At 51.7% G+C, this 140520-nt stretch overlaps 4 protein-coding genes across 7 annotated transcripts; 1 reads left to right on the top strand and 3 right to left on the bottom strand.

Moving 5' to 3' along the window:
* The first annotated feature begins 19484 nt into the window (after window positions 1-19484).
* Window positions 19485-30210, top strand: KCTD17 (potassium channel tetramerization domain containing 17). Of its 3 annotated transcripts, XM_055566182.1 has the most exons (9): window positions 19485-19679; window positions 20844-20952; window positions 23300-23391; window positions 24327-24422; window positions 26184-26309; window positions 27651-27720; window positions 27913-27987; window positions 28319-28409; window positions 29338-30210. In XM_055566182.1, the coding sequence occupies exons 1-9, from the start codon at window positions 19485-19487 to the stop codon at window positions 29405-29407; spliced, it is 924 nt and encodes a 307-aa protein (XP_055422157.1). In that variant the 3' UTR covers window positions 29408-30210. The 3 variants fall into 3 exon arrangements, with proteins under 3 accessions (XP_055422157.1, XP_055422155.1, XP_055422156.1); XM_055566180.1 differs by lacking the exon at window positions 29338-30210 and having other exon boundaries at window positions 27913-29182; XM_055566181.1 differs by lacking the exons at window positions 27651-27720; window positions 27913-27987; window positions 28319-28409 and having other exon boundaries at window positions 19493-19679.
* A 3644-nt stretch (window positions 30211-33854) lies between these two features.
* TMPRSS6 (transmembrane serine protease 6) lies at window positions 33855-67063 on the bottom strand. The gene is made up of 17 exons (XM_055566179.1): window positions 66868-67063; window positions 61849-61982; window positions 60371-60438; window positions 59630-59814; window positions 59330-59371; window positions 55073-55277; window positions 52248-52384; window positions 50779-50891; window positions 50374-50483; window positions 41784-41929; window positions 41311-41409; window positions 40267-40380; window positions 38760-38876; window positions 38263-38431; window positions 36645-36916; window positions 34522-34658; window positions 33855-34013 (listed from the first exon to the last, which is right to left on the bottom strand). Exons 1-17 carry the CDS (start codon window positions 67061-67063, stop codon window positions 33855-33857), a joined length of 2403 nt encoding a protein of 800 aa, XP_055422154.1.
* Window positions 67064-88994: 21931 nt separating this feature from the next.
* Window positions 88995-106917, bottom strand: IL2RB (interleukin 2 receptor subunit beta). Its single transcript, XM_055566178.1, has 10 exons — window positions 106825-106917; window positions 103311-103431; window positions 102766-102982; window positions 101846-101948; window positions 101189-101294; window positions 99404-99552; window positions 97826-97991; window positions 97164-97284; window positions 95733-95817; window positions 88995-92187 (listed from the first exon to the last, which is right to left on the bottom strand). The coding sequence occupies exons 2-10, from the start codon at window positions 103396-103398 to the stop codon at window positions 91432-91434; spliced, it is 1791 nt and encodes a 596-aa protein (XP_055422153.1). The 5' UTR covers window positions 103399-103431; window positions 106825-106917; the 3' UTR covers window positions 88995-91431.
* Window positions 106918-124683: 17766 nt separating this feature from the next.
* On the bottom strand, window positions 124684-133155 carry LOC129641458 (interleukin-2 receptor subunit beta-like). 2 transcript variants are annotated; one of them, XM_055566176.1, is made up of 8 exons: window positions 133012-133155; window positions 130728-130848; window positions 130179-130395; window positions 129263-129365; window positions 128584-128689; window positions 126734-126882; window positions 125230-125395; window positions 124684-124950 (listed from the first exon to the last, which is right to left on the bottom strand). In XM_055566176.1, the coding sequence occupies exons 2-8, from the start codon at window positions 130813-130815 to the stop codon at window positions 124895-124897; spliced, it is 885 nt and encodes a 294-aa protein (XP_055422151.1). In that variant the 5' UTR covers window positions 130816-130848; window positions 133012-133155; the 3' UTR covers window positions 124684-124894. The 2 variants fall into 2 exon arrangements, with proteins under 2 accessions (XP_055422151.1, XP_055422152.1); XM_055566177.1 differs by lacking the exon at window positions 133012-133155 and adding an exon at window positions 131068-131136.
* Window positions 133156-140520: the final 7365 nt, after the last annotated feature.

The raw sequence follows: 140520 nt of genomic DNA, 5'->3' as shown, positions 1-140520 counted from the left end.
AGTAAACCCTTTGCATGGTGTTTGTTCTTTCCCTAACTCTTTCCCTAAAGTCTCAGTAGTATAAACATGGTTCACAGACAAAGAAAGGGCAGTAAATAATCCAAGCAATATCTGAAAATCCTTTTTGGGAGGCAGGGTGAAAGCCCAAGTTTGTTGGCTAATGTTTATGCATAATTCTGCTGGGCCCATGCACAAAGGAAGGACTTCATAACCTAGAGAAATATTAATTAGTTTTCCTTCTTCTTCAGGATGTAAGGCCCCTTCAGTGCTCCAGGGAGAAGGCATATATATAGAGTCATTAGTTGAAACGATTGGTCCTCTCTCCGTCCATTCGACCACCTGTAGTAGAGGGGGTGGGGTATGTAAGCCCAGTAAGTATGATTAGTTAGAGCTCGAACGGGGGAGGCACAGGCAAGCAGACTGAGCATTGCCAGGAGAATATATTCAGGATTCCGAGGCATTCCCTGTTGAGAGACCAAATTTTCAGCTCGATTAGTAAGGGTTTTTATTTGTCCCCAAGTGGGGAGATCATAAGATCATAAGGTTGATGCTGCTGAGGGCGGTGATCTTCTTGGAGATCTTTAGAGCCACCATGACCCATATTGGAATTTCTTCCTACTGGGGTTTTTGTTGTTTTGTCTCTATTTTGAAGGCCGGGGGCTCCCTTGGGTCGAATCTTCCAAAGAGGAAGCCATGAGTGTTTGTTGGATCTATCTGGGGAAATACAAGCATACCCCTTTCCCTGTAAGATTAGTTTCCCAGATTTCCATTGTTTTGTTAACCCATCTTGGTACCAAATGGGCAGAGGAAGAGGTGTTCTTCAATTCCTCAAAATGCTTTTCTGCTCTTGTTAAGATATCTCCCTGTGGTAAGTTTAAAAAATTTAAAACAAATTAAGCTGTATTAACAATAGTTTTAGGTTTAGAAAATATCTTATGTTGGAATCTAGTAAAGTCTGCTTTAGATAAGGAAGACAGTAGTGTTCCTGTGTATTCCCCTTTTTAAATTTTTTTATTTGCAACTTTAGTGTGTGATGTGCTTGTTCGACTATGCCTTGTGCCGTGGATTATAAGGAATACCTGTAATATGTTTAATAGAAAAAGATTGTAAAAATTGTTTCAAGTGTCTAGAAATATAGGCAGGGCCATTGTATGTTTTTATAGAACTAGGAGTTCCCATTACAGCAAAACAAGCTAATAAGTGAGTTATAACGTGTTGTGTAGCCTCACTACAAAGAGGTGTGGCCCAAATAAAAGAAGAATTAGTGTCGATACAGACATGTAAGAAAGAAAATGGAGAAAGTTCAGGGCAATGAGTTACACCCATTTGCCATAGTTCATTAGGTTGCAAACCATGAAGATTAATACCTTGTGCAATGGGTCAAAGATGTAGGGGTCTACAAGTAGAGCGATTACTAATAACTTCTTTAGCCTGACGATATGGGATTTTCTGTAGCTAGTGTAGGGAACCAGCATTGTTATGCAACAGAGCATGCTGTTCCTATGGAGTGGCAAAGGAAACCAGTTTATCAGCCTGCTCGTTACCATGAGTCATGGGGCTGGGAAGGCAAGAATGTGCTTGAATACGTGTAATATAAATGGGACAATTGCAGTTTCTAACAACAGATTGTAGTTCAAAAAAGAGTTGTTGACTAATAAGTGGATCAGAGTTTATGGTGGAGGTTTCTATATTTTTTAATACAAAAACTGAATGCATAGAGTCAGAGACTATATTAATGGGGTAAGGATGTAGGCAAATATCTTGAATCAGTTCAGTTCAGTTCAGTCGCTCAGTCGTGTCCAATTCTTTGCGATCCCATGAATCGCAGCACGCCAAGAGCATATAATTCATTTTGTCGAGCAGAATGAAATTTACTATAAAAGACTTTATATTCCTTAAGAGACCAGAATGAAGCTTTGGCATTTTTAGTCCCATGTATATAAAAAACTTCAGCTTGTGGTATAGGCTGTGAGTTGATAATGCAAGAAATAATAAAGTCAGTATTTTTGAAGAAACTCCACAGCTTACTGGAAGGATAATGAAATGAAATTTCTCCAAAATATTCCAGAAAAGCTATTTGAAAATCAGTAGAAGTTTGTAATGCATTCTCAAATTGAGATTTATTGATAGGTATTAAAATTTTTTGATGATCAGAGCCAATTAGAGTTTTAGTCCTATTTCTTCCATTGAAAATGATTAGAGCAATTAAATCAAGGTAGGGTATAAGTGACTTTATTCCCCTAAAACGGGTATAGATCCATTCAATTGGGTGTTCGTGTTGGGCAAGAAGTCCTGTAGGAGAATGAAGAGAGGGGAGTATAAATAATTCTAGAGGTAAATCTAGTTTGATGTGAGTAAGAAATTGTTCTTGTAATTTATTTTGCACTAAATAGAGTTCTTCTCGTGCCTCTTGAGAAAGTGAACGAGGGCTATTTAAATCAGTATCTCCTTTTAAAGTATTAAATAGGTTATTCATTTGATAATTAGCAATGCCTAAAGAAGGTCTAATCCAATTTATATCACCTAAGAGCTTTTGAAAATCATTTAAGGTTGATAATTTATCAGTACGGATCTGTGTTAGTTGAGGAATAATACGTTGTCTATTAACAACAAACCCCAAGTAATGGTAAGGTGTAGAGGTTTGATTTTTTTCAGGGGCAATGATTAATCCAGAGTTTCTTAAGCATTCAGTTCAGTTCAGTTCAGTTCAGTCGCTCAGTCGTGTCCGACTCTTTGCGACCCCATGAATCGAAGCACGCCAGGCCTCCCTGTCCATCACCAACTCCTGGAGTTCACTCAGACTCACGTCCATCGAGTCAGTGATGCCATTCAGCCATCTTATCCTCTGTCGTCCCCTTCTCCTCCTGCCCCCAATCCCTCCCAGCATCAGAGTCTTTTCCAATGGGTCAACTCTTCGCATGAGGTGGCCAAAGTACTGGGCTTTCAGCTTTAGCATCATTCCTTCCAAAGAAATCCCTGGGCTGATCTCCTTCAGAATGGACTGGTTGGATCTCCTTGCAGTCCAAGGGACTCTCAAGAGTCTTCTCCAACACCACAGTTCAAAAGCATCAATTCTTCGGTGTTCAGCCTTCTTCACAGTCCAACTCTTACATCCATACATGACTACTGGAAAAGCCTTGACTAGATGGACCTTTGGTGGTAAAGTAATGTCTCTGCTTTTCAATATGCTATTTAGGTTGGTAATAACTTTCCTTCCAAGGAGTAAGCATCTTTTAATTTCATGGCTGCAGTCACCATCTGCAGTGATTTTGGAGCCCAGAAAAATAAAGTCTGACACTGTTTCCACTGTTTCCCCATCTATTTCCCATGAAGTGATGGGACTGGGTGCCATGATCTTCATTTTCTGAATGTTGAGCTTTAAGCCAACTTTTTCACTCTCCACTTTCACTTTCATGAAGAGGCTTTTTAGTTCCTCTTCACTTTCTGCCATAAGGGTGGTGTCATCTGCATATCTGAGGTTATTGATATTTCTCCCAGCAATCTTGATTCCAGCTTGTGTTTCTTCCAGTCCAGCGTTTCTCATGATGGACTCTGCATATAAGTTAAATAAGCAGGGTGACAATATACAGCCTTTATGTACTCCTTTTCCTATTTGGAACCAGTCTATTGTTCCATGTCCAGTTCTAACTGTTGCTTCCTGATCTGCATACAGATTTCTCAAGAGGCAGGTCAGGTGGTCTGGTATTCCCATCTCTTTCAGAATTTTCCACAGTTTATTGTGATCCACACAGTCAAAGGCTTTGGCATAGTCAATAAAGCAGAAATAGATGTTTTTGTGGAACTCTCTTGCTTTTTCCATGATCCAGCGGATGTTGGAAATTTGGTCTCTGGTTCCTCTGCCTTTTCTAAAACCAGCTGGAACATCAGGAATTTCATGGTTCATGTATTGCTGAAGCTTGGCTTGGAGAATTTTGAGCACTTCTTTACTAGTATGTGAGATGAGTGCAATTGTGCAGTAGTTTGAGCATTCTTTGGCGTTGCCTTTCTTTGGAATTGGAATGAAAACTGACCCTTTCCAGTCCTGTGGCCACTGCTGAGTTTTCCAAGTTTACTGGCATATTGAGTGCAGCACTTTCACAGCATCATCTTTCAGGATTTGAAATAGCTCAACTGGAATTCCATCACCTCCACTAGCTTTGTCTGTAGTGATGCTCTCTAAGGCCCACTTGACTTCACATTCCAGGATGTCTGGCTCTAGGTCAGTAATCACACCATCGTGATTATCTGGGTCGTGAAGATCTTTTTTGTACCGCTCTTCTGTGTATTCTTGCCACCTCTTCTTAATCTCTTCTGCTTCTGTTAGGTCCATACCATTTCTGTCCTTTATCGAGCCCATCTTTGCATGAAATGTTCCCTTGGTATCTCTAATTTTCATGAAGAGATCTCTAGTCTTTCCCATCCTGTTGTTTTCCTCTATTTCTTTGCATTGATCACTGAGGAAGGCTTTCTTATCTCTTCTTGCTATTCTTTGGAACTCTGCATTCAGATGCTTATATCTTTCCTTTTCGCTTCTCTTCTTTTCACAGCTATTTGTAAGGCCTCCCCAGACAGCCATTGCGCTTTTTTGCATTTCTTTTCCATGGGGATGATCTTGATTCCTGTCTCCTGTACAATGTCACGAACGTCCGTCCATAGTTCATCAGGCACTCTATCTATCAGATCTAGGCCCTTAAATCTATTTCTCACTTCCACTGTAGAATCATAAGGGATTTGATTTAAGTCATACCTGAATGGTCTAGTGGTTTTCCCTACTTTCTTCAATTTAAGTCTGAATTTGGTAATAAGGAGTTCCTGATCTGAGCTACAGTCAGCTCCTGGTCTTGTTTTTGTTGACTATATAGAGCTTCTCCATCTTTGGCTGCAAAGAATATAATCCATCTGATTTCAGTGTTGACCATCTGGTGATGTCCATGTGTAGAGTCTTCTCTTGTGTTGTTGGAAGAGGGTGTTTGCTATGACCAGTGCATTTTCTTGGCAAAACTCTATTAGTCTTTGCCCTGCTTCATTCCGTATTCCAAGGCCAAATTTACCTGTTACTCCAGGTGTTTCTTGACTTCCTACTCTTGGATTCCAGTCCCCTATAATGAAAAGGATATCTTTTTTTGGGTGTTAGTTCTAAAAGGTCTTGTAGGTCTTCACAGAACTGTTCAACTTCAGCTTCTTCAGCGTTACTGGTTGGGGCATAGACTTGGATTACTGTGATATTGAATGGTTAGCCTTGGAAATGAACAGAGATCATTCTTTCATTTTTGAGATTGCGTCCAAGTACTGCATTTTGAACTCTTTTGTTGACCATGATGGCTACTCCATTTCTTCTGAGGGATTCCTGCCTGCAGTAGTAGATATTAAAAAAAAAAAAAGTAGTAGATATAATGGTCATCTGAGTTAAATTCACCCATTCCAGTCCATTTTAGTTCTCTGATTCCTTGAATGTTGACGTTCACTCTTGCCATCTCTTGTTTGACCACTTCCAATTTGCCTTGATTCATGGACCTGACATTCCAGGTTCCTATGCAATATTGCTCTTTACAGCATCGGACCTTGCTTCTATCACCAGTCACATCCACAGCTGGGTATTGTTTTTGCTTTGGCTCCATCCCTTCATTCTTTCTGGAGTTATTTCTCCACTGATCGCCTGTAGCATATTGGGCACCTACTGACCTGGGGAGTTCCTCTTTCAGTGTCCTATCATTTTGCCTTTTCATACTGTTCATGGTGTTCTCAAGGCAAGAATACTGAAGTGGTTTGCCATTCCCTTTTCCAGTGGGCCACATTCTGTCAGATCTCTCCACCATGACCCGCCCGTCTTGGGTTGCCCCATGGGCATGGCTTAGTTTCATTAAGTTAGACAAGGCTGTGGTCCTAGTGTGATTAGATTGACTAGTTTTCTGTGAGTATGGTTTCAGTGTGTCTGCCCTCTGATGCCCTCTTGCAACACCTACCATCTTACTTAGGTTTCTCTTACCTTGGGCGTGAGGTATCTTCACGGCTGCTCTAGCAAAGCGCAGCCGCTGCTCCTTACCTTGGACACGGGGTATCTCCTCACCGCCACCCTTCCTGACCTTCATCGTAGGATAGCTCCTCTAGGCCCTCCTGCGCCCGCATAGCCACTGCTCCTTGGTCGTGGGGTAGCTCCTCCCGGCCGCCACCCCTGACCTTGGACTTGGGTAGCTCTTCTCGGCCATTACTGCGCCGTTGCAGCCTGGCACTCTTGGCCGCTGCCCCTGACCTCGGATGTGGGGTAACTCCTCTTGGCCGCCGCCCTTCGGGCATGGGGGTCCTCCCAGCTTCTGTCCCTGACCTCGGACGTGGGGTAGCTCCTCTTGGCTGTGCTTAGTTTGCCGGTCGCAGCCGCCCGCGCTTTTCTTAAGCATAGTTGAGCTATATCAAACATTTGTTGAGTTTCTAAGATAGATGGAGCCGAAAACAATATATCATCCATGTAATGAATAACAAGAAAGTTAGGAAATTGCTTTCTCACAGGCTCAAGAGTTTTAGCTACATACTGCTGACACATGGTGGGAGAATTCATCATCCCTTGTGGCAGTACAGTCCATTGGTACCATTTCTGAAGTCCGATATGATTAGGATAAGGGAGAGAGAAAGTGAATCTCTCTTGGTCTAAAGGGTGTAAAGGTATATTTAAAAAGCAATCTTATAAATTAATAATAATAATGTGCCAATTTTGAGGAATAGTGGTAGGTTATGGGATTCCTGGTTGTAATGCACCCATAGGTTTCATGGATGCATTAACTTTTCTAAGGTCTGTTAGGAGACACCATTTGTTAGATTTCTTTTTTAAAACAAAAATAGGAGAGTTACAAGGAGAACGAGATTCCTCAATATGCTTTAATTCTAGTTGTGTATCTATAAGTTCCTTAGTTAGTTAGTTCAGTCACTCAGGCATGTCCAACTCTTTGCGACCCCATGAATCGCAGCCAGGCCTCCCTGTCCATCACCAACTCCCGGAGTTCACTCAAACTCATGTCCATTGAGTCGGTGATGCCATCCAGCCATCTCATCCTCTGTCGTCCCCTTTTCCCCCTGCCCCCAATCCCTCTTAGCTGCCTGTAATTTCTCTTTCGTGAGGGGCCACTGCTCTGTCCGGATAGGCTTGTCATTCTTCCAAGTTATTTTAATAATTATGTTGTTTGTTAAATGAGCAGTGGCCCCTAGGGAAAATGTGGAATGTATAACTGAGTTTGCCATTGCATAAGTAAGTCCCTTCCTATTAGATTAAGGGGTGCATCTATCACATAAGGTCTTAATATTGCAGGTTGGCCTTCTGGTCCCTCACATGGATACATTTGAATACTCTGATAAACCTCTTGTACTTTGGTTTGAGAAATCCCTGCAATTTGGCAAGAAATTTTTTGTACAGGCCAGGATTTGGGCCATAAATATTTGGAAATAATAGTAATATCAGATCCAGTGTCAAGGAGACCAGAAAACCTTTTATCATTAATTTTGATATTTCTAGTCAGTCGGGCAAATTCAGATACCAATGATGTCCAAAAGGACTGTTTTTGATCTGTACTGCCGAATCCACCCATCCCTATATCATTAGAGGAGTTAACAGAAATGTAAGGTAAAAGAAGTAATTGAGCAATTTTATCTCCCTTTTTGAATTGCCATAAAATCTGAGATGACATAATAATTTGAATTTCTCCTTTATAATCTGAATCAATTACTCCAGGGTGAACAGTAATTCCTTTAGAAGTCAAACTAGATCGGCTAAGTAAAAGACCAAAGGTTTTTGGGGGCAGGGGTCCAAAAAGTCCAGTAGGTATTCTAGAGGGAACTGCTTGACAGTAAAGGAGAAAGTCATTTAGGGCTGGTATATGGATGGCAGCACTGCCAGATGTTGAGGGTTTGAGGGAGAAGATGGAATTTACTCCTGGTTTTTGTTGAAGGGGACCTGGGGGGTCCCCTGCTTGGAGTTTCCCGGAATAGGTTTCCCTTCAATGTCAAATTTAGATTTACAATCTTTGGCCCAGTGCATTCCTCTATGGCAGCGAGGGCAGATTTTTGGAGGTGTGCTGTGATTCATGGGGTCACAAAGAGTTGGACATGACTGAGCAACTGATCTGATCTGATCTATTAGCTTTCTTAGGGCAGTCCCTTTTTAAATGTTTCTTATCTCCACATGTAAAGCATCCTTCATTTCCCTTTCTTAAGGCAGCAACCATTGTTTCAGCTAGCATTTGCATCTTTTGAGTTTCTGATCCTGGATTGCGACAAGCCTTCAAATAATCAGTAATAGTCCCTGTCTCACGAATTGGAGCTATAGCCTTTTGACATTCCTGATTTGCATTTTCATAAGCAAGTAATTTCTCTAGTTGCCTTTTGGCTTCTTCTCCAATTACAATATGGGAAATAGCAGTTTCTAATCTAGCTAAAAAATCAGCATACGTTTCATTAGGTCCTTGCAATATTTTAGTGTAGCTACCTGTAGGCTCCCCTTGAGGAGTCATTCGATCTCAAGCTTCAAGGGCTACTGTTTTTAATTGTTCATGTAACAAAGGAGGGCACTGTTTTTGAGCTTCTATAGCAACAAATTGTCCTGTACCAGTTAGCTTCTCAAAAGTAATTTGATTTTGGGGAGCACCAGCTTGAGCATTTCTGTTAGCATGATCTCTGGCTATATCATGAAACCACATTATCCATTGAAGATATTCTCCTGGTTTAAGGAGAGCTTTTATTAAAGCTCACCAATCATGGGGAATAAAATTTCCAATAGAGGATGTTATAGAATTTAGAAGTAGTTTAGTAAAAGGTGAATGTGGGCTATACATAGTTATAGCTTTTTAAATTTGTTGCATGTGATAAAAGTTAATACCCTCATATTGAGGTATTATGTGCCCTTGAGCATCAGGATTTCTAAAAACTGGAAAGGTGGAGAAACCATCAGCTTCAGAGACTTGTGATTGCAAAGCCAGCAATTCAGAGAGCCTTTGTCCTGAAGGAGAGTGAGTAGATAGCAAATTCTTACAATTAAGAGTATGTGTTAAAAACTTATTATTGTTATTCAGAGAGGTGTTGTCGGTTTTAATGTCAAAAGGTGTCTTAGGGGAGTCGTTGCCAGAATCATTAGGTTCTAGCAAGGGAGAGACTTTGGGATTTGTGCCTATTGGCAGGGGAGGAGTGCTTGGAGCAACCGGGGCAGGGCTTGTAGGAAAATTCTGAAATATTTTATGTTGTTATAATTGGGGCTTTTGTAAGTTTTCATCATCTAATTCATATTCATGTAATAAGTGTTCTGCCTGTTGCCGAATGTCAGGAGGGCTAGAATTACCTTGAAATGGCAGAACCACAGCTTTAATGAGAACCCACAGGGGACAGAAATCTATCGGAATATTTTTTCCCTGTCTGGCGGCTTGTTCAACATTCTCTTTGACCTGGTGCCAAATTTCTAAATCAAAACTACCTTCCTCAAGGAACCAAGGGTTACATTCAACCACTGTCTGAAGGCAAGCCTCTATTCACTGGCACGGAACTGAAAGTCCCTGAACTTTAAATAAGTGATGAAGTAAAGTAGAAAAGTGATGGGGCTTTCCAGCTGTCTGACCCATGTCTTAATACTTACCAACCTCAATAGGTCCTTGAGTCACTCCGTCCAAATCTGCCACGTGTACCCGGCCCCTGTTCTGGGTGCCACTTGTTGAGGTCCTTTAATGGACCGGAACCTGGTGGTTTGGAGTCAATGATAAGAAAGTAAAAGAGAGAGAGAAAGAAGCTGATATTCCTTGGTTTACACAGAAAACCAATAAAGCCCTTGACATGGGGCTTGCACTGCTTCATGTAGGCACAGGGCCCCCCTCTTGTGAGGGTCTTGCAAACCCGGGCAAGAAAGTGAGCTCAGCGGGCTTCTGCACTCCAAAGAATTAGCCTGAGAGAGCGAGAAAGAAAGAGAGAGAAAAAGAAAAACAGACACGGGGACCCAAGCTCTAATGGAACAAGGGTGTTTTATTCAAAATAGTGTGGGTATATATGCTGTCTTACAAGGTAGCTTTGTTCAGCAAAGATAAAGATCAAAAGTCGAGACTTACAAATTATCAAGGAAACATAAGGCAATCCATATCAAAGAGAGAGGGTTGTAAATAATCACTTTTACCATATGGCTCATAAAAAGGAAGAGAGTGGTAAATAGCTACTTATCACCATATGGAAAAACTAACGAAGGAAATGCATGCATTTCTCAGCCCCGGGAGCGATTTGCCACTTCTCTTAATTCCTGAATATTCAGGAATTACTAAGGAACAGAAGATTCATGACAGATCCAAAACAGCACACAGGAAGCCTCTTGTTAAATGCTTCCTGACAGTCCAGAATGAGGTAAGAGGGGCTTCTGAAAGTTCCCAAGTAAGCTAGGTACCAGAGAGGCTTCCGGGATCCAGTGCAGTGGTGCAGTCCCCAGGGAGGCTGGTTCCTGTCCATTCTGTCTTCTGCCCTCTTCTCCTCTGTTCCCTCTCACTCCTGCCTCTGGTGGCTTTTCTCTATTTCTGAATCATGAAAGGCTTGAAAAATCACACAGCTATTAAATGAAACTGCATATGCCCTTACCTTGGAAGCAGCCATTCCACCTCTGGGACTCTCCCCTGAAGATACACCTCCAATAATAGGAAAACACTTATGCATAATTGGGTTGCTTGTTGTAACAGTGTTTGTCATTTTCCAGTAGCCATGTATGGATGTGAGAGTTGGACCATAAAGCTGAGTGCCAAAGAACTGATACTTTTAAACTGTGGTGTTGGAGAAGACTCTTGAGAGTCCCTTGGACTGCAAGGAGGTCAAACCAATCAATCCTAAAGGAAATCAGTCCTGAATATTCATTGGAAGGACTGATGCTGAAGCTGAAGCTGCAATACTTTGGCCACCTGATGTGACGAGCCAACTCATTAGAAAAGACCCTGATGCTGGGAAAGATTGAGGGCAGGAGGAGAAGGGGAAAAGAGAGGATGAGATGGTTGGATGGCATCACCGACTTAATGGACATGAGTTTGAGCAAGCTCTAGGAGATAGTGAAGGACAGGGAAACCTGGCATGCTACAGTCTATGGGGTCACAAAGAGTTGGACACAACTGAGTGACTGAACAACAACAAACCTCCAGTAATGGGGTAAATTGACATGTGTACCTCCTGAGTGATTTGCTGAGAACACAGTGTCACCTCTGTGGTGTCCCTGCCGAAGATGTGTCCGATGAATCATATCATGAGGACACATCTGATAAACCCAGATTGAGGGCCCTTCTATAAAATAAGCAGCCTGTCCTCTTTTAAAATGGGAGACAAAGAAAGACTGCGGGACTGTTTCACATCAAAGGAGATTAAATAAGACATGACAGTTGAAGACAATACGTCCTGGATTGGATCTTTTTTTTTTTCTATAAAAGATACTAGTGAGACAAATGAATATTTGAAGAAATCCTTGCATAAGTTAATGGCATTATATCAAAACTAATTTCCTGACTTTGATCATTGTACTGTGGTTGTAGAAAAGAATGTCCTTATTTCCAGATCACACTGAAGAGTTTGAGTGACTGCAAGGTCATGAACTCTGTAATTTACTCCCAAATGCTTCAGGAGAACAAGAAAAGAAGGAGAGAGAATGAAAAAGCAAATGAAGTAAAAAATGTTAACATACTAGATAACAGAATTCTTGGTATTATTTTTGCAATTTTTTTCCAAGTCTGTAATTACTTCAAAATAAAATTTTATTTAAACAAATTGTAATACAATTTTAAAGGTGACTTTCCATTTACAGTTATTACAAGATATTAGCTGTAATCCTCGTGTTATACAACACATCCTTGAGGCTATCTTACACCTAGTGGTTTGTACCTCCCACTCCCCTACCCTTATATTGCCCCTCCCCCGCCACACACACATGGGTAACCACAAGTTTGTTCTCTATGTGTTGTTTTTCAAACACCAGGTTTCTGATTCAGTTTCACAGGGCTGCTAACTGCACCCACATTCCAAAACAAGGTGCTAGACCATCTAAAGCAGTTCTTTCAGCCGCCTTGGTTAAGAACTAATTTAGAAACCGTAGGAGACCTCACCTCCCACCCACAGCAGAGACAGGAGACATGCCAACAGGAGCCGTTGGAAGGCAGAGGGATGCTTTCTCTAGGGGCAGTTGTTGGGGTGCTGTGGCACTCCCCATGATGGGAGTTGCCTGGGGTGCCTCCCTTCCCCAAAGGTTGACTGGGTCGGTGGGGTTTTCAGGGAGTCCACTTGAAGAATTTGAGCTGTGTCTCCTGGATTCAGGGGTTGGGGGTGGCAGGAACTCAAAGGCTGGGTGAGACCTCTGCTTGGGAAAGCCTCGGGCGAGATGCTGGCCTGGCTGGCTGCTGGGTGATGGGGTCAGTGGATGCGGCTGCATAGGGTGAATCACGTCAGCAATGAGCTGGCCAGGACTTCTGGGGAACCCACAGAAGACTCAGGTGAAGAAGATGCCTAGGGGCCACCCAGAAGGGACTTTGTCCAGAGGGCTGTGGGGTAGGGCAGGAGGAAGCGGACCCAGTGAAGTGGTCCTCACTACCAGTGGGGTGCCCCAGACAGCCAACAAGAGGAGTCTCTGCCAGGGTAGGAAACCCCAGAGTGAGCCACTCCCAGCAATGTGGGCTCCAAAGAACCCTCAAAGCTATCCTCCAGGATAAACGAGCCCGCATGAATCATTGCTCTGGCCAGAGCAAAGCCTCAGTAGAAGACGTGGGCACCAGGGAAGAAAAATCTGTCCTTTCCTTTCCCACCCCCTATTCTGCTTGCCAGGCCATGCAGGAGCAGGAGGTGGTGGGGAGTGAAGGTGCAGGAGGAGCTGGGGGCCCAGGAGAGCACACAGAACATGCGGAGGGCTCCTCCTCTGTACGATGGCAATTATAGTCAAATCTTCCTGTTGGACTGGGATTAAAAGAGCTAATCCATGAGACTGCTTGGCACAGAGCAGGGCCCATTGATGTGCTCATAAATATCTCTCTGGCATCAGGGGCTGGGGCTGGGAGTGGTCCACGAAGCCCAGGGGGTCAGGCAGGAGCTCCTGATTCTGTACAATTTCTGATTCAAGTGTGGTTCCTGATTCTATCTGTGGGATGATCTTCCCAGGAACCAGAAGGACCTTTATGGGGAAGAGTGGGATCTCTGAGGGAGGCTGGTAAATTAGTTGACTGTCATCACCTCAGTATTCCAGAGCAGAGTTTTTGGAAAGGGGAACCAACAACAGCAGATGAACCGCGTGGATAGGGTGGGCAGGAAAGCGTTATGAGGGCCACCAAGGACCCAGCCAGACTGGTGTGCTCCCCACTGGTGAAGTCTAATTGCCGGCCACACTCTCACAGAGTCCAGACAGGCCAAGAGCCCCGCTAACCACCTGTTCCTCACCCCCGACCTGGCTCCGCTGGTTGAAGAGAGCAGCGTGCAGGCTGAGGGCATTCAGCAGGGGCCCTGGCGATGTGAAAGTGTCAGGGTCAAACTCAGCTACACTTCTGTGCAAATTGGAGAAAGGCAGGCATCCTTTCCTCCAGACCCTTGATTGCCCTTCTGCCATGTGAAAGGCGACCCCTGGAGTCTGCAGACATTAACGAGCCCTCTAGGTGAGCTCTTCAAGGGTAGTAGGGTCTGCACCTCCACTTCAGAATTCTAAAATCCAGCACTTGGGGCAGGCTTTGTGAATATTTGTTGACAATTAGAGGAAGTTCTAGGTAAATGCATTCTGGTTTACTTGTTATCTTGCATGCGTGGATGTTCAGTTGCTTCAGGCATTTCTGACTCTTTGTGACCCTATGAACTGTAGCCCACCAGGTTCTTCTGTCCATGGGAATCTCCAGGCAAGAGTTTTGAAGTGGGTTGCTATGATCTTCTCCAACTTGTTATCTTATAGACATTCCAAGTCTGTGGACCAGGTATCTAGCCTCTCTGAACCCCATCTGTAAAATGGGATAATAATACTTCTAGCCCAGGTGTGGCACATAGTAGGTGCTCATTCATAATAACTAACATTAACTGCATGTAATAACACTAAGAAGTAAGAATAACATTATGATATAAATATTGCAAATGGTGTAAAGTGAGAGTTGAAGAGGTTACATAACTAATTTTACATAACTAATTAGTGAGGTCTCACAGGAAACCATGGAGCAGAGATGCAAACTCTGTACCATGGGCCTCTGAAAGCCTGTTTGAATATTTCTGGCTGGTAAAGACACCCTCTCTTTTACTGCATAAGCTTGTTCTTCTCCTCAGGTGACCTGAAGAGGCGCCAACTCAGAACCAACAATCTCTATCCCAAAGTAAGAGGCAGATCCGTCAGCCAAGGCAGGGATGGGATTGGATTTGAAGTTAAAAAAAGAAAAAAAAAAAAAAAAAACACCAAAAAAGAAGAGTTGAGATGAATCAGAATGTTCTGACATTCTGAACGTGGGGCAGAGGAGGACTGACTCCAAAAAACCCAGCAGAGATGAATGACATCTTAGTCATGGAAGTGACAGCAGATGTGAACAAAACCCTCAGATGCAGAGGATGCTGTTTAGAAAATGAGAAGATTCAAAATAGGACACGGTGATGTGCTCAGGTGAGAACTTCAGGATGTATTTTCTGTTCCTTCAGCTCTGTCTGGCAATAGAAAGTTTCCCAGGCCCCTTTATGGCAGCCGCTCTGCTCTGGAGGCTGGGTCATTTGGGGTGGCTTTTCTCTCTGCCTCTCCCTCCAACCCCAGCAGAGAAGTGTTGGTTGGGCTGGTTCATTCCAGGCTGCTGGGAAATGCATCCTAAGGGGCGGTCTTTGGTTTAGCCCCTGATCTTGGATCCAAAGGACAATAGGCAGAGTGGCGGGATTGGTTTCATGAAAGCCAATATTCACAGGACCTGAGTCTTTGTCCAGGCAGCATGCTGAGTGCTCTTCATGTGGTTTCATGTGTTGTTAGCTTATTGAATCCTCACAATAACAGCATGAGCTAGGCACGATTATTCTCAATTTAGATATGGGGGAACTAAGGTTCAGAGAGGTTAAGTGATTTTGCCAAGATCACCCAACTAGCAAGCCATAAAGCCTGGGCTGGCATCCTTGTCTGGGAGCTCTGTGCCCCTTAATCCATCTCTCTCTCTTGTCTCACTTTCAAGCCCTATTCTGCTGCTGCTAAGTCACTTCAGTCCTTTCCGACTCTGTGCGACCCCATAGACGGCAGCCCACCAGGCTCCTCCGTCCCTGGGATTCTCCAGGCAAGAACACTAGAGTGGGTTGCCATTTCCCTCTCCAAGCCCTATTCTAAGCCATGTTAAAAAGCACCTGAGAGCTGCTCTTCCCAGAAGGGGACAGCAGGGGGCAGTGTAACCAGCAGGCATTTGACGTCTGGCCCTTCTCCAGGGTAACCATCACTCTGAGAAAGTGTCTACTGCTGCTGCTGCTGCTGCTGCTAAGTCGCTTCAGTCGTGTCCAACTCTGTGCGACCCCATAAACAGCAGCCCACCAGGCTCCCCCGTCCCTGGGATTCTCCAGGCAAGAACACTGGAGTGGGTTGCCATTTCCTTCTCCAAGAAAGTGTCTAAGGGATGTTTAATTTTATCCTTTAAATTCAGAAGACTATGAAGAGTACCAGTTCATGATTACAAGCAGAATAGTCTGGGATTCCATGTTTTTTCAAAGACTCTCAAGCCCACTTCCTCTAATCCTAAGCCCCCTGTAGGGAAGGGACCACCCCTAATGCCTTCATCTCTGTGTTTCAATGTCTGGCACACAGTTGGTGCTCAGTAAGCAGTAATGTCACTGAATGATGGTTGGTGGGAGGGAGGTGGTATTGCTTCAGGTGGGAACATTTTAAGTGCTTACTGAGGGGATGCTGGTGTTTAGGTATAAGTGGGGGCTTCTGAGGAAGGAGGGGGGTAAGCCTCCCCCTCCACTCTGGGACCAAAGATGCTGGCCCAGCCTCTGTTACACCTTCAGGACCCCGTGACGGTCCACAGTGGCAATGAGCCAAGCAAACTTGCACTGGACCACCTAGGTGGGTACAGTTTCCTCCCAGCATTCTCAGAGTTAAGAAGGCCTGTGCAAGGGTGTACTGGGACTCCATGTCAGCTTGAGTTTCAGAGTCAGTGAGACAAGCTTGAAGGCCAGACCTGCCCTTGGTTGCCATTCCCAGCATCACTTGGAAAGGCCCATGGTCTCAGAGCCTCAATCTCATCTTCCATAAGATGGAGGTGGGAACAGGATCAAACACATGGGGCTGTTTTAAGAATTCTGCACAGACTTGACCTGGTCCAGAATAAGCCCTTTATCAGTGACAGCAGCTGCTGCCAGTACAGAATGCCTGGGACACAGTCTCCAGCATGTTAGATGCATAAATGGTAGCTCCTGCTCTCACCCGGCTCCCTGAGCACACCTGGTACATGGGAGAGATGGGCTTAGAATAGCATCTGGTACATAGGAAGCACTGAAGCAGTGAAATAAAAGACATCAGAAGCCAGTGTAAAGGAAGAAGACTGATCCCTGTCCTAAAGACTCCCAGTATTGGGGAGGGGTTGATCCATTTGCCCCTCTAGGCCAGGACCAGTGCTGGGTCTTTGTTGCTGCAAGGGCTTTTCTCTAGTTGTGGTGAGCAGGGGCCACTCTCTCATGAGTTGCAGTGCATGGGCTTCTCATTCTGATGGCTTCTCTTGTGAAGCACAGGTTCTATGGTGCATGGGCTTCAGTAGTTGTGGTTCCGGGGCTCTAGAGCACAGGCTCAATAGCTGCAGTGCACAGGCTTAGTTGCTCTGTGGCATGTGGGATCCCCCCAGACCAGGGATCAAACCCATGTCTCCTGCATTGGCAGGGGAATTCTTTACCACTGAGCCACCAGGAAAGCCCTTCTTTCTTTCCTTCTTTCTTTTTAATATCAGTTTTATTGTGAAATAATTCAATGTAGTATGGAATTTCACCTCACCTAAAGAGAGATGTGAATTTTGTCCCATGACATGCCTCTTTAGTTTAAAAGCTCCACACTGTCCACGTGTGCTGCGTGGTCTGTGCTCCTTGCCGGGGAAAGGCAACCCCGATGGGTGAGGGCTGGCGGCCCAAGAAGTCTGGGGTCTGCTCCATATTTGCTGAGTGACCCTGTGCAAGTTATTCTCTGCCTCCAGGCCTCGACTCTGTCACACCTGCAGGAGCAGGTTGGTTCAGGCAAGCCGTGGGTTGCCACAGCTGCAGGATGCTACAGCTCCATTTCTCAGCTTTCATTCCTCCTGTGAACTTGTTCATGCAAACTGGCCCCTTCTTGGTCTCTGGAGTATGGCTCTTGCTCCTCACTCTCCAGACTTTGTCCCATCCTCTTCATTCACTGGGGCCACCACCTGAGAGGGCCTTCCTGGGTCTCTAGCTCTGGGACTTTTCAGGTCTTCTTTGAAGGGGTCTCCTCCCTGCTCTAGGCTCAGGCCAGCCCACCAGGCCTCTCCAGCCTAAGCTGCTCTGCTGAGTATCACACCTGCAGGACAATGGTCCCTTGCCCCACAGGCACTGCAGATACAGGCTCCAAACCGCCCTCCTCACCCCTGATGCCTCCCTAGACCAGCTTCTCCTGCTTCAGGGAAACACTGCTGGTTCAAGCCAGAAGCCAGGGTTGTCAGCATGGCCCCTCCTCCTTCCTCTTTCTCCCTCCTTCTCCTTCCTTCCCATAGCCCCTTCAAGCTTCACTTCTGCTTCCCAGGTATCCACTGAAGCTGCCTACTCCTGGTTGACGTTGCCTTGGTTGGGGCTTCCCTACCCCTCATCTAGGAGCCCTCCTGGCTGGTCTCTCAGGGCTTTGAGCCGTCTCCTCTACAGTCTCCAGAGTGGCCCAAGTTACACATCTGACCACGTTACTCCCTGCCTATGACCCTTAAGTGGAAGAAGACATATTCCCTGCTATGGTTTTGTTTCAGCTGACAATGGTGGAGGACTCACCAAGTGCCTGGAGTGCTGCTGCTCTTCCAAGGCCAGTTCATAACTTATATCCTATTTCATTCATTCATGTATTCAGTATACTACAAGCCATGGATTATGCCAGCTGTTTTACCAACATAATCGAATCTTCATGACAGTGTTCTTCAGTGACACTTCCCACTTCGCAAAAGGGAAAATTGAGATTCAGAAAGGAGGTGGTTCAAGATCACACTCGAATTTGTGTTTAAGAGAACACGAGTTCCCAGAAGCAGGAGTCTAGCAGCTGTGATCCACTCCCTGCCAAGGGGAAAGGTTTACGGAGACAGAACCTGAGAGATAACAGAACCTTCCCCTCCCCACCCCGCCACAGGGCCAGGCTGCCTAGTGGGTGGGGCCTCTGTGTGTGACAGAGATCACTGACTGAAATAGTGAGAAGGAAAGGAAGTTAAAGAAGACAGCTTTCAGGAATTCTCTGGTGGTCCAGTGGTTAGGACTTGGTGCTTTCACTGCCAAGGGCTTGGATTCTATTTCTGGTCAGGGAACTAAGATCCCACAAGCTACATGGAAATAAATAAAGGAGGGCGACTTCCCTTCTGCTCCTTTCTCTCCCAGGACCCAAGCCACATGAAGAGCTGTCCCCTTCCCGCACCCTGCAGAACCCACAATAGCAGCACCCCAGCCCCACCCCCCGCCAAGGTATCTGGCTCAGGAGTATGTCCACAGAACCAATCCCTCCTCCCCTTCCCGAATTACAGATGAGTAAACTGTGAGTCTCCCAGCACTTAATCCTACAAAAGCCAGAATGAAAACCTAGCTCTCCAGACATTCATCCCAGTACCCTCTCCACTTTTCCTCTCTAGAAATGTTTCCCACGGAGCAGGAAAGGGGCCTTGATGGTGGAAATGCACTTGAAACCCACCTGGGTTCCTGCCAGCCTGACCCTCACTAGCTGTGTGAATGCAGAAAGTCACTTTGCTTCTGTGTCCTCATCTGTAAAATGGGTACAGTAACGCCAACTTCACAGGGCTACTGAGAGCATCAATGAATAATACAGACGCATAAAGCATCTGTAATATAGAAGGTGCTGAGCCAACTGTAAGCCCAGCTCTGTTGTCCTCAAAGAGAGTTTTCGTGGGGAAAGAGCACAGCTCCCTTCTCCCCCAACCCCCGCCAGCCAAAAGCAGAATGAAAGAATATTAGAAAACAGATACAGGTAAATGCTGCTATAAAATTGGGGGAGGGGAAAGTTTCTTCTCTTGTCGGTTGTTTGATAACCCAGACTGGACAAAGGGAAAGCAATGTGGAGACAGAATGGGAGGATTGCTGATTTGGGGTATCACTCATTATTTTCCCAGTTACCTCGAATTTGACCTTCCCCAAACACAGAGCACTTTGGCCAAGAGTGTCTTTAAAAGACCCTCGTTTGTAGACCTCCCAGAAAGGACAAAGTAGGGCGGGGCTAGGGAAAGGCAAGATCCTCGCTCCCGCCGCATCCTCCCGCGGCGGCTGGGACTACAGCTCCCGGCATGCCCGGCGCTCGGTACCTGCCCACCTCCAGCCTCCTTGCCCGGAGGATGCAGACGCTGGGAAGAGCGATGAGGATGGAGGCCGGTGAGGCAGCGCCGCCGGCGGGGGCGGGCGGCTGGGGCAAGTGGGTGCGGCTCAACGTGGGGGGCACGGTGTTCCTGACCACCAGGCAGACACTGTGCCGCGAGCAGAAGTCCTTCCTCAGCCGCCTATGCCAGGGGGAAGAGCTGCAGTCCGACCGGGTAAGGCCCATGGGGTGGGCGGCCGCTGGGGATCCCTCGCTCGCTGGAATCTGGCTATTCAGCCAGGCCTGCTCGCGGGGTTGCTCCGAAGAGCTGGAGGCAAGAAGAACTGGTCGGAGGAGGGGAGAAGGAAGTGGATCAGAGAGTGAGCGATGTGCCCATTGCCTTGGCAACAGGACAACGCCAGGCTGGGGCCATTTGGAGCTTTTGAGCTCTACCCTGGGCTCCCCACCCAGGAGACTATTGGATAAGGTCTCTCCCATTTTTTTGGCGCTGTGGGGAGGACAGACACAAAGGGCCTTCTCTCCTCCCCAAACTGGACTCCTGCATCACAGGAGTTAGAGTCTGCTTCTCCCTCCCCTTTGGGGTGTGGGTGGCCTAGGGGTACAGGGAGCTGGGTGGAGAAATCCCAGGTTCCTTCTGAGCTGGGCTTCATGGGGAGGAACGCTGGCCTAGGGCACCATTTCTGGGTTCCCATCTCGGTTCTGCTGCAAACTGCCTGCATGACCTTGGGTCAGATCCTTCCCTGCTCCAGCTCAGCCTCCTGTCTGTAGCCCCAGGGGTCCAGCCTGGCGTTGACCTCTAAGGTCCCTTCTCTCCCATTTCCTGACCTTCTGATGCTGTGACCTTGGGTGAGTCTCTTTACCTGCTGATGTCTCTGTCTTCTCTCTGTAGAGTTTCACTGAAACTCTCTCAAGCCTCCTTGCAGGGGGAGGGTATCCAATGAGGTAGCAGCTCCTTTGGAAACTTGTAAACATCCCCAGAATAACTGGGATCTGGTGGAGACCATGTAGGGCTGGCTTCAGGCAACAACCTTTAAGAGGGACGATCCCTGAGCCCTACACTGGATTGGGTGCCGCTGAAACTTCACTGGCTGCTCACAATTCTCCCCGGTTGTGGGGGAGAGGAGCAAGGCTCAGAGAGGTCAAGTCACTGACCCGAGGTCACAGAGTCAGGAAAAGGTAGAGGCAGGATCTGAACCTAGCTGTATCTGACCCCAAGGCCCTTTTACTCCATCATACCACTCCGTTTTGGAGCAAACACTGTGCCCCCACCCACCCTCCCTCTATCCTTTACTGGGACTGAAGGGTGGGGGTATGTGCAGGGTCAGCAGGGAAGCGGGGCTCACTCTTTTCTCACTGCCTGTGCCCCTTGTCTTCATAGGATGAGACGGGGGCCTACCTCATTGACCGCGACCCCACCTACTTTGGGCCCATCCTCAACTTCCTCCGGCATGGCAAGCTGGTGCTAGACAAGGACATGGCCGAGGAGGGTAAGTTGGTCCAGGGGGCTGGCCAGGGCCTGCATCCTAAGCCTGTCTTCTCTAGCCTGCCAGGGCCTTCCATGGTGGTCGAAAGGCATTTCTCCTATCCAGAGGAGACCTCTGTTTTCTTCCATGTTTCCTGCTGCTTCTCATCTCAGACAGGACTGGATGCCAAAGCCTCTGCCCAGGCTGAGCCTGGGGCCAAGGTGACTGGCCCATGCTTCCACTGGGTGCTTCCACCGGGTGGTGCTTCTGGGGAAGTGGCCGAAACACAGGCAGAAGAGAGAGGAAGCCCGTGAGGCCGGCAGCTGCCGCCGGGGGCAGGGATGTCCTTTCCCCTGGCTTCCTGGGAAGCCAGTGGTGAGCCGGGTGGGGGTAGAAATGGCCATGGGAAGAGGTATGCCTCTTTCTTTGAGTGATCGGGTATCTCAGATGCGTGGTGAGGGCTCTCAGTCAGCAGGGAGGTGGAACGGGTGACTCTTCCTGAGATCTGACAGCCTCTGCTGCACAGTGCTGGTTGTGGGTGGAGGAAGGGGAGCGGGGAGGCCGCTCCCCAGCGGGCGTTTTGGTCCCTCCCAGGCTGGGTAGCTGAGGCCCTGTAGATGGCCACTTCCTGGCCCAGCAGATGGCAGGGAAGCCGTGCCTGGGAGAATGGCTTCTTGGCAGAACCACAGCCTGGAGTAGGGACTATAGGTGGGTGCCAAGCCCACTTTTTCTTAGAGCACAGGGTGTGGCTTTGGGTCAGCTGACCCAGCCAGGCCAGCTTGGACTTGTCACTTTTCCTTTCTGAGTCTCCACTGTGTGTATAAAGTGGGGCAGTGATCTCCATTAGGGATGTGTTCTGAGAAAACAGGCATCACAAGTCCCGGGGCTTGTACCCTGAAGGGGTCTAACACAGCCCCTCCCTCCTCACTCGGGCCACATCCTTCCCTCCTGACCCCTGTGGGATACAGTGGTCTAGAGGCCAGGTGACTCTCCAGAGGACCAGGGCTTCAGAATCAGAGCCCACTCTAGGCATCGGCTCTGGGAGCCCCACAGCTTTCCTGATGGCCCCTGGGGGAGCAGACACCATGGGCGTGGCCTGGGCCCAAAAGCCGCTCCCATGGGGAAGGGAGCTAAACACTCCAGCGTCACAGCTAACACCTGTTTACAGGTTCTGGGTTTGTCAAAGCCCTGGCATTCCCAGCACCTTCAGACAGGATTAGGGCCCTGCTCCAAGGGGCCAGGGGCTTTGGCAGGAAACTGACTAGTGTGTGAACCCTAGAAAGTCACTTATCACCTTGTGCCTCCAAGCCTGCATCTGTGGAATGGGGTAACAATAGCACCCCCCTTGCTGAGCTGCTGTGAAGATAAAAGGAGCGGATACAAGTGTGTCACTTAGTGCCATGCCTGGCACCAAGGACCCGTGATACAGAGTTTGTTGTCTGTCATCTGTAGGGCTCCACGGGGGGCATTCCTGGCAGTAGCACTCACTGACTGCCTCCTCTGTGTTAGGTGGATGTGAGCACTGGGGACAGCCAGGGACATCAGATGTGGGTCCTGTCCCCGAGGAGCCCAGAGGCCAATTGTGCAAAGGACCAGAAGTGTCCCTGCCCTGAGGAGCTGAGGGGAATCCAAAGGCTGAGGGCTGTCCCCTTCACTTGAGAGGGACTCACTCAGTCTCTAAGATGGTTCCCTTAACTGCGTGGGGACAAGAACACCCTGGGGCTTGTGATGAGCACAGGACAGGCTCTGCAGACTGTGAAGTGTGGTTGGTCAGGCAGATGCACGTGCACAAAGATTGTGCACTTAGTGGGATTGGAGGGCAGAGGAACTTGAGTGTGAACCCCAGCCCTGCCCCGTGCCGGGTGTGAGGTGTTGCATAGCTACTGCCTTGCCTGGCCCTTGGTTTCCCTGTTTGCTCGGTGGGGGTGATGAAAGTACCTACTTCTCGTGCTGAGAACGAACTACAGTAAAGAGTGCAACATGCCTGGCATGGTGCTGCCTGCCGCTTAGCATGTGCTTCATCAGTGGGAGCATGTAATCGGGGTCAGCCAAGGCCCCTCTCACTGTGGCCTTCTAGGGTCCAGTCCCACAGGCCTGCTGCCTCTGGTTAGCCCCAGACTGGGGGACTGGCAGGTGTCCCGGGTCGCTGTGCTTAGCACAGCAGGGAGATGGTGGGGTTGAACGGCAGCCTCTTAGCCCTGCTATAGAGAGTGTGGGTCCCCAAGAAGGAAGTGTTTCCTCTTGCCTGAGCCCTGAACTCAGAGAGGCTCATCACCCTAGTGTGACTGGAGCAGGGGGTGGGGATGGAGGGGACAAGGTGAGAACGGGGCATGGGGGCAGTGGGAGTGATGGGGGTGCTGCTCTGTGTCAGGGGTCCTGGAGGAAGCGGAATTCTACAACATTGGCCCGCTGATCCGCATCATCAAAGACCGGATGGAGGAAAAGGATTACACCGTCACACAGGTCAGGGGGCAGCGGGGCAGCATCCGTGGCCAGAGCAGGGGGTGGTGGGGAGTGGGGAGAGAAGGGAGGTCAGAAGAGGCAGAACTAGCTTTTCTTGGGAAGGCCGAGCTGCCCTGTAAGGAGTTGTCAAGCTCCCAGATCGCCCTGCAAAGCTCCAGACTGGGAGACATATACCAGGTTCTGTCCTTGCCTTGGCTCTGTTTGCTGTGTGATCTTGGGCCAGTCACGCCACTCTCTGGACCCTGATTTCCTTTTGTGGCATATAGAGGTGCTGAAAACTACCCACCCTTCCCTTCCTTACAGGCAATATGGAATCAGTGTGAGGGTACAGGGGGCCCTGTAGGGGCAATGGGGATTAGTACACCATACACTTCATGGGCTCAGGTGGCCCCCTGGAGCTGGCATGTCTGAGCTTGGACCCTGGGCCTAAGTGGCCTGTCTGTAGGAGGAGCTGATGGGATTCTCTGCCCACCCTGGGGGAGAGGTAGAAGAATGGGAGATGGGTAGGGAGGCACTGTCTTCCACTGTCCTTCTCTCCCCAGGAGCTTGAAGAGGGAGTGCTCTGTCTCCTGGAGGACCTGCCTCAGTTAGTGACCCAGGATGCCTCCTAAGCCCTTTTTCCTTACCCCTTGTATCACCTGTGTCCCAATTCTGGTTCTGCAACTCTTTACCTGGGTGACCTGGGCCAGTAACCAACCCTCTCAGAGCTTCCATGAACCTTCCTAGGGTTTTTGGAGGGACTAAGTGAAATTATGCATGTTGAGTGCCTGGCACATCACAGTTACTCAGAACGTGACTTCTGGCTTACCACCCCAACCCCATCCTCTCCTTCTGTCCTTCTTAGGGGTAGAGGGTAGGTGAAGAGCAGGTGCTCTCCTATCCCGGGATGCTGGGCACTCCCACAAGGTGCCCTCCACGTAGCCCTCTGCCCGCAGGTCCCACCCAAGCATGTATACCGCGTGCTGCAATGTCAGGAGGAGGAGCTGACGCAGATGGTCTCCACCATGTCTGATGGCTGGCGCTTTGAGCAGGTGGGTGGAGCGCGGAGGAGCCACACCTCCAGGTAAAGCAAGCTCCTCTCTTCCCGCAGCCCCAGCCTTGGGGCTCCCCACTGCAGCCCCTACCCAGGAGTCTTCTTAAGGCAAACAAACAAGATTAAGAAAGGCCACACTTGGCAGCAGATTGATTGGGAAGGAGAGACAAAGGAAGCCCCACGGGCCTCAAGGTAGCTCTGGCAAAGCCTCTCAGGAGCTGGGTAGCGTTTACACTGAAGTGTGTGAGTCTCTGCCCCCCAAACGACAGTTCTGATGAGAGGAGACAAGATCCGTAGAGGAGAGTGGAGGTCCCCTGGGGGCCACACCTCTGGTAGCAACTCCACAGGCATAGATTCCAGGTTCCCACAAGGGACATGCCCAGTTCCAAGCATGGCCACCTTCAGAAGCACAGAGCAGCAGCCTCCCCTGAGGTATTCATGATGACCTGCATTTCCTCCCAGTCCTGATGCAGTTTACCAGCCAGGAGAGATTTTTATCATAAACAGGTTGCCCTAATAATCCAGTTGACGTCACACCTCTCTCAGGTTTCCAGAGGATCAGAGCCAGCAGCCAACCCAAGGTCAGATTGGCCCTTAGAGAACAGAAGGGTTGGGCTGCCTTTTATCCACACAAACTCCCTCACACCTGGAGGTTGAAGAAGGGAGAGGAAGGCCAGGCTCCCCAGGATGGCCAGGCCTTGGGGGAGGAACAAGCTCAGTCCAAGAACTGGAAGCCTGGATTCACATCTAGGCTTCACCACTGACGTGCTCTGCGACCTTGAGCAGGTCATCTTTCTCTTGACCTCAGTTTCCCAATCTGTGACATGGGCCAGTAGTGCTTCTTTTGCCAGAACATTGTGTAGATTAGAAAGATCATGGATCAAGTCTCTAGCCCAGGGTAGGCCTCGAAACATTGAAGCTAGCTAGCATCCTATGAATTATTAGAAGCATTTGACTCTGTAGGATTCCAGAGAGGACTCAGGGTCCTGGATTCAAATCCTGTTCCACTCATTCTGGCTGTGGGACATGACCACCCCTCAAGGCCTCATCTGCCAAAGGGGCTGGTTTTTCCTCTGTCTGCAGGATGAGGGTCCCTGGGGGCTGAATGAGACCCACCATGTGCAGAGCTTTTATCAGCCAGGAGGGGCCTGCAGATGTAGTTATTTTAGGGATCCCAGACCAAAAGTGGGACTGCTTTTCTCTTCTCTCTAGGTGAGAGTCTTTGGCAATTGCATGGGCTCCCAGAAGCCAAGCAAACATGCCAGGCACCACTGGCCTAAGGAACGGGTGATCTGGTCTACCTCTGCTTCTGAGAGCCTAGAATATTCTATGGTGCTCCACCAGGTCATGTGGACCCCATCCTGTGACTTGGTTCTGGGGCTGCTTCAGCCACACCCGGGACACAGAAGCACAGTCTGCCTGTTATAGATCTCTGCCTGCTTCTGGAAGTAGCCTGCTAGATCTGGGACTAGGCCGAGTTGAGGAGAAACAGCAATAATAACTGCCTTCCTCTAAGGATCAGGCCCGGCCAAGCCATGTGGGGAGGCTGGCCCTGGAAATTGACCAGAGGCATAGGTTGGGGAGGTGGAGAGGACTCTGACTTTGGGCCAGAGGTGTCCTCTGGAAAGCCAGGTGGATGGGCCTGAATGGAGCAGCAAGGTCAGGGCACAGTCATTATCTTGACAGTGCCAATGTTTGCCCACCCCTGCCCACCACCCCACCTGACCAATCATTTTCTCCCCACACCCCATCCCTCCAGCTGGTGAACATCGGCTCCTCCTACAACTATGGCAATGAGGACCAGGCAGAGTTCCTGTGTGTGGTGTCCAAGGAGCTGTACAGCTCCCCACATGGGCTGAGCTCCGAGTCCAGCCGCAAAACCAAGGTGAGCCCTCAGCCCGACCTCAGCCTCCCTGCCGTCCCTCCCTCCCCTTGCTGCCCTCCGCCTGGCCATCTGTGCTTCTTCTTTCTCCCTCCTGCTGCACACGCCTGACGCCCTGATCACAGCTGATGCCATCCATCCCATGCCACCCATGGTCCTGTCTGCCCATGCCAGTTACCCAGGCCCAGGCTCCAGGGACAGTGAGAGGAGATTAGCCCCAGGGTGTGACCAGAGTGGACTTGGATGTTACTTGATGGTGGTCACATGGCGGCCACGGGGCAGCATGGCACCGGAGGAATGCACTACACTAGGGGTCTGGGCATGGTGTGAGTGCTCTGTGTGACTTTGGACAGGTCGCATCCTCTCTGTGCACCTTGGTTGTATTCTCAGAGAAGTGAGGGGGTGGACCACCAGCTTGGAACTTCTGGGATCCAAGGGGCCAGTTTAGTTCCTGGGGACCAGGGCTGGGGCAGGGAAGCCGAATCTGTTCATTCTGCCCATCCTGCAGGCTCCCCACATAGGACTCAGCAGCAGAGGGGTCTGGAGCCCTCAGGGTCCAACCCTGTGTTTCCATCCTGGCCTGTGAGGCAGCCTCAGCTGGCTGCGGGGAGGGGATTGATCAACGGTCCTATCACCCTGGACCCCGAGTTGGTCAGAAGCCTCAGGAGCTCGGGGTGGAACCGGCGGGGCAGGCAGCAGCCAGGCTGGGAAGAAAGGAGAGCATTCCTTCTAGAAGCCTGTCCCTGTGTGGTGAAGACTTAGGAACTCTGCTTCCCGTCTGTTTGTCTGCCTTCCTGTGCTGTGACTTCCCATACCCACCCCACCACCAGCGGGGCCAGTGGCTGACGTGGCCTTGCAGGGGTGCAGGGTGAGCCGGCTGCTCCTGCCTCTCTGGGAGAGAGCTCAGGATCTGGGATGTCAGAGCTGGTGCTGGCATCTCAGATCTGGCTGGTGTCTGCCCTGGGCCTTCCCTGGCCTCATATGTACTCTGGGTTGGTCCTTCTAAAATGAGGCCTTCCCGGGCGCCCCTCAAGGATACCCCAGCCACACACCCACCCTCTTCCGTCTTCCACCGCTGTCACAGCGGCTGGGCCCAGCCGCCAGCATCCTCAGCAGGTCCCCACCCTCCCGCTGGTTCCCCCAGGCCCCTCCCCAGGCTTCCCGGGACTGGACACGATGCCCCAGCTTCTGTGGCTGTAGCGCTCCCCTCCCCTGAAGGTCCTCCTTCTCTTGCCCCTCCCCTTCACCCTGAGACGGGGGCCCTCGGGGCCAGCCGCCAGCAGGCCCTGGTCCCCCGGTCAGTTCTGCGCTCTTTCTTCCCTGGGTCCGCCGGCTGGTTCACAGAGCGCGGAGGAGCAGCTGGAGCAGCAGCAGGAGCAGGAGGTGCAGGTGGAGGCAGATACGCAGGAGAAAGGTGCAGCCAACCCCCGAGGAGAATGATTGCTAGTAGAAGCCGGCGCCTCCCGCCCGCTCCCTGCTGGAGCCAGCTGCAGAACCTGGGATCCCGGGGGCGGCCGGGGGTTGGGCGGGCCCACCAGGGTTAGCTCAGCCGCATGCCTGGCGCCTCACCTGCATAACCATCCCTTCTCTCACTTTCTCTTTGCAGCCCAGTCATCTCAGGATCCCGCTAACCTTTTCTCCCTCCCACCACCGCCTCCTCCTCCTCCGCTCCCCGCCGGAGGTCCTGCCTCATCTTCATCCACCTCTTCTTCCTCCTGGATCTCACCTACACCCTGCCTCTTCCCTCTCTGCCCCTGTCCGGGTTTTCTCTCTGCCTGCTCACACCTCCATCCCGGGGCTGCCCTGGTCCCAGCCTCCTGCGCCCTGCACCCAGGCGCTCCGGCCCCGCATCCCAGAGCACCCTGCCTGCCGCCTCCTGCACCCCTTCTGGCACCTCCTGCCTCCCGGGCTGGGGGGGAGGGGAGCAGCTGCACCTCCTCAGCGCCCCCTGCCGGCCACGTCTGAGGCACTGCTCCAGCGCTTCACCACCTCCTCACGTTTCCTCCTTGCAGGTTTCTGGCTGCACCCCCTCAGACCTGAGGTGGTGCTTGCAGGGAGGGCCTCTCTTGGGCCCCTCGCCTGCCCCCAGAGCTGCCATGCCTGGTTCATAGCCTGGCGGAGCTGGAGGGAGGGGCAGAAGCCAGAAGGGTGCTCATCTCTTATTTCTTGAACTTGAGCCGAACTTCCGGCTGCTTTTCTCCCCTCACCCAAGTTTCTCAGCCTATCTTGGCCTTGGGTATGAGGCTCTGAGAGCAGACAAGAGGGGAAGGAAATTCTCTCCTACCCGCCCATCAGCACCAGAGCCACACTGGGAAGGAGGGAAGGGAGACGGAAGCCAGGTGCCCAGACCTCATACCTGACGCCCAGGACTCCTAATCACAGCCTCGGGGCACTGGGTCCCTGGTTTCTGCGGGGCTGGGAAGGACAGGCCACACTTGGATGCCCGTGGCCTAGGAGCAGTCAGCAGGAGCTGGCTAAGGATTGGGCTGTGGCAGAAGAAGCCCTGGCCAGGAGCCCACAAGCCCCCACTCCATCTTATCTACCTGCTGTGACCTTGGGCAAGTCACTGTCCCTCTCTGGGCCGCAGTTGCCTCTAAAATGGGGACGGACAGCTGTTCTCCGTGACCTTTTGTCTGAGACACTGGTGACCAGCCTCTCTTGGCCTTCACTCCCCCGGCCAGAGTCTTGGCAGAATATGGACTCCTAGGAGGCCACCACCCAGCCCAAGATGGGGCGTGGGGTTCCCAGCAGACCGGCAAGCCAGGTCCCCTTTCTGTATCCCCTCCTCCTCAGCTCTGAATCCACTTTTTCTGGGCCTCAGCCCTCCTCCTTCCTCACAGAAAGGACCTCGTGACTCACCTAACTCTCTCTCTCTCCCTGTCTCCCCCACCCAACCCCCCCCCCATTTCGATCTCCCCTCTGCCCTTCTCCTGGCCCTGCACTCCCCTCTCCTCAATGGCCCCACCCCCTCCTCCCCCTCCCGGTGTTCTGACCACCCCCACCCCGTCCCCCTGCCCCTCTTATTTTCTAGCTGTTACAAGCCAGAGGCACCCGGATGTAAGGCCCCAGATCGCCTCCAGGGACTTGGGGTTCCGTTCTGAAATGCTTTATTTTTGTACCACGGGGTGGGCCCCCGGCCCGAGGCAGAGGAAGAGCTCTCCCCGCTGTCACCTCTGTCTACACCCCAGGGGATGTCCTTCACCCCTACCTCCGGGGTCCGGGAGGGGGCCCGCGGGGACCTCTCAAGTCCTGAGGTGGGCCCTGGGACCCCTGGGCAGAGCTGCCTGCCTGTGGTCGAAGTGTGGTGTTGTCCAGCTGTGTCTCCCAGGCACCCACGTTCCCGCCCCCGGGGCCCCCAGCTGCATGGCAAATACTACGCTCCCCCGCAGCCCAGTCACGTCACCTCCTTGAGCCTGAGTCTCTCTGTGTGTCACCTGGGTCACGTCCTGCCCTACCTAGCTCACAAGGTTTTTGTGAGGTTACCGAGAGGGGCGAGGGCCCTGAAGGCCCTCAGGGAGGGTGTAAAATACAGGCTGGCCCGGCACAGAAATGCAGGGATTGGTGGGGGCGAAAGGTCTGGGGGTCGGCCATATTGGAAGGAGGGGGTAGGTGACTTGGCCTTCAGCTTGGCTGCTCCCCACGCCCACCCCATCCCCATCATCTGTACTGCTGGGCACAGAGTGGCCTGGCCAGGAGGGAAGCAGGCACTGATTCAGCAGGGGCAGCGGGGCCCGTCAGGAACTGATGACAAGGGAAAGGGACCGTCCTCCCTCCACCCAGGGCAGAGTCTGGGGCCGGCAGGGGCTGAGCGAGGGGCCTCTCGCGTTTACGGGCTCCTGGGCCAGGTACTTGCTTCTCAGCTGTGTCCAACCCCATCGTGTAATAAAACCTGAAGAAACAGCCAGCCTGGCTGCCTCCCTTTCTCTGGGCCACATCTGGGGACAGCGCTCTGCACTTAGTTGTGTCCGATTCTTGTGAGCCTGTGGATGAGTCCACCAGGCGCCTCTGTCCATGGGACTTTCCAGGTAAGAATGCTGGAGTGGGTTGCCCTTTCTTCCTCCAGGGGATCTTCCTGACCCAGGGATTGAACCCAAGTCTCCTGCATTGCAGGTGGATTCTTTACCTGCTGAGTCATCAGGGAAGTCCCTTGGATCAGGGGCTAAACTTAAGGTGGGATAGACAGCCTAAAGGTAATGGGGCTTTTTCCTAAAGTCCTGGGGTCTGCCTGTTGTCACTCTCCCATGTGTGTTAAGGGGAAGTATCATGGCTGGATCCTCAGTCCCGTGGGTGGGCGTCCAGGGGACCAACGCTGCCTTGCTGGGTGAACTTTGGAAAGTATCTGCCCCTCTCAGGGTCTGTTTCTTCATGGGTAAAGCAAGGGGTTGGACGAGGTGACTTCTAAGGCCCTGCCCCCGGGGTTACTCAGTCTCTCACGGCCTCGAGGCAGAAGTGGATTAGCTGGGATGCTGAGGGATGGGGAGCTAGGTTTCTGGGCATCGGGAGTTTCCCTACCTCACCTCCCCATTCAGCTGGCCCTCTGCTCCCCAGCTTTGCCCTGCCACCTCCGCTCCATCCTAACCTCCCAGGACGTCCCCTCTGCTTCCTGCTGTGATACCTTCTGGTCACCTCCACCCTCTGCCCCAAGTCCTAAGAAATAAAACCCGCAGGCTCCCCTCCATCTTCTCAGAATCCAACAAAGCCCTGCCCACCCCCACCCCACCTGGCCAATTCCTTAACCATGTGCTGATCCTACTGAGTGTCTACCTTACGTCCCTCCTCCCCTCACCCCAGCAGTTTATCTTGCAGATTTGGGGAGGGACATCTCTGCAAAGCCGTGATCCCCTAAGCAGAGGCCCTCCCAAGCCCACTTGATGGCCTGGGGGTCCTCACTGCTTCCCTTGAGTCCACCTGGCTCTCTGGGGTTGACTTCACTTTCTGTATCGCTAAAGGGTCACCAGGGGGCTTGTTAAAAGAACATATTACACCGCCCCCCACACACAATTTCCACTAAGACTAGGATAGGCCAGGAATTTGCATTTTAGCAGAGTACCCTCTGGCAGTGTTTTGCTCCCCCTCTGAGAGCCCCCCTGGGATAGTCCTGTCCCCTCCCCAAAGGTGACCCCCCATAGCAGCTGCTCCATCTGCTCCATCTCCACAGTGGGGACCCAGCAGGTGGAGGGCTCCCCACACATGGTTCCGGTGGCCACTCCTTGTCTCCCTTTGAAAACCCTCTGGAGACTAGGTCCCTGCTGAGGCTCCCTGCTTCTTCTTCCTCCCACTCTGTGCTTGACACCCCCCTTCCTCACCTCTACCAGGGCCCACCCCACGGCCCTCCCTGATCACTCCCACTCAGGCCATAGCCTTGGCTGTTAAGACTCCACCCCCTCAGCTCCCCTCCAGCCACTGGACACACCCCTCAGCCTCCTACTCTGGGCCCCCACTTCTGCAGTGCATGTGTCTCCCCTACCTCTTTGGTCTTCCCTGGACCACCTTCCATTCAGGGTGGTTGGAAAACCCCCCCTCCAAACCTCTCTCAAGCTCTGCCTATCTCCTGGACATCTCCCTTCTAGAGACACCCTAAGTTCACGATACCTTCCCAGAGCCTTTCCTTCCCCGGGTGCCCCAGGTCAGGCAATGGGTCCTCCACCAGCCCAGCTGGGAGTGGTCCTCAGATTACCCCCACCACCAACCCATCTGGAGGATAATGAAGGTCCTTCAATGCTGTGTCCATCCCACTGCCCTGCCTGGTCCAGGCCTCCTCCTTGTTGAGTTCTACAGCAGCCTCCTCACCAGCTTCCCTGCCTCCCATTTTCTCCATGCTGATGTCAGTGTTGCTTCTAAATGTGAAGCCACTTGTGTGTCACCTTCCTGCTCTAGAACCTTTTGTGGCTCCCCAGAGTGCCCAGCATCAGATCTTTAGCTCCACTCCAAGTTCTTTGCCATCTCATCTCAGTTTGCCCCTCCCCAAAGGAATTCTCTTTGCCCCTAACCCCAACCTCTGTCAAAACTAAAAACAACTGACTTTCCCTAAGAGGCGACTGACTTTGAGGACTTTGTGCCTTTGCACATCCTCTTCCCCTGCCTGGAATGCTCTTCCCTACTTTGGCTGCCTTTGAATCCCAACTCAAGTTTCCTCCAGGCAGCTCTCCCTGACTTTCTGAGTTACTGGCTGCCTCCCCCAGAACCCTTCACACTGGGTCACCATCCCACCCCTCCCGAGATAAGGAGCCAAGTTCTGTGAGCTCCATGACCCCACTACAGCACTTGGCACATGGTCAGAGCCTGTGAGGTGCTAAATAAGGGACGCAGAATGCAGAGGCAGTGCTGAGACAGAGAAGTGGTCGCCTGGGAATCAGGGGACAGGGCTTCTGCCCCAGGCTCCACTCCTGACCCCTCCCTGGGGCGATCAGGAGGCTCTCTGCTCCTCAGTTTCCTCCTAGGCTTCCAGAAGAAGCCCAGCACTTGTCCCAGCCCTGACTCTGACCTGTGTGTGTCTGACTCTTTGTGGCCCAGATGACTGTAGCCTGCCTTGTTCCTCTGTCCAAGAGAGTTTCCAGGCAAGAATACTGAAGTGGGGTGCCATTTCCTACTCCAGGGGATCTTCCCAATCCAGAGGTTGAACCTGTGTCTCTTGCATCTCCTGCTTGGCAGGTGGATTCTTTACCACTAGCACCACCTGGGAAGCCCAATTCTGACCTGAGGGCACCCAACCAATGCCTTCCCAGGGTGGCTCCTGGGATTTAAGCAGCTGCCCTGGAGGCCAGCCCTGCCCCCACTGACCCTGCCGTGGCCTTCTGGACACTTAGCCAACAGGCTAAGCAGATAGCAAGGGTCTGTTCAGTCAAGGGCATGAGATTGGTGCTGGGGCCCCATTCAACCCCCAGAGCAGGACCTTGGGTCAGATGGCTTTATTCCACAGGGCAGCTGAGCTCACCTCTTGGTGAGAATGGGCAGTGAAGTCCCAAGGGGCAGGTGGGGTTGGGAGGACCCTGGACCCAGGGCTCCCCACCCTTTGGCTTGCAGTGGCGGCTGGCCCACTTGGCTGTCTCCAGGACTCTGAGGTCCCTTCCTGTGGGAGCACCTTCCTCCTCCACCACTCAAGTTAGGCCGAGGGCTTCAAAGGCTGGAATCTGCTGTCTGGAGAAGATGACATCCCAATAGCCTTTGCACTGGGGCAGGGGTGGTGGTGGGAGGACCTGGCAGCCACAGGATCACTGCTCAACTCTTCCCCCCAAAGTCAGCAGCGGAGGAGCGGGGAGGAGAAGAGAGAATCAGGAAGCGACAGCCTGGATGAGAACCCCCCATCCAGGACTGGTGACCATCCCAGGCCCTCAGGGGTGGTCTGGACCACCAGCGGATGGCCCACCTCCCTCCTAGTACCCTCACTGAGGCTGATATCAGGCATCAGGTTGGGGGACAGGAAAGACACCACCTCCTGCCCCCTCCAGGCCCTGCTGCCTGCAGAATACTTGCTCCCAACCCCCCGGTGGGTGCCCTGGGCTCTCTGAGTCCAAGAGGTAGGCCCCTGCTCTGCAGGGGGGCAGCTCCTCAAGTCAGCACCTGCTGGATCCAGCCTATCACACCAGTGATGCGGGTGTAGACGCCAAAATAGTTGGGCCGGCCACAGCCCAGACCCCAGCTGACCAGCCCTGCCAGGAACCAACGGCCACTGGGCTCCTTGCACACCAGCGGGCCACCTGAGTCACCCTGTAAGGCAGGGAGAGACAGGACTACGTCAGGGTAAAGCAATCCACTTCCAGGTAAAGGGCTGGACTACTGGGGATATTCTGAGAGTGACAGCAGGAAAATCACATCCACTTTGGAAGCCTCCAATACATGGAGGGAGCCCGAACCAACCCAGCCTGGCCTCCAGCGGGGTCTGGCTGTCATGGAAGCTTGAATGTGCGTCCCAGTGCCCTGCCCAGCTCTGCCTCCCTTCTGTGGGCTCCGTCTAGTCCTCTCTGCTGGGTCACTTGGGCAAGTGCCTCTCACAGGATAGGAAGCAGAGCTGGGGTTGGGTCTCAGACCTGGCACCTGGGGTCTTTTCTGATCTGGGGTCTGCAACCTGGAGGCAGTCTCTCAACCTCCCAACCTTCAGTTTCCTCACCAAAAAAGTGGGGACAGCCAAGCCCACCTTGCCGTGAGGCTGCTGCAGGCTGCTCTGAGCTGAGGGCCATGCCCTCTTCCCGCCCCCGGCACAGTCCGCGGGAGTCACCTGGCAGGCATCCTTCTTGCCGTTGCGGTAGCCAGCGCACAGCATGCGGGGTGTCACCTGGTAGCGGTAGGCCTCGCTGCACAGGTCCTGCGGGATCAGCTGCACGTCCACCTTCTGCAGGCTGTTGCTGGAGGGGCCTGCCCGTCAGGGTTAAGGGCAAAGGTAAGAGGGTCTGAGGTGCCCGGGGCCCCGTCTCTTCTCTTGGCTGTTCCTTTCATATCTCAAGAGCACCTTCCTCGTCCTGCTCTGCCCTCCCTCCCATCTCCGCCCTCCCCCTCACTGATGCTCTGTTCTGGCTCCTTCTCCAAGTGGCTCGTGGGGACAGAGCCCCCCACCCACCCACCAGGGCCAGTGTCCTCAGGTTCTCCTCCACCCCCTCCTCGTGCCTGAGGCCTCTTGGCCGCCTCCCCTCTTCTCTGTGACAGCCCTAGGGAATTTTTCCAGAACACACACCTCACGCCTCTGCTCCCACCTAAAACTCAGTCAGCCTCTGCTCACTGTCCAGCCAGCGCTTCTCCACGAGGATGCATGTTTGGACCCCGCCACCCCACCATGGAATTTCACTATACACCCTGTGCCTAGCTCCACTGGAAGATCTGGTCTGTTCAGCTGGGGTGGGACCCAAATGCTGGTTTTCTTTCCTGAAGCCCTGAGACCTTCATTCAGGTCAGAAGTAGGAATCCTGGCTCAAGACCCTGACTGAGATCCCCTGCCTGTCCTTCCTGCCTGTCCTCCCCCAGATCCACCTGCTCCCGGCTCCCCTCTGGTGCTGGGTGTTCTCAGGTGGGTTGCCACCTATGCTCTTACCAGAAACGCCTTTCCGCTTTGCTGGGACACTGCTGACCCACCGTGCAAGCCTCAGCTCAGCCCACCCCTCCTCTGGGCTGCCGTTGCCCCCACACCCCCATCCGTGTCAGCTCTTAGCACTGTCTCCTATTCATTTTTATACCGCTTTGTCCAACTCAATGCCCGCCATATAGTAGATGCTCACAAATGTGTCACTGAATGAATGAATGAGCAAGTGGACTGATCCTTGACCACTGTTCTCTATCATCCTCTTGGACAAGTCACTTTACACATTAGCCTCAGCTTCTCCATCTTTACATTATCCCTCAACCTCACCCACCTCCAGATTGCAAAGCACAGTATACACTCCTGAAGGCCACCACCATGGAGGGTGCAGGGCATGGCTGTAGTTGTGTACAGAACTGAGAGCTGGCCTCTAGGGACAGCAGCCTCTGCTCAGTGCAGGAGGGAAGGACAGAAACTCATGTTTCTGAGAGGCAGTAGCAGGAACAGCAGAGTCTCTGGGGACCCAGACAGTCCTGGGTTCTAGTCTCTATTCCAACTCTCCCTGGCTGTGTGACTTTGAGTCAACACTAAATGTCTGTTTTCCCATCCTTAAGATGGGGTCCCTGATAACCAATAACTAGAGTTGTTGGATGGATTAAATGAAATCATGTTCCCCTAAAATCTAACCTCCATGTGGTAAGTGTTAATAATTAAAAGTTTCCCCCCAACACAGACATATACCCTCCTTTGTCCAAGGAGCACAGGGTTGGAGCATGGGGTCCCTGGCCTGCCCTGTCACCCCACACATATCCCCCAGATCGCCTCTCATGACTTTGGTTCTCCTTAAGTGCCCTTCACTTTAAAGGTATTGAAACTCCAATACTTTGGCCACCTGATGCGAAGAGTTGACTCATTGGAAAAGACTCTGATGCTGGGAGGGATTGGGGGCAGGAGGAGAAGGGGACAACAGAGGATGAGATGGCTGGATGGCATCACCGACTTGATGGACATGAGTTTGAGTGAACTCCGGGAGTTGGTGATGGACAGGGAGGCCTAGTGTGCTGCAATTCATGGGGTCGCAAAGAGTCGGACACGACTGAGCGACTGAACTGAACTGAACTGAAGTGCCCTTCTGGAAGGAAGGGAAGGGCCAGGGAAACAACCCATGGCCGTAGTAAAACATTTTTTGTTTTGTTTTCTATGAAATACTACCCCATTTAATCCAGTACTAGCAAGAGTGGAGCCCCAGGGTCCCTTGCCAACTCCCTTCCAGGCTCAGAAGTTAGGCGAGCCAGACCCACCCCATCTCCCCTGCCCGCAGTCCAGCTCACCGCCTTCTCGCAGGGCACCCCAGCCTGTGATCCAGCAGTGCAGGCCCGGCTCGAAAAAGTGGGAGCGGGCAGGCAGGCAGACGGGCTGCACAGTAGCTGAGCGCACCACGGGGTGGTCGAGCTGCAGCAGGGCCACATCGTAGTCGTGGCTGTCCTCCTCGTGGTACGGGTGCAGGAGCAGGCGGCTCACTTTGAAGGACACCTCTCCTGGCCAGCGTGAGCTCTGCCACACTTTGCCCAGGAACACGGTCCACAGTGCCGGGGATGCCATGCTGGGGCGGGAGGGGGAGGAGGGGGACTCGCTCAGCGGCCACCTCCGCATCCCATCCCGGATCCCTCTGATAGCCAGCATTCCCACCTGGGACCCAGTCCCTCACACCGATCCCCACCCTGCTCTGGCAGACTGTGCAGCTGGCAGTGTGGTGCTCAGTGCTGGCCCTCGAGTCTGACTGCCTGGATTTCAGCCCCAGCTTCATCCCTTCCTAGAGGTGAGTGTACCTCTCTAGGCCTCAGTCACCCCATCTGTGAAGTGAGAATAGCATCTTCTGCTGATATGTTCCTGGGGGAGTTCAATAAGACTGTGGATGTAAAAAAAAAATCAGCACAGTGCCAGGCCCCGGCAGATGTTTTCTGCACACTTTATAGATGGAGAAATTGGGAAACCCCTGGAATTTGTGGGTCCTCAGGAGGAGCTGGTGGGAATTGAGTGTGAAAGAATTGGCAGAGACTTGGCTGTGCAGACCCCTGGAGGCTAGGTCAGCATCCAGGTCTTTCTCTACCTTGTGGACCCTGGGGAACCAGGGATGGAGTGAAAGAACCTGGGTAGTCAGACTGCACCCAGAAGAGCACCTGGGCACCCAGGCATAGGATGCAGAAGGGAGCTGGACTCTGGGCTGCTGCAGTGACCCCGGGGTGGTGGTGGCAGCATGGACAGGCAGTGGCTGAAGATGCGTTCGGACCACTGAGAGGGCTTGCTGCCTGGCTGAGTGTGGGGGAGAAGGAAGGGTGCCCAGGTGGCTCCAGGCCTTTGGCTTGGTGCAGACCCAGGACAGAGGAGGAGGTGTGGGGAGGGAGTCCAGGGCTGCTGTGCTGGGGGGTGGGTCTGAGTACAGGGCATCAGGCTGGAGGTGGAGAGGGGAGCTGTCAGCCCACCACGGAGATGTGGGCATGTCTGTGGGTGGGGTGAGATGGCTCTTCTTGTGGGCTTCTCTGCTTCTCTCCCTCCCCGGGGTGGGGGACAGGCACACCTGGAGAAGGGTGTCATGACCTATAACCAGGGCAGGAATTCTGTTCTCAACTCTACCCCAGTGTCTAGCACAGCCCCTGGCACATAGTAGAAGCACAACAAATATTGCTGAATGGAGGAGTGAGAAAATGAATGGCTCACTGGCCCAGCTGAAAGCAAGACACCAGAAGCAGAGCACAGCAGGGGTGAGCAACCTTTCCCAGGGCACAGAGTGTGTTGAAGGTAGAGGCAGGGCTGAAGTGTCGGGACAGCAAGTCTGAGGGGCTTCCCACAACCCTCCCCTCTGTCTGTTGAGATCTTAGACACGCTGCCCCCGCCCCCTCACCACCACCTTCCCTACCCACCTCTTGTGGCCTGCGTTCCCAGGCTCACCTTTCCTCCTGGAAGCAGTGGGCAGCAGTGATCACCCAGCGGTCAGCGATGAGGGCCCCCCCACAGATGTGTCGGCCACGAACCTGGAGGCTGGCCTGCCACGGCCACTCACCCTCCGAGGACACGGCCCCGCCCACGATGCGGCCCGAGGGGCCCTGAAGGCCACAGTCTGGGAGCAGGGGCAGGGGTAGACAGAGGGGCAGGGGCAGGAGAGAACCAGTGAGAAACAGACACAGAGACAGAAGGGGAGGCATGGAAGAGGAGAGAGGAAAGACACGGAGGGGGCCAGGGAAAGAGAATGAGGGGGCAAGAGAGAGAGAGAGGTGGGCAGGACCCCCACGAGGGGGCAGAGGTGGGGTAAAAAGAGACAGATGGACAGACGGTGAGCTCTCCCTCCAGCCCCCCAGGGTGGGCACCTCCCTAACCCCCATGCTCGTGGGCCCAGCAGGTGGAGGGTGTCCTGCCCACCCCAGCCTGTCGGAACGCCCAGGGCTCACCGCACTGCTGCTCGTCCGAGCCGTCCCTGCAGTCGGGGTGCCCGTCACACTGTGGGTTGGGCTTCTTCACACAGCTGTGGTCCTCACACTGAAAGGTGAAGGTCCCACAAGGCACCCCTAGGATTGGGGGGGCAGGGTGCAGAGGGTGGGTCCCTGAACCCGAAGGAGCCTCCAAAACAAGGTCCAGGGAAGATGGAGCCTGAGAGAGGCCAGGAGACGACTGGAGAGGGGTGCCTTGATCACACTAAAAGGTCCCCTGAGGCTCCTTTAGGGATCCCTAGAGGCAGGCCGTGTCCCCTCCCGACCCTTTGCTCACTCAGACTGGTGTTTTGAGAGAAGGTGACGTCTCCCCTCTCAGACCTGGGCTCCTGACGGTAGGGTCGTGCCTTCCCCAGGTGTGGTACCTGAAGCCAGAACTGTGCCTCCACCTTGAGATGAGCAAGGCTCCCAAAAGCAAGGCTATGTCCCTCCCATCACACTACCTTGGCCTAGCAGCCCTCCCGGCCCCCACCCACCTAGACACCCATCTGCTTCTCACTGCCTTCACTGTAAAGAGCTTTCTGCCCCACCAGCTACCTCCTCTATTTAAGTTTAAGTTCTCTTCAAGGCCCAGTTCAAAGCCCACCTTCTCTAGCTTTCCCAGCCTCATCTCCTCCTCACCCTCCGGTCTTCCTATGCTACTGGATGTGATGTTCAGAGGCTTTGGCACAGAGAGAGTAACCCATCTTTTTTTTTTTTTTTTTTTTTTTAATCAGATAACCCCGAGAGGACGGGGACCACTTCTCTGGTGCCTTTTATTTCATTTTCCTTACTCTGCCTTGCATATCACTGGGTAGTCTGCAAGTGAAGGTTGGATGGTCTGAGGGATGGATGGGTGGGTGGGTGGATGGATAGATAAAACAATGGAGACTCAGACAAGAGATTGGGCAGACCAATAAATGTGTGGTTTGATGGTCTGATAAGACTGACACACAGCTATTTAGATGGATAAATGAGTGGATATAAGTACCAATGGACAAACAAGTAGTTAGATCCCTGGATGGATGCATGCACATGTGCATTCATGGATGCATGGATGGAGGATGGAACAATGGACATACAGACAGGTAATTTGGTAAACAAATAAAACCAACAAATGAGTAGATTGATGGCTTAATGGACAGGGAGATAGGTGGTTGGACAGGCTGATGGATGAATCAGTGAGTGGATGTATGAATCAACAAACATACAAATGGTTGGAGAGACCAGAAGATGGATGGACGGACGGATGGATGGATGGATGGAAGAATGGGTGGATGGGTATTTGGATGGATAAATAAGATAGATGGATGGATGGACAGATGAATGGATAAACAGATGGACATATAGGCACACTTATAGATGGGCTGGTAAGTATTTGGACAAGAGGGCAGAAACCTTTGTGGAAGAAGCATGGAGAAGGGCCAGGCTGTCTGGCTGAGCCCATTCTTTGGTTTCCCTCTAGATAGGTAGTCATACCCTGCCCTACCTTCCTGGCATTGCTCTTCGTCACTCCCATTGAGACAGTCAGGCTGCCGGTCACAGACCCTGGACAGGGGGATGCACGTGCTGTCCTCTTGGCACTGGAATGTGGCTCTGCAGACTGTGAGGACACAGAAGGGGGACAAGTGGGAGGAAGCCAGAGGCACCAGGCTGGGACTTCGTGTCTCCTGGAGACCATGCATGGTGTCACAAGTTATGATCACAAATCTCTTTCTCAGCTACTTTACACTTGAGTCTCACAGCAACCCGGTGAGATACTCCATTTCACTGGTGGAAAAACGGGAACAAAGTGACTTGTCTGAGGTCACCTGGCTGAGCGAGAACTTGAAGCCAGATGTTCTGGTTCCAAATATGAGGTGCCTTCCCCAGCACGAAGGCAGGATCAGTCCAGAGGCAGGCACATCCCTCTTCGCTCCCACTTCCCTCCCCACATGTATAGACTTTGATGGGATGCAGGCTGCTGTGATGGTGACTCTAGGGGCCAGAAGCCAGGATTCAGAGGCAGAATTATTATTCCAAGAGAATCCTGGCTTGGGGACCATCAGAAGCCCCTTCTGATCCCCTTCTGCCAGGGTTGGGTGGCGGTGAGCACAGCCCCAGGAAGAGTCAGCAGCTCTGAGCCCCTGCAGTGGAGAGTCCTGCTCAAAAGAGGCAGATACAGCATCCTCTCTTCAGCCACCCTGGGCCTGCCCGACCCTGCTTAAAAGCCTTCTTCCTCCTGGTCCTGCCATCCCTTGTCTGCTCTGTTCCTTCTCAGATGGCTGCCTGGGCAGAAGGCTGAGGGTGATAGCCTGGTGGCAAGAAGCCATGAGCTGGGAAGCAGCATACCTGGGTCCCCATTTGTCTCTGCCACTGCCCACGGGGTAGCCCTGGAGAGGACACTTGCCCATCCTGTGCATCTCAACACAGCGAGGGAGTTTCCTGAATGCTGATAATGGGAGCTGCCCATTGGGAGATCTCGAAATGATAGGCTCAGCCCAGCAGCACAGAGGTGGGGAGAGAAGAGGGACAGAGTGGGTGGGCTGCTCACCGCAGTTTCTCTCATCCAGGCCATTGGGGCAATCCTTGACCCCGTCGCAGGTGGGCACACAGAGTCCATTCACGGAGCAGAGGAACTCTCCAGGGCAGGCTGGATGGGGAAGGCACCATCAGGACACACATCATTATGAAAACACATGCAGACACACCACACCTGTGTGCTCACATGTGTACCCATGTGCCTGTGTACATGGTCCATGTGGACATACATGTCTGGGGACATGCACACAGCACACACTCGGGTATGTATGAGTGTATATACCTCATAAACACCTGTGAGTGCCTTGCACATGTGGGCACACACAAAGCTGCCTATGTTCATGCACACATGTGGGCACATGAGTGAACACACACACACAACACTCCTTTAGACTAGCCTCTAGGTGCTTCCAGGGAGAGCTAAGAAGCAGGGAGAAGCTGAAGGGGCTTTGGGGTCCCCCCACTCCCCGACCTGCCCACACTCACGATCCGACTGGTTGTACAAGCTGTAGTGCACCTGCACGCCGGGCCCGGTGAGGGAGATCTGGGACGTGAAGTTGATGGTGATGCCGGCGCTGGCCACCACAGGGATCCTCTCAGCGTAGGGCTGCAGGGTGCGCAGGCCACACAGCCTAGGGGGGGACCAGAGACGGACTGAGGGCTACACGGGCTGGTCCGAGGCACGGGACAGCCTGGGTCCCAGTGCACAGACAGAGCAAGGACAGGGCAGCTGGGGAAGAACGGGGAGCTGCACCCCGACCCCACCCCCACCTCTTCTGTCTTGGTTTCTCCCCTGGGTGACCGCTCACCCCTACAGTCATCTAGAAAGCAGCCTGGCAGTGTCACTGCCCTGCTCAGAAGCCTTCGATGCCTCCCCATTGCCAGCAGGATAAAATTTATCATCTGGATTCTAGTCCCAGTCACCTAGGAGCTGTGAGATTCTAGCAGGTCAGAGTCCTTCTCTGAATCTCACTTTCCTCACTTGTAAAACAAGGGAAATTCTCATCTCTGTTGACCTGATAAAGGGCTCCAATGTGTCAGTGGAAGGAACATTCCTTTACTGGTCTACTCTCCATAGGTGAGAAGGGACGTTCCTACTGTACTCAGTCAGAGTGGGGCAGGAAGTCAGCCATGCTCTCCGTTCAAGCCTGTGCCTCCCACTGAGAAGTCTCCACACCCCTGGGGGCTTCCCTGTGGCTCTCTGGACACAAGGGGACACCGGTGCAGCTCCAGGACCAACAGGTGATGGGCAGCACCTTCTCAAGCATGGCCACACCCAGGTGGGACCATCCCCCAACCATGGAAGCACACTCATATCCCTGCTGGCCGCCCCCAACCCCCACGGATGATGATTTTGTTCCCACAGAGCAGGTGGGAGACCTCCACGGAAAGGTGGAATCCCACCCCCTGGGGAGCAGGTAGGAATCCTCCCAACTCCAGGGCAGGGGGAAAACGGGGCTTTTCCCACACAGCATTGGTCCCAGCTCGCCTCACAGGGCAAGTGGACATGCTTTCACGGAAGGTGCAGCCACACCCCCAGAGTGGCAGAACCCGCCGCAGAGAGCTACCCGGGGCACCCTGCCTTCCCAGGCGGGACACCCTCATGGAACAGATGGGTCAGCCCCATCAGATATTAGGAATGCCTGCCCCTATAGGGAATGCCTTTACAGATGAGAGAAACACCCAGAATATGGGTGGAAAAGTCTGCGGGGAGAAGTGAAAATGTCCCTAGCAGAGAAAGCAGGAGGAAGTGAGGAGAGCAAGTGAGTGCCCCAGAGCATGATGGGAACATCTCACAGCACATGCAGCAGCCCACGTTGCAGGTCCCCTAATTCCCAGGGGTCAGAGGCTCCCTGATAACTCCTAGAACATGGCAAGCACTTACTGGTTCAGTAATAGTTGGAGGCCTCATTGCATGGGGATTTTGAGGTCACAGCAGCTCCACCCTATAAGCAGGAATTGTTCTCATCCTGTTTTCCAGAAGAGACTCAGCAAGGGAAATGAGAAGGTAGGCAAGAATCCAGCCTCCTCAGGACCCATAAGGCCCCACCTGGCCTGCTCTACGGGGAGGTGGGCACCCTGACCCTCACGCCACATGAGCTCCAGAGGCTGAGCCCTCATGTCCCCTATGGCCTCCCTCAGACCTGGCCATACTGTCTGGCTGTGGGAACCATATTCTTGCCCCTCTGCCAATGAACAGTTCTCAAAATGTGGTCTGGGGACCCTTGGAGGTTCAAAGAGAAAACTATTTTTATAATAATTCTCAGGTATCATTTGCTTTTTTCACTTTCATTCTCCACAAGGATAAAGTAGAATTTTCCAGAGACTATTTAAGGACGTGCATGTGTGTTCAGTCACTCAGTTGTGTCCGATTCTCTGCGACCCCACGGACTGAAGCCTGCCAGGCTCCTCCACTCATGGGATTCTCCAGGCAAGAATACTGGAGTGGGTAGCCATTCCCTTCTCCAAGGGCTCTTCCTGACCCAGAGATCAAACCTGGGTCTCCTGCATTGCAGGCGGATTCCTTACTGTCTGAGACACCAGGGAAGCTCCCATGTAAGAATACAGTAAAATTTTCCAGAGACTACGGGATATGTGATACTGTAACCCACTGAATGAAGAAAGAGGTGTGGGGATTCAGTCCTGGTCTATTAATCCAATTACTAACTAAAGTTGCAAAAACATAAAATAAGGATATTTTTCTTCACCAAATGTTTTTAGTTTTGGAAAATATAATTCATTTTCTTTATGTTAAAATGTAATGGGTTTCTTCTTTTAAATGAATTGATAAATATGTTTAAATGTTTTAAGTTTTCATTTCTACTACTGCACATATAGATTACAAATATAGTTTTTATATGAGGCATATAACTCTCTGGGTTGCTCAATAATTTTTAAAATAGTGTAGAGGATTCTGAAATGGAAATTTTTGAGACCAGGGCAGTACAGCCCGGGGGGACCAGAGAGGGATGAGGTGCCACCAGGGGGCGTCCCGAGCAAACCTGGTTCTTATCCTTTCAAAGCTAAGGAAACAAGGCAGGGATGGTGGTGGGATCAGGGGATCATCTATCTGTTTTAAAAGTATTTTAGTAAAAGTTATCAAGGATTACTATCCCCAGAGACTTGTCCTGGGGATTGTATAGGGAATCTGGGGGTTGAGAGAGACTGAGCAAGGGGAAATGAGAAATTAGGGGCATCCTGAACATACTTAAGGTTCAGGGGCCTGGGGCATTGTCCCCACATGCTCACCGTGGACAGGGATGGAACCAGAGCTGGGTTAGAGGGGAGGGAAACATTATGTTTATAAGAATTTGAGGGCTGCATGGTCGCCGTGGCCAGAGGCTCTAAGGACATTTTGGGGGCAAGGCTCTTTGTTAGCAGACACGAACAAAAGAATTCAAGGCAGAGGCTGAAATCTGGCGACGCAGGCTAAATTACTCAATCGAAAGAGGATCTATTTAGCCTATGCAGTGTTAAAAACCTTTTAAAAAATGCATGTGCCAGCTAATTTCACATAACGGCCTAGATTCTTGCTTCTGAAAAACACACCCCAGAAACATTGGCTGGAAGTAATCAGAGGCTGCTCGAATTAGCCAGGGCATGTATAGTCCAGCTAAGAGACTCCTCCCTCCCTTGCTCCCTCTCCCCCACGGCACCCCAGCTTATGGAACTACACACTGGCTTGGCCTCTTTGCACATTTTCGTTTCTGGTTCTTACTGCAGTGCCTTCTGGGAGAGGGTTTAAATCCCCTGACTCTCCAATCCCTCTTCATCTATCAAATGCTGCCCCCACCCCCATACACCCTCTCCAAGGCGTGCCAAAAGTCTGAAGACTGTGGAGCCCACCTCTCATCTCAGCTACAAAGTGCTCGCGGTCTGAAGGCACCATTTTTTGCACTCATGCCTGCCTTGGTTTCTCCCTTCTCTGAATGTGGGGAATTTTGCTTCTTGCCTCACATAGACAGTAAACAGGGATCCGGTCAACCTTGCATATCAGCATCTCTAGCTGAACTCAGGGAGTTCAAGAAAGGTGGATGGATAGAAGGGTGGGTAGATAGAAAGAAGGAAGAGTGGGTTGGCGTATTGATGGATGGATGAATGGATGGAAGGAAGGAAGGACTGATGGATAGATGAAGGATTGAAGGTGGATGAATGGATAGAGAATATATACATCTATGGATAGATGAATATACACACACAGATATTCCCTTCCCTCAAGACAGGCTAAATGGGAAAGAGAGTCAGAGAAGGTGAGCACTGAAAAAGGGAGGTCAGCAGTGTCTCACGTGGCCAGAGCGCTGGACCTGAAGCTGCAGAGGTGAGGCTGAGGCTGGGCTTCGCCACGTGAACCAGCTGTGTGACCTTGGGCATCTCGCTCAACCTCAGCAAGCTTCTGTTTTCATGTCTTTAGTAAGACGGGGTGGTAGCTCCCCATCGGATGTTTTATGGAGTGAATGAGAAGGGATTTCTTTGACAACTAGCTGCTGACGTCGTCGGGCTGTGAGCTCACTGAGGACAGTAGCTCCTCCTTCCACACTGCCAGCCCCCAGCAGTGCCTGGGGAGCCTCTGTGGCCACCCAGGGGCTCTGGAGACCAGAAGGGCTACCCTATAGCTAGGCCCAGCCTGAGGGGCTCCAGCAGGCTTAAGGAGCCAGTGACTCTGCCTGTCACCATCGGCGAAGTGGAAATGGTTGGGCAGATCACAAGAAAAATGACATCACAGGGGAGGAAGCTGGCAGGAGGCAGGTTCCCGGAAAGGGGGAAGCCTGTGCTGTATTGACGCCCCGTCAGAGTGGGTTCTGTGAAACCCAGCCGCTGCTGGCCGGATCTCACGAGGTCAGCTCCCTCCCCCGCATCCAGGCCACTCAAAGGGCAAGAGGCCTAGGCCAGGGAGAAACTGGGGAGGAAACAGGGAGGTGGGGGCAAGGCAGAAAGGGCTCAGAGGAGGAAGGTGACATGCCCAAGGATGCCTCACCAGTGGAGGGAACCCAGCCAGCCTCTCCTCATCACCATGCTGGCACTGAGGGGTGAGACCCCCTCTCCCCCAGCCTACCCTCTGCCGCTCTTCGCCAATGGCCATTCTGTGCGTCCCCCTCCCTACAAATCCTGTGCCTGGAAATCTACACCCTTCCCCAGACCTCTCATGTCTCTGCCACCCACACAAGCAGATTTTCCAACAAATGCTTATTCAAAGAATTTCCCAGCAACTACATGGGCTGATGGTTATCAAAAAAGATCAGAACTAGAGGAAACGGTTTGCCCAGTGCTTGTAATCTGAAGGTACACTTCTGCCTCCCCTTTTGCACTCAGACGTGGGCAGGAGCCTCAGGGCAGGGGGCCACGAGTCTCTCCTAGGGACCCTGACCCTTACAAAGGTCTGCAAAGACAGATGGGACTTCCCAGGTGGCTCTCAGATGTGGTGAGAGGCACAGCAGTGGTCAGTCCCCTTAGCAGGGCGCCGTGGCCATGGGAGGGAACAGCTGACATGGCTGCCCCAAGGCTCTGAGGGAAGACTGCACGAGTGTGAGTGCACATACTCTCACAGACACACGCTCACAGGCCCACACACCCTCATGCATGCTCTGGATCTTACCGCTCAACTCTGTTTTCTCTAGTTATGAGCTGGGTGATTTTGTGGGAACGCCTTTGCCTCTCTGTGCCTCGGCCCCTCATAGGTCTATAAAGGCAGCGTGGGGCCAGCTCCCTTGCCAGGTTGCTGAGGATGAAGGAAACGGCACCCGAGCTCAGGGCCTGCCTGGTGCAGAGTCAGGAGCCAGTTCTGAATGCATGGTTGGTGCCTTCTTGAGCTGGGCTTTATCCCAGCCTGCAGGAGCCAGCATCCTCTACCCATCATTTCAGTTACTCTTCCCTGGATGGGAGGACTGCTTCATGCCCATTTTTTAGATGGGCTACTCGAGGCTGAGAAAGGTGAGCCCTTGCCAAATAGAAGGAGAGGAGCCAGGACTTGAACCCTACTTTCTTGTTTCAACAGCTAAACTCTTTCTACCTCTCCAGCCCAACTTGGAATGACATTTCATTAGGAACTAATAAACACAACTTACTGGGAGACATCTTTCTGATAGGTAAATAATAAAAAGTTAGGGCCTTGGGCTGGCCTAACCCCCCTTTTTTATAGATAAGGAATGGGATGTACCCAGAGTTACATGCAAAACCAGGTGGACAGGCTTCCCCGAGCACATCTTTATCACCTCAGCCTCCCCTCTGTCATTCCTTGTCAGCGGTCAAGGTGGAAGAGGCTTCAGAAGATAGAGTGGGGTGGGAGTGCCAGGCCCTGTGGGGCTTCACCTCCCCACCCCACCCGCCACCCAGCTACATCCAGGTCCCCTGCCACCTCTTCAAGACAAAGAGATAAGGACAAGAGGCCAGAGACTTCCCTGGTGGTCCAGTGGTTAAGAACCTACCTTCTAATGGAGGGGATGTGGGTTTGATCCCTGATCAAGGAACTACGATCCCATGTGCCACAAGAGAAGTCAGTGTGACGTCACGAGGAAGACCCAGCACAGCCAAAAAATAATAAGTCAATAAATATAATAATAAAAGCACAAGTCCTTAGTCCTCCCTTGGCCTCAGTTTTCTACCTGTACAATGGGTAAAGATAGGGTTCAACGGCCAGCCCAGCCCACTTTTCTGTAGCTCAACGGTGCTTTGAGACACTAGGGAGGGTGAAAGTGAAGTCGCTCAGTCTTGTCCGACTCTTTGCGACCCCATGGACTGTAGCCTACCAGGCTCCTCTGTCCATGGGATTTTCCAGGCAAGAGTACTGGAGTGGGTTGCCATTTCCTTCTCAGACTCCTCCAATTTTGGGAGATTCTGTCACAGTGCCTGAAATTTCACCATTGCAGCATCATTCCTTTTGATGAAGACTCTCCCCATCTGTGATCCACCCTTGAAACCCAAGGGTAACTCATGAAGTCCTACCACCTAGGGCCCCCACCTCTGCCCAACCCTCCTGGCTGCGTCATGGAGGCAGGAAGGAGGCCCTCCGGGGGAGCATGGTGTGGACCACTGTGTGTCCTGCTGTTCCCATGGTGTGCCTGGGAGAGGGGCCCTGACTCTGGACCCATTTGGGTACCACTTAATCCCACTGAGCCTTGAATTCCTTCTTTGGGAAATGGAATGATGATACTGCTGACATCACAGGCTGTCAGGCCAGTGAACTGATGCCCTGTGCTGAACATCAAGCAAGTGGGATGGGGCACCTGATGCCAGGGCCCACCTCCCAGCCCATGGAATAGCCTTGGGGGTGGGAGGTATGTGAAGGAGCATCAGACCCAAGGCCCTTCTGTCTTCCTAGCTCCTCTTCGAGATATCAGATTCACCTCTAGGGCTGAGAAGGCAACAGGAAAAGATATTAATCTCATTCGGAGAACCATGAATCAAGGACCACTCTCAAGGTCACTCTGTGGGCTCCTGATGCTGAGTGGGGGGTCAGCCCAGTCATCCTCAATCTGCGTGGCCCCAAGCCGATGGGGAGGGGCCCTGAGGCAGCTCCATGAAAGATCAAGGCAGTCATGCCCAGAAAGGCCACCCACATGCTGGGACCTGTAGGACAAGATGCCTTCTGCTCTCCAAAAAGCACAGGGCCAGAGTCACACCACTTGACATCACCCCCAAATAGCACAGGCCCAAACTCACATCCTTGGCATGTCTTCTTTTCCCTTTTAATCACAGTCCCTGATAGCTTCCCAACTCCCTGGAAAGGATGGAGACAAGTCAACGAGCGTAGTCAAATCCCTGTCCCCCTTTGTCTGGCTGATGTTTTTCAACAGGATCAACCAATAAGCAAAACCCAAGCATGGGTGAACATGATCATTAACCCCAGAATCCAAGAATTCCAGAGTCCCAGAACTTTCCAATTTTAATCTATTGGAATCTTTGATACTGAAAATCCATGAAACCAAGAAATCAGGAACCTTGCACATTAGAATCCCAGTCTCTCATAGACCCCTAGGATCTCAGGGTTGGAAGGAAGAGCAGAAGGCCAAGCTGAGATGAGATGCAGAATCTTCTCTTGGGCATTCTTGGACCCCAGGTGGGGAGGGGGTTCCCGAGTTCTGCGAGGCTACTTTGAAATCCCTTCTCTCTCCCCAAGCCTCTGCCCCACCACTGCAACAACGGTGCCATGGCAGGATGTTCTTCTGCTGCCCTTCGTGCCTCCTACTCCTCTCCCGCCTTACCTCCCTCCTGGTTACGACCTGTGCCTGAGCCATCCTCTCCCACGATGGGATGCTCCCGCACAGTATTTAGACACAGAGCCCCTCCCATTGTGCACATCCCCTCCCTGAATGCCGAGTTCTCTGTCTCTCTCCAGACCAGGGGAAACTCATCTGCAATGTCTCCATTTCCCACCTCCCCACCCACCCCACTCCTTTGCAACTGCCAGGACCACCTGTGGCCCTCAGGGGGCCAGCCCCCCTCATCCTACTGATCAAACTGCATTCACACTGACCGGAGGATGGCCTGGCTCTGCGGCATCCTGCCCACCTCTCCAAAGGACTCAATTCTTCCTCAAGAACTCTGTCACCAGGGGGCCAAGGGTAGGATAGAGAGCAGGACCGGCATCCCACGGGGGATGCGGGTGACTCAGGTGGCTTCGGAGAGTGGTCAGGTTAGCAGAAGTCGCGTGGACTCAGGCTAAGCAGTGTTGAGGCCCAGAAGCTGCTTTATTTTGACCAACAATGGGGAGCAGGATAAGGGATGGCACTGGGGTGGGTTTAGGAAAGGTGTCCCAGCACCGCTGAGTCCTATGACTCTGCATCATCTCATTTAAGGATTCGGGGTGCCAGGCAGTGGGGTGACAGTACCTACAGCAGTGAAACCTTTTCACTCTAACTAGGATCAGCATCCAAGGTGACTGATGACGAATGTGTGTCTGGGACCCTGAGTAGCAGGAGGCAAGGCTGGGGCTGGAGGTGGACAGGGGTCAAGGGTAAGGCAACAGGCCTGACCAACCCCACCGCTGCTCTCTTCCCGTGATGTCCCTCTGAGATTGCACACTTGAGCTCCCAAGGGAGGTTACCTGCAGAGAAAGGGAGGGGGTCCAGGGGGTGGGTACCTTCTGTTTTGGATGGTCCACTGGCCCTGGGTGCATGGCATGTCGTATTTCTGCCTCCGCAGTGCGTAGGCGTCAAACCAGAGGGCCAAGCCGTAGTCCAGAGAGGGCACCTAGGATAGAGGAGCTGGTCACCAGGGGGCCCGCGGGCTGTGGCCGGGCTGATGGTCCCGTCTCCCAGGATCACAAAGCAGGGAGGGAGCCTGCTAACATAGAGTGCTGGCTGGGGCTGAGGTCTGTCAGTCACTCAACCATCACGTGTCGCCATGGCCAAGGGACCCATCCCACTCCCTCCAGAGGACTAGTACCCAGGGGGCAGCCTGGGTCAGAGGCAGAACAGTGCTCCCCTCCCAGCTGGGGTCCCTGGAGGTCTATAGGGTGCTGTGGGCAGAGGGTAGGTGGGCTCACCGTCAGGTGCCAGGAGCAGTGGGTGCTGGGTGAGTAGTAGCTGGGGAAGTACGGTGTGCTGAGGACGCCCTGCGGCTCCAGCCGGCCCTCCAGGGTCAAGTTCACCTCACAGGCTGGGCCCAGAGAACAGAAGTTACAGAGGATTCCTCAGCCCCGCCCAACTGCACCTGCCAGCAGGTGGGGGGCAGCTGAAACCCACCACCCTGACTGCCACTAAACAGTACAGCCTGAAGACTGAGTGTGAAAGCATGAACTTGGGCCTCAGTTTCCCCCTCTGTGAAATGGGGACAATAAAAGTACATACTGCATAGGGTAGTTGAGCAGATTACACGGACATGGCATGTATTAAATGCTCAGTAAATGTTCACTACTGACATCAGCTGTGCAGCCCTTGACCGTTTACTGGACGTGTTCACTGCTGTGCCAGCCTCATGGTTACAGGGACTGGGGAGAAAGAACCATTCTCCTTTTCAAAGATGATGAGGTTCGGAGAAGAGCAGCAACTTGGATGAGGTCACACAGTGAGAGGGTGAGGGATGGGGAGCAGCTGTGTCCCCAGCTGCCCCGACACCTCCCATGCAGCCAGGGAAAGCCCTCCTTCCCCTCCCCATAGAGCTATATCAGAGATGCCCATGAGAACGGGCCAACTCTGGCACTTCTTCAACCCCAGAGACTCCCAGAGGGTCACTTGTAGATCTGGGTGACCAACAGGAGAACAAACGGGTGGAACCAGGGGAGGGAGGGGGAAGTGGGTGAGGAGATTGAGACTGACGGCAGAGGAAGGGAAAGGGGGCAGGTTGTGTGTCCTTGGTGTTTAACCCTCCCTCCACGGAGCCCAGGAAACTTCAAGTTTTGCTTTGTCTGCCCAGAGGCAGCTGATGGATGATAATTGATGGTGATAAAGGGTGGGGCCCGCTCTTCCTGAGAAAGCGGGTGGTGGAGGGGGTTTCGGAAGCAGGAGAGAGTAGGGAAGGCTCAGAGGGGCAGCTCAGGCACCCTTTCCTATGAATCGCCCGCCTCTGAACACCCCTCCCCTGCCGTCTCTAGGGACAAATGCGCTGACCTTTAGTGTGAGAGGGTCGTCTGGGGGACCCCACTGTCCACGCTCTGCCAGGGTGCGCACAGAGGAAGGAGGGGCAGGGGAGGGAACCGGGAGAGGAGACAGCCAAGGAGGAAGAGAAGAGAGAGGAGGCAGGACAGACACAAGTTTTCTGCAAGAGGGCAGGAGAGAGGATGAGGTGAGGAGGAGGGAGGTAGCACAGGGGGCAGGGGCGGGGGGTGATGGAGCCAGAACAGAGAGAGATAAAGGAGCTCAGAGGCGTGAGTGTGAGTTTGGAGAGCAGAGATGCTTCCAGAACTTTCCCTCCTCCATCCTATCTCCAACCAGAGAAGGGGAAGGCAAGCCCAAGGAGCACCGTGGCTTCTGCCGCTGAGCCCCTCTCCTCCCCGAAGGACTCCTGACCCCTCACCCTGGATGGTCACAGGCTGCACGGAGAGCACGAAGGGGTCGTAGTAGCTGTGAAGGCCCTTCTTCCAGACCACCGCCATGATGGCGCCTGAGGCTAGGACCTCCACCACGGGCTCCTGGCGACTGCAGCCATAGACCCTGGTGGGACAGAGAAGGGTGACGAGGAGGGGCGGGGCCTGGGAAGGACATCCGGGAGGGCTGTGGGCTGCCCAGAGGAACAGATGAGGAGGGACTGGGAGCCTGTACATCTGAGTCTATGGCCAGGCTGCTCTGTGTCCTTAGGCAGGTGTCTAACCCTCTCTGGCCAGGGGGCTGACCAGAGACCCTATAAGGGTCAGTCCAGCTCCCCAGAGGAGAGAAGACAAGGGGTTTCCCAGACTTCTGGAGCTTACAATTCCACTGTGACTGCTGACTCCTGTCCCACAGCACCCCTGCAGCCCCCTCAGAATCCCTTTGACCCCTGAGTGCCCAGCCTATGCCCTGTAAGGAGACCAGACTGGCACCTATGGGGGCCATACCCTCTGGCTGACCATACCTAACTCCTGGCTCTCCTGGCTGGAACAGAGAGAAGACAGGTGTACAGTCTGGTGATCCCCTGGGTACCCCAGGACTCTACCCAGAGCTTGGCTTGGGGGAGGCACAGGAGAAATAACCATATCAGAATTCTAGACTCACAGGAATGTCAACCATGATAAATTTCTTCAGGGATTGTCAAGGTTAACTGCTTGGTTACCAGGTGGGGAAACTGAGGCTCATGAAGCTGCCAAGGCCCCACTCTGGGTCCACAGCACAGACAGTGCCCATGCTGGGCACTGCCTGTGATAGCGGCTGGCACTCCTGCAATGTCTGTGCCCCCGTTCAACCCATTTCAGGGCAGGATGCTCCAGGCTTCCCCGTCCCTCACTCTTGGCCAACCTCTGCCAAAGTTCCTCTTGACTCAGAATTCTCTGGAGCTGTGCTCATCAGGAGACCAATTCCTAGGAAGCTAGTAACCCTGCCTCCCCTGGATGGGGTGCGCCAGCATCCAGCAGGGAGGTACTGCCTGCCTGCCCTGTGCCAGCTTTGAACTTGACCGGTGTGAATGGACGGCAATGGGGACACTGCAGGTACCCAGGCAAATGTGAGAAACCTCAAGCACAGCCTCAGAAGCACCATCAACACCAGCCCTGGGAACCCTGCAGCTGGCGAGGGAAGAGTGAGCAATCCCAGAAATTTTCCCAGAAGAGTCTTGGTTCCCCAGGGTCCTGGAAGGGTCCTTTCCCCTGGCCTCAGCTTGCCCAGGAGGTGCTCACCTCTCCCTGGTCCTCTTGCTTGTTCTCACTGCTGGGGGGCCCCCCCACCCTCCTACACCACACCCTCTCCGCCTTCAGGAGGTGGGAGATAAGATATAGGAGGTTGCCTTTAATCCTCACTTGTAATATTGGGGATTTCTTTTATTTACTTAAGCAGCTGAGCCCTTGTTGTAACTAAAACGAGGTGAAGGTTGCTGGAGACCCCACCAGTTCCCCCTACCACCCTACGCCCCTCGCTCCGTGTTCCCATCGCCACTAAAGTATGCCTCTCCTGGTATGGGGGGCAAGTCTGAGGGTCCCCTGGTCCTGTCTGATCCACAGTTTTACACCTTCTCTGAGGGCCTGAGACCGCAGTCAGATCCCCTCTCCAGTAGCAGGCTTGGAGAAGCCCCCGGGAAAGCCCTAAAGTGTCCCCACCCTCATCAGGCCTGGAAATCAGCTGGTGTCTGGCTTCTCTGCTTCCCAGAGCCCTCCAGGAACCCAGCCTACGCACACCCCAAACTGCGGTCAGCACATGGCAGTGGGTGGGGCTGCAGATGAGAAGGCAGCCTCAGAGCCTGGAGAATCAGAGAGGCCCTGTGGGAGGGGGCCAGGGAGAACCTCACTCAGCTCACCCGGCAGGACTGCTCTGGACCTGAACATGCAGGTCGCACCCCCACTGGGCTTGGAAGCTGGTGCCCACGCAGGACAGAAAGGCACCAGCCGGGTGCCCCAGGGTCTCCCCCAACCTCCTGTAGTCCCCTGCCCCACCCTCACCCTGTGGGAAGGTGATCAGGCTCCTGGAGGCCAATGCCATTTCCAGCCCCTTCGTGGTCTCCCCATGGCCCACTACTTGCCTGTCTTCTGCATTCCACATCTTATCCTAAAGTTCTTCTCTTCTGCTCAAGAACTTTCCATTAGTTCCCCACTTACCAAGTATTAAAGATAAGATTATCCCTTGCATTCCATGCCCTTTGTGACCTAGCCCCAGCTAGACTGTACATAATAATAAGTAATAATGGCCAGCAGCTGCTGGAGCTTTAATGGATACATCGAATGTATGGTAATAGTGGACAGCATTACTGTGTGTAAAGATCTTGGCCCAGATCTGATTGAAATCCTCTCAATAACCCTGCAAGGTAGGAATGGCTGTGCACCCATTTTACAGGTGAGCAAACTGAGGTTCAGAAAGGCAAAGTAACTTGCCTTAGGGCACACAGCTAGGAAGCAGTAGCATAGGGTTGGAAGTCAGGGACTGCCAGCCTTCAGAGCATTCTTATAAGATCATGTCACCTCCCAGAGCTGAGCTTAGAGATCGCCTAGTACAACTGCTTTGTTACAGATGGGAAAACAGGCTGGGGGAGGGGAAGGGGGTTGCCCAAAGTACACAGGCACTTCCACTCTTCTCTCGCCATCTCCCTCTGGCCTGTCTCCCAGATGCCAAATATAGGGCCCAGGGGCACCCAGCCCCTTGTCTCAGAACACTGGGTGTGGCTTTGACCTCACACCATCACCCCCTTCCCAACCTTCCCCCACCACCTTCCCAGGGACTCACGAGGTGATGAGCCTCCTCTCGAGAGGCCCCGCCACGTCATACATGGCCAGCCGGTCCCGGCAGTCAGCCAGCTTCCACTCGAGCCGGAGTTTGAGCATGAGATCCTGGGGGCCCTGAAGGTGCCACAGGCAGCTGGAGGCCAGGGTGTCGGGCCCCTTCAGCCGGAGGGCCTGGCCCTGGCCCACGTAGCTGTAGCGGTAGCAGCCTGGAGTAGGGAGAGGGACATGCCCCCTGACCCCTGTTAGCTGGGAGGAGGGACCCGGTGGGGGGGCAGCCCCATCAGGTCCTCACCCAGGCAGGGGTGGGGTGGGGAGAGCCCAGAGGCCCTCTGTCCCAGCTTCCTGTTTCCCCACTGCTTCCATCTCCAGCCTCCTCATCCACACATACATGCATTGGTTCATTCATTCATTCCCTTCACGCTCACTGAGCTCACCAGACCAGGTAAATGCTAGAGAAAGGTTTGGTCAACTGCCAGAGCATAATGAGAAGAGCAGGGAAATATATAGACACTGAGGGGGGTGGGGGGATAGCTCAGAAGTGAGGGATCTCAGGGAAGTCCAGTGGAGGGTGGGGGGTGCGTCACAGAGTGAGCAAAGGGCTGCAGGCTAGGGTGGGCAGGGGACTTGGAGGCAGGAGGGTGAGCTGGAGGAGGGAGGCAGGGCCCCCCTCATGCCCAAGAGAGAAGCCTTTTGGTCCTGCAGCCTTGAGAGCCATGGAAGGTTAGGTAAGGATGGGACACGACTGGGCTTGGGTCACAGACTCCTCTGGCTACTGAAAGCAATGCCAAGGAAACCAGGAGACCAGCAATAAGGGGAAGCAATAAGGGGAGAGGGCTCAAGGCTGCATTTCAGATGGAGAGAAGGGAATGTGTTCCAGTGGGGCTGGGAGGCAGCCAAGTAGAGGAAGTCAGCTCAAGCTGCTGCTGCTGCTGCTGCTAAGTCACTTTAGTTGTGTCCGACCCTGTGCGACCCCATAGACAGCAGCCCACCAGGCTCCCCCATCCCTGGGATTCTCCAGGCAAGAACACTGGAGTGGGTTGCCATTTCCTTCTCCAGTGCATGAAAGTGAAAAGTGAAAGTGAAGTCCCTCAGTCGTGTCCGACTCTTAGTGACCCCATGGACTGGAGCCTACCAGGCTCCTCTGTCCATGGGATTTTCCAGGCAAGAGTACTGGAGTGGGGTGCCACTGCCAGCTCAAGCTAGTGATCATCAAACTGCACGAATGAAACAGATTGCACTTAGCAGGCATTTTGATACATGCCCAGAAGTGAACCAAGAGCCGTACACTCACCATTTCATTAAATGGCTCCATGAAATAGTTTCTATTATTGTCCCCGTTTTACAGACCTGGGCCAGGCAGATCTAGGTTCACCTGATCTTTCTTGGGCCTCAGTTTTTTCCTGTATAGAATGGAAGCAGTAGTGATCCTTGCTAGGTTGTCACAAAGCTTAAGGAGGGTGCACGTTTGAACACTCAGCATAGTGCCTTGCACATGCATGCATGCTCAGTCGCTTCAGTCGTGTCCAACTCTTTGCGATCCCATGGACTGTGGCCCACCAGGCTCCTCTGTCCAAGGAATTCTCTAGGCAAGAATACTGGAGTGGGTTACCATTTCCTTCTCCAGAGAATCTTCCTGGCCCAGGGATCAAACCCAGGTCTTCTGCATTGCAGGCAGATTCTCTACCACTGAGCCACCTGGGAAGCCTTGCACATAGCAGGTGCTCAATACAGGTAGTGACCGTTCTTCTTTAGGTAGGTGTTGGGGAAAGGGAGAAGGGGGAGCTGGGAAGAAACTCTTTGACTTCTCACTCTTCAGTTGGTCACACTTGAGGCTCAGATGTAACCTGTCCCGCTGGCTGCCCTCGTCCACACCTCCTTCTCCATCACACCCCCACTGTGCTTCCTCTATTGCGGTTCTCCATGAGTTTTGAATGCAGTGCTAGACCTTGCACAGCAGTATCACCTATACCATTCACTCATTCATCATAGCTGATGGGCACCTACAGTGTGCTTGACTTAGGCTCCAAGGACCAGCCGTGAACCTGGGCCATGAACCTGGGCCGTAAGTATGTCATTTAAACCTCACCTTGAGCTAAGCAGAAGGGATGTGGGAACGAGCCCCGGATGTGAGAGGCAGCCTGGTGTGCAGGGAGTTCACACTCTGTACAATTGTCCTGGCACCACCTCTCACTGCTGTGTGACTTCCTATCAGTTGTTCAGTCACTCTGAGTTCTGTCAAATGGACATAATGCTAATCCCTGTCCCACCTCCTTCTCTGCGTGGTTCTGAGAACCAGGAAGGGCATGGAGGTGAAGAAACAGGCTTTGCTCTGACTGCTACCACTTGCTCAGCTCCCTCCTCCTGATGACCCCTGGCCATCCTGACCCCAGCTGTGGAGCTGATCTCTCCAGGGAGAAACCTCTGACATTGCCAAGGGGAAGGGAGAGGGAGCCTGGGGAAAGGTGTCTGGCTGTTCCCAGGTACTTGTATTCTTTGAATCTTGCTCCAAGCTGAAGCTTGCTTTCACCACTTTAATAATTACTTTTTTGTATGAAGCTGATTAGGGGAGTGCTGGTCTCTGTTGATCATCAGAAACACCTTTAGGGAGCCTGGGAGAAAGTAAATGAAGCTCCTGTGTATTCTCTTCGCTGCCCTTTGCTCATGCTCCTCCCTATACCCAGAGTGTCCTTTCCCCGCTGGATCTGACAGATTCCTCCCTATCCCCCAATTCTGAGTCTCCCTCCTCCAGGAAGCCTTCTAGGACCTCTCTAGTCAGGAGCACCCCTTTCTCCCTCTAGAGACACATCCCTTCCTCTGCTTTGGATCACAGCCCCGGGGGTCCACCTCTGTCCCAGGGCAGAATGGTTCCCTTTCTGCACTGCCCCCGGGACCTCTATTCTTGCCCTGGCACTTGGTGCTGTGAGATTCTGTGTATGTGGTTGTTTCCCTCATGGGGCTCAGAGCTCCTCTGAGGGCAGGGTGAGGACACGGTCAGCTGGTGTCTCCAGAGCCAGCGTGGGGCCTGGCAGGGAGAAAGTGCCCCCAAAGCCTACTTGGAGGACATGAATTGTCATCCTTGCCCCATGAGACACTGTGCTCTGGGAGGGCAGGGGCTCTAGACATGTACTGAACCAAATAGGGATAATTATAAAGCAACTGCCAGAAACCTGGGGACATGTGAACCTCAGCACAGGCAAGTGTGATGGAAAGGCCTGTTTGAGACCAAGGACAAGGGCAATGTGTGCACCAATGCGGTGTTAGATGATGCATATCAATAATATAGACAGATTAATTTCTTGTGCTCTCCTTTAGTCATGAGGGAAAATCCTACTGCTCCCCTCATCGGTGACTTAAACAAATCTTTGACATGTGCTCATATCTTTGTATGAGAATCATGATTTTAAGTATTTGAAAACTGTCCTTTGACCCCATCACCTCCATCCACCAAGGAAATAAGCCTTTGACCAGCCACATGGGAGGACAGGAAGGTCAGAGAAGGTACAACCAGGATTTCAACTCTGCCTCCCTAGGCAGAAGAGGAAGAATCTGGGAATTTAGGAGATCTTGCTCAGAGCCGCAGGGTACAGTAGTAGCCCAGGCGGTGCACTGCCTAATTCTGGAAGTCAGTAGTCACAACAGCCTACAATGTGGACAGCACTCCTTGGTGGCCCTGCTGGTGCTTTGCTTCCCAGGGCTCAGGAAGACTGGAGCCTCTTGGAGAAGCACAAGATGACTCTAGCAATAGGGCATGGGGATGGGGTGGGAGGAGAGGACAGATTAGCCCGACTGGAGGAGAAAGGGAAGGAAAAGATGGAGGGAGTATCCTTACCTGTGACAGAAATAGCTCACAAGACCAAGTTTCAAAGCCAAAGTGACTGATATACCTCAAATCGACAAGATTATTTTCTACCATCAGTGGAAACATAAGATTTCAAAAGAGAAGAAATGGAATTCCATGAGAGAAAAGCAGGGTCACATTGATGTGCAACTAAATCTGCTACTCACTCACACCCCACACATGAAACACACACACTTATGTGCAAATACACACTTTGTTCACACGTGCACACCTCCTCCCCCCAGAGGCCCCCAGCCCTGCTCAGGACCTGTCACTGAGTCTATATTATCATGCCCCTTGGGTGACCCCAGACCAGTGCCCCTTGCACCCAGAGAAGCCGTGTGGACCCCTGACACTCAGCCAAACGAGAAAAATACCAACTCAAAAGGAAAGTGGGGAGGAAAAACCAAAGTGGCGTACCCAGCGTGGAATTCAGTGCAACTATGTCTTTCACGCTGGCTTCTGTTAAAAGGAAACGAACAAACAAATGAGCAGAGAGAATAAATAAATGAAATGAAAGTAAAAATAGAAGAGCCCATCAGAGCCTGTCTGAGATTGACCCTGACTGCCCACCGTCCCCCATGACCCACCCCTCAGTCCTGGCTCCTGGCCACTGGGGTTGGAGGGTGGGAGGAGCCATTCCGAGAGCATCCCATCCCTGGAGGCGGGGCTTGCCGGGCCTCGCCAGACTGTCCCATGTTCCTCGTCTCCAGTACTGACCCAGGATCACCAGGCCCTCGGGGTCCACCTCATACTCGGTCCGATAGGGAGCGGGGACCGAGCTGTTGACCGCAGACAGCAGCTCCTCCGCCAGCAGGGCCCGCACCACGTCGGGGCTCAGCATTGGCCGGCGGTGCTCCGGGATTTGGAGGATGAACCAGAAGAAGCACGTGAATGGTCCCTCCCTGGGGCAGGTGGAAGTGAGAGGGGCTGGGGGAGGAGCCTGGAGTGTGGGCCCCACCCAGCCCCCTGCTCCTGGTGAGAGTTAGAGGGGGCCGGCAACTGTGGCCCTTGTGACGGGCATGGAGCCAGGCATCCCTAACGCCCTCTGAGGGAGGAGCTCTGGAGAGCCGCACCCATTTCACAGATGAGGAAATTGAGGCGTGAGAGGTTAGGTAATATACCACAGACTCTGTTGTAAGAGAATGGGACCACTGCACTCGCCACCCCTACTACTGCTCCATGGTCTCTTCTGATACCTGTCAGGCCCTTGATAAAGACACCACAGTCACTGTCTAGTATAATCCCTGCCATACCATTGTTTTCATTCTACAGATGAGAAAACCAAGTTCAGTGAAGGGAGGTCACATGCAGGAATCCAAGTTTCCTCTCTGTGTCTCAGTTTCCCCATTGTAAAACATGAAGGTGTTGCATCAGAAGCCTACAGCATCCCCTCCCATTCTCCGAGTCAAAGGCTCTAGCAAAGGCTGATGAGGGTGGGGGGTGCTCAAGAAGACTCACCCAAAGGAGTAGACGGCACTGGAGTTGTAGTAAGTACCTAGGGGGGTGCTGGCAATGAGCTCCTTGAGCTAAAAGGAGGGAAAACAATCAGAGTCCCCTCATGACCCTCTGCAGAAACCCTCTCCTACCCTGGGATACCGTTTGACCCTCCCACAGCCCTCCTTGACTGAGGAATCTATAGGATAGAGAGGCTTGCCCATGGTCACACGGTGAGTAATGACCACGACAGGGAACAAACCTCATTCAGTTTTTATTTCCCTCCCCCTGCACACAGCCAGGCTTCCCTGGTGGCTCAGTGGTAAAGAATCTGCCTGCCCCTTCCACTAGCTCTGAACTTGACCAGATTACCAGTGGCTTCTCCCCCTCCATCAAATCACTCCTTGACTCTGAGAAGCTCCCCCTGGGCTTCTGAGTCCCCTCCTTAGGCCCAACCACAGCCACTGGGGCTCAGACAGTTGGTCTTCGCACATGTTCAATGGCAGTGCTGCTGTGGGGTGGAATGCAGGATCGTAGGTTCTTAAAGAGCTCTGAATGGCACAGAGCTAACATCCACACGCTCTCATTTTAACCCCACGACAACCCTGCAGACAGGCACTGTAGTTATCACTCCACTCTGCAGAAAAGGAAAGAGAGTCTTGGGTGGGTCTCCCCAAAGCAGGTCCTGAGGCAAGTGGTTTATTTCCAGGTGGTTCCAAGGCACATCAGTGGGGAAGGAGATAGGCAGGAAGGCAGCCAACATGGCTGCGAAGGTTCCGGGCAGAGCTGAGGGTGGCTGAGGAGCAGATCCAGCAGGGATCTCTGAGAGACTGTGGTGGAGGTGGTGGTTTGGTCATTAAGTCATGGCTGACTCTTACGACCCCATGGACTAGGAACCTACCAGGCTCCTCTGTCCATGGGATTCTCCAGGCAAGAATACTGGAGTGGGTTGCCATTCCCTTCTTCAGGGAGTTTCGCGACCCAGGGATTGAACCCAGGTCTTCTACATTGCAGGCAGATTCTTTACCAACTGAGCTATCAAAGAAGCCTGAGAGACTGTGGGAGCATCTTCAGAACTGCTCTCACCAAGAGCTGAGGGATCCACCTTCTCTGTCTCTTGTGCCTGAGGGTTGCTGCTGGGAATTACTCCTCAGCACTTCCAGCCCACCCTGCTGGACAGGGTGCTGGCTGTGAGGGAGACCATCCCCAGTGCAGTAAGCCATTGTTAGGAGGAGAAGGGGTGTGGGAGGGCCCTGGCAGCATCCTTACGCTGCCTTAAATTTCAAAGGTCATGCTTCTACTAAGTAGCAAAATCAGGATTTAATCCAAGTGCAATTTGACCCTAGAGTCCACTTGCTTTCCCACCAGTCTACACCGTCTCCCTTCCATGATGCCTAGAGCAGGACTCTGATCCTAATGAGTGTTCTGGATGGATTCACCCACTGCCTGGACATGATCAGGCCCCTTCCCCTCTCCCTTCTCATCCCCACCATCCTTCCTACCATCTTCTGAGCTTTGGCAGTTTCACTGCGGAAGGCACTGGACTCCCGGCGGGCAAGGTCCTGGGAGAAGTGGCGATTGAGCACGCGGAGGCTGCCTGAGTACACCTGGCTGACCGTCACCTCTGCCTTGTACCCTGCCCAGGAAGAAACCAGCAAAGGTTAACCAAGGGAGTAGATGGGGTTGGTTCCTGAACCCCCTACTCCTTCTCCTGCCACCCCGAACCCTCAGCACAGCCTCCAGCACCTTGGGCCTCCAAGGCGCCATCATCACTGCCATCGTCTTTGTCGTTGTCATTGAGAGTTTGTGTAGTGACAAATTGGCCGCACAGAGCCAGGGAGGACAGAGGCCCACGGGTGGGTGGTGTCCCAGGGGCTCCCAGGCAGAAGTCGACCCAGTGATTAGTCCAGGACATGGATACCAAAAAACCCATCTTGGGCCCAGAAGGTCAAGTTCTTGATTTAGCACTTCTGTGTTGTCCATTGAGTTGTCCAAGCTGCACCTACTATGAGGGGTACACTAGTAAACCAAGACAGACAGGTCTCCCCACATGGACCTGACAGAGATGGGTAAGATAGACTTTCCCCCAGTAGCCGTACAGTCTGTGGGGTTCATCTGCCAGGATGTCCTAAAGAAGCACGAGGTGCTCTTGAGGGTTCATGGCAAACCCTAGGCCAGGGTGACGCTCCATCTGAGATAGGAGGAATGGAGAATAAATTAAGAAGAGGGGAAGCAGCAGATTATCTTCAGGGCAGAAGGAATAGCATATGCAAAATCTCCACAGTGGGGGTCATGTTAAGGACCAGGGCCAAGAGCCTGTTTGGTGGAGCAATCAGACAGGGGTAATAAGAGGCTGAGACATCAACAGGGCGGGATTTTGGTCTTTCCCTGATGAACAAGGGAAACCATGAAAGGTTTAAAATCAGGGATGATGTCATCAGATTTCCGTTTTGCAAAGATCATTTTGACTGATGTGAAGACAACAGATTCATAGTCCGGACTTTCTAGCCTTATTCAGTCATTTATTCATTCATTCAATGCATATTTATTGAGAACCTGCTATGTTTAGGGACTGGCCTAGAGTACATGGGAATATACCAGTAGGACAGTGAACAGATAACAATACAAAAGCCAAATCTGTCCTTAACAGCTTGTAGTCTAACAAGAAAGACAGACAACAGACAGCGAACACAGGACATAACATATTAGAGGTGTTAAGTGGTATAGAAATCAAGGGTTGCCGTGGGCTACAACATGCAGGCCAGAGAGGAGGGAAGTGGTGTTGGTCAAGTGGATGTTAACCTACAGAAAGAGCATTCCAGGCAGCAGACTGGCAAGTGCAAAGGCCCTGAGGCAGGAGCTTGTCTGCTGTGTTTGAGGAACAGCAAAGATCTGAACGAGGGGAAAGCAGGAGGAGATAAGATGGTGGAGGAAGGGTCACACAGGGCAACCCGGGAAGGACTTTGATTTTTGCTCTGAGTGAGATGCGAGCCATGGCAGGCTTTAAGCAAAGAAGTCTGATGATTTGATTCACATTATAAAACAATCCCTCTGCCTTTGTGTTGAGAACAGGCTGTAAGCAGGCCAGGGCAAAAGCACGGGGACCTACAGGAGGCTCCTGCAGCTGTGCCAGTGTGAGTGGTCCAGGGGAGCCTGATCAGGCTGTGCAGGGAAGAGAGAAGTGATTGGCGTCAGGGTATATTTTGGGCTTGCTGGCTGGCAAGTGGGGGCTGGGCAGTAAAAGAAAGAGGAGGGAACATAGGAAGGATAAAATGACCACCTCCTGGAATGTCCTCTCCATTTTTTTCAATTTTAAAGGATTTTCTTAGGTCATAATTTTCTATTTTATTTTATTTTTTGGCACACTGCAAGGTATGCAGAACTTCCCTGATCAGGGATTGAACCAAAACCTTCTGCAGTAGAAACAGTCTTAACCACAGGACCACCAGTGAAGTCCAGATCACTAATGATGATACGATAAAGTTACAATCATGTCTCAAAATCTCAAACTTCTGAAACACTTGTCTATAAAGACACATTGCCTCAGGGACATGGAAAATCAATAGTTCAATATCATTTTATGTTAACAACTGGTACAAATCAATTAAAAAGTTAAAGCCCCCTTCAAAATATACTCCAAAGGTAGACTGACAATTTATAAAAGAGTTAACTCTCAGTGAGGTCTGAAATACCCTTAGACATCCTGGAGGAGGAGCAGCGCCTGCCCCTGTCCTCCACCCCCCACCTCCCCCTCCCCCGCCACCCCCAGCCCACCCTCCCAGTGCACACTGGAGCTCAAGGGCTGGAAATGCAAATTGGGGAATCATCAGAGGATAAGGGCATAAATGGAAGCAGAGGGGAGGAGAGTCCCTCCAACAGCAAAGACACAGAGGAGAAGCCATCATGAGCTGAGGACAAAGAAAGTGTGGGTGCCCCGGAAGCCAAGCGAGGAAAGTGTTTCGAGGAGGAGGGGATGAGGTACCCAGTCAAGTGCTGCCTGCAGGTCAAATGCCATGAGGACTGGCCACTGGATTCAGCAGTGACCGTGACAAGTACTCTTGGGTTTATGGGGGGGTGGGGGACAGGGAGTCAGATTGGAAAGGGTACCAGACAGAGGTGTGGAACTGGAGGGCACAGCATTTTGAAACACCAGGAGTTTGCTACAAAAGGAATCTGAGAAATGGCTGGCAGTGGGTGGGGAGACCAGAGGGACTGAGTACCGGAGCAAAGAGAAGCACAGTACACTGATGGATGATGCCCCCAGAGGAGAGAGGGGGGCGTGGCTGAAGCCGGGCCACCGCATGGGCAGAGGGGCTGGGATCCAGGCTGGGAGGACAGCAGGCTTTTACAAGGCTTTTTGTTTGGTTGGTTGGTTGGTTGGTTTGCTCCCCACCCCCTGACTCACCACACAGCATGTGGGATCTGGTTCTCCAACCAGAAATCAAACCTGTGCCCTCTGCACTGGGAGCCCAGAGTTCAACCACAGAACTATCAGGGACATCCCACAACTGGCTTTAGATAAGGCCGGGCCGGTTCACCCATGCGGATGGTGGAGGGCAGAGCACATGGGTACAGCTGGGAGGGAATCTATGGGGCATCTCTTCTGAGTGGTTCCATTTTCTTATTGAAGCAGGAGGCAGAGTGGGTGGGGGATATGGGAGAGTTTGAGAAGAAAGCGTAAAACTGTGGCCCAGGAGAGCAGGAGAGGGAAAGGACCAGGGCAATACAGCTGGGCAGCATGAAAGGCCCCGCTACCCGGATCTGAGTGGACCAGCCCAGGGCCCACTGGGCTTGGGAACCCGGCCCTCACCCCATCCTCTTCTGGGCCACTGGGTCAGGCTGCCACTTATCCAGACGTTTGCTCCTCACTTCAGGCTTATCCTGCTCCAGTGTAATAGGCCTCTTGTCCATCTCCCCTTCCAGACCAGACAGGGCATGTCTGTAGTCCATCCCCTCCCCAGTGCCCAATATCCAGAGCACTGCCTGGCCCAGGATGGGAGAAACTGTTCAAACATCTCCTAAAGTGCTCTTCTACCTGCATCCCTCTGGGGAGAGGGTTGCCTTCCCCTAGCTGGAAGGAGCTCTCACCCTCTGGGTCCTCAGCCCCATGGAGCATCCTGTGCCCCCAGTGGGGTGATTCACTCCAGAAGTCTAACCAGGAGAAATCAGACGCTGTGAAGACAATCGGCAGGTGAGTTCCTGCCCCCCCCACTCCCCCCGCCAGCCCCACTGCCGCAGCTTGGTGCTCTGCAGTTTTCCCTGAAGACTAATTATCCTGCAGCCTAAGGAGGGCTCGGCAGCCCTGTGCTATTTGGGACGCTGGCTTCCTGCCGGTGGTGAAATACACACAGCTTCCACTCTTAGCCTGCATTGCTCGGTTTTGAGCAGAATCACAATCCACCTAGCATCATGGCAAGTGGGTGAGCGTCAGACCCAGGTTTCCTAACAGCTTTGACCCAGGGGCTGGTTCTAGAACACCCCCTACCTCAACTCCCTTTGGAGTCGGGCGTAGGCTGCTCTCCCCAGTGGCTGCTCCAAAGTGGGTCCCCATTCCTTTCAATGAACCTGAAATTCCACCAGGAGATGCAGTCAGTAAGAAAATGGTCTAACTTTTGCAGAGTGCATAATGGGAGATCTCTGATCTCTTGGGCAAAGTGGACTGTCCCTGCTAGGGTTCTGTTGGGTCCCCTCAGCTTGCTCTGTCCTAACACTTGGCAGACTTTATGCTGAGGGCAGGGACTGTCTCCAGAACCTGCACAAGGCTGGTGTATAGGAGGTGGTCAGTACTGAATGAATGAATGAAGGAAGGTTGGACGAATGGACCCAGAATATAGGCTAGTTGCTCCTGGGGCCCCAACAGACTGATTGAGAGCTGTGATACCAGAGATGGAGGGCCTAAATTCAGGACATGCGGAGTCACAGCTGCTCCAGACATTCTTGCCCCCATTTCCCTCTGGGTTGAATTCCAGGTGTGCTCAGGCTGGGGTATAAAGCCATCGGCATGCATGGACACCGCCCTGGACACCTGAGTCCTGGGTGCCCCTCCCCTTCATCCCAACTCATGCTGGGTCCTGGAGACTCAGAGATGATAGAGCCAAGGTCCCCCCGCCCAGAAGAGCTCCCAGGTTGGACTCAAGTGAGCAGAAACACTAATTGGTGTCAGGCACCACCAGCACCACTGGGCCTCCTCCAACTGAGCCAGCTGGCTCCAAGCCCAGGGGCAACCCAGGAGGGCTGCGGGCAAAGGAGGCAATGCTTACACTCCTTCAGCTTGTCAGTTTACAAGAACTGGAAGAGCACTTCTTCCTCAGCTGCTGGGAGTTAGGGGCACTTGGCCCCAGAAAGGATCTTGCACTACCATCTTATATGACAGGAAGGGAGACTCCAAGATAAGTGCATGTCCAAGTCACACAGTGACTTTCCAGGTGTTGCTGAGCCTGGAATCCTGGTCTGTCCTGCTGTGCCCCTTCGACCACCCTAAGTCCTCCCCATGTGCCTCTCCCAGGGGCCCATGTGGTTACCTAGGAAATACCAGAGCAGGACCCCCACTGAAGCCAACATGACCAGAGCCAGCCACAGGGGAGCCAGGCGGAGGTAGTCTCGGACTTTTCTCTTCGCAACCTTGGGGGCCTTGAACATCCCTTCCGGCTCTGCCTCTTCGCCATCACCTCCATCACCCTGCCCGCCAGCCGCTTGGGGGGCCTTGGCCATGGGCATCCTGGCAAGGAAACAGACCAGGGTTGGACACAGCCTGGCATTTGCAACGGAGCCTTTGCTGAATGCCAGCCTTGCAAAGAAGTAAGACAGCACCTCTGCCTTTTGGAGGAGCAGGATCATCATGCCAGGTACCAGTAATTGAAAGTGGGCCCTGAGCCAGCTCCCAAAGGCGGGAAGCACGCCTCAGAATGGCCCACCCCGGGTGGCCAGCTGGAACCCCTACATTTGCATCTGGTGTCAGAGGAGAGAAGGACGTTTCACTACCTAAACCCCACCCCAAGGCTGTACCCTCAGATGGAACTGGGGTGCATACATGGCATAAATGTTTCTATAAAACAATTCCTCCTGCCTTCAGGATTTTCTAGCCTTGGCTTCTCTTCCATTCAGGGGATGCTTTTTCCTTGCTCCTCGTTCTCAACAGCAAAGCTTTCCACAACATTAATGCAATTCATTTACTTGGCCCTCCCTGCCTAGAAGCCCTGAGTCAGCTCTGTGTTGAGCCAGGGACTGCCCTCCAAGGAGCACCAGCCTTCTTGTGTCCCCACTGTCCAAAGTATCTTAGGGGCAGAGGAAGGAGATAAAAACTAATATTCATGTAGTGTCTGCACAAGACAGTTCATAGATATCACTCCCTTTAATCCTCTGATCTCTGGGATGTGAAGACCATTGTCCCCATGTATTCCTCTTCCTCAGGTCCTCTCTGTGTATTCACTCTACCTGTATTTTTTTGCTTAACTTCCAAATGCCTTTCAAGGTTCTGCACCCATTGAACAGAGGAGGAGACTGAGAGCTAGAATGTTTTAGCAACAACTCAGTCCAGGGATTTCCTAGCCTCCTTTTTATCAATGCAATATGAATGTCTGGTGCTGGCAACCAGCCCCATTTTGCAGATGGAAAAACTGAAGCCCAGAGTGGCTAAGCCAGTCACAAAAGGTTACGTAGCAGATAAGTGGGGTGTCTGACTCCAAGCCCTGGTGTCTGACTCCCTGATCTTTCCGCTACTCTGGGCCACTTCCTGGAAATGAGGTGTTAAATAACAAATCATGATGAAATAATACCTGAATGTCACCCCTCTGTGCCCCAGGCCTGCAGCTGTCTCCCCTTCTAGACCCTCCGGGAAACTGCTGAGAGCTATTTGGCTTCTTGGGCAGGTTTTCCACAGTCCAGAGAGGGCCCTTCACTTGCCCACCCACCAGCAGAGCAAGGATTCCACACCTCTGAGAAATTAGCCTCTTCTTCCCATAACCCAAATGCCATTGTACCTTTAAAATACATCCCCAGGGGTGTGTGTGTGTGTGGCGGAGGGGTCCTTTGGGCTGTGTCTTGGGTTTTCACACAAAGGGTTTCTGAAAACAGGGCTCATTTGTGATGCTTGAAGTTTCTCAGCCAAGGATGTCTGGCTCCAGGCACATGGATCTCTTAACTGGCCTCCATGAATGCAAGGAAAGGAGGCGACTGCTGGTCATTCTCAACTGGGTATAGGACTCCCCTCCACCAGAGGACTTCTTACACACGGGGCAGGCCCTGCTGGCTTTCATGGGCCAGGACCATGGATGGTAAAGATCCTGAAACCAGTGGACAGCCCTGCCCACTGCTCAGAGTGTCCAAGGCCCCCCAGGTGAAAGTGGCTGCCCCCACGAGCTTAGTGGGGTGGCTAGAGCCAGGAGAGCCCTGTGATGGGCCAGTTCCTTCCCTCTCTCGGCCCCAAGTCCACTCTCTCTGCCAGAAAGCCACATCCCTATTTTACTGAGTCTAGATCACCAAGGACCTACTGGGGACTCGGAAAGCATAGAGATGACCATGACTGACATTTATTTTAATTGTTTTTTTCTGGTGTTTTAGTGATTTCCCTGGTGGCTCAGACAATAAAGAATCCATCTGCCCATGCAGAAGAGGCAGGTTCAATCCCTGGATTGGGAAGATGCCCTGGAGAACGAAATGGCAACCCACTTCTTGCCTGGAAAATTCCATGGATAGAAGAGCCTGGTGGGCTACAGTCCATGGGGTTGCAAAGAGGCAGACAGGACTGAGTGACTAACACTCACTTTCCAGTGTTTTATAAGCACTATCTCGTGTAAGCCTTCTGCGGACTCTTGGGGGACAGGGTCTGTTATTATCCATCCCCATTTTACAGATGAGAAAGTTGAGGCACAGAGAGATTGAAGAACTTGACTGAGATCCTACAGTTGGTTATCGGCAGAGTCAGGCTGCAAACCCATGCTATTTGTCTCCAGGATAATGCCCTCACCACCATGCTTTACTGCCTCACACATCATCAGGGTACAAGGGGAAACTGAGGCTCAGAGAAGGTCATCGATCTGATAGAGGAGGCACAGAGGTGAGTAGTCACAGGCAGGATGTTCAGTAGGCACCCTCTTCCTCCCCCCATACCCCAAGCACTGCCTTCACTCCCTGGGTTTTGCCTCCTTCATAAATGACGCTTACATTCGTCTGGGGGAACTCTGAGTATCACAGAAAATCCCCTGTGTGAGACCCAAGATCTGACACAGCCCAAATTGGTGGGGTAGGTGAGGAATACACCTGGGCTCCCTATCACCTCCCACCCAGACTCCCAGGGCAGCCTCCTAATGCCCTCTCTGCCTCCCATCTCTGCCTCGAGCACATCTTCCATGTTGTCAGCAGAGAGCTCTCCCTGCCCACCTCCAACTATTCACCTGCTCAGAGTCCTCTCAAGGCCCCCAGCCACCTCCAAACCCCTAGCTGAGGCACCCAAGGCCCTCCATGGCCAGGCTGCTGCCTTCACCCCCATAGCCCTCCTTTCGTCACACACATCACCCTGCAGGTCCACAAGGTGTGCCTCTGTACTGTCACACCCTCTGCCTAAAGGATGATGGGACCCCTAAATGCCAGCTCCAGGGTCACCTGCCCAGTGATGGGGCCCAAGGCCTTGGAGAGTAAGCCACTCTCTCCCCTAGGCAGCCCTTGGTCAAGATCAGCAATCTGCCTGGGTTTCGGATTCGTTTCCTCTTCTCTACAAGAAAGACATGTCTGTGTCTTATCCACTTCTGGATCCCTATAGAACCCAGCACAGGGCCTGCCACTTGAATGAATAGTTCATAAAAGAATGGGTGAGCAAAAACTGAATTAAATTTTTAAAAAATAAAACTTAAAAAAAAAAGACTGTGAGTAGAGCCCCAGTTATCTAGACTCCCGTTGCAGTGCTCGTTCACATCTTGCTGCCTCTGGGAAGCAGGACGTGTAGAGGCGTGGAGCTGGGTCACGGAGGTGGTGCCAGTTTCTGGGGTCCAGGATTCAGTTATCAGGCCCCCCTATATGTTTATTGAGCACCTGCTTGGCGTCAGGCTCTGTGCTGGGCACGGGGGTCACACTGGTGAATATAAGAGACCTCATTCCCAGCCTCTTGGGGCTGACAGTCCAGCAGGAGGTGGACAATTGTGACAATTGACAATTGTGACGATGACCCCAGCCTCCTGTCTTTTACTGTTATTATATGGTGACTCTTACATTGCTTTTAGGATCCAGTCACCAGAAAAGTCTGTGGCTCTATCTTCCAACTGCTCCCAGGACCCAACCCCTTCTTGGCACCTCTGTGGCTCCCACCACCATCCAGGTCAATATCATCTATCACTTTGGCTCCTACACCAGCCAGTCATCTGGCCACCTTCACTAGCCAATTCCCACACAACCATCAGAGTGGTCTTTACCACGCATCCTGCTCGCAAGCCCCACCTAGAACAGAGCCCACAGCCCTTGTCACAGCCCACCAGGGCCTCCGTGACATGGCCCTTGTGTACCTTTCTGAAACACACACAGCTCCTGGCTGGATCTGCACCAGATAGAGTACAGGCTACCTCAGGGCCTTTGCACTTGCTGTTCCCTCTGCCAGAAATGCTTTTCCTTCAGTCTTACCTCATGACCTGCTCCTTTACCTCCTTCAAGTCTTTGCTCAAATGTTACTTCTTCACTGAGACCTTCCCTGACTGCTCCTCTCTCTTGGCTTCATCTTTCTTTATAGCTCTTTTCAGGACTGAAATTGCCTGATATGCTTCTGTATCCTTGCTCAGTCTCCTCCCTGGCTGTACTGGAGTAGGGGCTTTATTCTATTTGCTCTGCATACCCTGCTCAGAGAGCAGAACATGGCTCCTTCCTGTGCAGCCAGGGTGCTGGGTGCACGTGTGGCCTGGCCAACTCTTTCTGCCTCCTTCCGCCCCTCTCCCACTTTACGCTTGTTGCATCCTAATGACATTGGGCTTCCCCGTGATTGATTCTGAAAATGAAGATGGTAAAAAGCTTTTCCAGATCTAGGGTTCTTAGCTAGCTCTGGGTGAAGAGCTTCACAGGACTGTGTATTAAACCCTGAAAGTTCTTGCTCACCACCTGGCTTTCTTCCTTCTGTCTGGGCTGCCCATCTCCTGACCTGGCCCCTTCACACCTCCGCTCAGCTCTTACAGGCTCCTGCAGCTCTCCCAGAGTGCCCTGGAGGGGCGGCTGCTCCTCTGAAGCATCCTGAGCTTCTCCCATCAATGCACAGTTCATCTTGGGGCATTCTCTGTGTCCCCCTTGATGGTGAGCCCCTGGAAGGAGGGACTGGGTGTACTCCAACTGCCACAGGGTCTGGGGCTTCTCCCCTGAACCTAGACACCAGCCTGGAACCTGCTCCTCACTCCCTCCATCCCTTCTGGTCATTGCAGGTCCTCAGTCTGCCCACGGGAGGCTGAGCTCGCTGGAGCCGGACGATTGCTCCTCCTGTGTGCCAGCCCGTGCTGGACACTGACACAATCAAGTTCTATTTCTGCCTCCAGCAGCCTTGTTTTCTCTACTTAATGGTTAGGGAAACCAAAGTACCTATATATAGAGAAAAGAACTTACTCGGGTCACTCCACCAGGGTAGACAGAGCAGAACGGGGCAAGGATTCTGATCTAGGACCTACTGGGGAGGCCATTCGGGCCTAGAGTTCACCCCCACCACAAGCTGCGCTGACTGAGTCCCCAAGTGTAGGGGAAGGGGTGAAAGTCCCTTCCACACACTCCCAAACTCACACACAGATGTACACCAACAGAAACAGGCTGAAGTACATGCACAGCTATCTGTGATATACAAATGGCTAGGTACATGCTTGTGTACACACATGCACACACACACAGAGCTACATTCAGCTCTGAGCTTGCCGCCTGTTTAGTGCACTGGGGAGCTCTGGGCCTGTCTCCCGTACCAGAAACCCCAGGTGGAGTACCTGAATATGGAGGGGGCAGTTTGTCCAACCCAGAATGAGAGTGGGGTCTTCAGCCTGGCAAACCTGGCCTCTCCCCTGCCCTGTGCCTGCCTCAGAGTCCACCAACCACAGCTGAGCCCTGGGCCTCCCAGACCCCAGAACCTGTAGCCCTTCCACTGCCCTGTGCCTCTTCCCAGCTCTACGGTCTCCTCACCTTCAGCTCACCCGGTCACTCTCTGGCCCATGAGGCCCAGCAGACCAGGTCTCAGAGCAGGGAAGTTGGCTGCTGCCCCAGGGAACCAGGCCCGACTCTCCAGGTGGACACTGTCACCGGGTCATTCCTAGGTCCTGATCTCCTGTCTTGGAGGTCCCTGCTTACCTTTGGGAATGGCGGGTGGGTGCCAGGCCTGCACAGGCCTCAGAGCCTCTGTTTGTCCAGGCCAACGTCTCCCCACCCCCACCCAGCCAGCCTGGGATCAATGACCCACAGCCATGGCCGGGGTGTCTGGCCCTTGTCCCCTGTGGCCTGTGGCCCCAGGCTCCATGGGCTTCCTGCTGGGTGGGGGACAGCACTGTGACTGAGCCCAGGTAAACAGACCGGAGGCAGCCCAGGAGGCAGGAGGCAAGCAGCGCCCCGCCCCGCCTCACCCCGCCCGTGGGCACCCGGGGAGGCTGGCAGGCAGGTGCAGGAGATCCGAGCTCTCCCTCGAGGCCCGTTGCCTGGTGATGTTCCTGCCTGGCTACAGCCCCTGGTCCCCTGGAACATGAGGTCGGGGTGGCTGAGGACTGGGGGCTGGGCAGGGTCCCGGGCAGTGCGAGCAGGGGCTCACGCGGGTCTCCTTACCTGGACAGGTGAGAACCAGAGGAGTCAGAGGCTCCAAGAGAGCAAAGGAGGTAGGGCCCATGTGCTCTGGGGACGGGAGGGGAGAAGGTGGAGTGGGGGTGGGGTAGGATGCTATTTTCTGTTTAGCTGGAAATTATTTGAATTGCAGCCTGATTCTGGAGAGCTGTACTGTCCACTTTGGTGGCCTCTGGGCACATGTGGCTCTTGACCGCCCTGGAACATGGCCAGTCTGAACTGAGATGTGCTGCATGGGTAAGATACACACCAGGTACTGAAGACTGAGTGCAAAGAAAATAAAATAGCTGAAGAAGAATTTTTTAGGTTCATCACATGTTGAAATGATAACTTAGCAATATGCGGTTAATAAAATATATTATTAAAATTCATCTCACCTGCTTAATTTTACATTTTTTAATATGACTATAAGAACATTGGAATCACAAGTGTGGTAGTGAATGGAATGCAGCAGAGATGGTGGTTGGATGTGGCCATGCTCCAAAGCACTTGTTGGGAACCAGGGTTTTCTGGGTGTGTACAGGCTGCTGGCTACCTCCAGGCAGGAGAAGGACTGGCTTGGGCTCCAGCAGAGAGCACATGGAGGGGCTGGTTAGGGATTCTGGGTTGGGAATACCTTCCCTCACTTCTCCTATTCTTTAACCCTGCCCGAGTCCTAACCCTGACCTCAGCCTTGACTCCCCTCCATCGCCCCCAGCCCCAGGGCAATTTTCCTTCCTCCCTCCAGTCTCCCCTCCTGCTAGGCCCTGGTACCCCCCTCCCCAAAAACGTTCCAAGAGAGAGGCACTTAGGATGGGAGCAAGGAGCATTGGGGTGTAGACAGAGACACCCCAAGCCCTGCCTCTGTCCTTCTCCAAAGTAGCCCGGGTCCCTGGATGAGGCAGGCTGGTAATGGGAGTCTTTTTTTTTTAATTGGAGTATAGTTGCTTTACAATGCTGTGTTTCCACTGTTCAGCAAATGAGTCAGCTATACATATACATATATCGTCTCTTTTTTGGATTTCCTTCCCATTTAAGTCACTGCAGAGCACTGAGTAGAGTTCCCTGTGCTATAGTCGGTTCTCATTATTACCGCTTCTATGAAAAGTGAAAGTGAAAGATGCTCAGTTGTGTCCAACTCTTTGGGACCCCATTGACTATACAGTCCATGGAATTCTCCAGGCCAGAATACTGGAGTCGGTAGCTGTTCCCTTCTCCAGGGTATCTTCCCAACCCAGGGATTGAACCCAGGTTTCACCACATTGCAGGCAGATTCTTTACCAGCTGAGCCACCAGGGAAGCCCAAGAGTACTGGAGTCTGTAGCCTATCCCTTCACCAGCAGATCTTCCCAACCCAGGAATCTAACTGGGGTCTCCTGCATTGCAAGCAGATTCTTTACCAGCTGAGCTACCAGGGAATCCCTATCTCTTCTATACATAGTATGAATAGTGTATATATGTCAATCCCAATCTCTCGGTTCATCCTACCACCACCCCCTTCTCCCTGGGAGCTGGAGAGTCTTTGAAAAGCAGATCTTGTGCAATCAGTCCTCTGTACTTGTCGGCACCCAGCCATCGATTGGTCACAGCCTGGGGGGAGGGGCTGACTTGGGGGGGGCAGCAAAGTGCCAAGGAAGATGTTTGAAAGCAGGGGCAGCATGCCAACTCCCCAAGAGCTCAGAGAACTGTGGGCTGGGGCCACCCACCACTGAGACAGGCTTCCCTCTGTCAACTGACGGACTTCCCTGGTGGTCCAGTGGTTAAGACTCCACACTCTTAGTGTAGGAGGTGCAGGTTCGATCCCTGGTCAGGGAAGATCCCTCGTGCCTCATAGTGCAGTCAAAGAAAGAAAGAAACTTTGATTAAACCTCTGTCAATGGGGCAACAGTGTGCCCCTCGTCACTGAGGCAGCGAGACACAGCCACAAACAAGGGGCAAAGGCCTTGCTGTTCCCTGGGAATCTGCATTTCACACTAACACTGGGTCCCTGGGTCCCCTTGGTCTCCAGGGGCAGAGAAGCTACCCGGAGTCCTGGCCCGTGAGGCTTGGAGGCCACGGGGCACAGCAGGGTGGACTCAGCAGGACAAGGAGAGACAGGCTTCAGCATGTGCACCACGCTCAGGCGGCAAAGATCCAGCTGGAGAACAGAGGACCTGGCCCGAATCTCAGAGCCTCCACCAGCTGTGACCTGGCAAGACATGCCACCTCCCCGCGCTGCCACCTTGTCACCTGTGGAATGGGGACAACAAAGCTGGGTTGTTGAAGGCAGAAAGAAGAAACTGGATGTGAATGGCAGATTCTGTGCCTGGTGCACAGGAAGCTCTTAAAAAACATCAGCTACCTTTTGTTTTATTATTATTATTCTTTTGGCCATGCCATGTAGCACACGGATTCTTAGTTTCCCAGTCAGGGATTGAATCTGTGGTCCCTGTATTGGGAGCACAGAGTCTTAATCACTGGACCACCAGGGATATCCCTGGCTGCCTTTCTTTTAATCCAAGGTTAGGGAGGAGTCAGGGGCAGGGGCAGGCAGCCACATGCTCCCTCACCCTGCATCGCAGCCTTGTGATAAGGGCCCTCCAGGTCCTGATCAGCACTGTGGGGAATACTGACTGTGGGCCAGACCCTACCCCTAGCACTTCTTGGATTACTTAACTTACTTCTTACAACCACCCTTTAGTCGATATCATTTTTAGCCCTAGTTTGCAGAAACTGAGGCCCTGGTGAAATCTGAACTCACAACTCCTAGTTTATTTAATCACACAGACATACATTAAGTGCCTACGAAGGGTCAGGCTGTCCTGGGTGCTGGGAAAGGGACGTGGAGAAGACACATCTGACGTCTTTTCAACAGAGCAGGACGTTATGAAAAGCCCTTGGGTGGAAAGGAAAACAGGTGGATGTTAGCATTCCTCTTCACAAGACATTCTGAAGATGAGCTGATGCTCTGAGGCGGAGGCCTGGGGCAGCGAGTCACAACCCTGACCTCAGCCGTCTGTGCCTGCCAGCCGAACAGGTGCTGCCTGACTTTCTGGAAGCACAGAGAAGGTGCCTGTGATGTGTTGAACTGTGAACCCCCAATTCATACATGGGACCCCCAGTAGCTCTAGACGTGACCTTATTTACAAATAGAGTAGTCACAAATGTAATGAGTTAAGATGACAATCGCACTGGAGAAGGGCGGGTCCCTAATCAAATATGACTAATGGGTTTATGAAAGGGGGAAATTTGGAGACAGATACACAGGGAGAATTCCATGTGAACATGAAGGCGGAGATCGGGGTGATGTTTCTACTGGCCGAGGTAAGCCAAAAGATCACTAGCAAACTACCAGAGAGCAGGGAAGAGGCACGGAATGGATTCTCCCTCACAGTTGCAGAAAGAACCAAGCCTGTTAAGAGCCCTGATCTTGGACCTCTCACCTCCAGAACCGTGAGACATTACATTGCCATTGTTTAAGTTGCTCAGTTTTAGGACTTCCTGGTGGTCCAGTGGTTCCACTGAGCTTCCATTGCAGGGTCACAAATTTGATCCCAGGTTGGGAAACTAAGATCCCACATGCCATGGAGCATGGCCAAAAAATTGCTGCTCAGTTTGGGGTACTTTGTTACACAGCCCATTAAGCAAACTAACAGAAGGCGCTGGACAAATGCCATGGCAACCATGTCTGTGCTGTGTGAACACAGCAGGTGCTCACGACTGGCCACCAAAGAGGCTGAAGAGCCAAATATCTGCATTTTTAATGATGTCTTGAGCTCAGTCACATTGGAGGAGGCTGGGGAAGCTGACCGTATCTGAACTTAGGAAAGCCCCACAGCGAGGACTTCAACAGCCCAGAGGCAAATTGTGTCACAACACGCCTCTGAAATCATCCCTGCCCTACTCTCCCCACCCCTAGGCTGTGAGCCCCATGAAGACAAAGGGTTTTTCTGTCTTGTCCCATCTAGGATCCCAGCCTAGAACAGTGCCTGGCAAACAGGACAAGCCAACATTTGTTGAGTGAACAAGTAATGGTTCCTGTCTAATCCATGGATGGTAACCTCGTATTTTGAGTTTTGCCCCCCAGCTGGAGCCCCAGTGATGCCTCAGGTTCAGGCTTGGGAGTGGGACTGCATGTCTCCACTCAGCAGCAGAAGAGACCGAGATCCTGAGAGAAGAGGTTGCCCCCCCACCACCCTCCCCGCACCAGGACGCACAGCCTAGGGCAGGTGGAACCAATCTCTTTGATGGAAGGTATATCAGTTTCCTCGGTGGTCGTAACAAATTGGCTTAAACTGGATGACTTAAAATGACAGGGATATATTGTCTCATAATTCTGGAGGGGAGTCCACAATCCCACATCAGTTCATTCTCTCTCTGAAGGAAGAAAGAACCCTCCCTTGCTTCTTCCTAGCTTCTGGTTGTCACCAGCAATCCTTGTCATTTCTCAGCTTGGAGAAGCATCACTCTGGTCTCTACCTTTATGGTCACGTGTTCTCTTCTTTGTATGTCTATGTCTATGGGTCCAAATCCCTTCTTGGTATAAGGACACCAGTTAGAGAGGATTTAGGGCCCCTCTAACCCAGGATGACCTCATGGTTGCCGGCTTACATCTGCAAAGACCGTGTGTCCCAGATTCCTGGTGGACATGGGTTCTGTGGACACTGTTCAGTCCAGCACACAGACTGACTGTCTCAGGGGGATGAGGCTGGGAGACATAAGAGTGCTAACCTTCCTGGTCAGCCTGTCTTGTGGGTTAGCAAGTCTCAGAGCTCAAGAAGGCTAGTGAGAGTAGAGCTGGGATATCCCTGGGGAAGGTTTCTGACTGGCTAAGCCGGCTCTGACACCCTCTGAGGAAGCACAGGGCTCACAGTTAAGGGCTGCGGTGAGGGGTGAAGGGCGGGCTCCAGGTGCCCCCGACAGATGCTGTCTAGACAGTGTCTGGAAAGAGGAGGCTCTTCTAGCCAAGGTGGTGTGTAATTGTTTCCCGGGACTGTCCTAACACGGAACCACCAGCGGGGTGGCTTAAAACAATAGAAACTCTTTCTCTCATAGATCTGGAGGCGTCAAGTCCAGGATAAAGGTACCCACAGGTGCACACTCTCTTGCAAGCTCTAAGGGAAGCTCCTTCCTGCCTCTCCCAGCTTTGGTGGCTGCTGGTACCCTTGCTTGGGTCGCGGCAGAGTGACTTCAACCTCTGCCTCCTTTGCCGCATGGTCTTCTCCCTGAGAACAGTGTCTCTTCTCTTCCTTTAAGGACACCCGTCATGTTGGATACAGGACACGTAGCGACCTCATCTATTCACAAGTGCAAAAATTCCTAGATCTGAATAAGGTCACATCCAGAGCTACTAGAGTTTGATATTTTCACATATCTTCTGGGGACACAGACACGATGAAAGGCTGGGAACAGGCTGGTCACTGACATCACCAGGGACTGCTGTTCCAAACATCCATGTTGCCCTGGGTCCTCATGTCACTTCCAAAGCCTGTTTTCTCTCTGAACTCCTAACATCCTCACCCTCTTCCCACACAGACACAGGTCCAACCTGCCCTCTTCTCCTTCCTGCAGGCTCTGGAGCTCCATGGAGGTGAGCAGTGGGGAGGAAACTCCCTGAGATGCACCCATCTTTCCCGTTGCCTCAACCAAACCTTCAGAGGCTGACCAGGCAGGGGTCCCTCTGTTACGTTTGTCCAATGCACCGCACACCTACAGTCGCTAGCTCACTTCTTCTTTAAACAGGTGTCAAGCACCTACACGGTGCTGGCCCCCAGGTCATGGAAACAAGCAAGGCTCAGTGTCTGCCCCTGAGGGATGCAGCCCACCCTGGGAGACAGCAGAACAGGCAAAGACCTCTATCCTCACAACGGCAGATGGAGGACAGGACCCTTGGTAGACTTAGAGATGCTCCTTAGTGCTTCCAGGAAGGGGAATCCATAGAAAGGGGCTGCCGTGGAGCCAAACAGGAACCCTCGCAGGAGTCATCATCTTGGTGGCCTGAGTTCCCTCACCTGCAGAGGGGTTCAAGGTCCTAAGTTCCTCCAGGATCCCCATAGAGGCCCTGAGACTCTGTGACTTTACGCTACTACTAACCAAACACATGGCTGGCCTCATCCCCTAATTTAAAAAATGGCTGCTTGACCCCATTTTGCAGGTGAGAAAGTGGAGCTGAGAAAGCAGGTGTCATTGGCTCTTGGTCACACGGCAGGAAGTGCTGGGGTTCAGACCCAGGAACCCCTGACTTCAGAGCCCTCTGACTTCATCCCCTCTGGGTGTGTGTCCCTCCCCCCCTTGCCACCCCTCTCCTGGCCCCCTCAGCCCTCCTGGACCCTGGCCTTTGGCCTCTGTCTGCCCTGTGAGAACTCACAGGTCTCCAGCCTGCCCTTTCCCAGCCGGGCGGTCAGGGGAGTGGCTTCTGATCAGGGGTTTGAGGTTTGAGAGGCGCTGCCTCAGGCCAGTGGGGACACAGAATGGAAACTCTTTATGCGTCATTCAACCTGGCCTTCTCCACCGTGGGGTCCCAGCAGAAGGGGTTCCAGGCAGGGGGTTGGGGTGAATAGACTACCCAAAGTCACGTGGCATGGCTGAAACAGGGTGGGGGCTGAAACAGGGTTGGGGCTGAAACGCAAATTACCCAAGTTCCCAGCCTGTGCTCTTGTCAGCACTCTGACCCAAATTAAATGTTTAAAAATAAAATCAAAGGGCAATATCATTACTGAGCATTCAAGTTCTTAGGTAGAAAGTTAAAAAAATTTTCCAAGGCACACACACACGTGTGTGTATAGCCTCAAATATTGTTGCAGCCAGAGCTCCTCGCTATAGGCAGTTGAGTTTGAGACTCTGACTCTTGGTCCTCCAGGGGAGCCCTGTTCAAGGTCAAAGGAACAGAAGGCTCTCCAAGGAGCCTCTTTCCTGCTGCCCTTAGAGGCAACCCCAGCACTGGCTCTGGCCTTGAACGGTGCCTCTCTTCTCCTTGAGTCTCCATGTCATCAGGGCAGCTGCTCATGCTGGTGGGGCTGCATGAGGTCCTAATGCCTGTGGGCTCTGTCCCCGACGGCTGTCCTCGTTGGTTTCTGATTTCTATACAAGTCCACGTTCTTGGAACCTCTATGTAACTGCCTCTCCCTCCCCTCACCCCTTCACAGTCTACACATTCACTCAATGAACATCCTGTGGCAGGTGCTGGAATCCAGTGATGAACGGGGCATCCGGGATCAGGGCCTGCAAAGGCTCACAGTGGGACTCAGAGCACAGGGTGGGGAGGATGGAGCACCCAGCTCAGCCAAGGTCTAGAGGAAGCAAACTTTTACAGTAAATCCCAGAAGATGGCTTTCCTTTATTCCTCCCAAGAAGACACATTTTGCTTGGCCTTTTTGTGTTTTAATTTTTTTTTTTTTAAAGTTAGTTTCCAATATTTAAAACTCAGGATACTACTCTCCAGCCTCCCTTAAATGTTTCAAAGATCTGGGTCTGCCTCTCAAGACAGCAACTGTCAGTGGTGGCTCCCCTGAGCAATTTCAACATGACACAGATCCCCACCACTCCTAATTGTTTTCCACTGTCTGGGTTAAAAACACAAGTACTGAAGCCTGAAGCCTGGGTTCAAGTCCTCACTCTGACTCTTATTAGCATAAGACCTGAGTTACAAGTTATTTGGTCTAGTTATGCTTTTGCTCTCTCATATAGAAAATGAGACAATAACTATAAGTGGTGTGAAAACTGAAAGAAAGAACTGATGAGTGGAACTCAGAACAGTGCCTGCACCTACTAAGTACTACTGCATGTTGCTGTCATCATTTTCAGCACTGTTTCTGTGATCTGCCCCCCACAGCTTCCCCCAGCAGCATCTGCATCTGAGTTGGGATCCCAGTGGTAAAGGTTTCGTTGTTAGTCTCCTATTTGCATAAATCACAAGCAACAGACTTCACTGACTTACTCAGCTCCCCGATGGTTGCTTTGACCACTGCAGCTGGAGCTGTCCTGCACCTGTTTTCACTAGAGTCCCTGGACACTTGACCAGGGACACCCTCTCAAATGCTGGAGTTGACCAACACCAAGCCCTGACCCAAGCGATCCCAAGTCCCTGCAATCCAATGTCTACTTTGAACAGTGCCGTGCACACAGTAGGAGCTCAATAAATACATCACAATGAATGGGGATGGGTTGCTTGCAGCAGACTGGGCTACCAATCATGCCACACGAGGTTTATCTAATTAGTATCTCCCCTGGGTACTTAACATTGAGACGGGGGTTGGGGAGGAAAATTGCCAAGGCAAATTTTCTGGGTCATTTTTAGCTGAGTGAGTGGGGACTCCATCCAGAACAGACTGGTTGAGTCAGAAGAGAGCTTTAAGGTTAGACAGACTCCCCTCCCCCTGCACCTTTCACTCCAGTTTACAGTTGAAGAGACTGAACCTCAGAAGGGATGAGTGGCTCAGAGCTGGGACAAATGGGACAGACTGAATGCCCTTGACCCTGGACTTGGCTGGCAGCAGCTCATGTGGATGGATCTGAGAGGCAGGCAGAAGATGCAGATTTCCTTCTGCCTTTCTCACACCTCTGGAATCCCCCCTGTTAGAGACTGATCCCTTGGGGCATTTGCAACCCCTAGGGAGGGTCACACCTTAACCCATTATCCCCCTGAGACTTACCAGGTGCTTGGGGTAGATAGACACTGCAGTGACATCCAGGTCAGCCCTGCCCCAAACAGCAGAGAGCATCTGAGAGGCTGCCCAGCAAGTCAGCTGCCTCCACACTTGCAGCCCTTGGGTTTTCCCTGGTCACAGCCCTGTATCTGTCTGTCCTATCTCCCCGAAGCCAGCTCATCTCTTTTAAATACTTTGTATACACTTGTTTCTTTAATCCTGACAACAGTCCCTGTCCTTCCCTCTGCCTTTTACAGATGAGAACACAGAGGCACACAGAAGTTTAGGCACTTGCCCAAGTTCACAGCTGGGAAGCGGCAGAACCAGGATTTAATCCACACCACCTGGGTCTAGAGTGAGAGCTTTAACCACCAATCCGTGGTCCATAAGGGGCTGTAGGAGGCCTCCAGGCAGGCTGGACTGTGTTTCGTCCACTGCTGCATTCCCGGCAACTAGCACTCGCCCTGCACATAAAAAGCCCTCAGTAAATACACACTGAGTGAATAAATGAATCTCTCAGAACACTTCCTCCAGGACCAACTTCGGTCAACTACAGTAACCCCCCTGTATCTGCAGTTTCAGTTGCCCGTGGTCAACCTCAGTTCAAAAATATGCAATGGGAAATTCCAGAAATCAACAAACAACTCCTAAGTTTCAAATCATTTTCTACCTCAGCTGGGCCATGAAATACTCCTTTATCCAGCTTATTCTGTCGTTAGTCACTTAGTAGCCACCTTGGTTATCAGATGGACTGTCGAAGTATCTCAGAGCAGTGGTCAAGTAGCCCTTGTTTACTTAGCAATGGCCCTAAAGTTCAAGAGTAGTGATGCTGGCGATTCAGATATTCTCTTATTGTGCCTCATTCATTTATTAAAAAAAAAAATTTTTTTTTAATGTTTTGGCCATACCATGCTGCATATGGGATCTTAGTTCCCTGACCAAGGATTGAACCCATGTCCCTTGTATTGGAAGGCAGAGTCTTAATCACTAGACCCCTGGGGAAGTCCCCTGGGCCTCATTTATAAACTCTATCATAGGTATGCAGGTACAGTATAGGTAAAAACAGTATATATGGGATTCGGTTCTCCAGTGTTCTTGCCTGGAGAATCCCACGGACAGAGGAGCCTGGTGGGCTACAGTCCACGGGGTCTCAAAGAGTCGGACACGACTGAAGCAACTTAGCACACAGCGCTATCCTCAGTTGGAGGCATCCACTGGGGGTCTGGACTGTGTCTCCCGGGGATAAGGGGAGACTGCTATTTGTGTATCTGAAACCAATGGGGCTGAACTCCTCTTGTTAAAGACCTGTACAAAATTTCACCCTCCCTCCCCAAGCTAGGAGACTTTGGAGGTTTCCCAGGTCGGGTATTTCCATAAAGGCTCTGATTGACAGCACTCCAGAGTAGGAGGGTGTGACTGTGTGTTGACTCGTCCATCCCTCCCCCAAGGGCTGGAGTCTCTGCTGGCTGGGCAGCAGGCAGTCTTTTCTTTGTGGCTGGGGCTTGGCACTCGGCCAGATGCACAGAGGACTGGAAGCTGATGCATCTCCCGCCAGCTCCTCCCTCCCCTCTGCATCCTGACTTCCTGGAATTGTAGACTGGGTACCTTTTCTCCCCGCAGGCAACTCTCCCCCCATTCAGCACTTCCGGCCTTGCTTTCTCACAGCTCTGTCCAACAGCCTCCCTCCTGGGCGCTGTGATGGGACGTGTGTCATACCTGCGGTGGTGGAAAATGTCTCAGAGCCACCCAAGGGGATGTCCCGGGGCTGTCACAGGGGCCAGGCCCAGGCTGTTGGTGCTGAGCTCAAGTTTAATCAACAACCCAACCACCCTCCCCACCCCCAGTGACAAAGGCCAGGAGACAGCAGGCTCCAAGGGTGGGAGTCTGGGTTTCCAGTCATTCCCCGAGTCAAATTCACTGAGTGGCCTGGCACAGGGCACCCTCCTCTCAGGATTGCATGTCTGTATCTGTGATGCAGAACCTGGAATCTTCGTAATTCTTGTCATGCTGGGTTGCTGAGAGATTGTATGAGATCTTTGAGTGCATACACTTTAAAGCAGTAAAGAGCTAGCCTGTGTGAGAGCTGAAGACTGCCTGGGTTCAAATCCTTGGTCTACTGTGTTCCAGTTGTGTCCTTGAGCAAGTCATTAACTACTCTGTGACTTAGTCTTCTCACCTGCAAAATGGATAAGAATAGTCCTTCCCTTGTGGCAATGTTGTAAAGATCAAGTGAGTTAGTAACACAATGCATTCAGAACAGAGTCTGATGCCTGCTAAGTGCTCAAAAAATGCCCCTTTGATGAGACCCTCAAGGATGGAGAACATTCCACTGTGGCCCTCACAGGTCCTTGTCCCTGCACCTGCCCCTCCCACACTGCCTGTTGATAAAATCCAAATTGCTAAATGGTAGCTGCTGATATGTAAGAACAGTTTCTCTTTCAAGAACCACCCTCAAACAATTGTTTCCAATACAAGCTGAACTCCAGCAGAGCCCCTACTACAGCCCCGCGCAACATTCTGCCTTCCGTCCCTGAGTCAGAAATTCTTTCATTGTCTTCTCGTGCCTGGTATTTCCAGATAAAGGCTTGTGCTAGTGGGGCTCTAGCTGGTTTTCTCCCATTGCTGTTATTATCAGCTCTGTAGCTCCAGAATCTAGCTCAGGATCTCTCTGGCCCATAGCATGAGAGATGGTTAAGAGAGGGATCTCAGGAGGGGCACTGTAGGAGGAAGTACTCAATCCAACTTGGAATGAATTAGAGGGTCTTCCAGAAGTGGGGATGCTTGAAGGTCCTGATGGATATGTAGGAGTCCAGGAGTGAATTGTTTGGGTGGCGGGTCTGCTTCAAACCCAGAGACCAGCATGTCCCAAAGCAAGTGAGTCAGGTGTGGTCTCTGTCCTCATCCCCACCCTCGAGCCCTAGCCTCCCACTCTTGAAGAGAAATGCGTGTAATCCCAGCCACCAGCCACATTCCGTGTAACACCTGAAACTACAGACTATCAGGGCCTGGAGAGCACTTAGAAATCATCCATCTGATTACACCATTCACAGATGGGTGAATGAGCCATGAAATCAGATGGGACCTGCATGGAGTCCCCAAGTCATTCATTATTACATTAATGCTTTCAGCTAGTGTCCTGAAAACAACAGGGATTTGTTGGGGATTTAGGTGGGGATGTGGCATGACCCAGATGTGCCCATGATAAGATCACCCTGGAAGGGCTCAGAGGTGGAAGAATGGGGGGCACGTGGAGGGGGACCGGTGGACCAGGAGGAGGCTGAGCAGGAACCTGAGTGAGAAGTGATGTTTCCAGGTCACAAGAATGGGATGGTTTTGATCACAATCAAAATCATGGAATATAGGCTGTTTTTCTTTTTTTAACTGGTTACCAGGAAGCATCCAGTCCCATCATTTCATGGCACATAGATGGAGAAAAAATGAAAACAGTGACAGACTTTATTTTCTTGGGCTCCAAAATCACTATGGATGGTGATTTGCAGCCATGAAATTAGTTTTCATCCCAATCCCAAAGAAAGGCAGTGTCAAAGAGTGCTCAAACTACCGCACAATTGCACTCATCTCACATGCTAGTAAAGTAATGCTCAAAATTCTCCAAGCCAGGCTTCAGCAATACGTGAACCGTGAACTTCCTGATGTTCAAGCTGGTTTTAGAAAAGGCAGAGGAACCAGAGATCAAATTGCCAACATTCGCTGGATGATGGAAAAAGCAAGAGAGTTCCAGAAAAACATCTATTTCTGCTTTCTTGACTATGCCAAAGCCTTTGACTGTGTGGATCACAATAAACTGTGGGAAATTCTGAAAGAGATGGGAATACCAGACCACCTGACCTGCCTCTTGAGAAATCTGTATGCAGGTCAGGAAGCAACAGTTAGAACTGGCCATGGAACAACAGACTGGTTCCAAATAGGAAAAGGAGTACATCAAGGATGTATATTGTCACCCTGCTTATTTAACTTCTATGCAGAGTGCATCATGAGAAACGCTGGACTGGAAGAAACACAAGCTGGAATCAAGATTGCCGGGAGAAATATTAATAACCTCAGATATGCAGATGACACCACCCTTATGGCAGAAAGTGAAGAGGAACTCAAAAGCCTCTTCATGAAAGTGAAAGTGGAGAGTGAAAAAGTTGGCTTAAAGCTCAACATTCAGAAAATGAAGATCATGGCATCCGGTCCCATCACTTCATGGGAAATAGATGAGGAAACAGTGGAAACAGTGTCAGACTTTATTTTTTGGGGCTCCAAAATCACTGCAGATGGTGACTGCAGCCATGAAATTAAAAGACGCTTACTCCTTGGAAGGAAAGTTATGACCAACCTAGATAGCATATTCAAAAGCAGAGACATTACTTTGCCAACAAAGTTCCGTCTAGTCAAGGCTATGGTTTTTCCTGTGATCATGTATGGATGTGAGAGTTGGACTGTGAAGAAGGCTGAGCGCCGAAGAATTGATGCTTGTGAACTGTGGTTGGAGAAGACTCTTGAGAGTCCCTTGGACTGCAAGGAGATCCAACCAGTCCATTCTGAAGGAGATCAGCCCTGGGATTTCTTTGGAAGGAATGATGCTAAAGCTGAAACTCCAGTACTTTGGCCACCTCATGCAACGAGTTGACTCATTGGAAAAGACTCTGATGGTGGGAGGGATTGGGGGCAGGAGGAGAAGGGGACGACAGAGGATAAGATGGCTGGATGGCATCACTGACTCGATGGATGTGCGTCTGGGTGAACTCCGGGAGTTGGTGATGGACAGGGAGGCCTGGCATGCTGCGATTCATGGGGTCGCAAAGAGTTGGACATGACTGAGCGACTAAACTGAACTGAACTCCTTGCAAGAAAATCTATAAAAAACATAGACAGCATATTAAAGAGCAGAGACATCACTGCCAACAAAGGTGCATATAGTCAAAGTTATGGTTTTTCCTGTAGTCATGTATGGATGTGAGAGTTGGACCATAAAGAAGGCTAAGCATCGAAGAATTGATGCTTTCGAACTGAGGTGCTGGAGAAGACTCTTGAGAGTCTTTTGGACAGCAAGGAGATCAAACCAGTCAATCCTAAAGGAAATCAGTCCTTAATATTCATTGGAAAGACTGATGCTGAAGCTGAAACTCCAATACTTTGGCCACCTGATGCAAAGAGCCAACTCATTGGAAAAGACACTCATGCTGGAAAAGATTGAGGGCAGGAGAAGGGGATGACAGAAGATGAGAGGGTTGGATGGCATCACTGACTCAATGAACATGTGTTTGATCAAACTCCAGAAGATGGTGAAGGACAGGGAAGCCTGGTGTGCTGCAGTCCATGGGTTCATGAAGAATCGGACGTGACTGAGTGACTGAACAACAACAACCAGGAAGCTTAGAATGGAATTTTGCTTGTTTTTTTTTCCCATTAATTGTCCCCTGTGCAGCCTTGTATATGCAAAAGGGCCAAAATCTCTGGCACCAAATGCACCGAGTTTGAATACTGGATCCACCAACAATCAGCTGCATTTCTTAACCTCCATGAGCCTCAGTTTCCTAATCTGCAAAATGTGGAGCGTGTCACCTGCCTCACAAAGTTCTTTTCAGGTGATGAAATGCTGCTTGGAAAATGTCTGGCACTGTGTCTGGAACATAAAATATTAGCTGCCTTCCCACTTTTAAAGGTGCTTCTTGATCATTTTTTAAGTTATCTAGGATGTCAATAATTCGGAGGACAGTGGTAAGTGATTCATCCTAGCCATGAACTGTTTCGACAGTAATTTGCTTGATAACTGTGGACAGTTAAAGTTGCTTGGAGTGGGAATTGGTAGGTAGGGAGAGAGCAGAGGTATTGGGGGGTTGGGGAGGTGAAGGAATAAATACAGCTCAAGACATTGGAGACCTGAAGGGCTGGAAGGCCCTTCTCACCTCTCCTCTCTGTTCTTTTATTCCCCAATCAGCTCTGGCTGCCTCATACTTACTGCTCCGCACCTGACAGTTCTTTGAGACCCTAGGCTGCCTGGTCCCCAGCTGGTGCCTCTCCTCTCTCCTACAGTCTGACCCAAGCAAGCCTGTCTTTCCTTCATCTCTTCTGCCCCTGCCAGCTGCCCCCTCCTTACCCCATCTCCCAAGACCCATACCCTACTGCACACTAAACATGCCACACTGTGGCTTCCAGCCCGTCAATCCATCTCCGCTTGGTGTAAGGTGACTCCCTACTCTGCTCACTGCTAGCTCAGGTCTCCTGTCAGACTGCGTAGGGACAGCTGGGTTCCCTGGGTGTGCCTGCTCATAAGCCCTTCTCAGCTTTCCTCTCTCCATCATCTCAGCCTCAGTTTTACCTGCCAAGAAAATTGGAGTCGGGAGCAACAACTTCTGTTGTGGAAGAAACCTGAGGAGTTATCTGGTCTAGAGCTACCACCAGGTGCCAGCTATGATCAATTGGGACCTCCCTACAGAATCTAAGACTGTGTCCAAGCACCAGAGAAAGGAGGACTGTGGTCAGCTAGGAGTGTCTGCCAAGCACCAGTACTATTGATATGGTTGATTAGCAATGTCTGCCCTGAGTGCAGCTTAATGAATGCCAAACATTGCTATTCATGATCCTGGCCAACTTTTCAGAATCAAGGATACTGAAAAAAATAAAATTATATTTTCAGGAGATCTGGGTTCGACTGCTGGGTTGGAAGATCCCCTGGAGAAGGGGACAGCTACTCACTCCAGTATTCTGGCCTGGAGAATTCTATGGACTACAGTCCATGGGGTTGGTTGCAAAGAGTTGGACACAACTGAGCAATTTTCACTTACATATTCAAGTGGAATATTTTTCCATAAGACCATGTCAAATGGTGCCTGGACACAGAATAAGATAAGTATGATTCCTTTTAGTGAAAAAGACATTCCATTTATAATCCTTCTGCATTTTCTCAAGAAAGAAGTCTCTGTTTGGTTTTCATATGCCTTCATCAGCTTCCCAACACTTGTTTATCTCCCCTTTACAATAAGAGAGCAGATTTTCAGCAGGCAATAAATGGAAACATTCTGTTTTACCATATTTACTTTGTGCCCTTGCCTTTTATTTATACTGAATATTGGTTTTTCAATTTACAGAATCAACATAAAGATTTTTCGTTAAATAAAACTATTTAAACAAAAATTGAACTGATTTAAAGAAAAATACCAAGTAAACAGTAACAAACATGATATACACAGATAATTAAAATATATACATATATACACGTGTGAGATATATATATATATATATATATATATATATATATAACCTCACACAATGATCAAGCCCTGAGAAATGTAACCTGTGGAGAATTTTGCAAAGTTGAAAATCACTTGCAGAGAGATTTCCTAGTTTGCCCCAGAACACACAGCACAGGTGCAGGCACTGAGTCTGGGACTGGTGCTCTCCTCAGGACTGAGATGACTCATGGTCCAGAACACACAGCATTGTGAGACAAGAGGCAGGAAGAGAAACAGGAAGGTAATTAAGCTATTTTGTGGTAAGTATCCAAGATTCAGACGTCCTCAGGAAAAGGGGAGTTTATTTTGGACATAAAAGCAACAGGAATCCTGAGTGAAGGCAGCAGTCCCCTATGGAGCAGGTGTATCCGTACTAGGAGCCCAGACACCCTCTGCTAACTCCCCTCTAGCCTTTTCCGTCCCTCCAGTCGCTGTTCACATGGCACCTGCTCCCAGGGGCTCCCCGCCTGCTCTGTATTCAAATACCCGACTGAGAGAAACCTGATTGGCCAATTCAGGTCCAGCCTTCCTGATTGGTCAGAGCTTCTGTTCTCAGTCATCTCATAGGCTGCTGATGAACTAATGGGTGGGCTTGTGTCAGGTGCCCAATCAGTTGAAAGCAGGGCCTATAAATGCAGGCACTGTGCTCTTTCACACCTTGGCTGATTAGCGGGAACCGCCTGTGGCCCTCACCTCCGGGAGAATTCTTGTCATCACAAGCGTGATCAATGCCAGGGATAGAAGGACGAGAAGTGGACGGGTAGTGGGAACATCGAGAAGGAAGAGGCTCGCTGTGTGTGGTGGGGCAGGACTGCCATGTGAGGGGATGAGCCTCTTGCTGGGGCGGGCATGCCGGAACCTAATGGATATGGACTGCCTGCCTCTCCAAGGCTTGACCTCAGAAACGTCAAAGTGCCAGGGGTGCCCCTGAGAGGTCGATGATATCCACCCTGCATGAAGGCAGCAAGGGCACAGGGAGACCAGGCATGGTGATGCCAGATAGTTTATTAATTCACTCAGGGACTATGATAGGATGTAAAGTCCACTCTATCAAGGGCGGGGAATGGAACTGCCATCTGGAGGCAGTGTGCCAGCCTTTGAGCTGCAGAAAAGACCCCTCCAGTGGAGGGTGGAGCAAGAGGGGCCTGAGGGAGGCCTCCTACAGCATCAGGACCCGCCACTTGGAGGGGTTTACTTTCCAGCGGCTTGCCATTGTGGAAAGATCCAGCCAGCGTCCCCTTTGCTGGGCATTTGTGCACAGACGGGCCACAGCTGTAGGCAAGCATTCCGAGGTCACGAGAGATCCCAAAGGGGATGTGACAGAGACACTTTGTCCCGCCACCCTGTGTCCCTGAGAGCCTGTCCCTCCAGCACTGAATCTCGAGTTTGGGCACATGAAAGGAGGCAGTGTTTCCCTGCAAGGGAAGCAGAACTGCCACCTGAAGGATAAGGGGGGTTTGTCAGCCAGATGAGGGAGGAGATGGCCCCCCAGGAACAGGAAATCACACGTACAAAGGTGTGGGGAAATGAAGGAGTTCCGAGTGGCTCTGCAGGACTGTTGTTCAGTCGCTCAGTCATGTCCGACTCCTGAGACCCCCATGGACTGCAGTATGCCACGGTCCTCTGTCCTTCACTATCTCCAGGAGTTTGCTCAAACTCATGTCCGTTGAGTCAGTGATGCCATCCCACCATCTCATCCTCTGTTGCCCCCTTCTCCTCCTGCCTTCAATCTTTCCCAGCATCGGGGTCTTTGAGTAGGACTGTTGGGAGGGTTCTAGACAGGAATGTCCCAGCATGATGCTGGAGGACCAACGGGTAGGCCAAGAAGTTGTACTGAGGGCAGTGGTGAGCCATGGTGGGATTTTAAACTAGGAGCAGCTCATGTATGGTCATTTGCTCTGTTGTGTCCAACTCTTTGCAATCCCATGGACTGTAGCCCGCCAGGCTCCCCTGTCCATGGGATTTTCCAGGCAAGAATAATGGAGTGGGTTGCCATTTCCTTCTCCAGGAGGAGCGGCATAGCTCCATTTATGTTTTGGAAAGATTCCGCTGATTGTCCTGTGGTGGGTGGGTGGGAAGGGTGTGATCAAGGCAGGAAGCCCAGTGAGTAAGCCAGGGTGAAGACCACTGGAGAACCACAAACTCTCCCTGAAAAGTAGCTGCAGGGCTGGAGAGGAGAAATGGTTCAGAGGTAAAACCCACAGGACTCCACGACGAATGAGGGAATGGGGGAGTCAAAGGACCCCACCCCCAAAGTTCTTGGCTTGGGCTGTAGGACCAGGGAGCAGCAAATGAGGTTTGGAAATCAACAGCTGAGTGTGCAGGGCTGGGTGAGGCCCTCTGGGCAGGGATGTCCAGAGGCTGCTGGACACCGTGTCTCAGCAGGGGAAAAGCTTCATGGACAGAGAGTCCTCAAGCAGGCCTGGCACAGCAGTGGATGGCCACCTGCCTCCCAGCTCTGCCTGTCTGTCTATACCAAGTAAGCTGGGTCCTGATCCTGGAGCTCTTGAAGGGATAAGTAGGCATCAGTGTTCAGGGTCAGGCAGACAGTGGGGGCCCTGACTTGGCCTTGCCCGGGAGGGCTGGCCCAGGGGAAGCTGGTCCCCTCCCTTGGACTGGGGCCAGGTACCTTCTCTCTTGCTTCTCCCAGCTCATGCTCTGGGGGTGACTGCAGATCCACCAGGTCAGGGGCTTCCAGAGCAGGAGGCCCCAGGGGCTGGGGGGTCCAGTCTCCAGGGACTCCCTCCTGTGGGCTGGAGACCAGCCTCTCTTCACCAGCCCCAGTGCCCCACTGGGCAGTGTTCGGGGGACCTGGGCCACTGAGGAGACTCGGAGAGAAGAGTAACAGGTCTTCCCCGGGGGGGAAGGTGCAGTAGGCATCGTCATCCCCTGGTGGAGTCGGCAGGGGTGGAAGGAGAGCTCCCTCGGGGGCCCTGGGCCCACCTTCATCAAGCTCCTCTGTGCAGGGGTCGTAAGCGAAGTACACCTGGCAGGCCTCAATCTCCAGGGCATCTGGGAGGTGGAAGAAGAAGTAGCCTTGGTTGGTGAAGCAGCTGGTCACCGAGTGGCCACTGGTCTCAGCTGAGGACGATGAGCCCTTGTCCTGCTGCAGCAGGAGCAGCTGTGTGGCCTTGGCGTCCCTGTCCAACACCTCCAGAGGGGAGATCTCGGGGTCCAGGCCACTGCGGCTGAAGGAGGACGAGGGGAAGGGTGAAGAGAGCCACTTCTGTAAAGAGAAAGGACAGTGGGAGGATGAGGGGGCCGTCCCTTCCAAACTCAGCAATAACCCCTAACTCCTCCTTCTTTAGCAGTAGACTCAGGGCTGCCACCTCTGGGAAGCCCTCCCTGACTGCAAACCCACCCCCACCCCACCCCCACCCCTGCTGCCCTACCTCCCAAAAGCACACACATGCACACACACACAAACTCTGCCCATTGGTTTGGGGAATGTTCCACATCAGTGGGTGTGCCTGCTTCCCAGCCTCAGGGGCCCAGGGGATGTGTTGGGTCAATACCTGACTGCTTATTGAGCAGCTAGTATATGCTCTTGCCTGGAAAATCCCATGGACAGAGGTGCCCGGTAGGCTGCAGTCCATGGGGTTGCTAAGAGTCGGACATGACTGAGCGGCTTCACTTTTACTTTCATGCATTGGAGAAGGAAATGGCAACCCACTCTTAGTGTTCTTGCCTGGACAATCCGAGGGATGGGGGAGCCTGGTGGGCTGCCATCTCTGGGATCGCACAGAGTCGGACACGACTGAAGTGACTTAGCAGCAGCAGCAGTATTGGGAACCTAGCGCTGCTCCAGGTCCCAGGGACACAGTGACAGGTGGAATCCTCAGAATGACTCGTGGGGACCAGTGTGAGTGTGTGAACCAACCAACCAACCACTGCCGAAGCAGAAAGAGCCCTGAGAGTACATCACGACCACCATACAAATGCCCAGAGAGAGCCTGTGTCCTGGCCCTGATCACACAGCCAGCAGGTAGAAAAGCTGGGCTTCGGGTTCCCCACTCACACTGCCATGGAACCATCTCCAGCGGGGAACTAATGGTCCTGGCCCCTGCCTCCCACACCCTCCACCCACTGAGAGAGGCAAGCACTTCTCAGTTGCTCTGGAGTGTGGAGAGCCCTGGCAAGGAGCAGGGAGACCCAATTCCAGCCCTGGCCCTGGAACTCATGAGCTGTGTGACCCTGGGCAGGTGACTGCACCTCTTGAGCCTCAGTTCTGTAATAGTTAGCTGCCTCCTTCCTGACTGCCTCACTCTGGCCAGGCAAAGAGATGTTAAAGAAGAAAATGAAGATGGAAACTCCTGGCACAGGTAACATGCACATGCCCAGCAGAGGTGTAGGGGACAGTACCTGCCTGAGGACAGGGTGATGGGGCTTCAGGAGGGTGTACTTGAGAACCCCAACAGCCTTCTGTCCTGGGAGCCCTCTGCAACTGGACTGTGGCCCCCTGAGCACAGGGGCCAGGTGTGACGGGTCCCCCTGCACCCTTGTGCCCAGCGTGGGAATCCAGAGGCCCAGTCGATATATTGCAGGTGAATTAATGACTGAACCACTCGACAACATCTACCCTCTTCCCCAAACCAGGTGTTCGTGTTACAGGAGAACAGGCCAAGAAAGAAGGACAGTGACGGCCGACTAAGGATGGCAAAGGACAGAGGCGCTGGAGAGAGGGCAAGAGCCAGGCCGGGTGGGGCTCCAACCCTCCAAGAGGCAGTGGAAGGCAGGGCCAGGCAGCAGTGCTGAGCAGCGGCCAGAAGAAAAGGGCAGCCCTGTGGCCTGCGCTGGTGTGCTGGGCCTCAGAGCTGTGTGGTCAGCCACTTCCGGGGCCTGGGCTTCCATCCACAATGCCTTGAAGTGGACGTGGGCAGGGGAGGGGGGATTGTGGTGCGACACAGGAAGAAATTCATCCTTATCACACACAATGGCACATGCACTCCTAGCTCCCACAGGCAGTGGGCCCTGGGGTCTTGGAGCTTGGGGTTCTGGGGCAGAGAGACAGAGAGGAGCTGGCCTGTCACCCAGATGCAGAGGAGAGGGTGGGGTCCCTCTCGGCTGTCTGTCGCCCCGAGTCACATCTGCATCCCCAGGGCCTTTTCAGGATACCCCCCACCACACACAGAAGGACTGGGCCAGGCATTTCGACCTGGGGTTGATCTCATGGGAAGATGCAGCTCTCTAGAAAGGACCCCAGTCCTGCCTCAAAATGTCCCAAGCCCATTGACTCAGAAGGACCTCAAGCTGGAAGAGGTCTGAGGCTGCATCTAGTCCAGCATCCCACCAGGAATCCCTTCTGCCATGTGACCAACACATAGTCAGCCAAGGCTGGCTTGAATACCTTTGTTGGTGAGGAGATCACTACTTTTCAGACTAAAGGAAGCGTTTTAAGGAGATGGGGTCGCTGAGGGTTGGACACGACTGAGCGACTTCCCTTTCACTTTTCACTTTCCTGCATTGGAGAAGGAAATGGCAACCCACTCCAGTGTTCTTGCCTGGAGAATCCCAGGGACGGAGAGCCTGGTGGGCTGCCGTCTATGGGGTCGCACAGAGTCGGACATGACTGAAGTGACTCAGCAGCAGCAGCAGCAGCAGCAGCATAACCCCACATAAAGAGCACTGCAGGCAAGATGTGACCAGACCTGGGAGTTTTCCAGAGACTTCCAGAAGGGGCCCTGATCAGCCCCGATAGAGAACGCCAAAGCCAGATTGTGACAGGTCTGCTCCAGCATGGCTTTCCAGCCTCTGGGCATTTCTCTCAACCTCTGTCCACTCCCGCCTCACCCCCCTCCACCAACACCAATCCAGGGAGCCTAGAGTATGGGGTGGGGTGGTATAATTGGCCCACCACTCCCCCCTCCCCACTGGAAGCTTCCTGAAGCACGTGTGGGCTGAGGGAGACAACTGAACTCTGCATGGCATTCAGAGCGTTCCGACATACAGGGGTGCACTTTTAAAATGAATCTGTTTTGTAACTAGAAATGCCTAAAGGCCTTGCTAGTGTTTGTGATAAATCATGGAGACTGGCTGGGAGGATTTTTCAAGAGCAGGGAAAGCACTAGCCCCTCAGAGCAGATCTGCACAAGAGAGAGGGTTGAGAACTTGGACCTGGTGAATCCTGCTCCAACAGCAGCCCAGTGCGGGTAATTCCAGTGAGGGTTTTGTGAGCATTAACTGTGTGCTGGGCTATGTCCTTGGGATTGTAAGCATATTAATATTATCTCACCTTACCCACCCACACATTTTACAGGTGAGGAAACTGAGACACAGGTTCTATAACTTGCCCCAGGCCACACAGCCAGGAAGTGGCGGAGCCAGAATTAGAGCCCAGGTAGGCTGGCTCACTCAGATGTACACTACCATTCAGCCGGAGAACTGTGCCAGAACTGGGGAAAGGGGTCCAGGGCTTCCCAGGTAGTGAAGTTGTTAAAGAATCTGCCTGCCAGTGCAGGAGATGCAAGTGACTTGGGTTTGATCCCTGGGTCAGGAAGATCCCCTGGAGGAGTTCATGGCCACCCACTCCAGTATTCTTGCCTGGAGAATCCCATGGACGGATGAGCCAGGCTGGCTACAGCCCATGGGGTTGCAAAGAGTCCAACACGACTGTGCACACACATACCCACGAGGCAGCTGACTTTACATTTCTTCACCCAAAGTGCAAAACCCGCTGTTCTGCACCTCCTCCCCACCCTGTCCACAGCCCAGCCCACCCTCTGGCCAGCCTGCGTCAACTGCCTGCCCTGTCCTCCTTCGCCAGACTCCTACCTGGAAATCTCCTCCATGCTCAGAGCTCAGTTGGGAAAAAAACTCCGAGGGGTCTGGGATGTGACACTTGAGAATATTCTTCAGCCTACAGAGGGGAGAGGAGGGAAGAAAGAAGGGTGAGAAGGGAAAGGGTCCCACAGTGCCCTGCCATCAGTCCCGCAGCTCTGAGCGCAGGGCACAGAGCCTCACCACACACATTATTTTGTCAATGTTGATTGCATGCCCAGTAAGGGAGGGTATTGTGCTGGGCGCTGGGAACACAAGAAGAGTCAACAGAGGAGGTCCCTGCTCTTAAGAAGCTGACATTCTAATGGGGAGCCAGTCAATAAACCAAGTGTGCAAGTATACTGTTTGTTCTGTGGAGACAAAGAGCAGAAGGACGTGAGGGTGACTGGAGCAGAGTGAACCACGAGGAGGCGGGTAGGAGAGAGGCCAGACCATGGGCCTCCTAATCAAGGCTGGCGTGGACGGTGGTTCAAGTTGTGCACTGCCCAAGGGTGCCTGGGTTTTTCTTTTTTTTTTTAAGGGGGAGGACCGATGCTGATTGGAAGCTGAATACCAGCCCATGCACTGCTTGCCAAGCTGAGTGCCCCAGTGTCTGTGTGCATCCACTTCAAGATGTATGTCTCAAGACCCCAGGAAACCTTGCTGCTGCCCAGAAGTCCAGGCTCAGATCCCAGACTTCCTTCTGGTCTCTGACCACACCCACTTTCCTATACTCTCTGTTCCTGGAATGCTCCTCCCTTGTTCCCACCCAAGGTCTTTGCACAAGCTTTTCCTCTGCCTGGAATGGATGAGCTCCTGACCCTTCCCTGCCTGGTTTGCTCCTCCTCCAGATTTCAATGCCATCATCACCTCCTCGGAAATGCTTACCCTGGTCACCCCTGAGCTGAGGCTGCCCTTCCTGTTGTCTACTTCTAGTACATCTAGCACCTTCTTTCCTTCACCACCCTAATCTCATGTCATTATAAACCTGCATGATAAATATCTGCCATTCCCCATGCGACAGTGAGTCCATGAAAATGTGATGCCATGCCTGTGGCTGTGCTTACGTTCCCAGCACTCAGCACCATACCTGGTTCTGAGCTGGGACTCGGAAAATAAAGGAAAGAACAAATGAATGGTCAGACCCATAATGACACTCCATCCCCCACCACAGGCAGCTGGCTCGTATACATATACATACTCAACTCCTGAACCTAATGCTCGGGGCAGAGCTCCCATGGGGTTCTCCCTGTGCCTCTCCTCTTGGGCTGGTCCCTTAGGCCTCCCTCTTTGGGAGGAAAGGCCAGATGGTAGGCAGGGAGGACCCTTGGGATGGCAGAGGGAGCATTGGAGTGTCAGAACACGGGGCTCAGCCCAGAAGCTGACCTGGCCATGGGGGATGTCATACCGAAACGTGAAAGACGGGGAAGGGAGCATTCTCCTTACCATAGCCTGATGCACCGGAAGCTGCCCAGAAAGTAAACCAAGAGGACAAGACCAAAGAAACTGCCAACTCCCAAGAAGATGTGGTTCAACCAAGGGAGAGGTGGGATCTTCTTCTTGGTTTCTGCCCGAGGAGTAGAAAGAGGAGAAGAGGAGGGGTTAAAGAAGTGTGCCCTGCCCCGAGTCACTCCAGCATCCCCCACCCATAACGTGGTGCTGAGGGACAGGATGACCACTGACCCAAGGCCTTTATAGGGTCCCAGCTGGTCCAGCAGAGCTGCTGTGTACCTGGCCGACATGGGGCATCGCATGCCTTCATCACAGCAGCCCTGCCGTGGTACCATGGTACCCACTTCATAGACGAATAAAAAGGCTAACAGGTGAAAACAGCCCACCCCAGACCTTGGCAGAAACCAAAAGCTTGAGGTTAAATGGTGGAGAAAAAGGAAAGAGCCTCCCCACTAACTCACAAAGCCTCTGAGAAGTCCCACCCCAACATCAAATCCCTGTTCCCATCTGCAAAACTTGCCTACATTTCCCACCCTACAGGTCACATCCAGTGAGCTAAAGATGATCAATGGGTGCTGTACACATACCCCAAGACTGCCCCGCCAGTCCCTGCCTCCTTCCCAGGCTGCATCCCCACCTCTGCTCCCCATAAGTACCTGCAGGGACCGTCCTGAAGGCCAGGGGCTGGCTCCAGTGGCTCCAAACCTCATGGCTGCCTAGCCGGGGCTTGGCCCGCACCTGAAGCTCATATTCCATGCCTGGAGCGAGATTCTCCAGGGAGATCCATTGCTGGTTCTGCCTGAGGGTCAATAGCTGGGCGTCCTGGGGCAGAGACAGGGCTGTCAGAACAGAGGGGTCTGCATTGCCCCCTCACTTCCTGTGGCAGGACTGGCTGAGAGTATGAGCAAAGCAGTGCCTTCCTTTATCCCTTCTAGCCATCCACCCTGCACTGTCCCCCCTCCTACAGAAAGGCTCCCCAACTAGCCACTTGCAGGGGCCCTAGGAATCAGGGTCTTCCTGAACTCCTCCCCCTCTCTCAACTCCAGTATCCAAAACCATCTGTCAATCAGCTGGCTCCACCTCCAGAACCTATTCTGGACCCTTCCCTCTTCCCTCCACTCCTTCCTCCTGCAGGTCTGAGCTCCCACGACCTCTGAACCCCGTCCAAGGTCTCCCTCCTTCCCTGCTCCCTGCACCCCTGTGCTCTGCAGCAGTCTCTTCTCCACTCAGCCATAAAGAGGGGTTTCCCATAGACCTCTCCCTGCTTGGTGTCACCCTTTTTGCTTTTTTCTTCAGTATGCCAGACACACAGGCCGTGTCTTGCCTTTGCAATGGTTTTTTCCTCTGCCTGGAAGACCCTCCACAGATCCTCAAATAATCAGCTCCTACTTGAGCCCCAGATCTCAGAAAGGACTGGTCACATGAGTCTGAAGGAGCCTCTCCCAGGCCTTCTCAACTGTGTTATCACAATGAAATTTCATGCTGCTGCTGCTGCTGCTGTCTTTTCAGTTGTGTCCGACTCTGTGCGACCCCATAGATGGCAGCCCATCAGGCTCCCCCGTCCCTGGGATTCTCCAGGCAAGAACATTGGAGTGGGTTGCCATTTCCTTCTCCAATGCATGAAAGTGAAAAGTGAAAGTGAAGTCGCTCAGTCGTGTCCAACTCTTCGCGACCCCATGGATTGCAGCCTACCAGGCTCCTCCATCCATGGGATTTTCCAGGCAAGAGTACTGGAGTAGGGTACCATCACCTTCTCCAGAAATTTCATGAAAGTATGTAAAAACATCGCAGAGTTGGTTCCTATCCCCCATGTGAGTTTCTTCAGAAGCAGCTTGTCAGGCTCTCCCTTCATTCTCTCCCCAGAATCCAGCACATAGTAGGTACTCAGGGAATGTTTGTTGAGTAAATGAGCAAATAAAGGAATGGGTAAGTGAATGAATAAGTGATCAACCTCTGTGGCTTAGACCACACTGGATTTGAAGAGGGCACAGTGGCTGCCCAGGGCCTCTGAAATCTTCAGAGGGGGAGTCTGCTGCCTGTAAATCTTGCCTAGAAATTGCCACCGGCAGGACCCCTGGGGTGTCAGGGGACATCAGAGGGATGGTGTGGGGGGGCAGTTCCAAGGAGCAGCAGGGGTTGATTAGGGGCTTCTGTGGCTTTGCTGAGATGAAGGATGGATAGGGTGACCAGGACAGGGAGGAGTTAGGGCAGATGGGACGGAGCCAGGTACTCACCTCCCAGCTATGGCCCTCAGACCTAGTCCGGGCCTCAAACTCCACATCGTTTTGGATGTAGTGGGATACCTGGGAGACGGTCCAGGTTATGTTGCACCTATGGGTCTCCATGTGGACGACCTGGAGTGAGTGGGGTGGAACCAGACGAACTGGAGACAGGAGAGAGACAAAGGCAGAGAGAACAAACTTGGGGGATGCCACATGCCGAGCTCCCACCTCCACCTTTGTACCTGCTGTTCCTCCCTCCTGGTGCTCTCTTTTCCCAGGGATCAGCATGTCCCTGCTCAAATATCACCATTCAGAGAAGCTTGCCCCAACCACCCACCACTCTCTGTCCCCATCGCTTGTCATTTTTCTCCCTAGTACTTATCATCATCTGATATATTAAATATCTACTTCTGATTCTTTATTCGTTTTCTGTCTGCCCCACCAGACTGAGCTCTCTGAGGGCAAGGACTTGATCTCTGGAGTATCCTTGGTGCCTGGAACGTTACCCAGCACGTGGTGGGCACTTGATTAGATATCTGCAGAATGAATGAATCAAGGCAGCCTTTCTCTGCACTCAGATTTGATCAGAGATTTACCTGGATCATCGCATTTATTTAATTTAATTCTACTTCAGCAATCTTGTATGATAATAAGATTGTATGATTCTGAAGTTCAATTGATCTAAATTTTTATACTTCTGAGATTCTATAGAACTCCACAAATAATAATAAGCAAATGTTTATTGTGATATTTCTGTGTCTTGGCTTATAGATTCCTAAGCAACCATGGTGTTGTGGTTGTTCTTTAGTCACTAAGTCGTGTCTCTTTTCGACCCCATGGACTGTAGTCCACCAGGTTCCTCTGTCAGTGGAATGTCCCAGGCAAGAGTACTGGAGTGAATTGCCATTTCCTTTTCCAGAGGATTTTCCTGATCCAGGAATCAAACCCACGTCTGCTGCATTGCAGGTGGATTCCTTACCTCTGAGCCATCACAGAAGCCCTACAGCAACTATAGGCAGCAGGTAACTGGTTATCCCCACTTTACAGGTGAGGAAAGTGAGGCTCAGACATGTTAAATGACCTGCCAGTCAGATTACACTCAGTTAAAGTAGGGTTGCGTTTAGAACCCTGGATCTCACTCTATGCTTCCATCTCTTTCCTAGAGATGACCTCCAAGGTTGGAGATGGAAGGGGGGATAGGCTAGAGGTGGGGGAAGCCACTTAGTCATTCACCAACCTTCCCCCAGCACCACCCAGGTCAGCCCTGATGCTGAGTATTCAGAACAGAGATGTAAGGAGGGCAGAAGCTCTGCCCTCAGGAAACTCACAGCCCAATGAGGGAGACAGACCCTCAGGCAGCAAAGACCCAGAATGTAAACACCTTGAAAGAGGAGGTACCAAGGGCCCCAGGAGTCTGGGAAGGCCTCCTGGAGGAGATGACTCCTCACTGAAATTCAAGCGTGAGTGGCAATTTTCGGGGTGACAAGAGCCTTTCAAGCAGTGGGTCCATGGTGTGTGAGTATTTAGAGGCATGGAAGGGCAAGTTGAGCCTGGAGAGCTGGCCCTTGGTGTGGCAGGTATATAAGACACAAGAGGAGGCATCTGGAGAAGGAAGCCAGGCCAAGTGGCCTTGAACACTAGGGTAAGTGTCCGGGACTTCACCCCAAGTTCAGTGGGTAGTGAGTTGCTCAGATGGGGATGTGGAAGTTGATGGGGAGAGAGTAGAAACTAGAGAGAGAGACAGGGAGGGAGGTGGCTGCCCACCCCACACCAGCTCTACCTGGAGTCCTCACTCACTGTAATCAAAGGGCTTGATAGCCTGGGTCATCATCCTCCTCCACTTCCCGCCTTCAGAGCACATCACCGTCAATTTCATGACATCCACTACGGTCAGTTTCTGAGCCTGCAAGGGAAGGAGGCTGGGGATGTAACTGCCAGTAGCTGGTATGGGGATGGAGAGGCTGCTGGGATGTGGATGGCAAGGGAAACCACGGCTGTAATAAGCTGGACCCTCTCCCTGAGATCCTCCATCTAAGGCACGGCTCAGCAAACTTTATGAAAAGGGTCAGATAGTTAATATTTTTGACGCTGCAGGTCATGTGATCTCTATCACGACTATTCAGTGTTGTCATTGTTGCTGTCCTGCAAAATCAGCCATAAAAAAACAAGAGAGCAAACGGGTGTGGCTGTGTGCCAATAAACCTTAATTTTTAAAAGCAGACAGTAGGCAGGAGCAGAGCTGAGTGGCTGATACCTCAATAACCTTGGATCCCTCCACCCCTGGGTCAGTCATCTGCTCTCCCTGGATGCTGCCTCCTTCCTCCTGCCTCCCCAGCCCAGGAAGCCCACTCTGCTGCAGCCCCTGACCACTGGGTGTGCTGGCACCTCCACCAGAAAGATGCTCCTCTGCACCTCCCCCCACCCCGGCTGCCCCTCCCAGCTCTGACTACTCACTTCTGGAGAATGTCCCAGGACCAGGTTGCATGCCCAGGATCCTGGCCTCACTGGCTGCAGCTCACAGGTGTGGTTCCACTGTTTTGTAGGAAAAAGCAGCTCTCTTTGAAGAAAAAGAGGGACCCCCTCAGAGCTGGCCTCAGGAGGGTCCCCATGCAGCATTACTGTTCTAAGCCCAGGCTTTATGCCAACCCCACCTGCCCTGCTTCCCTTGTGAGCATCTCTCCCTCCCTCCTCATCTCAGTCAAGCCCCAGGGCAGCTAAAGTGATCCAGAAACAAATCCGTTCAGGGCACATGGCCCTTTCCACCTAAAGCCCTCCAAATTCTCCCCATAGGGTGCAGACTATCCTTGACAGGCCCTCCAGAGCCCCTTAGAATCACCACCCACCTGGGAGCCAAGGTCAAAGCCACCCTGCTGGCTGCTACCAGCAGGATGTTTGGATCAGTGACCCTTCACTGGTTCCTTCCCAGCGGGCAAGTTCATTCCCCCAGCCTCTCCCCAGTCCCCTGTCCCCACAGCTGCCCTAGGCATCTCACAAAATCCCAGGTTACTCAAACACTTTGGGGAACCCCATTCGGTCCTCCTTGCCTCTAACATCGAGTCCATCCTCAGCATATCAGGCGAGCGGCCCAGTGTCCCCAAACTACCTAGTCTGGCTCATGCCCAGCCCTGCTACTGCAGCCCGGACCGCACAACCCACTGCAACTCAGGCTCCAGGAGTCTAAATATCTGACCCCTCAGTTCTTCCAGACTCCTGTGACACCAGCAGTCTGTGGGTCTTATTAGCCCAAAATTCTCAAAGTGCAGAGTTCTTGGAGTCTGAGAGCTGTTAGTAAGATTTCAAGAGTCTAAAAGTCAGGATGACAAGATCTCAGCACCCTGCAATTCTGTACATTTGCCCGTCAACCCCACACGCACCTCTGAGGCTGACGGCTGTGCAAGCAGCAGGTGGTGGCCCGCAGGCCCTCATCATGGCTCCAGACGCAGGAGACGTTGGCTCTCGAGTTATAGAAGCATGTGATGTTGGAAGCATATGCCGTGAAGATGTGGCGTGTGGGACTGGCTGTAGGGCACCCATGGCCTTCAAGGGTTCCCCCGCCACTCCTGTTCCTACCAGGTGAGGAGATGCTCAGTGCTGGTGGGCAGAGAAAGGGTTAGTGGGTCCACTTCAGAGAGGACAAAACTGAGTCCCACAGCCCGCAAGGACCCCCAGACTGGTCGAGGCAGGGCAGGGACAAGAACACATTGTCTTCCAGGGATTCGGAGAGGCCCGTGGATGCAGTGTAGACAGGATGGTCGAGGGAGAAGGTAGATACCCGGTCCCTCGTCTCATTGGTCCCTCCCCCACCTCCTGCCCCTGCTGATGGGGCTTCTGCCAAGAAGGGGTCTCAGAACAAGTTCTAAAAGGGCCTCAGCCTCCCTCCTGAGGGAAAGCCCAGCTCTCCAGATGCCAGGGTCCTCACCGTTCACTGCTGTAGATGTCTGAGGGATGGTCAGCAGCAAGAGGAGGATGAGGAGGGACAGACAGCAGGACAGAGCCGGAGCCGCCATCACATCCACGGGCGGGGGCTGGGGAAGGGAGCCCTGGATGGAGGAAGAAGGGGAGAGAGCATGAGTGAGCAGCCAGCCACCTCCTCCCCTACCCAAGAGACAGGCTGGGCTCTGCCCTCCCAAGGTGCACCCATCAGCTCCCCACCATGCCAGCCTCAAGGATTTTGTACCTGCGAGTCCCTCTGCCCCACACATGCTCTTTCCTTTCCTTTCAAGATTCAGGGACCCATGTTGTCATTGCTGAAAGGACTCTCTAGCATGTCCAACCTTGTTCAAAAGTTGGGGAAAATAAGGCCCAGAAAGAGGAAAGACCTGCTTACATCCACGTAGAGAGGCTAGCACAGAGCTAGAATTAGAACCCACCTCCTCTCTAGCCAGCTACCCCCTTAACCACACCAAAACCATTTGCCAAGAGATTCCTCTATGCCAGTCTCTATTTTAATTAAACCTTTAACCATGGCGATCAGGGTATCTACTGGATATACACTCATTATTCCCATTTTCAGATGAGAAACTGAGGTGCAGAGAGGTGAAACAAATTACTCAAGGTTGCACAGCTCATAAGAGGCAGCTGTGAAACCAGAGCCAAGGAACACTGCTTGGAGCCCAGTAAATCGTGCTGATCACCTCATAACAATACCTCATAGCAGTTCTAGAGGAGGTGAGTGCAGTCGGGGATGGGAACTAAGCCCTCACGCTGTGCTAGGGTTTCTTGTGCACCAGCTCATCTAATGGAGAAGGCAATGGCATCCCACTCCAGTACTCTTGCCTGGAAAATCCCATGGACGGAGGGGCCTGGTAGGCTTCAGTCCATGGGGTCGCTAAGAGTCGGACACGACTGAGCGACTTCACTTTCGCTTTTCACTTTCATGCATTGGAGAAGGAAATAGAGGCCCACTCCCAGTGTTCTTGCCTGGAGAATCCCAGGGATGGGGAAGGCTGGTGGGCTGCTATCTATGGGGTCACACAGAGTCGGACACAACTGAAGTGACTTAGCAGCAGCAGCAGCAGCTCATCTAATCTGCCAGCAGCAGGGGCTGGGAGTGTGTATTTTCTCTTTACTCAGATGAGGAGGCCAAGGCTGTAAGCCATGAGCCCACCCAAGGTCACATCGCAGAAGAAGCAGAGCTGGATTTCCACCCCCGGACTGCACCCTGAGGCCCATTCCCTCCCATCATTCTGCCCCACCCAGACTCTGTCCCAGAGGTACGGCCCACAGCTTCCCCTCCCTGGGGAGTCAAACCCTGGCAGGGGCAGAGAGCATCTGACCTGGTTGTGGAGAAGGGCCCAGAGAGGTACCTGGGGGCACCTCCTTGCCTGGCCCACTGTCTCCTCAGGGCAACGCTCCCAGGATGGGGCTATTTGCCTCTTTCTTTGGATCCTCCAACCCGAGATAGCACAGAGCACAGGGCTGGGACCCCAGAGGCTGGGAGCACAGGAAAGCAGCTCCAACAAGCCCCTGGTGCCCTCTCTTTGTGGATCATGGCCCTGGAGCCCCCCAGAGGGAGTTGCCTAGGGATAGACCTCCACCAGCAGGGTCACCCTAGGCCCAGGACAGGATCTGGCACAGAGCCTCTGTGTAAGAGGAGAAGGGTAGAGGCAAAGGTGTGCAATATCACAAGAAGGTCAGGGCCAAACCACAGCCCCAGCCTGTGTGAGTCGGGCAGGAGAAGACGCATCATCGAGAATGAGTTCCCGCCACCCATAGCCAAAAGGGTGCAGCGGAACCCCGAGAGGGCAAAGAGCAAGGAGGATGGGGTGAGGAGGACTCCCAACTGTCTCTGAGGCTGCCCCCTCCTGTAGAGGAGGAGAGAGAGTCTCAGGTCAATTAAGAAACCTGCTCAAGCTCGCAGAGGAATGATGAGGCCCAGCCTCAGAGAGGGCAAGTGGGATCTCTGAGTCCCCAGCTGGCTCCATCCTGGATTCTCACACACATCCACGCACCTGTGCCCTGCCCTTCGTGACCGCACAGCCGAGCACACTCACAGACTTATTAGGTCCCCACCTCGCCCTGGGAATGTGTGTTGTTATCCCCATTTGATAGGTGTCAAGACTGTCAGAGCTGCCCAAGGAACTGGACTCTAACGCAGGTTATCTGATGTCAAGTTAGAGGAGGATAATGATGATGGTGATGGTGATAATGATGGAGTTGATGGCGATGGTGGCGGCGATGGAGTAAATGATGATGGTGACGGTGATGGTGGTCGTGATGCTAGTGGTCATGATGACTAATGCTCAGCCCTCACTCTGCCCAGCATTGTCCTTAGCACTTTCAGATATTACCTCATTCAAAGCTCACAGCAACCCTATGAGTAGGTACTGTTATGACTCCTTTTCTCAGATGAGGAAACTAAGGCCCTTGTAAGCCTCTTGGGCTGGGGTTGGGATTTGAACCCAGTCAGTATAGCCTGAGGTTCTGCCAGGGCTAATATCGTGGCATGTGGGGTACCGAGGGGCTGGGGGAGGGTTTGAAGCAGGGGCTCGGTAGTCCGAGTCACATCCCACCTGACCTTTGAAGCAGGGGCTCCATCTCCCCTCGGCTTCTCTGGCCAATCCCTCATCTCCCACACTAGGACTCCCTCTTGCTGTTTAAGTTTGGGAGCATCGCCCCAGCTGGGTGTGGGATGCTGGCTTTGGGGGAAGAAAGGGGACCCTTGGGGGTGGCTCTAACCCTTAGGTGTTCCAAACACAGTTCAGGGTGGGAGGCCTCGGCCCCCAGGAGTGGAGGGAGATCCTGACCCGAAGGGAGTCCTGCCCCGTTTGGGGGTACCTGGAGACCCTCCTGACCTGCTGGGTCACACATACAAGTAAGGGACAACAAAGATGAACTCAAGCTCAGGAGTCTGGCCTCCAGCCCAGGGCTCCCAGAAACCTCCCAGAACACCCACTTCATAGCCAGGTTTCAGAGGGGTCCCTCTCCTTTTCCCTCACCCGACAGCCTCCTGAGGCGCTCTTTACACAGGGGCACCTCCCCGGTGCAGACTACATCTCTCCCACCCACACCCCACACCCTCTCTGGGCACCCAGCACATCTCAGTCTCAGCCAGCCTTCCCCTTCCCAGGCTCGAACCTCCTTCTCCACTCCTCTCGGTTGGGGGACCCAGCAAAGGGCCTGGGAAAGCCCATCATCCCAGTGTAGCTCCCGGTCTCCCACAGGGAGAGTTGGGAGGGAGGGAAAGACTAGAACCTGAAGCCAGAGCCATGGGAACAGGGCCTGCCCCATCCCTGGGGGATTCTAAGATAAGCTTGGGGGCAAGGGCTGAGAGATGGCAGATCAGGCAGAAACTTCTGGTGGGTCTGAGTCAGAGCTGAAAGAAATCCCCGTGACCTTCATCTCCAGCCCCATGGCTGGTGGCAGGGGTCAGGAGGGAGGCTTTGGCTACCTGGGGACCAGGCCAGGCAGGGCCAGGGCAGGGTGGGTTTTACCTGGCTGGGACATGGAGCTGGGACGCGCTCTCTCTGCTTCTCTCCGCTGCTGGGACCGCAGCCATCTCCCCAGGGCCGGGCTCCGGCTCCCTCGGCCCAGGTAGTAGACGGCTGACAGGCCGAGCAGGCAGAGACTAAAACCCCAGGGCCAGCCCACTTCCTGTGCAGAGGATGGAGGGGGTAAGGCCTGGGGGTGGGAAGGCGGGGGAGATCTGACTGGTTAGAAAGCCTGAAACTCCTGCAGCACCAGGGGCCAGATAAAGATCTCCCTCCTCCGCTGGGGGCGGCCGGGGTATGGGGGGGTCGGGGGGGCCACTGTGGGTGTTGCGGCAGCAGGCGCGCGTGTACAGTCACACACATGCCGTCTCTCACTCTCAAATAGGTGCCGCGCTGCACACAAGAGCCCATGGGGACAAGGTCCCTTCTTTTCCCTCTCATGCCACCCCCACCCCATCTCACAGGCCACCTCAAGCCTCTGACACCTTCGTCCAGTCACACACATGTCCACTAACACCCAGGCCTCACTCAAACCCGACCCTTTAGGTGTACCCCAGCCATGGAATGAGACACCCCAACTACCTCAGACACCCTTTCTCACCGGCCTTCCAATAAGCCCCTGACTCAGTTTAGCATTCAGGGGTGACTATCTGGGGGGCCTTTGCAAACAATTGCAATCAAATTGGCCACTTATTGAACATTCTAGAACCTTCCTCTGCCTCTCAAGTCATGGTTTGTAATCCCCTTTCTCCTCCTTTCTTTGGCAGAGAGAATCAGTTCCAGGCTTTTTCTTTTTTTTAATACCAAGCAGTTACAGACCCCCTGTTCGGGAAGGTGCATGTCCACCTATTCCCAGTGTCACAGGCCTAGGGACCCCGTGACATTCCATCCAGTGTCCGAAGAAGCAACTCTGCTGTCTCTTGATTCTAAACTCTCTGCCTCGGGGAAGGTTTTCCTGTGAGCTGCCACCTCTTTCACCACAGGGAATGGGGTTAGCAGGACGAGGAATAAAAAGAGCAGTTCTGCAGAAGTTTCTGTCAGCAGAGAAAACAGAGTTGAAGACCCTGAGAGACAATCAGGCCGACTCCCTTCTGAGCAGGAGGCAGGAGCCAGTGTGGCCGAGAAGAACAAGACCAGATTCGAGGCTCCTGGAAGCTGAGTGACCTGCCCGCCTGTGCTTCCCTGTCCACGGCTGTAGAATGAGGGGTGGGTGTTCCTGCGGGGATGTCAGGAGGACTGAAGAGCAGGAGGGCGTGAGTCTCTCACCTGGTGACCCCTGGAGTGGGCCCTCAAGAAGCCCATCTCCCCTCTCCCCTAGAGCAAGTCTTCTGACTGCGGGTGAGAGTGACAAACATGAGCACCACAAAGATAAGGATAATAGCCGAGATTTATTAAGGCTAGAATAGTTCTGGAAGCTTCTCAGGAAACGAGGGATGCAGATTCTCCCAGGCAGGAAAGCCGGCTCAGGAAGGGAGAGGAAGGCTGCTTTTTGCTGTAGACCCTTTTATACCACATGCATATATTTCCTGTCCCCAAACTCATGAATCCATGCATATAAAGAAAAATCCAAGGAAGACAAATACCACATGGGACTATCATGTGGTATTTCATATATATCACTTATATGAGGTGGTAAGTCATATATATCACTTATATGGACTCTAAAATATGACACAAATGAACCTATCTATGAAACAGAAACAGACTCCTAGACATAGAGAATAGACGCAAAGCTGCCAAGGCGGAGGGGGGAAGAGGAGGCATGGATTGGGAGCTTGGGGTTAGCAGAACTTGCAAACTCTTACGTGTAGAATAGATAAATAACGAGGTCCTACTGTACTGCACTCTACAGGGAACTATATCCAATCCCCTGGAATAAACCATAATGGAAAAGAATATTAAAAAGACTGTCTATGGGTATATACCTGAGTTTACTATACAGCAGAAATTAACAACATTGCAAATTAGCTATGAAAGTGAAAAGTGAAAGTGTTAGTCTCTCAGTCATGTCCAACTCTTTCCAACTCCATGGACTGTAGCCTGCCAGGCTCCTCTGCCCATGGAATTCTCCAGGCAAGAATACTGGAGTGGGTTGCCACTCCCTTCTCCAGTGGATCTTCCCAACACAGGGATCGAACTCAGATCTCTGGCATTGCAGGCAGGTTCTTCACTGTCTGAGCCACACTTCAGTTTAAAAAAAAGAAAGATAAAATCCATCTGCAGGTGAAGGCAGAAACTGTGGACCCAGCTTTGTCCATGCTCAGGCATGGCTGCTGTCAGCAAGCATGCCAAGCACCCCATCTCCACCCCCAGCCCCTGTGTACACACTGATGCCCACCTAGCTGGTTCCATGCTCCTTGCAGAGCTAATGCCTTCCTTCCAATTTTATAGGCAAGGAAACTGAGGCTAACTGGTCACCCAACCAAAATGCAGCAGGACTGGGATTAGAACCAGTGTCTGTCTGATGGACGACATCAGATTCTCTCTGAGATGACCTGAAGAGGAATCCAGGAACTTCTCCAATGGCAGGAGCCTGACAGAGCCCCTCAGGCCTGCCCAGACCTTGGTCTCAGGAGATTGGGGGTTACACCCAGCCTCCTCCAGCCATCCTCCTTCTGTCCCAGCACCCAATATACAAAGCCCCTTAAACCCTGTCCTGGGCCTTCCACAGTGTCCTCAGGGTCCCACTGTGAACCAACTTCCCTGCACCCTTGGCTCTCATGGACAGAGCCATGGCTCCTGCCCAGGGACCCCACTTTCACAGGAGCTGTGGGGCATGTGTATTTGGGCTTTTCTGGTTCCTGTGTCCTTTCTGACCATGATATTTCCACCCATCACAGGGCTGCCTCTTCTGGAGATGCCAGACCCTGTGCCTACCTCAGCCGTGGCCTCTACCAAATGCTCCCTCCCTCTTCCTCTGTGTTCCAGCTCCCAGGTAACTTCAGGGCCTCATAGCAGCCTTCAGACTTCTGCACCATCTTCTCCCCAGGGACCCTCTGCTGACTCCACATTGCAGCCCAGGTCCACCCTGGGACCCCGTCATCACCCTGACTTGTGCCACCCCAGACCCCCTTGCGGCCACCACCCCTTCCACTCTGCAACAATGTCCCAGTTTGCGTTGAGTCCAGCTGTGTCAAAAGAGAATTGAAGAGCGTAACAGGACCTTAAAGTAAGAGAGCAAGTTTATTTCTTTTTCACATAAAAGCCATCAAGGGACTTCCCAGGTGGTCCAGTGGTTAAGGGTCTTCTGATCAACGTGGGGGACATGATCAGGGAACTAAAGATTCCACATGCCACGGAGCAACTAAGCCCATGTGCTGCAACTACTGAGCCCACGTGCCACAACTAAGACCCGACAGAGACAAATAAAATACAAATAATTTTTAAAAAGTCGTCAGAGGAAGGCTGTTGAGGGCTGGTGGAGGGGCCCTATGATGACATCAGAATCCTCAGTTCACGCCGTTTTGCTACTGGGGCATCCCCAATACCTTTCTTCTATCTTGTGGGCCAAGAAAGCAATTCAAGCTCCATCCATCACATATGCATTCCTGCAGTTGGACAGTGGAGGAAGAAGCAAAGAAGGATATCCTCTGCCAGGTAAGGATCTTTCCCCAAAGTTGCACTAGACACTTCCAACTTACATCCCATTGGCTATAACTGAGTCACATGACCATATGTTTGCATTCCACCATGAGTGGCCTGGTTCATCAGCCTTTCCAGCACCAGCCCTGAGCAACTCATGTCTCATGCAAATCATGACATTCACATAGAAAGTCATTCCCTGTTCCTGTTCCTCACCAGCACGGCTCCAGGGGAAGCAGCTGTCCTGCTCGGCCTGAGGCAGTTTCCAGAACACAGGACTTTCAATGCTAAAACTAGGACAGAGCTGGTCACCCCCATTGCCAGCCCACTCTTCCAAACTAACTCAACTGGCTGATTTAAAATTGATTCTTCCCGGAACCACCACCCAAGCCTGATCAGATCCAAGACACACATCACTTGCTTATTTTGGGTCATGACTTTCCGTTCAGGTGTCTACATTAGGAGTTGCCTGAGAAGAGGGATCATGTTTGATTCACCCAGATTGTCCCAGAGCCTCAAAAATGACCTGACACAAAGAGGTGTCAAGCTGCAGGAAAGGAAGGAAAAAAAGGAAAAGGAAAAGGAAAAGAACTGAGTGCTGGGAGCCACCACGGGAGATCCCACCTATGACAAAGGTCATGCGGAAGAGACCTGACAGGCAAAGGCAGATCAGGCCTCGAGGGACCCCCTGAATCTGCTCGAGCATCTACTCCAAAACCAGAATCTGTCTGTCTTACTATTTTGTGCCTTTCACCAACTCTTCTGACATTAACAGGGGGCTATCCCCGACCACCTTTCTCTGGAAAATATCAGCTTATGGCTTTAGTTAATAAGTCTCCTGAACAATAAAGGAATATTTCTATTTTAACCCCTCTGATGGCATTCTAGCTTGTCTGACAGGTTTATCCATACTCTTGCAATTAACACACATGATTGTTCACAACTCCCCAACCTTGAAAGGCATGGGAAGCCAAAACATTCTAAAAGTCCTAATGAGTATAGAGTCCTTTAAGGGATGAAAAATTATTAGAATAGATAGTACTGGTAAAGGGCTTCATTACTGGGCCAATGCTTGCTGCCAAGTTCCCATATCCCTTATCCATTGTGCACCTGGGAGTGCATTGGTTAACATAGTTGGAATGTAAGAAAAACAAGTAGCAGCCTTGGAATTAACCACATCAGACCTTTGAGCTAAATGGTTCTTTCTTTCTTGTGACCCACTGCACCTTTGCTCCATGAGAATGTAACTCTGTTTAGTACTTTCTGAGGCTGGGAGAAATAAAGAAGAAACACTTTAAGGGAAAACTAGTTTTCTGGCTGATCAGCCTTTATCAATAAAGGGTCATAAAATGTCCACAGGCCTCCAAGGCCAGAAGATAATGTACACAACATTGTTTATGGGAAAGGTATGCAGAAAAAAATCCTGGTTCTGATAAAGACAAAACAGATGTACTGTTTGGGCTGACTCTGTATGACTTTGTATCTTTCATTTCCCTCTGTGTATAAGTCAAGGTATAAAAGTTCCTTTGGAAAATAAAGTTATGGGCCTCGCTCACCGAAGCTTGGTCTTCCCGTGTCATTCTTTTTTTCCTTTTCCCTCCTTTTCTCTCTCTGTTCTTCTTTCAGGATGACTCCTTGGAACACAGGAGCTTTATTGGCTTTCTGTGTTTATCAAGGAAGATCAAGCCCTGCTCTCCGCTTTGCTATCCTTATCTCCTAGGCCGTCATCCTGAGGGTACCCCTGGATCCTGCTGGGGCTGGACCCCAGCAACTGAGGTTTCCAAATCTCTAATGCCCTAAAGGACCCAGAAGTGGCAGATTAGAAACAACACAGAGAATATCAGTATTTGAAGCTTCAAAAGGTTTGCCAGGGCTTCCCCGGTGGCTTGGTGGTAAAGAGTCCACTCGCCAGTGAACACCGAGTCAGTCCCTGGCCTGGGCAGACCCCACCTGCTGCAGAGCAACTAAGCCCGTGTGCCACCGCTGTCAAGCCTGTGCTCCAGAGCTCGGGAGCCACAACTACTGAAGCCTGAGCTCCTCAGCAAGAGAAATCACTGCAGTGAAAAACCTACGCAGCACAACTAGAGAAAAGCCCATGCAGCAACAAGGACCCAGCAAGGCCAAAAACAAACACATAAAATTCATTTTTTTTTTTTTTAAAGGAAGAGACAGTTGTCTACTCCTGATGTGGAGCAATCCCCAGGATGTGCCAGTGGGTGAAATCAAGCCAAGTTCAGTTCAAAGTGTGCAGTGGAAGGGTGTAACTGCATGAGCGTGTGACCGTGAGAGGACATGTGCCAGGGTGTGGGTGTGTGTGTTTGTGAGGGTGTGTGTGTGGGGGGGGAGTGGGTAGGTGTGAGTGCCTATGGGTGTAGGGTGAGTCTGTCTGTGTGTGAGAGGGTGTGCGTGTGTGAGGGGGAGTGGGGTGTGTGTTTGTTGTGCGTTTGTGAGAATGTGTGTGCAAGTGAGTGTGTGTTGTGTGTGTGCGTCTGTGACCTGGCAGGTACAGGCACCGGGTTGTTCTGGAACTAATTCTTAGGGACTGGATTTACCTAGGGAGGGAGCTGGGAGACCCAAGAAGCAGTGGAGGGTGGGGAATATTTCCTGAATAACCTTTGGTACATTTTGAACTTTGCTTCATGGGAACATAATACCTATTTAAGAAAATAAATAAAATAGGAATCAAAATTAAACTCTAAAAGCATGGGACCCTTGGAGGGGGCTGGGGTTCTCCTCAAGGATCACCAGACACCAGACCTCCTACTGCTGCTGCTGCTGCTAAGTTGCTTCAGTCGTCTCTGACTCTGTGTGACCCTATAGACGGCAGCCCACCAGGCTCCCCCATCCCTGGGATTCTCCAGGCAAGAACACTGGAGTGGGTTGCCATTTCCTTCTCCAATGCAGGAAAGTGAAAATTGAAAGTGAAGTCGCTCAGTCGTGTCCGACTCTTAGCGACCCCATGGACTGCAGCCTACCAGGCTCCTCTGTCCATGGGGTTTTCCAGGCAAGAGTACTGGAGTGGGGTGCCATTGCCTTCTCCGAGACCTCCTACTACTCCTGTTTAATTCCAACCTCTACAGAGGAACGCTGGGGTCACCTCCCTGTGCCGATGGAAGGGAAGCGTTTTGTCCACAGTCACACCAACTCCTCACCCCCGTCTCCTGACTGCCAGGCCAGAGTCCTGCTATGGGGACAGTCAGGAAAGCTCTGAGGACCCTTTGACAGCTCCCACAATGGTTTCCCCCCCTTTCCCGTGAGAAACAGGTAGAAAAAAGATCTTTTCACTTGCTCTTATTCTTAAGTAGGTTTCACCAAGATCTGTGATCTTTCTCAGAAGACAATCTAGGTGTTGCAGCGAGGAAAGAGGACGTGTGATGTTTGCAAAGTGTCTGTGAGAAGTTCCTCTCTATCTAGAGGTTATGTTGCTTGCTTTTCTTTTCTGGGTGTTTTTATAAAGGAATGGCAAAACATTTAAATGTCCCTTTGCTTAGATTGTCCCCAGCTGTCAGTATTGTCTACAGCGTCTGCTTGGAGGAAAGCAGTAAACAGGGTCAGAAGCTCACCCAGCTCTGGAATGATGGCCCCAGTCAAGCCTGGCCACAGGGGTGGGAACCCTAGATGGCTGCCTCCACCCAGAGAATGGGAACCCTGAACTCCCCTGAGCAGTTTAAATGCCTGCTTCAGGCTGTAGGCACGGGCAAGGTGAGGCACATCTGGCTACCACCTGGCCCAGGATCATACAGAGAGACTGTGAAACCTTCCCCTGGCCCTTGATTCTTGGCATCCTGGTATGTGGGTCTCATTGCCACCTCAAGGATCTAAATAAGGTGGGACTGAGAGAAGAGAGGCAACCATATTTTAGCAGATTCTGAAACAACCATGATGAGAGTATAGAAAAGACCCTGAGTCTCCTTCAGAACAAAGGGGCTGAACTGAGCCAGATGAGGGGGAGCTCTGGGCAAGTGCAAAGCCTCGAAAGGTGTTGGGCCAGCATCGAGAATTCATGGAGGAGGGCCCCTCTGGGTGGCACTCTGGGAAGCATGCTGGTGGGGGGAGGCCCTGTCCTTATTCCCCCACACCTGCAGCTCGAAGCTTTCCCAGCTGTGTGCTTCTACAGGGCCTCCACCAAGTTTAAAACAGGATTCTCTTGACATCATTCTACTCACTCAGGTTCACAGGCCCACTCGAGGGCCACCCCAGCTGTACTGTAGAGATATCAGGGATCAAGTAGAGTTTTTGGACAATTGGCAATTCACTAAAATACATCCAACTCCCTCAGCCTCCCAGCATCAAAGACTTTTCTTTGGGTGAGGGAGGTGGCCTCGTCTCCCCCTCCCTGTGGGTTTGGGTGGGGGACCCCAACTCAGATGCCACAGGGGCCAGACAGGAACCCACGCTTGAGGCTGGCAGGAGGGGACCATGGCAAACTGGGGTCTCCACTGCTGTGGGAGATGGCAGATGGGAACAATGGTTCAATACTGCCAGGAAATTCTCAATTTTCATAAAAAGCAGAAAATTGAGAATTGTTTTTTTAAACGTGAAATTCTCTTACTTAAAATAATGGTCATTTATTTTAACTTCAACCCACAGCAAGACACCCACCACCAGGCCTGCCCCAGAGAGAACACACTGCCGGCCACGAAGTGTGAGGAAGCCGACTTTAGGAGGGAGGGGTGGGGCTGAGGGCTGACAAGGACCCTCTGCTGGGGATGTTTCTTCTTAGGTACTGGCCGGATATTTATTTTTCATCGTGGTCACACTGCAGCTTTGCAAACCTTTCCTGTGTTTGTGGTGTTTACCTCTTTAGGAGCCCTGGGTCCCAGGCAACAAGCTCAAGCTTTACTTTCCCAGTCTCCCTTGCAGCGGGGGCAGTGAGCACGTGATCGGGCTCACCCATTCAGGAGTGTCTGCTGCAGACCTTCCTCGGGATGGGAGCCAGGGATGCAGTTTAGGAGGCAGAGAACTCCAGGAGGCTGGAGAAGGTGACAACAGAGCCTTTCAGAAGCTGTACCCCTTCAAGCCTGGTTTATAGAGATTCTTGAGCTGCAGAAGATCCTGAACCAAACGCTTTTCTAACGAAAGTGGCCAGGTGGGGCTCTTTGGTTTGCATTTGAGATTCCTGACTGACATAGGTGTTTTGAAGCTGGGCAGGGTGGACAATCACTTAGAATGCAGATTAAGACTTGAAATCATCTTTAATTACTAGCCCCCCACCCCATCCCGGGACTTGGTGGCTCAGACAGTAAAGAATCCACCTGCAATGCGGGAGACCCAGGTTTCATCCCTGGGTTAGGAAGATCCCCTGGAGAAGACAATGGCAACCCACTCCAGTATTTTTACCTTGGAAATTTCATGGATAGAGGAACCTGGTGGGCTACAGTCCATGGGGTTGCAAAGAGTTGGACACCACTGAGGGACTAACACACACACACACACACACACACACACCATCCCACTCTTCATGTAGAGCTGACCAGCTATGGCAAAGTGGGAACCAAGTGAGAGGGCACAAGAGGAATGTGTCTGTGTGGGGTTTTCTCTCTGCCGCAGCCCTTGGAATAAAATCTGTGTTGTAATGCAGATCTGATGGCCAGGCGTGAGCACTAGCTCTTGAGGGCAAAACAGGGGGGTTTAAGACAAAAACCTGCCTTGTGTTCTCCAGTTGTAGGTGACTCTAAAGAGGCAGTCACAGCTGGATGTCCTCCTAGCTGATTCCATGATCGAATGCCTGGGAGGCCCATGCACACTTAGTGGGCTGGCTGACATTGAATCTCTCTCACTGACTGGTTTCCACTTTGGGTGCTGGTTAATAAAGAGACAGCCTGCAGGAGGCCCCCATGTTTGGTGGGTGGCTGGTTTCGCTTTCAGGATGAGTTAGACTCAGCCCATTGTGAATCCTCCCACTGCACAGAGTCACAAACCCACCCTGACTTGTCTGAACCAGATCAGCGCATGCTCTGTTTACCAATTCCTCCTTCCCTGGGGAGGGCCTGCACTACCTCATCCCTACCTGGAGGGAGTTTCTACCACGTGCCAGGGGTTCTGAGCAGGGCCAGGGCATGTGTGAGGGTGGCAGGGAGCCTCCAGCACTGGCTGACTCCCTCCCACCTTCACACCCCTCCTCACACTCTGCCCAGCAGTCAAACCACCAACACCCCCACCCAACACCGGGCTGGAGCTAACACATGTATCTTCTCTATGATTCTACTTCATTTCAGTGCTGTCCCTCCTGCCAGGCCAGGGTGCCTTTCAGGGGACACAGGCTGGGAATCTAGGGAACTGGGTTTGAGTTCCAGGAGCGCCCCCAACCCCTAAGTCACATGTCCTCCCCACGGTAATCAGCATTCTGGGGCTGCAGACCACAGGAACAGGCTGTGGCTAACTCGGGCGTTACAGAAATGAAAAGATCTGGAGTGGTTCCCAAGACCCAGACCTCAGGGGAGCAGATTCCAGACCATCTTCAGGGACCTGGCTGCATCTTGCCTTCAAGGCACCAAACTCCAGCTGTTTCCTGGCCTCATTCCACTCCTCTTCAAAGAGTACCATTGGCTATGATGAGGTCAAATGGCCACCCCTTGGCTGGAGAGGTTGGATGGGGTACTTTGATTGACAGCTTAACCAAGATGTCTTCTAAGGCAAAATGTTAACCTCCAAAGAGAAATGAGTGATGTTACCAGAAACAGGGGGCCAGATGATGCTGAATAAGCAAGAACCAAATGGGTCAGACCACTCCTCTTTGGGCCCAGCCTCCCAGCCCTACAAGGACAGGATCAGGTCAGATGGATTCTTCCAGGAAAGGCATCCTCTGATTGGAGGAATCCAAACCGGGCACCTTGCTTTCCTGATGGGGTGGGGAGCAGAAGGGTGAGGGGGGAGCCACAGGGTGGTGGGAGAGGCTCTTCTCAGCCCTCAGAGGGGGCTCCTGGCATGAGGGTGCATTACCCACCCACCCTGAAGCCTCCTTATTTAAGAGAGAACCAGGCAGGTTCAAGGCAGCTGCCTGAGTGGGAAGGAGGGACACTTACCTCCTCCCCCACATGGGGCTTAAACCAATGACCTTGCTGTCATGGGCCCCGGGGAGCTTATGAGCTAACTTGAAAGCAGCAAAGGATGAAGGGCCCCAGGCTGCATCAGCCCATCTGAGGGCAAGGCCAGAGGAACACTGTGACTAGCTCGTTCCTCAGGGCCTGGAGCCGGGAAATAACCTAAACTGGAACTCGGTCAGCAACTGGCTGTACCCGCCAGGAGGCCCTCACCTGCTCCTGACTGAGGAAGGTGATTTGTATACCCACTTTTCATGGGTCACCACATGGCACCCTCTGGAAACAACCCTATTAGGTAGAAAACAAAGACCGTGGGATGAGGGAGCAAAGGGAGGGGCAGGTCTCGAAGGCAGAGCTGAGTCAGATGCTCAGCCATCCAGGCCCCCAACACAGAGTTATCTGTCCACAACCTCTTGGCTCTCCCATCCCCCAACCTCCACCTCTGCAGAAGCACCCAGGAACCCCAGCCTCACCACCACTGTCCAAGCCAGGACTCAAGGACCAACCAGGCCTGGCCAGTGCCCCAGAACCCAGGTGGGGTGGGGGGGCCTGGGCAGAGCAAGGAAGGGACCAAGGGGCACTTCCATCGAGAGGATGTGGCCAAGGGCTTCGGGCCTGCGGTTCCAGCCAGAGCGCTGCTGGCCCCTGGCTGAAGTCACCTGTGCCCTTCCCGCAGGAAGCAGGGGGCGGCAGGAGCGGAGGGGGCAGGGGAAGCTGCGAGGTGTGTGGTTTAGACTGTGAAGCTCATACCAGGGTGAGCCCGGACACTAGAGTGAGTGGGCCTGGTGAGCTGCTTCTGCTGCCAGGCCCTCTTCCTGTGTCTCTCTTCTCAGTTCTGTCCCGAAACCTGCCCACTAACACCTGTCCCTCCTCAGCACCCCCAGCACAGACCACCAAGAAGGTTCAGAACAGCCCACCTCAGACAGCAGAGGCGCCAGCATCACCAAGGCTCCAGAGAGCAGAGCACTGCGAAGGTGCACTGAAAGAGGCCAGAAAGTCCTCAAAGCCTTCTCTGAGGCACCAGGTACCAGTGTTGACAACACTGGCCTGGTCCCTACCATGCTCCAGGCCCTGTTCCTAGTTCATGGGTGTTAATTCCTGAATAGGCCAAGTGTGGGTTGAGGTCCAACAGCACCAGTATCCCCAGGTGCTTGTCAGAAACGCGGTATCTCAGGCCCCACCCCAGACTGAATCTGAATCTGCATCTTAACCAGGTTCCCAGGTGATTTCTGCACACACGGAAGTTTGAGAAGCATCATATTAATTCATTTAACCCTGATAACAGCACTTGGTACCTCAGACAGTAAAGAAAGTGCCTGCAATGCAGGAGAAACAGGTTCAATCCCTGGGCTGGAAAAATCCCCTGGAGAAGGGAATGGCTACCCACTCCAGTATTCCTGCCTGGAGAATTCCATGGACAGAGGAGTCTGGTGGGCTACAGTCCATGGGGTCACAAAAAGTCAGACACGACTGAGCAACTAACACTTTCAGGTAGGTATTCTTATGATCCTCTTTTACAGATGAGGAAACTAAGGCACAGGTTAAACAGCTTGCCCACGGCCACACAGGGGGTTAGTGCCAGGGCTGGGACTTGAACCCAGGCCATCTGGCTCCAGAGGACACACTCCTCACTGCTGGGAGGCCACTGCCTTCGGAATGAGAGGACCATGGGTATTCCAGTCACTGCTGGCCATTCGGCACCTGTTCTACCTGTGCTGCCCTGCCTTCCAGAACCCACTCCAGCCTTCCTGCTATTTTTCTGTCCTCTGAGTCATGGTTTTCTCAGGCATAGAAGGTAAGAACACCCACCAACTGCATGGACCATTCGTCAAGCATGTGTCATCCGGGGAGTTACGACCTTTGCAAAAGATGCTCAGGATTCAAATCTGCCTCCGGGAGTCCAGGGCCTAATAGAAGAGGCAGAAGACAGGAATGGTCACATGGGTGAATAAAACTTTATCTGGAGGTGTTCAGACACTCCCTGCGTGGCTGCCTCTTTAAGGCAGACTGCAGGGAGGAGGAAGCTTTGAGCCAGACCTTGAAGGCTGAAATATCTAACACAGGACAAGGGTCAGAGACCAGCTTGAGTGAAGGGGCAGAGGGGGGTGTAGATACAGGTGTAAAGCGGCCTGTGTGGCTGAAGTAGGTGCACGGAGCTTAGCTTAAGGCATCCCCCCATCCAACCCTCAACTGATGCCCAGCTCCCTTCCACAGAATCTCACCCAGAGTGCCCAGACTCCCTTGAATGCCCCCCTATGATGAGGAGACCACTCCTTCCTATAGCAGTAAGCCCAGGCTATCTCTGGTGTGCCCACGGATGTGTTCATTCTAGCCAGCACACCTGTGTACAGGTAGATGTCCTTCAAGCACACCTGAGCCATGCAGATCCAGCCAGTCCTGCTGCTAACTGGGGAATAAGAGATGCCTAAATGCCCAAGACATCTGCTGTACTAGACAGGCCCCCACCTCTAGAGCCTTGAAGTCCTGGCTCTGTGGTACACTGCACCAGAGTATTGGCCTGCACAGGAAAGCGGCCCTTAGCATCTGGACTCCACCCTGCTTGGAAGAACCATGGGGCTGGCATGTCCACACACAGAGTAGGGAGCCCCTCTGGATGGTGCTCTTTGCTGAGGGCACTGAGCATACACATGTAATAAACACAGCCTACTTGTCCTGGGCTGAAGTGATGCTGACAGGAGGTCCCCCTACAATGCCATTTAACACCCATTGCAGCCACAGGACCTCCCTCCACCATGACTACCACTAGACATGAGGACACCCAGGGCTCCCTCGTAATCGGGATCTGAGCTCAGGTCGGCGACCCTAGAGTTGAGTTCTGAGCACCTACACAAGATTCTTTCCCTCCTTCCCCTCATTGCCCACCTCCTCCACACTTGCCTCAGTACTTTGCACACAAAGGGCACTCAGTAATTGCTTTAGAACATTTGAGTTAAGGGACTTCCCTGATGGCTCAGCGGTTAAGAACCTGCCCGGCCATGAAGGAGATGGCCACACGCCATCCCACATGCCAGAAGCCCACATACGGCATGGGCCACAAGGAAAGATCCCACGTGAGGCAGCAAAGATCCTGCATGCTGCAACTAAGACCCTACAGAAGTGAAATAACAAATGAATATTTAAAAAAACACACAAAAACACAGAGTTATGGGCCCAGAAGTTGCCACCAGGGGGCGATGCGTGCCGCTCCCCAGCCTCCACATTGGAGGGAGCTGAGACGAAGGCAAGGAGAGTGACCCAGTGTGGACAGTGGCTGTTTCTGCCCTGAACAGGGCAGGTGCCCACAGGACAAGACAGGGAAGCAAGCAGGGCCCGTCAATTCCAGGCAGGCAGCATGAGGGGAACCCAAGGAAAGAGAAAGCCAAGAAAATGACCCACAAGGGATCTTGGAGACTCTCAGAACTATCCTGTCCCTGTAAAGATGATAAGCCTAGGCCCAGAGAGGGACAGATGTCAGCCTTAGATCACACAGCAGGGTGGAGGTTTAAGCCCTGCCCTGCAGCCTCCCAGAACCCTTCGTCCCACTTAACCCCCAGATACAGAGAAGGAAGCTTAACTCAACAGATCCCTCGCCTTCCTCCAGTTGGTACAGATCAGAAATGGGTTCCTGAGACAGCCCCAGACCCCAGCCCTCTGCTCCTCCTGCATCTCTTTCCCAAACACCCTCACCTCCAACCCTAACTACCCAAGGATTCACAGTCCTGAAGCTCTTGCTCTGACCCACCTCCTCAGCCCTCCATCTCCCTTGTTCTGCTCATCTGGCCATCATTCTGTCCCCCAAGTACCACTGCCAAGCCTTTGGCATCAGCTGCTGTCCTCTTAGAATGAAAATCAGATGACGTCCTGTCCTTGCTTGAACCCCCGCCCAACAAAGGCTTCCCGCTGCCCTTATGATACAACCTCACCTGCTCACCCTGCAAGTCTCAGCCCTGCCGCCCCTGCCCCTGCCTCCCTGTCAGGCCCCGGAGGGCTCTAAGCTCAAACCTGCCGGACCCTCACCATGGTCCCTCTGAGCTCCTACTACAGTCTTCCCAGACCAGCCTCACCCCATCTAAAGCCGATATGTGCCTGTTAAGTCCTGGCACCCACCTGTCTCCCCAGAGCACTCACTCTCATTTTTAATTGGTTGGACACTGGAGAAGGATTTGCTTGGGATCTGTCCTCCTGGCTGGACTGTGGCTCCTCAAGATCACAGGTCAAGTCCATGGAGTCCCACGGCTTCTCTGGCAAGTAAAGCCCTTTGTGATTCAGGGAAGGTGCTCAGATTGTAATTGTTGAAAGAACTGATGGATGGAGGCGATAGCTTACGGTGAGCAGTCTCGGATTCATGATCTCCAAAGGAAAGGATTTCACTTCAGGACCGAAGACGTGGCTCCAGTCATTCAGAGCTTTGCAAAAGTTTCATTACAGTGAAAAAGAGATAGAGAAAGCTTCTGACATAGACATCAGAAGGAGGCAGGGAGCACCCCACTCACTAGTTGGGATGGGGTTTTATATACTTTATCAATTGGTTAGTAACAATAGATTAAAAGAATGTTTCAAGGTTTTAAAAGTCTTACTAGACCCACTCCCATAACATACATTTTCAGTTCAGTTCAGTTCAGTCGCTCAGTCGTGTCCGACTCTTTGCGACCCCATGAATCGCAGCATGCCAGGCCTCCCTGTCCATCACCAACTCCCGGAGTTCACTCAGACTCATGTCCATTGAGTCAGTGATGCCATCCAGCCATCTCATCCTCTGTCGTCCACTTTTCCTCCTGCCCCCACTCCCTCCCAGCATCAGAGTCTTTTCAAATGAGTCAGCTCTTCACATGAGGTGGCCAAAGTACTAGAGTTTCAGCTTTAGCATCATTCCTTCCAAAGAAATCCCAGGGCTGATCTCCTTTAGAATGGACTGGTTGGATCTCCTTGCAGTCCAAGGGACTCTCAAGAGTCTTCTCCAACCACAGTTCACAAGCATCAATTCTTCGGCGCTCAGCCTTCTTCACAGTCCAACTCTCACATCCATACATGACCACAAGAAAAACCGTAGCCTTGACTAGACGGACCTTTGTTGGCAAAGTAATGTCTCTGCTTTTCAATAAGCTATGTAGGTTGGACATAACTTTCCTTCCAAGGAGTAAGCGTCTTTTAATTTCATGGCTGCAATCACCATCTGCAGTGATTTTGGAGCCCCCAAAAATAAAGTCTGACACAGTTTCCACTGTTTCCCCATCTATTTCCCATGAAGTGATGGGACCGGATGCCATGATCTTCGTTTTCTGAATGTTGAGCTTTAAGCCAACTTTTTCAGTCTCCACTTTCACTTTCATCAAGAGGCTTTTTAGTTCCTCTTCACTTTCTGCCATAAGGGTGGTGTCATCTAGAGCTTAAAGAAAAACATACCCTTCAGCAAGATGAGCTGTTTCGTTGTGTAGTCATTGCTGCTGCTGCTGCTGCTGCTGCTTAGTCACTTCAGTCGTGTCCAACTCTGTGCAACCCCATAGACGGCAGCCCACCAGGCTCCCCCGTCCCTGGGATTCTCCAGGCAAGAACACTGGAGTGGGTTGCCATTTCTTTCTCCAATGCATGAAGGTGAAAAGTGAAACTGAAGTCACTCAGTCGTATCCGACTCTTGGCGACCCCATGGACTGGAGCCTACCAGGCTCCTCCATCCATGGGATTTTCCAGGCAAGAGTACTGGAGTGGGGTGCCCTTAGCTCTGGGCTTAAATAAAGTTAGTATTAGGCAATATTTTTAATTTGTTTTAATTTAGTTGTTATGATCGTTTCCATAACAACTCAGAGCTTAAGAAAAAAGTCTTATGTAACTAAGATGAAGGAATGTAGAAAAAAACATTTGTCCCTTTGTCCTCCTTGAGGGCCCCAGACTCCTTATCAACCTACCTAAGAATAGCTCTCTCAGAGGGATGGATGGATAAGGGATGTTGTTATTCAGTCGCTAAGTCATATTTGACTCTTTGCAATCCCATGGACTGCAACACACCAAGCTTCCCTGTCCTTCACTGTCTTCTGGAGTTTGCTCAAACTTGTGTCAATTGAGTCGGTGATGCTATCCAACCTTCTCATCCTCTGCCGCCCACTTCTCCTCCTGCCCTCAATCTTTCCCAGCATCAGGGTCCTTACCAATGAGTTAGCTCTTTGCATTAGGTAGCCAAAGTATTGGAGCTTCAGCATCAGTCTTTCCAATGACTATTGAGGGTTGATTTCCTTTAGGATGACTGGTTTTGATCTCCTTGCATCCAAAGGAACTCTCAAGAGTCTTCTCCTGAACCACAGTCTCAAAGCATCAATTCTTTGGCACTGAGCCTTCTTTATGGTCCAACTCTCACATCTGTACATGACCACTGGTAAAACCATAGTTTTGACCATATGAACCTTTGTTGGCAAAGTAATGTCTCTGCTTTTTAATACACTGTCTAGGTTTGTCATATCTTTTCTTCCAAGGACCAAGTGTCTTAATTTCATGGCTGCAATCACCACCCACAGTGATTTTGGAGCCCAAGAAAATAAAATCTGTCACTGCTTCCACTTTTCCCCCTTCTATTTACCATGAAGTGATGGGACTGAATGCCATGATCTTAAATTTTTTGAACATTGAATTTAAAGTGAGCTTTTTCACTGGAGGATGGAGGGATAGATGGATGGATTGAGACAAGGATGAAGGATGAAATAAAGGAAGGTCTTGACATTAGGTTGAGAAAGGGTCTATTCATCCATTTATTAATCTAACAGTGATTTACTGAGTACCTACTGGCAGCATGTGCTGGGCACTCTGGGTGTTAAAGAATGCATGAGACTTGAAATCTGTCTAACCCAAGGAAACATCTCTTAGTATGGGAGTAGGGCAAACATGCAAATAATAACAACAAAGGGAGGCTGTCAGTACAATAACCATTGGGTTAAATTTTCACAACAGTCCTAATATTAAATGATAACAGTAAATACTACGTTTGATTCTAAATCCTTCAAGGTTTTATCTAAATAAAGTAACAATGCAGGAAAAAAATCATTTTTCAGACTATATAGGCAATTTTGTCTTTAGAAAATGTGGTCATATTAAGTATAAAATGCATACAGTAGGCCAGTTCAAATAAAACATATGCAGAGAGAAAAAAATAGATCCTTGCTTGACTGAGCCAAGAAGGGAAGACCTTTTAGATACCTTCTAAACCTTCTATATAATGTCTTAACCTTCTAAAATTCTAGACTTGCACTCATTCAATCAACAAATTTTTATTGAGTACCTACTATGTAGCAGCTCTCTTCTAGGTTCCTGGACTATAACAGTATAGAGCTTACAGTCTGGTGGGAGTGGGGGTCAGGGGAGACAATAGCAGTGGGTGGGCAGACAGTAAATGCAAGAGCCAAGTAAATTCCATAAGGAGGGGCTTCCCTTGTGGCTCAGAGGTAAAGAATCCACTTGCAAACTCAGGACACACAGGTTCGGTCTCTGGTCCTATAAGATCCCATATGTCTCAGAGCAACTAAAAGAAATCAGAAGTTTGAGGTTTCAGGGTGGAGATAGTGGAAAAAATCTCACTGGCCCCACACTAACTCACAAGCCCACTGGCAAGTTCCACTCCCTCTCTGAACCCCTGTTCCCATCTGTAAAACACGCCCACGTTACCACCCTGCAGGTCACATCCAGTGAGTTAATGATGGTCAAAGGGCACCGTACCCACACTCCAATGCTGCCCCAGCAGCTGCCCCCAGTCTCTGCTTTCTGCCCAGGCTGCATCCCTACCTCCGCTCCCCATCAGTACCTGCAGGGACTGTCCTGAAGGCCAGGGGCTGGCTCCAGTGGCTCCAAACCTCGTGGCTACCTAGCTGGGGCTTGGCCCGCACCTGAAGCTCATATTCCATGCCTGGAGTGAGATTCTCCAGGGAGATGCATTGCTGGTTCTGCCTGAGGGTCAGTAGCCGGGCGTCCTGGGGCAGAGACAGGGCTGTTAGACCAGAGGGGTCTGCACTGCCCCCTCACTTCCTGTGGCAGGGCTGGCTGAGAGTATGAGCAAAGCAGTGCCTTCCTTTATCCCTTCTAGCCATCCACCCTGCACTGTCCCCCTCTCCTACAGAAAGGCTCCCCAACTAGCCACTTGCAGGGGCCCCAGGAATCAGGGTCTTCCTGAACTCCTCCCTCTCTCTCAACTCCAGTATCCAAAGCCATCTGTCAATCAGCTGGCTCCACCTCCAGAACCTATTCTGGACCCTTCCCTCTTCCCTCCACTCCTTCCTCCTGCAGGTCTGAGCTCCCACGACCTCTGAACCCCGTCCAAGGTCTCCCTCCTTCCCTGCGCCCTGCACCCCTGTGCTCTGCAGCAGTCTCTTCTCCACTCAGCCATAAAGAGGGGTTTCCCATAGACTTCTACCTGCTTGGAGTCACCCTTTTTGTTTTTTTTCCAGCACTCCAGACACATAGGCCATGTCTTGCCTTTGCAATGGTTCTTTCCTCTGCCTGGAAGACCCTCCCCAGATCCTCAAAGGCTCAACTCCTGCCTAAGCCCCAGATCTCAGAAAGCCCTGGTCACATGAGTCTGAAGGAGCCTGGCCCAGGCCTTCTCAACTGTGTTATCACAATGAAATTTCATTAGAGTATGTAAAAACAGTGCAGAGTCTGTTCCTATCCCCCATGTGAGTTTCCTCAGAGGCAGCTTGTCAGACTCTCCCTCCATTCTTGCCCCAGCATTCAGCACACAGTAGGTACTCAGGGAATGTTTGTTGACTGAGTGAGCAAATAAAGGAAAGGGTAAGTGAATGAGTGGTGGTTCTACAGTAAATAATTTGCTGCATACAGGAGACCTGGGTTGAATCCTTGGGTCAGGAAGATCGCTGGAGAAGGGAATGGCAACCCTCTCCAGTATTCCTACCTTGAGAATCCCATGGACAGAGGAGTCTAGCAGGCTACAGTCCCTGGGGTCACAAAGTATCGGACACATCTGAGTGACTAACACACGGTGAATGAGTAAGCGATTAACCCCCATGGACGTGGACCACACTGGATTTGAAGAGGGAAGAGTGGCTGCCCAAGGCCTCTGTAATCTTCAGAGTGGGAGTCACCTGCCTCTTGGCTTTGTAAATCTTGCCTTGAATACGATGCCAGCTGGACCCTTGGGGTGTCAGGGGACCCCAGAGGGGGGTGGTGGGAGGCAGTTCCAAGGAGCAGGAGGGGTTGATTAGCGGCTTCTGTGGCTTTGCTGAGATGAAGGATGGACAGGGTGACCAGGACAGGGAGGAGTCAGGGCAGGTGCGACGGAGACAGGTACTCACCTCCCAGCTGTGGTCGGCGTACCTTAACCGGGCCTCAAACTCCACGTCGTTTTGGATGTAGTGGGATACCTGGGAGACGGTCCAGGTTATGATGCACCTATGGGTCTCTATGTGGACGACTTGGAGTGAGTGGGGTGGAATCAGACGAACTGGAGACAGGAGAGAGACAAAGGCAGAGAGAACAAACTAGGGGGATGCCACATGTTGATGTGGAGATGAGAAAGCCGAGCTGAGCTCCCACCTCCACCTTTGTACCTGCTGTTCCTCCCTCCTGGTGCTCTCTTTTCCCAGGGATCGGCATGTCCCTGCTCAAATATCACCATTCAGAGAAGCTTACCCCAACCACACACCACTCTCTGTCCCCGTCGCTTGTCATTTTTCTCCCTAGTACTTATCATCATCTGATATATTAAATACCTACTTCTGATTCTTTATTCATTTTCTGTCTGCCCCACCAGACTGAGCTCTCTGAGGGGGCAAGGACTTGATCTCTGGAGTATCCTTGGTGCCTGGAACATTACCCAGCACGTGGTGGGCACTTGATTAGATATCTGCAGAATAAATGAGTCAAGGCAGCCTTTCTCTGCACTCAGATTTGATCAGAGATTTACCTGAATCATCTCATTTATTTAATTTAATTCTACTTCATCACTCTTATATAATTATAAGATTATATGATTCTGAAGTTCAATTGATCTTAATTTTTATACTTCTGAGACTCTGTAGAACTCCACAAATAATAATTAGCAAATGTTTATTGAGCAAGTGCTAAACAATTTCTGTATCTTGGCTTATAGACTCCTACAGCAACTATGCTTTTGTTGTTGTTTAGTCACTAAGTTGTGTCCGACTCTTTTCGACCCCATGGACGGTAGCCCACCAGGCTCCTCTGTCAGTGGAATGTCCCAGGCAAGAAAACTGAAGTGGATTGCCATTTCCTTCTTTGGGGACTTTCCTGACCCAAGGGTTGAACCTGCATCTGCTGCATTGCAGGTGGATTCTTTATCGCTGCACCACCACAGAAGCCCTACAGCAACCACAGGCAGCAGGTAACTGGTTATCCCCATTTTACAGATGAGGAAACTGAGGCTCAGACATATTAAATGGCCTGCCAGTTAGATTACACTCACTAATGCAGGATTGCATTTAGAACCCTGGATCTCACTCTATGCTCCCATCTCTTCCCGAGAGATGACCTCCAAGCTTGGAGAGGGAGGTGGGGATAGGCTGGAGGTGGGGGAGGGCACTCAGTTGTTCAACAAACTTTCAGCCCAGCACCACCCAGATCAGCCCTGATGCTGAGTATTCAGAACAGAGATGTAAGGATGGCAGAAGCTCTGCCCTCAGGGAAACTCACAACCCACTGAGGAGACAGACCCATTATCAGGCAGCAAAGACCCAGGTTGTAAACACCCTGAAAGAGGAGGTACCAAGGGCTCCAGGAGTCTGGGAAGGCCTCCTGGAGGAGGTGACTCCTCACTGAACTTGATGGGAGAGTGGCAATTTTCGGGGTGACAAGAGCCTTCCAAGCAGGCTGAGGCTGCTTGGTGTGCAAGTGTTTAGAGGCATGGAAGGGCAAGTTGAGCCTGGAGAGCTGGTCCTTGGTGTGACAGGAATATAAGCCACAAGAGGAGGCATGCTGGAGAAGGAAGCCAGGCAAGTGACCTTGAACACTAGGGTAAGGGTCCGGAACTTCATCCCAAGTTCAAGGGGCAGTGAGTTGGAAGCTGATAGGGGTGTGGAAGCTGATGGGGAGAGACTAGTGCTGGGCGATCCCAGAGGGGAAGACAGGGAAGGAAGTGCCCACCCTTCCCACCCCACGCCAGCTCCACCCTGGAGTCCTCACTCACTGTAATCAAAGGGCTTGATAGCCTGGGTTATCATCCTCCTCCACTTCCCACCTTCAGAGCACATCACCGTCAATTTCATGACATCCACTACGGTCAGTTTCTGAGCCTGCAAGGGAAGGAGGCTGGGGATGTAACTGCCAGTAGCTGGTATGGGGACAGAGAGGCTGCTGGGATGTGGATGGCAGGGGAAACCACGGCTGTAATAAGCTGGACCCTCTCCCTGAGATCCTCCATCTAAGGCATGGCTCCGACTCTTTATGAAAAGGGTCAGAAAGTTGATATTTTTCACACTGCAGGTCACATGATCTCTGTCACAACTATTCAACGTTGCTATTGTTGCTGTCCTGCAAAATCAGCCATAAAAAAACAAGAGAGCAAATGGGTGTGGCTGTGTGCCAATAAAACTTAATTTATAAAAGCAGAGGAGCAGAGCTTTTAATTTAATTTTAATTTATAGGAGCAGAGCTGAGCAGCCGACACCTCATGAACCTTGGATCCCTCCGCCCCTGGGTCAGTCATCTGCTCTCCCTGGATGCTTCCTCCTTCCTCCTGCCTCCCCAGCCCAGGAAGTCCACTCTGCTGCAGCCCCTGACCACTGGGTGTGCTGGCACCTCCACCAGAAAGATGCTCCTCTGCACCTCCCCCCGCCTGGCTGCCCCTCCCAGCTCTGGCTACTCACTTCTGGAGAATGTCCCAGGACCAGGTTGCATGCCCAGGATCCTGGCCTCACTGGCTGCAGCTCACAGGTGTGGTTCCACTGTTTTGTAGGAAAAAGCAGCTCTCTTTGAAGAAAAAGAGGGACCCCCTCAGAGCTGGCCTCAGGAGGGTCCCCATGCAGCATTACTGTTCTAAGCCCGGGCTTTATGCCAACCCCACCTGCCCTGCTTCCCTTGTGAGCATCTCTCCCTCCCAGTCAAGCTCCAAGGCAGTGAAAGTGTCCAGAAACACTTTTGTTCAGGGCACATGGCTCTTCCCACCTAAAGCCCTGCAAATTCTCCCCACAGGGCTGAGGGTGCAGACTATCCTTGACAGGCCCTCCAGAGCCCCTTAGAATCACCACCCACCTGGGAGCCAAGGTCAAAGCCACCCTGCTGGCTACTACCAGCAGGATGTTTGGATCAGTGACCCTTCACTGGTTCCTTCCCAGCGGGCAAGTTCATTCCCCCAGCCTCTCCCCAGTCCCCTGTCCCCACAGCTGCCCTAGGCATCTCACAAAATCCCAGGTTACTCAAACACTTTGGGGAACCCCATTCGGTCCTCCTTGCCTCTAACATCGAGTCCATCCTCAGCATATCAGGCGAGCGGCCCAGTGTCCCCAAACTACCTAGTCTGGCTCATGCCCAGCCCTGCTACTGCAGCCCAGACCCCACACCCCACCTCCACTCAGGCTCCAGGAGTCTAAATATCTGACCCCTCAGTTCTTCCAGACTCCTGTGACACCAGCAGTCTGTGGGTCTTATTAGCCCAAAATTCTCAAAGTGCCGAGTTCTTGGAGTCTGAGAGCTGTTAGTAAGATTTCAAGAGTCTAAAAGTCAGGATGACAAGATCTCAGCACCCTGCAATTCTGTACATTTGCCCGTCAACCCCACACGCACCTCTGAGGCTGACGGCTGTGCAAGCAGCAGGTGGTGGCCCGCAGGCCCTCATCATGGCTCCAGACGCAGGAGACGTTGGCTCTCGAGTTATAGAAGCATGTGATGTTGGAAGCATATGCCGTGAAGATGTGGCGTGTGGGACTGGCTGTAGGGCACCCATGGCCTTCAAGGGTTCCCCCGCCACTCCTGTTCCTACCAGGTGAGGAGATGCTCAGTGCTGGTGGGCAGAGAAAGGGTTAGTGGGTCCACTTCAGAGAGGACAAAACTGAGTCCCACAGCCCGCAAGGACCCCCAGACTGGTCGAGGCAGGGCAGGGACAAGAACACATTGTCTTCCTGGGATTCGGAGAGGCCTGTGGGTACAATGTAGACAGGATGGTCGAAGGAAAAGGTAGATACCCGGTCTCTGGTCCCATTGGTCCCCTCCCTCACCTTCTGCCCCTGCTGATGGGGCTTCTGCCAAGAACCAGGGGTCTCAGAACAAGTTCTAGAAAGGCCTCAGCCTCCCTCCTGAGGGAAAGCCCAGCTCTCCAGATGCCAGGGTCCTCACCGTTCACTGCTGTAGATGTCTGAGGGATGGTCAGCAGCAAGAGGAGGATGAGGAGGGACAGACAGCAGGACAGAGCCGGAGCCGCCATCACATCCACGGGCGGGGGCTGGGGAAGGGAGCCCTGGATGGAGGAAGAAGGGGAGAGAGCACGAGTGAGCAGCCAGCCACCTCCTCCCCCACCCAAGAGACAGGCTGGGCTCTGCCCTCCCGAGGTGCACCCATCGGCTCCCCACCATGCCAGCCTCAGGGCCTTTGCACCTGCTGGTTCTGAAATCATTTACCTCAGTTGGAACTCAAACCCACGTGACCAGGACTTGAACCCAGTCAAAATCCACAGTACCTGTGTTTAGGCCCTAATGAAGCTCAGTTCTTGATGTCTCAAGAATGAGTGTAGGCCATCTCAGAAGGCGAGTGCAGACAGGAAGTGTGATGTGGTTAGTTTTTATGGACTGAGTACTTTCATATGTAAATGAGTGGGAGGATTATTCCAACCATTTTTGGGAAGGTTTCCAGGAACTGGGCCACAGCCCACTCCTTGGTCTTTTGCCTCTGGGTATGTCATTTAGCTTGCTGATCGAAGATCAAGGTTTCAGTTCAGTTCAGTCACTCAGTCGTGTCTGACTCTTTGTGGCCCCATGAACCGCAGCACGCCAGGCCTCCCTGTCCATCACCAACTCCCAGAGTTCACTCAAACTCACATCCATCCAGTCAGTGATGCCATCCAGCCATCTCATCCTCTGTCGTCCCCTTCTCCTCCTGCCCCCAATTCCTCCCAGCATCAGAGTCTTTTCCAATGAGTCAACTCTTTGCATGAGGTGGCCAAAGTACTGGGGTTTCAGCTTCAGCATCATTCCTTCCAAAGAACACCCAGGACTGATCTTTAGAATGGACTGGTTGGATCTCTTTGCAGTCCAAGGGATTCTCAAGAGTCTTCTCCAATACCACAGTTCAAAAGCATCAATTCTTCGGCGCTCAGCTTTCTTCACAGTCCAACTCTCACATCCATACATGACCACTGGAAAAACCATAGCCTTGACTAGATGGACCTTTGTTGGCAAAGTAATGTCTCTGCTTTTGAATATGCCATCTAGGTTGGTCATAACTTTCCTTCCAAGGAGTAAGAGTCTTTTAATTTCATGGCTGCAATCACCATCTGCAGTGATTTTGGAGCCCCCAAAAATAAAGTCTGACACTGTTTCCACTGTTTCCCCATCTATTTTCCATGAAGTGATAGGACCGGATGCCATGATCTTCATTTTCTGAATGTTGAGCTTTAAGCCAACTTTTTCACTCTCCACTTTCACTTTCATGAAGAGGCTTTTTAGTTCCTCTTCACTTTCTGCCATAAGGGTGGTGTCATCTGCATATCTGAGGTTATTGACATTTCTCCCGGCAAGGTCTAATCAAGTCCATTTATCTGCAATCTTGGACGCATTTGATTCTAATCAGTTTATGTTGTGCCCTTGGGCTATGTCAAAGTTGTGCCCTGACCCTTTCCCTCCTATTACAGTCCCTCTGCCCCACACATGCTCTTTCCTTTCCTTTGGAGATTCAGGGACCCATGTTGTCATTGCTGAAAGGACTCTCTGAGTGGGCCCAACCCTTATTGAAAAGTTGGGGAAAATAAGGCTCAGAAGGAGGGAAGACCTGCTTACATCCACATAGAGAGGCCAGCACAGAGATGGAATTAGAGCTCACAGACTCAGGTTAGATCCCTGGGTCAGGAAGATCCCCTGGAGAAGGAAATGGCAACCCAAATCAGTATTTTTGCTTGGAAAATTCCACGGACAGAGGAACCTGGCGGGTTACAGTCAGTTGCGTTGCAAATAGTTGGCCACGACTGAGTGACTGAACACATCCTCTCTACCTGGCTGCTCGCTCACCCACACCAAAACCATTTGTTAAGATGTTTTGAAGCCATTAACCTCAGGTTAGGACAATGGCACCCCAATCCAGTACTCTTGCCTGGAAAATCCCATGGACGGAGGAGCCTGTTAGGCTGCAGTCCATGGGGTCACTAAGAGTCAGACACGACTGAGCGACTTCACTTTCACTTCTCACTTTCATGCATTGGAGAAGGAAATGGCAACCCACTCCAGTGTTCTTGCCTGGAGAATCCCAGGGACGGGGGAGCCTAGTGAGCTACCGTCTATGGGGTCGCACAGAGTTGGACACGACTGAAGTGACTTAGCAGCAGGACTTGAACCCACGTGCCCAGGACTGGAACCCAGCCAAAACCCAGGTTGGGACTTGAACCCACAATCTTTTAATTAGAATCACTCACCTGATGTCTGGACTTACTGAGGCTCAGGTTCTTTGTGTCTCATCACAGAAAGAATTCCGTGAGAGACAAAGTGATAGGTATGAAGGGGATTTATTCAGACTCAGAGAGAAGCATACTCCACAGACAGGGTATGGGCCACTGTGAAGTGGTAGTGAAATGTGGCCTGGTTAGTTTTTATAGACTGGGTAATTTCATATGCTAATGAGTGGGAGGATTATTCCAACTATTTTGGGGAAAGGGTGGAGATTTCCAGGAATTGGGCCACCACCTTGCTCTTTTGACAGTGCCTTGGAACTGTCAGGGGTCTCTTGTTATGTCATTTAGCTTGCTGATTGTGGATCAAGGTCTAATCAAAGTCCACTTGTCTGCCATCTTGGACCCATTTGATTCTTAATCAAATGTGCTTATGTTGTGTCCTTGGGCTATGTCATTCTTTCAAAAGTTGTGCCCTGCCCTTTCCCTCCTGTTACAGTTCCTCTATGCCAGGCTCTATTTCAAACCTTTAACCATGGCGATCAGGGTATCTACTGGAGATACACTCAGTATTCCCATTTTCAGAAGAGAAATTGAGGTGCAGAGAGGTGAAGCAAATTACCCAAGATCACACAGCTGATAAGAAGCAGCTGTGGAATCTGAGCCAAGGCACACTGCCTAAAGCCCAGTAAGCTGTGCTGATCATCTTGTAACAAAACCTCATAGCAATTCTTGAGTAAGGGATGGGGTGGGGGAATGGGGACTAAGCCCTCATGCTGTGCCAGGATTTCACGTGCACCAGCTCATCTAATCTGCCAGCAGCAGGGGCTGGAAGCATGTATTGTCTCATTACTCAGATGAGGAGACCAAGGCTCTAAGCTATGAACCCACCCAATGTCATATTGCAGAAGAAACAGAGCTGGGATTCCACCCCAGGGCTGCACCAAGAGGCCCGTTCCCTCCCATTATTCTGTCCCACACAGATACTGTCCCAGAAGTAAGGCCCACAGCTTCCCCTCCTGAACCTCACTGGCCCACCAGAAGGCATCTGGCCTGAGTGTGGAGCAGGGCCCAGAAAGGTACCTAGTTGCTCCTCCTTGCCCAGCACAATGTCTCCCTAGAGCAACGCTCCCTGACCAGGCTGGTTGTCTCTTTGGATCCTCCAATCCCCTATAGTACAGAGCATAGTCTCAGTACTTTGCACACAAAGGGTGCTCAATAATTGCTTTAAGGGCTTTCCTGGTTGGAGAAGACTCTTGGGAGTCCCTTGGACTACAAAGAGATCGAACCAGTCAATCCTAAAGGAAATCAATCCTGAATATTCATTGGAAGAACTGATGCTGAAGCTGAAGCTCCAGTACTGATGTGAAGAGCTGACTCATTAGAAAATACCTTGTTGCTGGGAAAGATTGAAGGCAGGAGGAGAAGGGGACGACAGAGGATGAAATGGTTGAATGACATTACCAACTCAATGGACATGAGTTTGAGCAAGCTCTGGGAGATGGTGACAGACAGGGAAGCCTGGTATGCTGTAGTCCATGGGATTGCAAAGAATTGAACATGACTTAGCAACTGAACAACACTGAACAACGCTGCAGTAAAACTAAGCCTACGTGCAGCAACTAGAGAGTCCATGTGTCACAAGGAAAGATCTGGCATGACACAAGGAAGATCCTCCTGGCCTCAACTAAGATCTGGCATTCTGCAAAAAAAAAAAAAAACAAACAAAAAAAAACACCACCAATTATGAGCCCAGAAGTTGCCACTAGAGGGCGATGTGTGCCTCTTCCCAGCCTCCACACTGGAGCAGGAAGGTGAGATGAAAGCAAGGAGGGGCCCAAAGTGGACAGGGGCCTCTTCCTCCTTGGGAGCTCCAGGTGCCCACAGGACAAGACGGGGCTGCAAGCAGGGCCGGTCAGTTCCAGGCAAACAGCATGAGGGGAACCAAGGAAAGAGAAAGCCAAGAAAATGACCCACAAGGGATCTTGGAGACTCTCAGATCTATCCTGTCCCTGTAGAGATGGTTAGCCTGGGCCCAGAGAGGGGCAGATGTCAGCCTTAGGTCACACAGCAGGGTGGAGATTTAAGCCCTGCCCTGCAGCCTCCCAGAACCCTTCGTCCCACTTAACCCCCAGATACAGAGAAGGAAGCTTAACTCAACAGATCCCTCGCCTTCCTCCAGTTGGTACAGATCAGAAATGGGTTCCTGAGACAGCCCCAGACCCCAGCCCTCTGCTCCTCCTGCATCTCTTTCCCAAACACCCTCACCTCCAACCCTAACTACCAAGGATTCACAGTCCTGCAGTTCTCACTCTGACCCACCTCCTCAGCCCTCTATCTCCCTTGTTCTGCTCATCTGGCCATCATTCTGTTCCCCAAGTACCACTGCCAAGCCTCAGCTGCTGTCCTCTTGGGCTTCCTGGTGGTTCAGATGGTAAAGTGTCTGCCTGCAATGCAGGAGACCCAGGTTCAATCCCTGGGTTGGGAAGATCCCCTGGAGAAGGAAATGGCAACCCACTCCAGTACTCTTGCTGGAAAATTCCATGGACAGAGGAGCCTGTAGGCTACAGTCCATGGAGTTGCAAAGAAATGAAAATCGGATAACATCCTGTCCTTGCTTGAACTACCTGCCGCCCAACAAAGGCTTCTTGCTGCACTTATGATACAACCTCACCTGCTCACCCTGCAAGTCTCGGCCCTACCACCCATGCCCCGGCCTCCCTGTCAGCCCCTGGAGGGCTCTAAATTCAAACCTGCCAGATCCTCACCATGCTCCCTCTGAGCTCCTACTACAGTCTTACCAGACCAGCCTCACCCCATCTAAAGCTGACGTGCCTGTTAAGTCCTGGAACCCACCTGTCTCCCCAGAGCACTCGCTCTCATTTGTAATTGGTTGGACATTGGGGAAGGATTTGCTTGGGATCTGTCCTTCTGGTTGGACTGTGGTTCCTCAAGATCACAGGTCAAGTCCATGGCATCCCATGGGTTCTCTGGCAAGTGGAGCTATATGTGGCTCATGGCAGGTGCTCAAATTGTAGCTGTTGAAAGAATGGATGGATGGATGGATGGAGGGATAGATGAATGGAGAGAAGGACAGAGGGTGGAAAGAAGGAAGGTGTCGGTACTGGATTGAGACAGTGTCTATTCATGCTTTCATCAGTCTAATAGGGATTCATAGAATACCTACTGCCAGCACCCTGTTGGGCACTGTGGGAGGTACAGGACATGTGGGACTTGAAGTCTGTCTAAATCAAGGAAGCATCTTTTAGTATGGGAGTAGGAAAAGTGAAAGTGTTATTCTCTCAGTGGTGTCTGACTCTTTTGCAACCCCATGGACTGTATCCTACCAGGCTCCTCTGTCCATGGAATTCTCCAGGCAGGAATACTGTAGTGCATAGCCATTCGCTTCTCCAGGGGATCTTCCTGACCCAGGAAGATTTCCCACATTTCAGGCACATTCTTTACCATCTCCCACATTTCAGGCACATTCTTTACCATCTGAGACACCAGGGAAGCCCATGGGAGTAGGGCAAATATGTAAGTAACTACTAAGGGACTATGTCAGTACCATGTCCTTTGGGTTGAATTTTCAGGACAAGTATCAAATGATAAGAGTAAATATATATGATTTGATTTTAAACCTTTCAAGTTTTTAACTAAATAAAGTAATAAGACAGAATAAGTCATTTTTCAGACACATTTTGTCTTTAGAAAATGTGGTCATAATGAGTCTAAAAGACATAGAGTAGGTCAGTTCAAATAAAACACATGCAGAGGGAAAAAAAGAAAGCAGATTCTTGCTTGATAGGGTCAAGCAGGGAATACCTCCCCACCTATGCCCTGAACCTTCCCAAATCTAAGACTTAATTCAGGCAACTAGCTGTTGAACAACCATTGGCAGGAAGACACTGGAACCCACCAAAAAAAAAAAAGATACTCCACATCCAAGGACAAAGGAGAAGCCACAACAGAATGGTAGGAGGAACACAATTATAATAAAATCAAATCCTATTACCCACTGGGTGGGCAACTCACAAACCAGAGAACAACAGTATCAAAGCAGTTCTCGCAGTGTTGTGAAGGTTCTAGACCCCCACATCAGGCTGCCCAGCCTGAGGATCCAGCCAAAGGATTGGGACTCCCCAGGGAATCTGATTTAGAAGGCCAGTGGGATTTGATTATAGAGTTTCCATAGAACGGGGGGAAACAGAGACTCTTGGAGGGTAACAATATCTTGTGCATACCAGGACCTAGGGGAAAGGAGCAGTGACCCCAGAGGAGATTGAGCCAGACCTACTTATGAGTGTTTAAGGGTCTTCTGCAGAGGCATGGGTCAGCAGTGGCCTGCCATGGGGATGGGGGCACTGGCAGCAGCAGTTCTAGGAGATGCATCTTTGCATAAGTCCTCTTGAAGTTTATCAATAGCCCTACTATAGAAGTCTACAGACCCCAGGACTGGTGCCTCAGGCTGACCAACTAATAGGGAGGAAGCCCAGCCCCACCCATCAGCAGACAATTGGATTAAAGTTTACTGAGCAGGAGCCTGCCCACCAGAGCAAGACCCAGTTTTCCCCACAGCCAGTCCCTCTCATCAGGAAGCTTGCACAAGCCTCTTATCCTCATCCACCAGAGGGCAGACAGAAGAAATAAGAACTACAATCCCAACAGCCTCCTGAACTAACACCACAATCAGAAAGCTACTCAAAATGAAAAGAAATAGATTATGCCCCACATGAAGGAACAAGATAAATCCTCAGGAAAACAACTAAAGCAAGTGGAGATAGGCAACCTTCCAGAAAAAGAATTTGGATTAATGAGAGAGAAGATGATTCAGGATCCTTGAAAAACAATGGAGGCAAAGATTGAAAATATGCAAGAAATGTTTACCAAGGACCTGCTGCTGCTGCTGAGTTACTTCAGTCGTGTCCGACTCTGTGCGACCCCAGAGACGGAAGCCCACCAGGCTCCCCCATCCCTGGGATTCTCAGGCAAGAACACTGGAGTGGGTTGCCATTTCCTTCTCCAATGCATGCAAGTGAAAAGTGAAAGTGAAGTCGCTCAGTCGTGTCTGACCTTCAGCGACCCCATGGACTGCAGCCTTCCAGGCTCCTCTGTCCATGGGAGTTTCCAGGCAAGAGTACTGGAGTGGGGACCTAGAAGTACTAAAGAACAAACAAACAGAGATGAACAATACAGTAGAAGGAATAATAGCAGAATAACTGAGGCAGAAAAGTGGATAAGTGATCTGGAAGACAGAAAGGTGGAAATCAATACAGCAAAACAGAATATAGAAAAAAGAATGAAAAGAAATGAAGACAGCCTAACAGACCTCCAGGACAACATTAAACACACCAATATTCACAGTACAGGGGTCCAAGAAGGAGAAGAGAGAGAGAGAAAGGACCCAAGAAAATATCTGAAGAGATAATAGCTGAAACTTCCCCAATATGGTAAAGGAAATAGTCAACCGTGTCCAGGAAGCACAGAGAGTCCTAGGCAGGATAAACCCAAGGAGGAACACACCAAGACACATGGTAATGAAACTGACAAAAATTAAAGACAAAGAAAAATTATTAAAAGCAACAAGGGAAAAAAGACAAGTAACATATAAATCAGCCGATTTCTCAATAGGAACTCTACAAGCCAGAAGGGAATGGCATGATATATTCCAAGTGATGAAAGGGGAGAACCTACAACCAAGACTACTCTACCCTACAAAACTCTCATTCAAGTTTGATGGAGAAATCAAAAGCTTTTCAGACAAGCAAAAGTTAGGATAATTCAGCACCACTAAACCAGTCTTACAACAAATGCTAAAGGAACGTCTCTAGGCAGGAAACACAAGAGAAGGAAAAAACCTATAAAAAAGAAGCCAAAAGCAATTAACAAAATGGTAATAGGATCATATATATCAATAATTACCTTAAATGTAAATGGATTAAATGCACCAACCAAAAGACATAGGCTGGCTGAGTGGATACAAAAACAACATATATATATATATATATATATATATATAGTCTACAAGAGACCCACTTCATACCTACAGACACTTACAGACTGAAAATAAGGGGATAGCAAAAGGTATTTCATGCAAATGGAAATAATAAGAAAGCTGGAGTAGCAATACTCGTATCAGACAAAACAGACCTTAAAATAAAGACTGTTATAAGAGACAAAGAAAGACACTACATAATGATCAAGGGTTTGATCCAAAAAGAAGATATAATAATTATAAATATATATGCACCCAACATAGGAGCACTTCAATATGTAAGGCAAATACTAACAAAGATAAAGGGGAAAATTGACAGTAACACAATAACAGTGGGGGACTTTAATACCCCACTTTCATCAATGGACAGATCATCCAGACAGAAAATCAGTAAGGAAACACAGGCCTTAAATGATACTTTAGACAGGTTGAACTTAATTGATATTTATAGAGCATTCCATCCAAAAGCAGCTGACTACACATTTTCCTCAAGTGCACACGAAATTCCCAAGGATTGACCACATGCTGGGCCACAAGACAATCCTTGTTAAATTTAAGAAAATCGAAATCATATCAAGCATCTTTTCTGATCACAATGCTATGAGATTAGAAATAAACTACAAGAAAAAAAAAAACCGCTAAGAAACACAAACATGTGGCAGCTAAACAATATGTTACTAAACAACCATTGGATCACTGAGGAAACCAAAGAGGAAATTAAAAATACCTAGAGACAAATGAAAATGAAAGCACAATGGTCCAAAACTTATGGGATGCAGCAAAAGCAGTTCTAATAGGGGAAGTTTATAGAATACAATTTTACCCTAAGAAAAAGAAAAATCTCAAATAAACAACCTAGCTTTACACTTAAAACAACTTGAGAAAGAAGAACAAATAATACCTAGAGCTAGTAGAAGGAAGGAAATCATAAAGAACAGAGCAGAAATGAATGAAATAGAGACAAAGAAAATAACTGCACAGATCAGTGAAACTAAAAGCTGGTTCTTTGAAAGGATAAACAAGGTTGACAAACTTTAGCCAGACTCAAGAAAAATTGGGAGAGGACTCAAATCAGTAAAATTAGAAGTAAAAAGGAAAAGTTACAACTGACTCCACAGAAATACCAAGGATCATAAATGATTACTATGAACAATTGCATGCCAATATAATGGACAATCTGGAAGAAATGGAGAAATTCTTTTTTTTTTTTTTTTCATTTAAGATTTTTTTTTTAATTTTACATAATTGTATTAGTTTTGCCAAATATCAAAATGAATCCACCACAGGTATACATGTGTTCCCCATCCTGAACCCTCCTCCCTCCTCCCTCCCCATACCATCCCTCTGGGTCGTCCTAGTGTACCAGCCCCAAGCATCCAGTATCATGCATCAAACCTGGACTGGCAACTCGTTTCATACATGATATTTTACATGATTCAATGCCATTCTCCCAAATCTTCCCACCCTCTCCCTCTCTCACAGAGTCCATAAGACTGATCTATACATCAGTGTCTCTTTTGCTGTCTCGTACACAGGGTTAT

Source organism: Bubalus kerabau, chromosome 1 (genome assembly GCF_029407905.1).
Source record: "Bubalus kerabau isolate K-KA32 ecotype Philippines breed swamp buffalo chromosome 1, PCC_UOA_SB_1v2, whole genome shotgun sequence".
Taxonomy (NCBI): Eukaryota; Metazoa; Chordata; class Mammalia; order Artiodactyla; family Bovidae; genus Bubalus; species Bubalus kerabau.
This window is presented reverse-complemented; position numbering and strand designations above follow the sequence as displayed.

Coding starts and splice junctions, on each gene's coding strand:
- TMPRSS6 (XM_055566179.1), bottom strand. CDS start 67,063: ATGCCCATGGCCAAGGCCCCCCAAGCGGCTGGCGGGCAGGGTGATGGA. Junction 38,432..38,759: donor CTCGGACGAGCAGCAGTGCG/GTGAGCCCTGGG, acceptor CCCTGCTCCCAG/ACTGTGGCCTTCAGGGCCCC. Junction 34,659..36,644: donor GGGTGCCCTGCGAGAAGGCG/GTGAGCTGGACT, acceptor CCTGACGGGCAG/GCCCCTCCAGCAACAGCCTG.
- LOC129641458 (XM_055566176.1), bottom strand. CDS start 130,815: ATGGCGGCTCCGGCTCTGTCCTGCTGTCTGTCCCTCCTCATCCTCCTC. Junction 125,396..126,733: donor ACGCCGACCACAGCTGGGAG/GTGAGTACCTGT, acceptor TCTCTGCCCCAG/GACGCCCGGCTACTGACCCT. Junction 124,951..125,229: donor CTTCAGGACAGTCCCTGCAG/GTACTGATGGGG, acceptor GATTTCTTTTAG/TTGCTCTGAGACATATGGGA.
- KCTD17 (XM_055566180.1), top strand. CDS start 19,485: ATGCAGACGCTGGGAAGAGCGATGAGGATGGAGGCCGGTGAGGCAGCG. Junction 20,953..23,299: donor CAAGGACATGGCCGAGGAGG/GTAAGTTGGTCC, acceptor GCTCTGTGTCAG/GGGTCCTGGAGGAAGCGGAA. Junction 23,392..24,326: donor AGGATTACACCGTCACACAG/GTCAGGGGGCAG, acceptor CTCTGCCCGCAG/GTCCCACCCAAGCATGTATA.
- IL2RB (XM_055566178.1), bottom strand. CDS start 103,398: ATGGCGGCTCCGGCTCTGTCCTGCTGTCTGTCCCTCCTCATCCTCCTC. Junction 99,553..101,188: donor TATCAAGCCCTTTGATTACA/GTGAGTGAGGAC, acceptor TCCTGTCTCCAG/TTCGTCTGGTTCCACCCCAC. Junction 97,285..97,825: donor CTTCAGGACGGTCCCTGCAG/GTACTTATGGGG, acceptor CTCCTCGGGCAG/AAACCAAGAAGAAGATCCCA.